Source organism: Oncorhynchus kisutch, linkage group LG15 (assembly GCF_002021735.2).
Source record: "Oncorhynchus kisutch isolate 150728-3 linkage group LG15, Okis_V2, whole genome shotgun sequence".
Classification (NCBI taxonomy): domain Eukaryota; kingdom Metazoa; phylum Chordata; class Actinopteri; order Salmoniformes; family Salmonidae; genus Oncorhynchus; species Oncorhynchus kisutch.
Genome location: NC_034188.2, coordinates 75,517,034 through 75,657,860, shown reverse-complemented (window position 1 = coordinate 75,657,860; position 140,827 = coordinate 75,517,034). Strand labels below are relative to the sequence as shown.

Below are 140,827 nucleotides of genomic sequence, written 5' to 3'. Positions count from 1 at the left end.
GATGTCAAAAACTGACTTGTTCAATGGGTGACCCGGCTGGGCTAAACATAACATGCACAATGCATTTATATAAAAACCTAACAGGCCTGAAAAGTAAGTTAACCCAATCCAAAATACTGGGTCAATACTGATGGCTATTATAGTGCACAGTGTGAGTTGGAAAGAAACCTGAATGCTATTTCTTTACTCTGTTTCCACCATTATACCAGCTGACATAAAGCATGCTGTGGTGTTCTTACCTCAACTTCCACAGCGGCGATTTCCTGCACTCTGTCCAGCATGGGTTCGATGCCCTCCTCCAGCTCTCTCCAGTAGTTTCTGAAAGAGCCCACGACTAACTCCTGCTGGAGCTTCCAAGCATCCAACATCATCTGGTCTTGCTTGATCTGCTTTCTGACCATGTGACACATGTCAATGTCTTGGACTTCTCAAAACCCTCAAACACATTATTGGACTTTTTCCAATGAACTCTGCAAAGGTTTTCCTTGTCAATTTTCACTGGCTTTGCACGTTGACCTCTTTTACTCTCTGCCTCATCAATCTCTCACCCTTCCCAAACCATCCTTTCAAAATCGATCCTCTCCTCCAGCTTAGCTTCCTCTTCGCTCTGGTTCAGCACCAGAGCTCTGTCCAGGGTCTGACCTAGGTTTTTGATGACCTTCTCATGGTAGTAAGCCAGATCATCCTTCAAGTATCTCATGGTCCTCTCGCTGTTCTTTAACCAACAGGGCCTTCTCTTTCTCATTCTCCTCCCACAGGGGGTCTGCATCATTCACACCTTCACACACACACACACACAAACACAACCTGTGTTTACCTTTGTCTCCTTCTACGACAGGGGTCAGCAACAGGTTGTTTAGTTTTTGGTTTAAAAAAAGACTAAAATCATCAGGAATTCAGCTAAAAATGAGTTTAATTCATGGAATTTGTTCTCAGGGAATTTGTTCCCAAGTATTCCCACTAATAAAATGAGAGACATATGTGATCGTGTCTCAATGTAATAAATGTATGAAATTACTGTTATTTTCAAATACAATCTCTTTTGGGGTTTAGTTGTAGTCAGCTGTCATCAATGCAAAGGGTTGCTACTTTGAAGAATCGCTTTTTGGTTACTACATGATTCCATATGTGTTATTTCATAGTTTTGATGTCTTCACTATTATTATACAATGTAGAAAATTGTCAAAATAAAGGAAAACTCTGGAATGAGTAGGTGTGTCCAAACTTTTGATTGGTACTGTATAAAAACAACAAAGTACATTTAGAATGTAAAATCCCAATATTGAGCTTGGTGCTAAATACATTTTAGAATGGGACTAGGACTAAATACTGTCTGTAGAAGTGAGTTTTGCAGTCAGTTTTAAAAGTTCCGAGTGATGGAGCGGCTCTCAGATGGTCAGGGAGAGCATTCCATAGGCGAGGGGCAAGGCAGCAAGCAGAAGGCTCGGTCCCGCATTGTTCGTAGACATGTCTTGCGGACTTGAAGCAGTAGGGAGTGCCTAGAGCAGAGAGTGTGAGGTGGCCCGCTGATTGAGATGAGGTCACTGATGTATGTGGGGTTTAATCCATCAAAGTCTTTAAATGCAAGCATGAGGATTCAATATAGGGATGACAGGGCCTGCAGTGCCCTTCCTCACTAGCCTCTGTCTGCGTCACTGGAAGGAGAAAGAAGGCCTATTAAATTCATTAGGCCCCAAATTACATTCACGACAGATAGAAGACATTTGGTAATGAAAAAAATAAACAGCCTACTATATTGTGAGATATTAAACTCGATATTTATTACTAAACTAGCCTACTATATTGTGAGATATTAAACTCGATATTTCTCTAAAAACCCTTTGTTCAAATGTGGCAACAAATAATGCATTCACGTGCATCGCTTTAAAATGTACCCTCTCTCCTGCCATCACAAATCAAGAAAGTAACCTAGAATTTAGTGTTCTGGAACTCTTGTAATGTTCTACTTGTTATTATGACACTCTTAAATATTTGTTATATTATGCACAGGTGCAGGGTCATCACATGGTTGAGTTTGGACCAATATACACCCCTCAACACAGAGTGAAAACATTGTAGCAACATGCAACAACGTATCACAGCTGACTCTGAATGTCACTCCCTGACCTTAAATATTTCTGTTTTTCTATATATTTTGGTTAGGTCAGGGTGTGACTAGGGTGGGTCCTCTAATTTTTGTATGTCTAGGGGTTTTGTATGTGTAGGCGTTTTTGTATGTCTATGTTGGCCTGATATGGTTCCCAATCAGAGACAGCTGTTTATCGTTGTCTCTGATTGGGGATCATATTTAGGTAGCCATTTTCCTCATTTGTGTTGTGGGATCTTGTCTATGTATTTGTGCACAGCAGTAGGGTCACAGTTCGTTTGGTTGTTGGTTTGCTCAGTGAGTTTCGATTTATTAAAATGATGTGGAACTCTACTCACGCTGAGCCTGGGTTCGATCCTTACGATGAACGTGACACTGATAGGCTAATGGACAAATGACGTAAGCCTAAATTCAAGTTTACTGGCTCTGCCCAAGATATTACAACATAAATTAATGTGTAGGCTATTTAGAAGTGTGTATTTATGGAATCAATAAAAAGGAATTAAATATTTTTGGGAGTTCAATGCAGAAAATAGCACAATGAATAACTGATGTTGTGCAGTCAGGGCGAGCCTTGGGTTGTGCGCTAAAGTGTCGAGATTTCAAGCACCGATTGAAAATGACCAGGCCCTTAAAATATATGGGACCAACAAGAACATGATTAGGCCCTTAAAATATATGGGACCAACAAGAACATGATTAGGCCCTTAAAACATATGGGACCAACAAGAACATGATTAGGCCTTTAAAACATATGGGACCAACAAGAATATGATTAGGCCCTTAAAACATATGGGACCAACAAGAACATGATTAGGCCCTTAAAACATATGGGACCAACAAGAACATGATTAGGCCCTTAAAACATATGGGACCAACAAGAACATGATTAGGCCTTTAAAACATATGGGACCAACAAGAACATGATTAGGCCCTTAAAACATATGGAACCAACAAGAACATGATTAGGCCTTTAAAACATATGGGACCAACAAGAACATGATTAGGCCCTTAAAACATATGGGACCAACAAGAACATGATTAGGCCTTTAAAACATATGGGACCAACAAGAACATGACTAGGCCCTTAAAACATATGGGACCAACAAGAACATGATTAGGCCCTTAAAACATATGGGACCAACAAGAACATGATTAGGCCCTTAAAACATATGGGACCAACAAGAACATGATTAGGCCCTTAAAACATATGGGATCAACAAGTACATGATTAGGCCCTTAAAGCATATGGGACCAACAAGAACATGACTAGGCCCTTAAAACATATGGGACCAACAAGAACATGATTAGGCCCTTAAAACATATGGGACCAACAAGAACATGATTAGGCCTTTAAAACATATGGGACCAACAAGAACATGATTAGGCCCTTAAAACATATGGGACCAACAAGAACATGATTAAGCCCTTAAAACATATGGGACCAACAAGAACATGACTAGGCCTTTAAAACATATGGGACCAACAAGAACATGATTAGGCCCTTAAAACATATGGGACCAACAAGAACATGATTAGGCCCTTAAAACATATGGGACCAACAAGAACATGACTAGGCCTTTAAAACATATGGGACCAACAAGAACATGATTAGGCCCTTAAAACATATGGGACCAACAAGAACATGACTAGGCCTTTAAAACATATGGGACCAACAAGAACATGATTAGGCCCCGTCTGTAAAGTAGCTAGCCTACATTTGTTACAACTTTAGGCATATATGCCAAGGTAAGGCTAGCCTATCAATTAAGACCAATTATTAGACTAAATTATAACTGGTTTAGCCCATTATTATTCCGTTAAAACAAGGGCTGTCTGTAAAACTAATATTTTGCAAAATAGTCTAAAGTTTCAACATAAAATTTAGGCTACTGAAGCAGGTTTAGGCCTACACACTGACTGCACCAAATATTCCCGATTGAGCTGGGAATATTGCAACAATTAGGCTAATTCACTTGAAGGTTTCAGTGCAAATGCGATACTGCCCACACAACATTATGTTCATTGTTAGGTCTATGGAAAACAAGTGTAATCGCCAATTGTTGCACATTGGTTAAATAAAATGTGCCTGGATCATGTTGGGGAAAACAACATCCCAAAACCTCTGCCATCATTCCATCACCCGTCTTAAAAAGTTGAAGAACTATAGGCAGCAACACTGTAAATGGGTCGCAGTGAATTTGACAGTAACTACAGGCAGCAACACTGTAAAGGGGTTGTGGTGAATTTGGCAGTAACTACAGGCAGCAACACTGTAAATGGGTTGCAGTGAATTTGGCAGTAACTACAGGCAGCAACACTGTAAAGGGGTCGCAGTGAATTTGACAGTAACTACAGGCAGCAACACTGTAAAGGGGTTGTGGTGAATTTGACAGTAACTACAGGCAGCAACACTGTAAAGGGGTTGTGGTGAATTTGGCAGTATCTACAGGCAGCAACACTGTAAAGGGGTTGTGGTGAATTTGGCAGTAACTACAGGCAGCAACACTGTAAAGGGGTTGTGGTGAATTTGGCAGTAACTACAGGCAGCAACACTGTAAAGGGGTTGTGGTGAATTTGACAGTAACTACAGGCAGCAACACTGTAAAGGGGTTGTGGTGAATTTGACAGTAACTACAGGCAGCAATACTGTAAAGGGGTTGTGGTGAATTTGGCAGTAACTACAGGCAGCAATACTGTAAAGGGGTTGTGGTGAATTTGGCAGTAACTACAGGCAGCAACACTGTAAAGGGGTTGTGGTGAATTTGGCAGTATCTACAGGCAGCAACACTGTAAAGGGGTTGTGGTGAATTTGGCAGTAACTACAGGCAGCAACACTGTAAAGGGGTTGTGGTGAATTTGGCAGTAACTACAGGCAGCAACACTGTAAAGGGGTTGTGGTGAATTTGGCAGTAACTACAGGCAGCAACACTGTAAAGGGGTTGTGGTGAATTTGGCAGTAACTACAGGCAGCAACACTGTAAAGGGGTTGTGGTGAAATTGGCAGTAACTACAGGCAGCAACACTGTAAAGGGGTTGTGGTGAATTTGGCAGTAACTACAGGCAGCAACACTGTAAAGGGGTTGTGGTGAATTTGGCAGTAACTACAGGCAGCAACACTGTAAAGGGGTTGTGGTGAATTTGGCAGTAACTACAGGCAGCAACACTGTAAAGGGGTTGTGGTGAATTTGGCAGTAACTACAGGCAGCAACACTGTAAAGGGGTTGTGGTGAATTTGGCAGTAACTACAGGCAGCAACACTGTAAAGGGGTTGTGGTGAATTTGGCAGTATCTACATGCAGGAACACTGTAAAGGGGTTGTGGTGAATTTGGCAGTAACTACAGGCAGCAATACTGTAAAGGGGTTGTGGTGAATTTGGCAGTATCTACATGCAGGAACGTGGCAAGTAGCTAAAGTTGCTGTATTTCATATTGCAGTACGTACACCTGCTGAAATCTAAATGCAGTATCAAAGCAAGTACTGTGTAATGACACACAGTACAATACCGTAGAATTGACTGTATTATACTTGTTTAAAAAAGTACATGCTACCGCTATCTTAATGAATGAATGGATGGCTGGCTGGATGGATGAATGAAATTCATGGAGGGGATTTGGGGTTTCTAAGTCACAGCATTTTACTGTAATTACATGGAATTGGTGCAAGCAGGTCATCTGCTAGATAATGTGTTTACACATTACAGCATATATATTAATATTTGGTGTTTTACTTCCAAGAGGCCTTATCAAAGGCTTCCAAACTGGCAGTGACTACGGGTCAAAGCAGACCAAAAAAACATGGAAAAATGCTCAATCATCAAAGGTTTAAGGCTTGCTGCTACTCAAATCTGTCCCCTATACATTTTTAAATGATGGGGCACTACTACCATATACTGGTGAAATTGGTAGGCCTAAAGCACTCTCACCAACAGGTGCAAAAAAATGATAGCTTTTTACAAGGCACCCTCATATGTTAATGAGCCAACCTACCATGCACCCCACTGGAGGGCCAAGGTTGTTGTGGGATGGAATTACAGTAGCCTTCGAAATACAGCAATTATTTCCCAGCCTACAATTTTTTCACATAATGCACCATCATTTACAGTACGATGCAGTAAAACGTTTCACATTATTCTACTGTTGATTATAACCAAAAGTACCTATAAATAAGTGTAATAACAGCATAATAATGCATCACTAAAGTAATTTAAAAAAAAATCTCACATCATGTATATTTACTTTTAGAAGGATATATTGTTTTTGTTTCAATTAATAGATATGCAGGTGTTCCAGAAAATAGATCATTTCATTGGAAGGATGGATGGAGGGATAGAGACCAATTTGGCCAGTATTAAAGGCTAATACAATACATAAAAAAATAGCAAAATGTCGCTGATGTAGCAGACAGTGTACCTCTACAGTATATGCATTCCCAATGCGCATTTCACTAAATCTGATGTAGCAGACAGTGTACCTCTACAGTATATGCATTCCCAATGCGCATTTCACTAAATCTGATGTAGCAGACAGTGTACCTCTACAGTATATGCATTCCCAATGCGCATTTCACTAAATCTGATGTAGCAGACAGTGTACCTCTACAGTATATGCATTCCCAATGCGCATTTCACTAAATCTGATGTAGCAGACAGTGTACCTCTACAGTATATGCATTCCCAATGCGCATTTCACTAAATCTGATGTAGCAGACAGTGTACCTCTACAGTATATGCATTCCCAATGCGCATTTCACTAAATCTGATGTAGCAGACAGTGTACCTCTACAGTATATGCATTCCCAATGCGCATTTCACTAAATCTGATGTAGCAGACAGTGTACCTCTACAGTATATGCATTCCCAATGCGCATTTCACTAAATCTGATGTAGCAGACAGTGTACCTCTACAGTATATGCATTCCCAATGCGCATTTCACTAAATCTGATGTAGCAGACAGTGTACCTCTACAGTATATGCATTCCCAATGCGCATTTCACTAAATCTGATGTAGCAGACAGTGTACCTCTACAGTATATGCATTCCCAATGCGCATTTCACTAAATCTGATGTAGCAGACAGTGTACCTCTACAGTATATGCATTCCCAATGCGCATTTCACTAAATCTGATGTTGCAAATGTGAAGCGCCTCAGATACAGTATATGCGTCTAGATCCGGAATAAGTCACCTAAAAAAAAGCGGATGTAGACCACGGGCACACTGGCCCAACAGGAATGATTGTGTTCCTCATAATTTAGCAGCCAAGACGAGTGGGCCACTGGGCCGCTTAGGGCGTCTGAGCCTGGGAGCTATTGTGGCATTGTCATCCCACGCTAATTCTGATCATGGGGACGCGTGGCCAGATGGTAAGGGAGAGAGGGCGTGAAAGGGCGCAAGCACCTCTTCACAAGTTGGCCTTTTAATTCGGTCTCTCTGATAGTTTCTCCCCCTTGCTGCCTCAACGATTTTGGCCGGATTCATTGATTATGGCCGTTCTGTGCCATAACCCATAACAAATGGAACTTTCTAGAAGTTCCTATTAATAGAGCCTCCACAAAAATGTCACAACTCGAAATTGACACTCCAATATTGAATAGACTAATGTAGGTTAGGATAGGCTATTGGATCAATTAGGTAAGTGTAACGGATGTGAAACAGCTAGCTTAGTTAGTGGTGGTGCGCGCTAAATAGCGTTTCAATCGGTGACGTCACTTGCTCTGAGACCTTGAAGTAGTAGTTCCCCTTGCTCTGCAAGGTCCGCGGCTTTTGTGGGTGACTGTTGTTGATGTGTGCAGAGGGTCCCTGGTTCGCGCCCGGGTATGGGCGAGGGACGGTCTAAATTTATACTGTTACATAGGCCTATATAAAAATGTGACACACTAAAATCTAATTGCCTTGTTAGGCTATATAGTCCTGCGCATGCAGCAAGTTTTTCTTTTGGTGAGACGTTGCTGCTCTCTGGAAGAGAATGCATGCTCTGCGACCGTGGGGTCTTTACGTGTGACCCTCTGAAGGACGTTTCCTAGTGATAAGCGACAGGCGGCTGACTGGGGGTCGCGTGGCTAGATGTGCCATTGCCCTTTGTATGGTTATAGGCCTCCCCAAAAGTCGCCCAAGTTTTCTGGAGTTTCAAAAGAAACCCCACCACTCACTGTATTCATCAGCCACAGGCCACCCATTGTGACTCTATAGGCCTATAGATTGGATTTGTGGTTTAGAAAATGGACTCAAATCGGTACACTTATTCAAAGTTTCGCTGATGCACACTTGTCCGCCTGTCGCCTGTCATTGCCAACTACCCACTGAAGGTTAGTTAATTATTAAGGCTCTGAGGAGCACACTCCTTTTAGCCTACAGTAATGTTTCCAATACAAAACAACAATATCATCCAATGCCGATGCAAAAAATAGTTAACCTGTTAACCTCTTGTATTGTTAATAGGCTACCATTCAGGGTTTGGGTCAATTCGAATTGATGACAGTCATTCAGGCAATTGGAAGTAAACTGAAATTTCAATTAAATTATTGAAAATGTCTTATTTATTTTCAATGGTTTCTCAATAAACTGAAAAGTAGAAGCTATTCATTTTCCAAAGATTTTAAATGTTTGCATTATAAATTCAAATTACTTATTGAATTGACTGCCTTCAATTCGAATTGACCACATTAGCCTACACGGTTTCATGTTGGCAAATTCAACAAGTGTTATACTAATACCTGTTGCATTCACAAATAGGCCCATATGTTAGTCTCATGCATAACAATGTGATATCACAATGTATTGTGTGGTCAAGGACCACACATAGGCTATTGCTCATACTGACGCTTCATTGTGATGATCACACACCTGCCCGAAAACCAGGGGTCAGGGAGCACCTGCCTTAACTTCCCATTAGTCACCTCCTGCTCCGGGGCTCACTGAGAGAGAGCCTTCTCCCGGGCTGGACCGTCCACTTCTTCCTCCACAGGGTTATTACTCTCTTCATGGTGATTAGGTTCGGCTGAATACCGCCTATTGTTCGGCGGAGTTTCCCACGTTCGAGCATTCGCCTGACAGTCGCGTGGCTCAAGTCAAACACAGAGCCCCCGCCATGAATCTCTTACGCCAAGGGCCAGCGCGCGGGTGTGACATCTGTCTGCGTGGTCACTCTGACATCTGCTCTCCCTGACTCAATGAGTTAGAAAAAGTTGACAATATATGTTTAGGGTACAGTTTTAAAACGCTTCCTGTATCTGGCTTAAGTTAACAAAAGTTGTACATTAAAAAATAAAAATAAGTCTATTGATTAATAATAAGCCATGATCAATATCCGAATGGATATTGAAGTAATTTGTCCTTGTCGATATTAGACAACCCAAAGAGCATCGGAATTCATGTGGAATTAGGCCCATTTACCCCCACCCATATCCCCCAAAACCATTAGGTGAAGGGATTTAATTTTATTTCAACGAAATTCAGAACATAAAACAACACCTGCAATCGATGTATTGAATTTTAATCAATTAATTCGAATGAAACCTGACCACCTGTTGATAATTCGTTGAGTAGCCTAGACCTACTGAATTGCTAAACCAGTGCAGAGTTGAAAATAGTTTGAAATAAGCTTCTTTAACTTTGAGTGTAATTGCCAAAAGGTTTTCCAGTCATGAACATACAGTATATATCCCTTGCCATTGCACGAACATAATTTAGGCTATATCTCAGGAGAAACATAGGCTACATTCAATTTAAAATATTAACACGTTTTGTTATACTGTTATACTGGCTATACTGGTTATACTGGCTTGTGGCTTAAATTCAAGGAGCAATTAGTTTAGTCATAGTCTTCACTCAGGATTTAATCACTAGTTTCTCAGCATCAACACTTCCCTGAGCACTTGTTAGTATCGACACCGATACAGACAGGGCCACTAGGCGTTGTGGGTATTTTTTCTGTGTGAAACTTCAGGGGATAGGTTTCGCCTTTTCTCGCGTAGGCCTAATGCTTTCCCAGCTCATTCGCATGAATGGCCAAGGGGGTCCCTGGTGTAACCACGGTAATTACACACTCTTGTTCGGCCCTGGGAATGACAATCCTGAGGGGACCCGTGCGCTTTGCTTCACTAGAGAGAGAGAGAGAGAGAGAGAGAGAGAGAGAGAGAGAGAGGAGGGAGCAGAGGGGGGCGCGGATGCATGGTTTCAGGCTGGACATCTGTCGCTTGTAATTTTTTTGCAGGGCTGGTACCTCGGCTATTGAAAAGAGGCAGTGACCTGTCATCCCTGACTGATGGGAGCGACACCGTGTGTGGGAAAATACCTCAGCCAAAGAGCTCGAGCATTCACATGCTAATTCTTCCCTATAAATAAGAGGGGTGCGCCGCGCGGAGGGCCTTACAGACAGATCCTAGACTCAGCCGGGAGAGGAGAGCTATACTCCATATACAACTATACCGAGCGTAAAGGAGAGATGGCAACCAGCGCCATGGCGCACAACGTGGGGAGACACTCGAGTGCCAAGGAGGAGAGAAAGGTATTGCCTTCGTCCCCGTCGATAGATAAACTTAAACATCAACATGTGTCTTTCTTCGGAGATGCTCACGCTTAGTGATCATCTGGTCCAGTTTGTGTCTGTATCTGGTCGCCATTAACCTATCGCTTTCCATCTCTAGTTGCGCAAGCCGCTCATTGAGAGGAAAAGACGGGAGAGGATTAATAACTGCTTGGATCAACTGAAAGAAACGGTCGTCGGGGCGTTCAGTCTTGACGTGAGTAGGCCTATATACACACTGTATTTTAATTGTTATAAATGCTCAATTATATGGAGTGTGAAAGACGCAATGTAAGTTATTTCTTGACACTAAGTTTCCATTTTCCCCAACAGCAATCGAAACTTGAAAAGGCGGACATTCTAGAGATGACAGTGAAACACCTGCAGAATGTTCAGACACATAAATTCAGTGGTAAGTGTCCAATGAAGTGACTTGACGGAAGAAACATACAAGTGAGTTTTCAAAGTTGTGCCTGCGTCCAATAATCTATGTAAGCAGTTGGGGGCCTAATCGGCACGTTAGAAAGTAGTTACGGAGACTGGTGGGAGTATTTTCATCAGTTATTGAATAACAGTCCTATGTTGCCTAATAAGAATACTTTTTGTGTATTAGTACTCATAGTTGTATGATTTAATTGTGGTTTTCTCCATATTTTCTCTTGGTTTCAACATAAAACAATTGACAAATCAAGTGTTTCTTAATCCTGGTCATGGGGACCCAAAGGGATTCCACTAATCAACTCATTTAAACATTTGATTAGTGGAATCAGGTGTGTTGAGGTGTTAAGGCAAAAACAAAAATGTGCTCCCCTTTCAGGATTAAGAAATGCATTATACACATTTATTTTGGTTAATAGGCCTGTCTGGGTGCAATACATCCTGCCACCAACAGATTGTGCTATGACCCATGTTTGACCCAGTGTCTCCTCCCCTCCACAGCAGACCCCACCTTAGGCCTGGAAGCACAGCAGAAGTACAGCACAGGCTACATCCAGTGCATGCACGAGGTCCACAACATGCTGCTCAGCTGCGAGTGGATGGACAAAACATTGGGCTCCCGCCTGCTCAACCACCTGCTCAAATCCCTGCCCCGCTCAAGCGAAGAGCACCCCTCTCAGGCCAACCCCAACCTCAGGCCCGACGCCCCCCCACCCAGCCAGGGGCCAGGAGACCCCACTACACCCATCAGAGGGGACCCCAGGTCCGGGAGGCAGGGCCAGATGGAGGGGCCACTGTGCCATGTGGTGGGGCCCCAGGACAAGCCCCTGCTCCTGCCTGGGAGCATGCTGGAGATGTGGAGGCCCTGGTAGACTAAACCGGCCCTTTTGGTGTGTGCTGGATCCCTATGTTAGACCCTCCTCTGTTATGTATCTTATAGATATGCTACTCAGAAGACATTGTTTTGGATTGTGGGGCGGTTGCGTTTCTGATCTAGGTGTGGTATATAAACAGACCTCTCAGTACTTCCTCTCCGAAGTCTACTTTCCGTAGCCTGCATTGTAGAAGGCTCTTATTCATCTTTTTCTTGGATTTATTGTATTAACATCTTTATTTATTGAATAATTAGATAAAACATTTAGCTTCTTAGCTCTAGTCACAAATAGCTTTTGTACTGCTCCCTTTGTTGTATATTACTAACCAATATTAATAAAAATGTGTATGGCATTTCTATAGATGTTATAAATTTTATTTGTACACACCTGTGCTCGTGCTCGTGCACACGCACACGCACAAAAACACATACACTTTCTCTCTTATATAGAAATATGTTTTGATCCTATCAACATGATGAGATAAACCCATGTTAAAAGATATGAATGATGCTGAGGCCTACAGCTGCTACAGTATTATTGTGCATTTATAAACAATTAAAAACTGTGTAATATTTCGTATTATACTCTTGCTTGCAATGTGAAGGAATATAAGCAAATGGTTTCAGTAATATTAAATAAATTACCTAGTCCAGTAGGACAGAACTTCCAAAATGAAGGAAAGCCTTGAGTAAAATGAGGGATACAAAGTATATTGAAAGCAGGTGCTTACACACAGGTGCTGAGTTAATTACGCAATTAACATCCCATCATGCTTAGGGTCATATATAAAAATGTCCAGTTCTCTATTGTTTTGGCTACCATGGCTAGAAGAGATCTCAGTGACTTTGAAGAAGGGGTCTCAAAGGAGCATAGCAGGTTTAACGTGTGTGTGATTCTGGAGCAGCACCCGAGACCACCACCATCAACAAAACACAAACTTACGGAATTTATCCTTGAATAATGGTGTTGCATGCCTCCAATAGAGTTCCAAACACTTGTATAATCTATGTCAAGGCACATTGAATCTGTTCTGGCCGCCCGTGTTGGCCCATCGCCCTAATAAGACACTATGTTGGTGTGGTGAGGAAATTAGGTCGGTGGTTTCTAGTGTTTACACCTGCAGCCCAATTTTGAAAATGTTTCCACTAATTGCTCTTCTGAACAATCACGTCAGATCTTTTTCAGAGGTGATCTGATTGGTCAGAAGACCAATTAGTGAAAAAGATCAGAATTGGGCTGTGGTTAGATGACAGGGGATATGACGTTGGTTGATCGCTGGCAATATTTGTGTACTGGACTTGAAGTAGAAGGAAACACGTTTATAATTATTTTCAAGTACAGTATAGGCAAACCATTATTTGTTTACAATTAAAAACATGTTTTTATAAATGTAACCTTTATTTAACTAGGCAAGTCAGTTAAGAACAAATTCTTATTTACAATGACGGAATACCCCGGCTAAACCCGGACGACGCTGTGCCAATTGTGCACCGCATTGTGCACCTATAGGATTCCCAATCACGGCCGGATGTGATGCAGCCTAGATTCGAACCAGGTACTGCAGTGACGCCTCTTGCACTGAGATACAGTGCCTTAGACCGCTGCACCACTCATTCAATTGTGAATTTTAGAAATCCTGACAAATGAACCTTATCCACAGGCATTTTTTTTATTATTATTGGATTCGAAAATTGAAAACGTTGCTGTAGTAAATGGCCTATCTCCTCCTGACTATAAACCCATCATAATTGGCCACAGAGCCAATGAAGCCGCCGGGTGGTGGCAGAGAAGGGAGAGAAGAGAGAAGATGGAGAGGGGCGCCCGGTCCCTCTGCGGGTTCTCGAACAAAAGCGGACCGAGACAGCTGCTCTCTCCCCAGTCCAGACCATTAAGAGGAGATCTGGAGCGGAGCGTGGGGTGGCGAGGTGCCAAACCCCTCCACTTCAAAGCCTCTGGACACGGCCTTCATTTAGGTTGTAGATATTTTACTGATGCCTAATTGCTGTAGCGAAAATATTGTGCATAAAAATCACTCGTAATGGTATCATGTTGTTTACCTGGAGAATTTAGTGACATGACACATTTTGGTGCTGGTTTAGATAGACACAAATGCGCTATTGTGTTTTGGTAATTTGCATGACAATGCGCTGTATACATACACAATACATGCAACGAGACCAGAAGGTTGAACACTTCTATCAGACGTAAACAAATAGACAATTGTGTATAAAAGAATAGTGCACACACCCACAACTAAATTAGGCTTTTCTAGACATAACATAGGCTGTTTTTTACATTGGCAGCCCAATTCTGATCTTTTTACACTCATACGTCTTTTGGCCAACCAGATCAGCTCTTTTGGCCAACCAGATCAGCTCTTTTGGCCAACCAGATCAGCTCTTTTGGCCAACCAGATCAGCTCTTTTGGCCAACCAGATCAGCTCTTTTGGCCAACCAGATCAGCTCTTTTGCCAATAATGGTGCAAAAGATCAGAATTGGGCTGCCTCTGTAAACTCAAACATAATAACCCAAATGTTCTTGAAAATAAGCTTGTTGTTATTTTGTTAACTGTAAGGTATGAGCAAATACAAACATGCATGAACTCTAAAGATGAACATTTAAAACTAGGGTCTATTTAGTTTTTTGGTACTTATTTTTTCTGTGCGTTTTAAGGGAATGGGGCATCTGAGAGTGCAGTTGCACCCAAACCAGAAGTCACCAAAGAAGTGAGAGAACAAATGAGGGGCAGGCTAACACCTGTCGCTTTCTTTGGGGAAGGGCCTTTAATTCCCAGTCTGATTCAGTTAAGGCCAAGGGGCCTCCGCCAGCAGCTGCCAACTGAAGGCATCGCGTTACATCGGAGAACCCGCACTGAGAAAATCTTCTGAGCCTTGCACAGGGACATACGAAAAATGGTACTGGGTAGGGTAATAAAATAAAGAGAGAAAAATGACCGAGTCTTGAGATAATCAGCAGATTGTCAGGATTTGTAATGAAAAATATATTACAAATACTCCACGGCACTAAAATGTAATTATTATACTTTTTTTTGACACATCTGCATAATATCTCTCTGTGTTATGCCATAAACAGTCCTATTGGCCTACCTAGTGAAATACATTGGAGACATTGGAGCTTTGATGACCCACTGAATGGGTATATAATTTGTGATAGCAGCCTGCACCCCATCCTATTTCCTTTCACATAATGTAGCCTATAATGTGCAGTTATGGAGGACACAAACAGATGACAAGATGGAAGATGCCAATAGCTGTCTAATAAACATGTTATAAGTTACATACGTTGTTATTACCATGCAATGCACTTGTAGGCAACTTTTTTTTCTCCAAAATTGTCATTATTTCTTAAACAGTAGCCTAAGTGAATAGCCTACGGTTGATCAACAACAAAAAACACTGTCGCCAGATACGCGAACCCAAAAGATTACTTGTGACCACTACTGATTCTCACCGCGCAGAAAGGGCTGGCGGAAGACAAAGGAGAGGGCTTTGATTGGCTCTCGCGGTGTGTGCTCTGTTGTCCCCTGGCTAGTGCAGACAAACCACACATTCATATGCAAATGAGTCCTTATAAATACCTACAACAGTTCTATAGTGCCAGCAGTACGTCTCGCGAAGATTGTACAATAATCATAGGGCGTCTCGCCTGTCGTGTATAAATTCTCTCTGACCGGTTCCGTTTGCCAGCTGCTCTCTTTCACGGATCGGGAAAATAGCAGTGGAATACAAACTGGGATCTCAGACTGACTGCACGGCTCGGGCTCAAAACCAACATGGCCCCTTCGGCTCTGCACATCAAGAACGGATTTGGCATGGATGAGGATGACTACTACGGGATTAATAAAGGGGATAGAAAGGTAAGGGGCATCTGTGGTTGTTGTGTCGCTGATCCCATTCTATAGAGTAGCCCACCCTAGTAATGCAGTTATTACATTGGTACAACGTACTAACTGGCCTATGTGTCATTGTTACAGGCTAGAAAACCTTTGGTGGAGAAGAAGAGGCGTGCTCGTATCAATGAGAGTTTGCAGGAGCTTCGGACCTTGCTCGCTGACACCGACGTGAGTTTGGCGCACCTACCCCGCTATAGACTCACCTGGCACCTGGCGCGGCTGCGCTTATTGGTTTGAGCGTAGCCTCTGCAATAATACCAGTCATACAATAGAAGCGAATTAAATCTAATATTTTTCACTTCGTCTCCCCTCGGCTTCAGTCAAAGGTGGAGAATGCAGAGGTTCTGGAGATGACGGTGAAAAAAGTGGAGCACATTCTCAAGGATCGTCCCCAAGGTAAGCAGTGAGCAATGGTACAGACCATTGACCCTTTCCTCTACTCATCAAAGTGCATTTAGGCCCATATCAGGTGTGGCTTAACATATAACGCCCACTGTGGGAGTGCAATTGAATTTCAGTAGGTCTAATTTAATTTCTTCCTCAGAGACTGACATCATGAACCGGGAGGCCAGCGAGAGGTTTGCAGCAGGCTACATCCAGTGCATGCATGAGGTCCATATGTTTGTGTCCAACTGTCCCGGGATAGACGCGACGGTGGCGGCCGAGCTACTGAACCACCTGCTGGAGTGTATGCCCTTGAACGAGGACCACTTCCAGGACATGGTTATGGATATAATATCGGACACTTCCAGCAACAACGGCAGCACTTGGCCAGCCGGCGAGGCAGTGAGCGTGGCCCTAGCCTCACCCGGATGCAGAAGTATAGCCAGCGGCTCTTCCTCGGCCCTCTCCCCCGCCGCCTCCAACACCTCCAGTGAGGACCTGTGCTCTGACCTGTACGAGACAGACAGCGAGCACAACCAGCGCGCTACCGACGCACTGGAGAACCAAGAAGCCCAGAACATGCCCACCATCACCTACTCCAAATCAATGTGGAGGCCCTGGTAGTGGCCCGTACTGGTCAACTGTCTGCCTTTGGGATTTAATAGAATAGTTTGGAGTCTGTGACATCGTCTGTTACCTGGAAAGCGCATATCGACGGAAATTCACTTCCTGCTATTACGCAATTGAGAACTGCTCATATTTGTTTTTGTAAATATCTCATTATGTATAGAGGATTTGCATAATAAAAAGCTCTTTTAGAGACCGAAATACTTCGGCAATGACTTAAATAGGCTATAAATCTTATTTTTCCAGTGAAGAAAAAAGGCCATTGGGCGTGTGTGTAGCCTATAGTTTTTTCGCCATTTAACCTTCAAGAGAAACGCTTATATTTCCCCCAACCACTTGACGCTGTAACAATGTGTAGAATGTTTTGTCCCAAAAAATGTCAATGTGATTAATAAAATAATTTAATGAAAATGACTATCTTCGTGTATAAATTGTGCTTGTTTTTGTTTACACCATCTTACAGAACGACTCAAAGTAAACCAGTTAAAAGGAATCTCAGGCTAGAATGACTTGACGTCTGTTTGCACAACATTTGAAACAATTGGTAGAGTACCTAATATCACATGGTAATTGAATCGCCCAATTGACAAACATTAAAGCAATTAAGAGGAACTGCAGCCTGAAACATAAACTAACAGCACTTACAGGCCTCTTGCTAGTCAGGTTATTATCCAATTGCTAAAAACGCAGTGAAACAAAATGATAAGCCTATGAAAAGAGGCCAGTGCGCCACACTCCCATAATCAAAATCCTGTGTTCGAGGCATTTTATTCATTCATTATTTTTTAAAGCGCATGGAAACAGTGCATAAATAATGCAGAAGTCAATATTGAAAGATACATTTGTGATAGGTCTGTCATATAGAACATGTGATAAAACATGAGCGGGCGATTCCATAATCATGTCATTTCAGTCGAATAAATTATAAGGTCTGTGTCGCGTCCAGTTCAGCCACGTTCAATTTCTAAATCTCTCCCCCCCAGGCGTCCTCTCCTAGAGTACAAAGGCGCGCTTCGCGTCCTGTGCGCACATGAAAGGTTCCGCTAGTGCAGTGGAAAGCAACGCCAATACCTGGTTAAAGTCGCACCTCTGATGTCCCTGCCACACCAAGTGTCACTGGTAACACGTCAGGTACAATGGTTGCCATATTCTACAGAGCAACGTTAGATCCTGTCCACGGTCGGTTGTATAAACCGGCACCACCACTACAGTTACTTGACATAATTTTAAAAGGCACATTGCTGTACGATTCTAATCACGATATACCCAAATCTTGACTTGAAATAACGTGTGCCCAAAGTAGCCTACAAAGTAGGCATTTCCAATGCCTCCTATTGAATATTAACGCTAAACCATAATAATTGCAAGCAGCTTTCCAAAGCCATTAGCCTACTTGGCCCGTTGACCATGAAACCGCAGTCGGGTTACCTGCGTATCAACTACGGATAGGAACATGACAGGCCTGCCTATGGGCTAGATAGACTCGGCTATCATGCATAGCTCACCGTGGAATATGAACACAAGTTCAACATCTTTTGCTCATCGATTTGCTTAGACAGACAAGTTTCAATCACAAGTACAATAAACCGACTGGGCACTAATGAGTGCCACCAATAAAGAAGATAACAGCACTGGAAAAACCATTGATGGGTGGCTGGGTGATTTTGCAACAACGGGCACTTTTGGCATTTCTTACATAAAAGAAAAACGTTTACTGAAAAATACATTCATTACGGATGTTAATTTCTTGTCAAATCCACATTAATAGATTTACAGACTGTTGTCAGCGTTTGATGAAGGAATGGCTGACAAGTCGGATTAGCGTTGAGCAGCCGCAGGGGGGCTTGAAGCTGTTCTCACACCTGTGCCACGAATTTGACGAGGTGTGAACAGCGGGCATGGAAGCAGAGGAGGATACACTGATCAAAGCTTTGGATCGGCAGGCTACCATTTGACAGAATGGCGACAAAGTCGGGGAGTTGAAAGATACTGACACAGACACAGTAGCCTATATCTTTGGTTCACCTTTGCACCTGTCAAATGACATTTTTAAATAAGTGTGGGCCGAAAGAATGACAAAACAAAGAACTTAGGCTATAACAAAACTATTATATAGATAGTTTATTATAAGACCAATTCATAGACATTTGTAATGTATCATGAGCCATTTTCCCCATTAGTTTCCCAAAGCCCGTTGTTGCTTGGTAAACCCATAGTCCCAAATGTGCATAAAGCATTCTGTTGCATCAAAACAGGGACCCCGGGCCTGTTTCCCATCATTATCCTAATGGCACACCATCACTAATTCTTCCAAAATGACATATGACATGTCGACGACATTACAAAATTCGTTTTAGCGATCTGTGAATGACAAGGGCAAAATAACAATTGCACAGCATCCAAACAGCATCCCTCCTGTCTCAGCCTCCAGTATTTATGCTGCAGTAGTTTATGTGTCGGGGGGCCGGGGTCAGTTTGTTATATCTGGAGTACTTCTCCTGTCCTATTCGGTGTCCTGTGTGAATCTAAGTGTGCGTTCTCTAATTCTCTCCTTCTCTCTTTCTTTCTCTCTCTCGGAGGACCTGAGCCCTAGGACCATGCCCCAGGACTACCTGACATGATGACTCCTTGCTGTCCCCAGTCCACCTGGCCATGCTGCTGTTCCAGTTTCAACTGACCTGAGCCCTAGGACCATGCCCCAGTACTACCTGACATGATGACTCCTTGCTGTCCCCAGTCCACCTGGCCATGCTGCTGCTCCAGTTTCAACTTCCACCTGACTGTGCTGCTGCTCCAGTTTCAACTGTTCTGCCTTATTATTATTCGACCATGCTGGTCATTTATGAACATTTGAACATCTTGGCCATGTTCTGTTATAATCTCCACCCGGCACAGCCTGAAGAGGACTGGCCACCCCACACAGCCTGGTTCCTCTCTAGGTTTCTTCCTAGGTTTTGGCCTTTCTAGGGAGTTTTTCCTAGCCACCGTGCTTCTACACCTGCATTGCTTGCTGTTTGGGGTTTTAGGCTGGGTTTCTGTACAGCACTTTGAGATATCAGCTGATGTACGAAGGGCTATATAAATACATTTGATTTGATTTGATTTGAAACGCATCAGCTGAGGGTTCGTGACGGTGAATTTGAATTCCGGGCTTAAAGGTTAGTGGCCGGTGTCAGTTGGCATGAGGATTTCAAACGTGAATGAGAGCATATGGCTTTGATACGGATCCCCTGGGACTCCCATTCCATCCTTGGATGCGTCTCTCCTATCAACTGTCTGACTCAGAAGAACAATCACTGATCTAACAACAGAACACCTCAGCCTAACCCTTCATCCACTTTGACAGTTTATTGTGCGCTTTCCCTGATCTGTTGGATGTTTTCACACGCACAACACTCATAAACAGATAATCCTCCCATTGACTACACTGATTTGAGTCAGAGGAGCCGATCTGTCGATATTCTAAATTGCCTGCTGCTTTTGAACAATAGTCACACAATCTTACCATCTGAGTTTTGGCCTTCTTCATCAGGTTCAGCCTTAAAATGTTATTATAGCCCACATTCAAGTAAAATATAGAGTGAAAACCCCATGGATCACCATCACAACAAAACAAACCCTTACCTGTCAAGATTAATTAACACTAGGGGGAAAGCACCTACAAAATAGCAATGAACTGTGCTAAAATATCAGCTTCTCAAAGTAACAGTGAGACAAATATACACTGAGTGTCCAAAACATTAAGAACACCTGCTCCTTCCATGACATAGACTGACCAGGTGAATCCAGGTGAACGCTATGATCCCTTATTGATGTCACCTGTTAAATCCACTTCAATCAGTGTAGATAAAGGGGAGGAGACTGGTTAAAGAATGATTTTTAAGCCTTGAGTGTGTGTGCCATTCAGAGGATGAATGGGAAAGACTAAATATTTATTTATTTATTTAACCACGCAAGTCAGTTAAGAACAAATTCTTATTTACAATGACGGCCTACCCTGGCCAAACCCTAACCAGGACAACGCTGGGCCAATTGTGCGCCGCCCTATGGGACTCCCGATCACGGCCGGTTGCCAGGCAGACTGATTTTGTCAGGCACAAAAAAAACTATTCAATCTATTTTAGAATAAGGCTATAACGTAACAAAATATGGAAAAAGTAAAGGGGTCTGAATACTTCCTGAATGCACTGTATGTGTCTGAATTTCCATGTTTTGTTCAAGTCTGACTGCCAGGGGCGGACTGGGATGACAAATCGGCCCTGGCCTTTTCTGACACGCAGACCATTTTTTTCCAGTGAGTCCCCCCCCCCTCTTCCTCCATATCAGGAAAGTCCTCCTCAATAGGGGCTGAGGCCAAGTCTTCACAGTACAAACATCCTGATAACATTCAAGGATGCGTGTAGGTTAGTACAGTATTGACCCACATGACGACATAGGCACATCTGTGTGTGTGTGTACGTGTGCATGTGTGTTTGAGTGGGAGGTACATTTGTTTGTGTGTGAGAGGTGTATGAAGCCAGATGTTTGACGTACCTTGACGTTGATGGCCTTGGGCAGAACCCCCATCCTCACCCCTTCACTGTTCCTCCCTCCGCTGGACAGAGGAGAAATGTGGCTGGCTCTTCTGCATCAGTCTCAGTCTCTGCTGGTCCTCCCTCAACACCTTCTGGATGTCCCTGTTCACACAGAGAGATAGCTCTGTTAGAAATGATTAACAACTGTGCTTCTCATCTACTTAGCTATTCTTCATAGTGTTACCAACATGGGTTTTTGAATTAGCTAATAGCCAATTACATCATTTTTTGTATTTAAAAAAATAATTTAGCAGACACTCTTATCCAGAGCGACCTACAGGAGCAATTAGGGTTAAGTGCCTTGCTCAAGGGCACATCGACAGAGTATTGTCGGCTCATGGATTTTCAGGAAACTCTAAAGATAACATGCACTAGTCTAGGTCAGTAGAAATAATTGTCTGTATAATTTGGAGTTATTCTGTTAGTATGGCTTGATAAGAACTGAGGTCTGATGACCAACATAGTGAAACATTGTTTTGTCACAAGCTACTGATAAAAAAGGAGGTAATTATAAGCAAAGAGCAAGTAAACATTAATTTAATTTCAGCCTTTGATAACATCTTCCAGCAAGATCAAATAAGAACAGTATTAAAATACCTATCAAAAACCATTTCATAAGAAAGACATCCTCACAATGACCCCCTTCTGCTATTGGTTGGTGGTCCTGTCAATGACTCACCGTGAGGGCATCTGATAGGTCATCATGATGATCTCATCAGGGTTGGCCATGAGCAGCCAGAGGGGTTCCCGGAGGACGTACTCAATGAATTGTTCTCCCTCCCCCTGTCCTTGACTCTGGACATGGCTCTGTCCAGCCTCGGACTCAGCCTCCACCCTCTGTATGGCCTTAGCCTTGACCTTCGGGTCATTCTCCAGACAGTCCACACTGCCAATGTACTTGCAAGTGTCACTGCGCCCTAAAGACAAGAGGAATATTTAAACGTGAGAGGTTGAGAGTTTGAGAGAGACACAGTGCTGCAGTTTGGTTGGGCAAGGTGAGGTATGGATGACTGCTGTGTTTTGTATTGACCGTTCATGCTGCCAGAGGCACTGCTGGACGTTCGTTCCCCTGCCGTTGAACCCGGAACCAGAGCTTGCAATATAAACGGCCAATATACCATGGCTATTGGCTGTTTCCAGGCACGCCGCATGGCTGCCCTTAGTCAGGACACTTCACACGGGGCTTCGTGGATTTCTTATTTCGACTGCCCATCTTGGCTGCAGCGGGGGAGGCCCCGGTGCCTGCCCGTGCTCTGTTTAGCAACGTCCCCACTACCTCTGGCTTCTGAGGAGAGAAGACACACAACACAGTCAGTCAAGAATATCTATGAGATGGATCTTATCGTCTAACACATCCTCTCCTCTTCTACAATAGGTGTCTCGCCTGCTGTAGGGTCCTCCTCAGGCTGAGCTGCCAGACTCTTCTCTGCTGCTATACTGCTCCCTGGAGCCCCACTATGGGGTGCCATGCTGTCCTCTAGCTGCAGCAGGTTGAGCTGCAGGGGAGAGCTGCAGCGACACTCAAACAGTGGGGGAGACGCAGCCGGCTCCCGGCCAGTGGAGGAAGGGATGGAGCAGCGGGACACTGCCCCCTCTCTGGTATCCATGGCCGGGGCTTTCGGTGGGGTAGAAATCCTGGGGGACAAACTGAGCCTGCAGTGGGAAGGAGGGCTGGCACGGGAAGGCCTGTTGGGTTGTGTAGGCCATCTGTCCTGGGAAAGGTGGATGGGTTGGGGCTTGCAGGCGGGCTGGTCAGGAAAGAAGGAAGGTGCTGCGGCTATTTGACCAATCTGTCCCATCTGTGGGAATAGGTAGTTGGGCACAAGGGGGGTGACGATAGGGGCAGGGTATTTATTTATTTATTTATTTATTTCACCTTTATTTAACCAGGTAGGCTAGTTGAGAACAAGTTCTCATTTGCAACTGCGACCTGGCCAAGATAAAGCATAGCAGTGTGAGCATACAACAAAGAGTTACACATGGAGTAAACAATTAACAAGTCAATAACACAGTAGAAAACAAAGGGGGGGTCTATATACAATGTGTGCAAAAGGCATGAGGAGGTAGGCAAATAATTACAATTTTGCAGATTAACACTGGAGTGATAAAAGATCAGATGGTCATGTACAGGTAGAGATATTGGTGTGCAGAAGAGCAGAAAAGTAAATAAATAAAAAACAGTATGGGGATGAGGTAGGTGAAAAGGGTGGGCTATTTACCAATAGACTATGTACAGCTGCAGCGATCGGTTAGCTGCTCAGATAGCTGATGTTTGAAGTTGGTGAGGGAGATAAAAGTCTCCAACTTCAGCGATTTTTGCAATTCGTTCCAGTCACAGGCAGCAGAGTACTGGAACGAAAGGCGGCCAAATGAGGTGTTGGCTTTAGGGATGATCAGTGAGATACACCTGCTGGAGCGCGTGCTACGGATGGGTGTTGCCATCGTGACCAGTGAGCTGAGATAAGGCGGAGCTTTACCTAGCATAGACTTGTAGATGACCTGGAGCCAGTGGGTCTGGCGACGAATATGTAGCGAGGGCCAGCCGACTAGAGCATACAAGTCGCAGTGGTGGGTGGTATAAGGTGCTTTAGTGACAAAACGGATGGCACTGTGATAGACTGCATCCAGTTTGCTGAGTAGAGTGTTGGAAGCCATTTTGTAGATGACATCGCCGAAGTCGAGGATCGGTAGGATAGTCAGTTTTACTAGGGTAAGCTTGGCGGCTTGAGTGAAGGAGGCTTTGTTGCGGAATAGAAAGCCGACTCTTGATTTGATTTTCGATTGGAGATGTTTGATATGAGTCTGGAAGGAGAGTTTGCAGTCTAGCCAGACACCTAGGTACTTATAGACGTCCACATATTCTAGGTCGGAACCATCCAGGGTGGTGATGCTAGTCGGGCATGCAGGTGCAGGCAGCGACCGGTTGAAAAGCATGCATTTGGTTTTACTAGCGTTTAAGAGCAGTTGGAGGCCACGGAAGGAGTGTTGTATGGCATTGAAGCTTGTTTGGAGGTTAGATAGCAGGTATGGTGTAGCAGTGGGTGGAGCCTGGCTGCTCTGGCCCTCCCCAAAGCCAATGGAGACAGTGGGGTCAGGGCGAGTGATCTGGGCACTGGTGGTAGGGGCAGCAGGGTAGCCTGACAGGGGTAGCCTGGCACCATGGCAGGGTAGGGCACAGAGAAGGCCTGGAACTGGGAGACTTCAAATGGGGACCAGGGCGTCGGTTTCAGGCCCTGCAGGGGATGGCGGGGTTTACAGTGGAGTCAGGACACTTCACACGGGGCTTCTTGGATTTCTTATTTCGACTGCCCATCTTGGCTGCAGCGGGGGAGGCCCCGGTGCCTACCCGTGCTCTGTTTAACAACGTTCCCACTACCTGTGGCTTCTGAGGAGAGAAGACACACAACACAGTCAGTCAAGAATATCTATGAGATGGATCTTATCGTCTATCTCAGATGTTCCCAAAGCCAAATTTCCACAATGCTGTGTGTTTGTAACTATGCATTTTGCTTACCCTGGGTGTTGGTCAGACCTCTCGGTCTGTGCAGGTACGTGGAGCAGTCTTTCTGGAAGTTTCTGGAGTTGCGGAGTTCCTTACAGCGGGTAAGAAAGGCTTCCTCCTCCTGGTGTGTGCACTGACAACACCTGCTTGGTCAGCCTCAGCCTTTTAAAGGCCTCCTTCTCTTGGGTGGGCGGGGATACCACACTGACTAGCAGCGGTGGAGGGGCAGGACTCTCAGCAATCTCTGGAGAGGTCAATCACAGGAAACAGCCAATTAGAATGAAACCTAACACAGTGTGTGTGTGTGTGTGTGTATGCTCACTAGATTCTGTCTGGCGTTTCTTGTCTCCTACATGGACGATGGTGCTGCTATAGCTACAATGGCTGGTGATTGACACCACGCTCTCAGCCTTGCTGGGCAGAGCCAGGGGCCCTCCCTCCCTCCCAACACTGGGGCGGCACCAGAGGAAAGCTTCTTAGGGGCCTTCATAGACAGGCCTGGATCTGAAGGACAAGAGGATGAAGAAGACACTGCTATTAGTTATGCTCACACATCAAGCTTTAGAGTGATTGTTTCTATGGGACGTTTAGCAGTGTGATGGAGATATTGTATATACCTTGTGAGACCTTCAGACACTGTCCAGACAGCTGATATGCTGGTAGGAGTAGACAGTCTGGTCACTATAGGTGACCTACTCCACACTGGCAGCAGCTGTAGCAGTAATGTCCTTGACCAGCAGAGGGGGCACTGCTGAGTCCTTCAGAAACATCACAGGACTCTTCAGCTGCTAAGCTCCAGCTGGAGACACACATCTGTTAGCAAAGACACACTCTCACACAGACATGTGCATATACACACGCACGCATTTACAAGTTCAAAACCGTCAATATTCTCCAACACACACACCACTTACTGTCTGTGGTTTTCCTGTATTCAGGTTTGGAGGGAGAGTAGACCTGCTGGTTCTGACTCTTCAACATGTGGACCCCTCACAGATCTCCTGGATGGTTTTCTGTAACACACACAGATATAGTGTGAGTGGGGAAGAGAAACAGAGCAAGCGATCAAGCAGAGAAAATTATGAGACATTGATTTAGAATACTGAAAACAACCAGGGAAGAAATGCAGAGTGTGGCATAAACTCACCAGCTTGGATTTGCCTGGTTCCTCAACCATAATCCTGTTCTCAAGGGCGTTCCCGTTGGTCTCGCTAGGCCACCCCATACTCAGCAGCTGCTCGTGGAAACCATTGCTGCCATGGCTACCGTAACCAATGGAGCCCATGTTGTGGATCGGTTGTAGGAGGAAAAGTGTTGTTATAGAAACACACAGAGGATAGTGCCATGTGAGAAATAATGCGAATTGTAAAGTGTGTGTGTGTGTGTGTGTGTCTGTGTGCTGACCTGCAGCAGCAGTCTGTGGATCCACTCAGTTATCTCCTGGATGTCAGAGTCCATTAACTTCCTCTCTGTGACGATAGGTACTGCAAACACGTCTTCATTTACCGGACCCCTGAAACATCATAGACACAATGTCAAATTACATTTCAAAACACTGGTGCATAACTGACACTCCAGTGATGTCTCACTGGCCTGATATAGTTTTCATGTGTCACTACCGATCATTTGTGTGTGTGTGAGACTCATTTGCAGACATTGTGCCTGCCGATGTCAAAGGCTCCAGGGGTTGACGAAGCTGGACCAGCTGGTATCTATGATGACATACTCGCTATTCCGTGCACAGAACTGGTTTGAGTGGTCAAAAAGCTGTTCCACGTACTGCAGAACTGTTAGAGAGACAGACAGGGTATAGGAGTGTGTAATTCGATGCTTTCTACCCCTGTATGTTTTTGGCTACATAAAAGGGTTGGGTCGATTTCTTTTCAACTCTTATTTAAATTGCAAGAGAACTGGCCTCCCGAGTGGCGCAGCAGTCTAAGGCACTGAGAGAAACTCCCCAAATACAGGTGTGCCAAGCTTGTATTGTTATACCTAAGAAGACTCAAGGCTGCTAAAGGTGTTCAACAAAGTATTGAGTAGGACTCCAGAGTGGCACAGCGGTCTAAAGCACTGCATCGCTAGAGGCGTCACTACAGATGTGGGTTGGATCCAGGGCTGTGTCGCAGCCGGACGCGACCGGGAGACACATGAGGCTGTACGCAATTGGCCCAGCGTTGTTCGGGTTAGGGGAGGGTTTGGCAGGCTGGGATGTCCTTGTCCCATCGCGCTCTAGCGACTTCTGTTGCAGGCTGGGCACATGCACGCTGACATGGTCGCCAGGTGTACTGAGTTTCCTCCAACACATTTGTGCCGCTGGCTTCCGGTGTTAAGCGAGTAGTGTGTCAAGAAGCAGTACAGCTTGGCACGGTCTTGTTTCAGAGGACGCATGGCTCTCAACCTCTGCCGAGTCTGCAAGGGAGTTGCAGCGATGGGACAAGACTGTAACTTCCAATTAGAGATCACAAAATTGGGGATAAAAAAGGGATAAAAAGTACCAACAAAAACACCCCCATTCACACATTGAGTCTAAATTTACTTTAGTTATATAGGGTCTGTTTTGAAAGTAATACTAAATCAACCAATCAGATCAGTCTGAATCAAAGAGAGTCTCACTCTTGCGGTGGATGGCCAGCATGATTGGCCGGTCACTGGGGTGCAGGTGCAGCAGAACATGGGTTCCAAACAGGTCCTGGGGGAGGTACCCCAATAATGGAACAGCCCCGAGGGACACACCAGAGGTTACGATTACACAAACAACATCCCTACACATTATTACAGACAGGGACAATAGAAGTTAAAAATGCACATCAGCCTTGCACTCAAACAGATGAGGGGTTGTGTATGATTGTTTATGACCTCACTTCTCGTCCATGTCCTGGAACACACAGCTGTGTGTGTGTGTTGTGGTGAAGATGCGCTTGTCAGAAGGGATCCTGGGGGCTGGGGAGGAAAACAGGAATGATGTGAAAATGAAAGGCTGTGTAGAGTGTGTGTCACAAGTGTCGTTGGAAGAAGTGGACCAAAGGGCAGCGTGGTGAGTGTACATTTCTCTTTTTATTTAAAATGTCGCCAACAAAACAAGAAATGAAAAACAACCGTGAAGCTTACAGGGCTAAGTGCCACTAACAAAGTTAACTACCCACAACGAAAGGAGGGAAAAAGGGCTACCTAAGTATGGTTCCCAATCAGAGACAACGATAGACAGCTCTCCATGATTGAGAACCATACCCAACCAAAACATAGAAACACAAAATCATAGAAAACAAAACATAGAATGCCCACCCCAAATCGCACCCTGACCAAACCAAATAGAGACATAAAAAGGCTCTAAGGTCAGGGCGTGACAGTACTCCCCCCCCACCAAAGCCCTGACCGTACCCCCCCCCCACCAAAGGTGCGGACTCCGGCCGCAAAACCTGAACCTTTAGGCGAGGGTTTGGATGGGCATATATCCGTGGTGGCGGCTCAGGTGCGGGACGTAGACCCCGCTCCACCACTGGCTCACCCCACTTTGGTGGCACCTCTGGTGCGGGGACCCTCCTCGCTGACCCCGGACTGGGGGCTGTCGTTGCGGGCCCCGGACTGGGGACCCTCCTAGCTGGCACCCTCGCTGAGGGCCCCGGACTGGACACCGTCGCTGCGGGCCCCTGACTGGGGACCGCCGCTGGGGGCTCCGGACTGGGGACCGCCGCTGGGGGCTCCGGACTGGGGACCGCCGCTGGGGGCTCCGGACTGGGGACCGCCGCTGGGGGCTCCGGACTGGGGACCGCCGCTGGGGGCTCCGGACTGGGGACCGCCGCTGGGGGCTCCGGACTGGGGACCGCCGCTGGGGGCTCCGGACTGGGGACCGTCGCTGGAGGCTCCGGACTGGGGACCGTCGCTGGAGGCTCCGGACTGGAGGCCGTCGTTGGAGGCTTCTTGCCATGACTCCTCACTGGAGGCTTCTTGCCATGGATCATCACTGGAGGCTTCCTGCAATGGATCATCACTGGAGGCCAGGTGCGTAGAGCTGGCACAGGACGCACCGAGCTGGAGAGACGCACTGGAGGCATGGTGTGTAGAGCTGGCACAGGGCTTACCGGGCTGGGCAGATGTACAGGAGACCGGGTGCGTGGAGCTGGCACAGGATATACTGGGCCGTGGAGACGCACCGGAGGTCTAGAGCGCAGAGCTGGCACAACCCATCCTGGCTGGATGCTCACCCTAGCCCAGCAACTGTGGGGCGCTGGCACAGGACGCACTGGGCTGTGGATGCGTACCGGTGACACAGTATGTGTAACCGCAAAGCATGGTGCCTGAAGGGTCACATGCTCCTCAAAGCGACTGTCTTGCTCCAGACTCCAACCCCTCCAAATGCTTTCATCCCTCTCCACTGCCAACCACTCCTCGCTCAAACTGTCCAAGAATTCCTCCTTGGTCTCGGACTCACCCCTCAGCACCGACGCCCACGTCATCTGCACCCCCCAAAAACATATTTTGGGGCTGCCTCTCAGGTTTTCGTCATGTCCTCTCCTCCTGACCACGCTGCTTGGTCCGTTTGTGGTGGGTAGTTCTGTCACAGGTGTCGTTGGAAGAAGTGGCCCAAAGGGCAGCGTGGTAAGCGTACATTTATCTTTTTATTTAAAATGTTGCAAACAAAACAAGAAATGAAAAACAACCGTGAAGCTTACAGGGCTAAGTGCCACTACCCACAAGGAGGGAAAAAGGGCTACCTAAGTATGGTTCCCAATCAGAGACAACGATAGACAGCTGTCCCTGATTGAGAACCATACCCGGCCAAAACATAGACACACAAAATCATAGAAAACAAAACATAGAATGCCCACCCCAAATCACACCCTGACCAAACCAAATAGAGACATAAAAAGGCTCTCTAAGGTCAGGGCGTGACAGTGTGTGTGTGTTAGGGTGTGAATGGGCATTAGGATGGAATGTATGTGTAAGGGAAAAATACGTTTTTAGAAATGTTTGCTAATTTATAAAAAATATCACATTTACACAAGTGTTCAGACCCTTTACGCAGTACTTTGTTGAAGCACCTTTGGCAGTGATTACAGCCTCCAGTCTTCTTGGGTATGACGCTACAAGCTTGGCACACCTGTATTTGTGGAGTTTCTCTTATTCTTCTCTGCAGATCCTCTCAAGCTCTGTCAGGATAGATGGGGAGCATTGCTGCACAGCTATTTTCAGGTCTCTCCAGAGATGTTCAATCGGGTTCAAGTCCGGGCTCTGGCTGGGCCACTCAAGGACAGTCAGAGACTTGTCCCAAAGCTACTGCTGCATTATCTTGGCTGTGTTCTTAGGGTCATTGTCCTGTTGGAAGGTGAACCATCGCCCCAGTCTGAGATCTTGAGCGCTCGAGGAGGAGGTTTTCATTAAGGACCTCTCTGTACTTTGCTCCGTTCATCTTTGCCTCGATCCTGACTAGTCTCCCAGTCCCTGCCGCTGAAAAACATCCCCACATCACCGCCATGCTTCACCGTAGGGATGGAGCCCGGTTTCCTCCAGACGTGACATTTGGCATTCAGGCTAAAGAGTTCTATCTTGGTTTCATCAGACCAGAGAATCTTGTTTCTCATGGTCTGAGAGTCTTTAGGTGCCTTTTGGCAAACTCCAAGCGGGCAGTCATGTGCCTTTTAGTGGCTTCCGTCTGGCCACTACCATAAAGACATGATTGGTGGAGTGCTGCAAAGATGGTTGTCCCTCTGGAAGGTTATCCCGTCTCCACAGAGGAACTCTAGAGCTCTGTCAGAGTGACCGTCGGGTTCTGGGTCACCTCCCTGACCAAGGCCCTTCTCCCCCGATTGCTCAGTTTGGCCAAGCGGCCAGCTCTAGGAAGAGTCTTGGTGGTTCCAAACTTCTTCCATTTAAGAATGATGAAGGCCACTGTGTTCTTCGGAACCTTCAATGCTTCAGAAATGTTTTGGTACCCTTCCCCAGATCTGTGCCTCAACACAATCCTGTCTTGGAGGTCTATGGACAATTCCTTACTCCTTGCTCTGACATGCACTGTCAACTGTTAGACCTTATATAGACAGGTGTGTGCCCTTCCAAGACATGTCCATTAAATTAAATTTACCACATTTGGACTCCAATCAAGTTGTAGAAACATCTCAAGGATGATCAATGAAAACAGGATGCACTGGAGCTCAATTTCCAGTCTCATAAGCAAAAGGGTCTGAATACTTATGTAAATAAGGTACTTCTGTTTTTTATTTCTATGAAAAGTGCAGAAACATGTTTTCTCTTGTCATTATGGGGTCTTGTGTGTATCCATTTAAGAAGGCTGTAACATAACAAAGTTTGGAAAAAGTCAAGGGGTCTGAATACTTTCCAAAGGCACTGTATATATAAACACACCAATGCTACCTCCCCCTGTACAAGACTAAATTGCTTCTTTACAGCATACAGATCGCTTCAGTCCCTGACCAGTAGGTGGGGATAAAATAACAAAACTGACTCCCTCATCCCCCTTCACATCCGTCAACTCTCCCTACCACTCGAATCCCCCCTTCTCACTCCTCTGAGTCAGACTGTTAGAACTATGATCGATAGTTTCCTGCTCTATCTCCCATCTCGACCTCGCAGCAGATGAAGGATTTCACCTGCATGCACTCTGTAGGAGACGATTCCGTGAGAGAGCGAGAGAGAGGATGAATATATATCCAAGCAGCCAGATGAATCCAGTTGAGTCTATTTCCAACAGCCTACCTGCTGCTCATCAAAATCCACAGGATATGAGTGTAGATGTGCTTCCTCATGCATATGCATGTGTCCATGCCTCAGGACTACCTGGCCTGATGACTCCTTGCTGTCCGCCTGACCTGTTCACCGGACGTGCTACCTGTCCCAGACCTGCTATTTTCAACTCTCTAGAGACAGCAGGAGCGGTAGAGATACTCTGAATCATCGGCTATGAAAAGCCAACTGACATTTACTCCTGAGGTGCTAACCTGTTGCACCCTCGGCAACCACTGTGATTATTATTATTTGACCTTGCTGGTCATCTATTTATTAAAATGGCCCTGATCAGGAAAACCAGAGCTGTCATCAGGAGAGAGTCAGTCAGAAATGTATTAAAATGGCCCTGATCAGGAAAACCAGAGCTGTCATCAGGAGAGAGTCAGTCAGAAATGTATTAAAATGGCCCTGATCAGGAAAACAATTTTTTATTTTTTTATTTTACCTTTATTTAACTATGCAAGTCAGTTAAGAACAAATTCTTATTTACAATGATGGCCTACCGGGGAACAGTGGGTTAACTGCCTTGTTCAGAGGCAGAATGACAGATTTGTATCTTGCCAGCTCGCGGATTCAAGCCAGCAACCTTTAAGTAACTGGCCCAACACTCTAACCACTAGGCTACCTGCCGCTTCAATACACACACAGTCAAAGCCTCAGTCTACCCTTGAGGGCCAGGCCATTGAAGTCTAAGTGCCCTGGTCTTTATAGTATAGGAACAGATGACGTAATGTATACTTATTCAATTATTATTATGTATTTTTACCATTCCCTGCCCTTTCCAACCAGACTAAGTCTCATACCAGTTCAATCCCATTCAACCATTTCTAAAGAGAGGTCCTAAAGGTGAGACGACAGCTATCCTGTTACATACATCTCTGTGTCACGTTCTGACCTTAGTTCCCTTTTATGTCTCTATTTTGGTTTGGTCAGGGTGTGAGTTGGGGTGGGCATTCTGTGTTTTTTCTATGTTTTTTCTATGTTTTCTATTTCTATGTGTTTGGTCTGGTATGGTTCCCAATCAGAGGCAGCTGTCAATCGTTGTCTCTGATTGAGAACCATACATCCCACCTGTGTTTTGTGGGTAATTATTGTTCTGTGTGTTTGTGTTCACCTCGGTTGCGTCACGGTCTTTGCTGTTTACCTGTTTGTGTTTTGGTTATTTCGGTTTCACTTTCATTAAAAGATGTGGAACTACATGCACTCTGCAACTTGGTTGATTTATGACAGGGAGTTTGAGGATAGCGAGAGTGACACTGTCTGCGAATTTTCGACACCGACAGAGATGGCTGCCTCGCTTCGCGTTCCTAGGAAACTATGCAGTATTTTATTTTTTTATGTGTTATTTCTTACATTGTTACTCCAGGTAATCTTAGGTTTTATTACATACAGTCGGGAGGAACTATTGGATATAAGAGCAACGTCAACTCACCAACATTCCAACCAGGAATATGACTTTCCCGAAGCGGATCCTCTGTTTTTCCCACCACCCAGGACAATGGACCGGATCCCAGCCTGCGAGGCTCTGTAGACAGGCACATCGCGCACCGCTCCCGAACATACTACTCACCAATGTCCAGTTTCTTGACAACAAGGTAGACGAAATCAGAGCAAGGGGAACATTCCAGCGAGACATCTGAGACTAACATTCTTTGTTTCACGGAAACATGGCTCACTCGAGACACGCTATCTGAGTCGGTACAGCCACCTGGTTTCTTCACACATCGCGCCGACTGAAACAAGCATCTCTCTGGTAAGAAGAAGGGCGGGGGTGTATGCCTTATGATTAACGAGACGTGGTGTGATCATAACAACAAACAGGAACTCAAGTCCTTCTGTTCACCTGACTTAGAATTCCTCACAATCAAATGCAGACCGCATTATCTACCTAGAGAATTCTCTTCGATCATAATCACAGTCGTGTATATTCCCCCCCAAGCAGACACATCGAAGGCCCTGAAAGAACTTCATTTTACTCTATGTAAACTGGAAACCACATATCCTGAGGCTGCATTTATTGTAGCTGGGTTTTTAACAAGGCTAATCTGAAAAAAAGGCTCCATAAATTCTATCAGAATATCGATTGCGCAACCAGGGCTGGAAAACCCTAGGTCATTGTTATTCTATCTTCCGCGACGCATATAAGGCCCTCCCCTGCCCTCCTTTCGGAAAAGCTGACCACGACTCCATTTTGTTGCTCCCTGCCTATAGACAGAAACTAAAACAGGAAACTCCCAAGCTCAGGTCTGCCCAACGCTAGTAGTAAGGATCAGAGGACCAATGCGCAGCGTGGTACGTGTTCATGCTCTTTATTAAAACAAAACAATAAACGACACATGAAATAACCAACCGAAACAGTTCCGTGTGGAACACACAGACACAGAAAATAAACACCCACGAAACAGAAGTGGGAAAAGGCTACCTAAGTATGATTCTCAAACAGAGACAACTAACGACACCTGCCTCTGATTGAGAACCATACCAGGCCAAACGCAAAACACAACATAGAAAACGGAACATAGACAACCCACCCAACTCACGCCCTGACCATACTAAAACAAAGACGACATAAAGGAACTAAGGTCAGAACGAGACAGCAAGGTGACCGGAAATATGACCGAATACAAACAGTGTAGCTATTCCCTCCGCAAGGCAATCAAACAAGCTAAGCGTCAGAATAGAGACAAAGTAGAGTCGCAATTCAACGGCTCAGACACGAGAGGTATGTGGCAGAGTCTACAGTCATTCACGGACAATAAAAGGAAAACCAGCCCCGTTGCGGATCAGGATGTCTTGCTCCCAGACAGACTAAACAACTTCTTCATCAAGTTTGCAGACGACACTACAGTGTTGATGAGACGGCCTACAGGGAAGAGGTGAGGGCCCTAGAAGTGTGGTGTCAGGAAAATAACCTCATACTCAACGTCAACAAAACTAAGGAGATGATCGTGGACTTCAGGAAACAGCAGATGGAGCAGCCCCCTATCCACATCGACGGGACAGTAGTGGAGACGGTAGAAATGTAAGTTCCTCGGCTTACACATCACGGATAAACTGAAATGGTCCACCCACACAGACAGTGTGGTGAAGAAGGCGCAGCAGTGCCTCTTCAACCTCAGGAGGTTGAAGAAATTCGGCTTGTCACCAAAAACCCTCAAACTTCTACAGATGCACAATCGAGAGCATCCTGTCGGGCTGTATCACCGGCCTGGTAAGGCAACTGCTCCACCCATAACCGTAAGGCTTTCCACAGGGTAGTGAGGTCTGCATACCGCATCACCGAGGGCAAACTACCTTCCCTCCAGGACACCAACACCACCTGATGTCACAGGAAGGCCAAAAAGATCAAGGACAACAACCACCCGAGCCACTGCCTGTTCACTCCACTATCATCCAGAAGGCGAGGTCAGTACAGGTGCAGAAGGGACCGTGAGACTGAAAAACAGCTTCTATCTCAAGGCCATCAGACTGATAAACAGCCATTACTAACATTGAGTGGCTGCTGCCAACATACTGACTCAACTCCAGCCACTTTAATAATGGGAAAATTGATGTAATAAATGTATCACTAGCCACTTTAAACAATGCCACTTCATATAATGTTTACATACATTACTCATCTCATATGTATATACTGTACTCTATACCATCTACTGACTCTTGCCTAGGCCATTCTATACCATCACTCATTCATATATTTTTTTATGTACATATTCTTATTCATTCCTTTACACTTGTGTGTATAAGGTAGTTGTTGTGAAATTGTTACTTTAGATTACTCGTTGGATATTACTGTCACGTTTCTTCAAAATCGAACCCAGAAGCAGACCAGGACAAGGAGAGTAGGAAGAAGGTGAGTATTTATTTACAAGTGAATGTGAATGGGTAGATATATCCAGGTGGCGTAGCGGGCAGCGGTGGTGAGTTGAGAGTAAATAGGTGGATCCAATGGGGAAGCGGAATCCTCCAACGACCAGGCGGGAATGGGGTAAATGATCCGGGTGAGTAATGTTCATGGCTAACGATCCGGCAGGGAATGGATGTCAGGTCCGGGCTTATGAAGAGGAGAGATGATGATCAGGACCAGGTGTGCAGATAGCTGATGGGATACAGGTGCGGGTAATCAGAACTCCCAACTGGCTACATTGCCCGGCAACCAGACAGGGTGCGTTCCAGGACGCCGGAAAAAACACTCCAGGACAGAACACAGGCAAAAAACAGACTCAGGAAACGGGATTCGTGACAATTACTGCATTATCGGAACTAGAAGCAAACATTTCGCTACACTCGCATTAACATCTGCTAACCTGTCACGTCCTGACCTTAGTTCCTTTTTTATGTCTCCGTTTTAGTTTGGTCAGGGCGTGAGTTGGGGTGGGCATTCTATGTTTTATATTTCTGTGTTTGGCCTGGTATAGTTCCCAATCAGAGGCAGCTGGCAATCGTTGTCTCTGATTGAGAACCATACTTAGGCAGCCTGTTTTCCCACTATGGGTGTAGGTAGTTGTTTTCTGTTTTGTGTCTGCACCAGACAGAACTGTTTCGGTTTCATTTTGTTCTCTTGTTGTTTTTGTCATTCAGTGTTCTGTTCTATTAAATAATCATGAACACATACCACGCTGCGCTTTGGTCCTCACCTTCCTCCACCCACGACAGCCGTTACATAACCATGTGTATGTGACAAATAAAATTGGATTTGATTTACACACACACTTTTCCGAGACTTCATTTGAATGTAAAATATGACATAGCTAGCTGCATGTCAGAATGGTCTGACATTCAGTTAATTTACCCCAACCTTACATTACATTAACCAGCTAGACATGAGCATACATGGATGCCGGTATAACAATAGACCTTTGAAACATTACAAAACAGAAAAACATAAAACACCTTCCAAAACACAATAAGACAATCTGCTGGCTTGTCCCACCACTACAGAAAACACTGAGCTGGGCTGAAACACCTGCATTTTGGAGCTGCCTTACTTAAGAAAGCAAAAAAGAGACTGTTTGTATGCGGCTTTATTAACTCAATGATTCATATATATTTTTTTACATTGTTTGCAAACTGATGTGACACGTATTAATGCCAAAATAACATGCAAAACAGGAAAGCCCCCCCCCCCCCCCCACCCCCCATAAAAATGTGTGGCTCAAAATGACGGGTCGCCACTGCCTGTAACGGCTAATGGAGCATCGAATTAGCCCGTTACAATCTACTAGCTATAAATGGAGATGGTCCAAAACAACAGTCAGTGGTGAAATTACTGTTATGTGAATTTTGTTATCAATGTTCATAAACTTCGATTCATCTACTAGTCTGCAACCCAGAGTTTGTAAGATGCTGGTTGAATGAAGCAGACAAGAGTCCCAGCCTACAAAAATCTAAGTGTTTATTCATGAGAACGTTCTAGTTCATTATACAAAAACATCCATTTTATACTGGCTCCTTACGCACATACCTTCACACAAACAGCAGATATACTACGCACATACATACAAGTTCAAATCTTAAGCTATGCCTTGCTTAGACAGTCTGTTTTTCCACTATACAGATACATTGTTTAATCTGCAACATGTTTCATAATGTTTCTGCCAGCCAAACAGTTTCTCCCCTCCACGGGTGGAGACAGAATGTCCTGTAAGGAACACAGTTGTCCAGCATGTCTGTCGATAGCTCCTCTTATCATTTGTTTCACACTTGCACTCTGCTTACATACTAAAAAGAAACAAAAGGTCCTTGTTCTAATTCTGACTAAGACTACACACATCAGATTATACATTTATGATTCTAATACATTTCATACAATTATATGGCTTCAGAGTGGAATTATTTGACCATAATCTTTAGACATACAAATTATTTTATAAATTACAAATTGAAAAAAAGTGTAAATTATCACTAAAGTATTGATCAAACTACAATAAGTGATATAACTCCGATTACATTGTGCTTTAGTGGTCTATTGTTAGTTACTTTTATTGAACAGAAGTGCTACAATCCACGGTAGCCTACAATCCATGGTAGCCTACCATCCATGGAAGCCTACAATCCACGGTAGCCTACAATCCACGGTAGCCTACAATCCACGGTAGCCTACAATCCACGGTAGCCTACAATCCACGGTAGCCTACAATCCACGGTAGCCTACAATCCACGGTAGCCTACAATCCACGGTAGCCTACAATCCACGGTAGCCTACAATCCACGGTAGCCTACAATCCACGGTAGCCTACAATCCATGGAAGCCTACAATCCATGGTAGCCTACAATGAAAACAATAGAGAGAAGGGCTTACTTTGAGGTTTCTAAATGAACCTTAATGAGCCTACATACAGGGCCGGCCCTAGCTTCTTGGTGGCCGAAGTGAGATTTGGTTTGGAGGCCCCCCACCTCGAGGGTAAAACATTTTATTAGTCCCCATCTTTACTGTGAAGAGAAAATGTTAGCTGACATGGGCTAATTGAGTGACTGTCAGTGACTGGATATAACAAGAGAAAAACTGCTGATGCACAACCAAATTGCACCTTGTGTTTTCTACTATTCTAACTGTCAACAGTAAGTTGAGACCCAGACTGAGTTCTTAATTTAAAAAGAAATCACTGTTTATGTCACACAATACACACTCACACTATGACACATCCTTTTCGAGTGTCCTGTACCCAGAGACCGAGTGGACCTAGAGCCCAGTGGGATAGGTGGGATTCCATAAGCAGGCTGAGAAGTGAGTCACTGCAGCAGAACAACTAGATGGTGGTTGTGTATCTCTTACCAGCAGTACTTAGTGACAGAACAGATTTATTTAACCAGAAATCCTCTCCATTTAAAGCACACCCCAATATTACTGTACAATGTATTCTATTTATCGTAGATCTGGGAGCATCTAACCATAGGAACATTTATGGAAACATATGATTAAGCAACGCAGTCCATGCAATATGTTATATAAAATCAGTGGTTAAATTACACAGTGGAAAGAAAAAGTATGTGAACCCTTTGGAATTACCTGGATTTCTGCATAAATTGGTCATCAAATTTGATCTGATCTTCATCTAAATTACAACAATAGACAAACATAGTGTGCTTGAACTAATAAGACACAAATGATTGTATTTTGGTTGTCTATATTGAATACACAATTTAAACATTCACAGTGTAGGTTGGAAAAAGTATGTGAACCCCTAGGCTAATGACTTCTCCAAAAACTAATTGGAGTCAGGAGTCAGCTAACCTGGAGTCCAATCAATGAGACAAAATTGGAGATGATGGTTAGAGCTGCCTTGATCTATAAAAAACTCACAAAATTTGAGTTTGTTATTCACAAGAAGCATTGCCTGATGTGAACCATGTCTCGAACAAAAGAGATCTCAGAAGACCTAAGATTAAGAATTGTTGACTTGCATAAAGCTGGAAAGGGTTACAAAAGTATCTCTAAAAGCCTTGATGTTCATCAGTCCACGGTAAGACAAATTGTCTATAAATGAAGAAAATTCAACACTGTTGCTACACTCCCTAGGAGTAGGCGTCCTGCAAAGATGACTAAGAGCACAGTGCAGAATGCTCATTGAAGGTTAAAAACCTCTCTGGAACGGTAGCATCCCACCTGGCCAAAAGCCAGGGAAAATGCAGAGCGCCAAATTCAAATAAATTACTATAAAAATCAAACGTTCATGAAATCACACATGTAAGATACCAAATTAAAGCTACATGTGTTGTGAATCCAGCCAACATGTCAGATTTCAAAAAGGCTTTTGGGCGAAAGCAAACAATGCTATTATCTGAGGATAACACCTCCGTAAACAAAGAGAGAGAATACATTTCAACCCTGCAGGCGCGACACAAAACGCAGAAATAAAAATATAAAACATGCCTTACCTTTGACGAGCTTCTTCTGTTTGCACTCCAATATGTCCCATAAACATCACAAATGGTCATTTTGTTTGATTAATTGCGTCCATATACAGTATATCCCTTATGTCCCATAAACATCACAAATGGTCCTTTTGTTTGATTAATTCCATCCATATACAGTATATCCAAAATGTCCATTTATTAGGACCGCTCTCCAATGGCTTTCTGAAGTTGCTGGATATTGACAGGAACTGAAACACGCTGTTGTACATGTCAATCCAGAGCCTTCCAAGCAGCTCATTGGGTAACATGTCTGGTGGTTATACAGGCCATGGAAGAACTGGGACATTTTCATCTCTCAGGAATGGTGTACAGATCCTTGCTTAAACATGAGGTGATGGCGGCGGATAAAAGGCATGGCAATGGGCCTCAGGATCTCGTCATGGTATCTCTGTGCATTCAAATTGCCATTGTGCAATTGTTTTCGTTGTCCGTAGTTTATGCCTGCCCATACCATAACCCCACCATGACGCACTGTTCACAATGTTGACATCAGCACCGCTTGCCAACGTGACCTACTTGTTGTACGTATCAAATCAAACTATTTGTCAGTGTAGACCTTACGGTGATATGCTTACTTACAATACCTTTACCAACAGTGCAGTTCAAGAAGAGTTAGGAAAATATTTACCAAATAAATTGAAATAAAAAAGAGGGGGGGGGGGGAAGAAAGGACTCCTGTATAGTTCGGGACGGTTGCAGAGGTATGAGTTCAGTTTTTGTGCCCGATATGATACAGCAAGACCTGGAGCCCAGAAGACGGTATCCTGGAGAGGGTCTCATGGGGATACCTATCCTTTCCTTTTTGATTTATTATTTAAATAAAACACCCTTGAAACTGAGCTAATAGCCAAATACATTTAAACTGTTTTTCACAATTCCTGACATTTAATCCTAGTAAATATAACCTGTTTTAGGTTAGTTAGGATCACCAATTTATTTTAAGAATGTGAAATGTCAGAATAGAGAATTATTTCTTTAAATCACATTCCCAGTGGGTCAGAAGTTTACATACACTCAATTAGTATTTGGTAGCATTGCCTTTAAAATTGTTTAACTTGGGTCAAACATTTCAGTAGCCTTCCACATGCTTCCCACAATAAGTTGGGTGAATTTTGGCCTATTCCTACTGACAGAGCTGGTGTAACGGAGTCAGCTTTGTAGGCCTCCTTGCTCGCACACGTTTTTCAGTTCTGCCCACTACTGTTCTATAGGATTGAGGTCAGGGCTTTGTGATGGCCACTTCAATACCTTGACTTTGTTGCCATTTTGCCACCATTTTGGAAGTATGCTTGGGGTCATTGTCCATTTGGAAGACCCATTTGTGACCAAGCTTTAACTTCCTCACTGATGTCATGATGTTGCTTCAATATATCCACATCATTTTCCTCCCTCCTGATGCCATCTCTTTTGTGAAGTTCACCAGTCCCTCCTGCAGCAAGGCACACGCACAACATGATGCTGCTACCCCCATTGGGATGGTGTTCTTCAGCTTGCAAGCCTCCCCCTTTTTCCTCCAAACATAACAATGGTCATTATGGCCAAACAGTCCTATTTTGTTTCATCAGACCAGAGGACATTTCTCCAAAAAGTATGATCTTTGTCAACATGTGAAGTTGCAAACCGTAGTCTGGCTTTTTTATGGCAGTTTTGGAGCAGTGGCTATATATAGGACTCGTTTTTACTGTGGATATATATACTTTGTACCTGTTTCAAGGTCCTGTGCTGTTGTTCTGGGATTGATTTGCACTTTTTGCACCAAAGTACGTTCATCTCTAGGAGACAGAATGTGTCTCCTTCCTGAGTGGTATGAAGGCTGCGTGGTCCCATGGCACACTCCCTGAAAACTTGAAACATCTGTGGCATTGTGTTGTGTGACAAAAAAAAGGCACAGTGGCCTTTTATTGCCCCCAGCACAAGTTGCACCTGTGTAATGATCGTGCTTTTTAATCAGCTTCTTGATATACCACACCTGTCAGGTGGATGGATTACCTTGGCAAAGGAGAAATGCTCATTAACAGGGACGTAAACAAATTTATGTACGTAACATTTCTGGTAACTTATTTCAGCTCATGAAACCATCCCTTTACATTTTGTGTTTATATTTTGTTCAGTGTGGTTGCACAATAGCTCCTATTCTGCATAACTGCAGGCTTCCGAGGTATCATTGATTAATGGACTTCTGATTGATTAGTCCATGACTGGAGCCGCAGGTATCAGCCATGCCCAGGTATAAAGGTCACAGTGAAGAGAGCATTAATCAGGTGAACATGTTGGCGTGTTTTTAACATGCGTATGGATGTGCAATGTATGATTTATGAACGTGCGTATAGGATTTGCCATGATGTGAATTGCTGTCTGAAAAATGAGCTAGTCTTGATCTATTCCGTTACTGGGAGAGGCCTAAATAAGTACCATGGCTCCCTCTGCTGGTCATTCCTGGAAGTCATAAATGTTATTTCACCTTTATTTAAGGCAAGTCAATTATTTACATTGACGGCATACCCCGGCCGAACCAATTGTGCTCCGCCCTATGGGACTCCCAATCACAACTGACTACTTTCAACCGAAATGTGTCTACTGCCTTTAGCAAACCTCCTCTGAATCAAGAAGGTGAGGGAGCTGCCTTAATTGACATCCACGTCATCCGTGCCTGGGGAGCAATTGTTGTTAGCGGTTAACTGCCTTGCGACAGATTTTGACCAGGGCGGCTCAGGGAATCATTTCAGCAACCTTCCGGTTACTGGCCCAAAGCTCCTACCCGCCAGGCTACCTGCCTCCCAATAAATTAGAGGGAGCATACTTGCATTCACACAGGACACCAGATATAACAGACTGACCCTAGCCCCCCCGGCACATAGACTATTGCAGCATAGAGACAGACAGGGGTGGGTCGGGGGATGCACTTCTATTCCTGTACCCTTCATTTTATAATACCTCAACTTGCACATGTATCAACAACAAATTAAATGTTGGGCTATTTTTCAACACTAGATCAAAGCTCTGAGAGATATTCCAAATGAATGCAAGTAACACCGGTCAAATCCTATTTGTCACATGCTTTATAAACAACCGTTATTTATTTATTTAACTAGACATGTCAGTTAAGAACAGATTCGTATTTACAATGATGGCCTACAGGGGAACAGTGGCTTATCTGCCTTATTCATGGGCAGAATGACAGGATTTGTATTTACAATGATGGCCTACAGGGAACCTTCCTCTTTCCTAGTCTAGAAATGTTGATTTTTTTTGTTTGACTGCTAATTCATTTGGAATGGGAGAATAATAGCTGGAACCTTTTAAGTTAGGGCTATTTTTGTAGTCTCGATGTTGGAGTTACGAATACAGACAAATGTAAAGTGGGTTTATTTTGCGGAGAGTCTTAGGTATCCATATTGCATTTGTGGTTCAGTGGTACAATTCTTGCCTGCAATGCGGGAGGCCCTGGTTCAGTTCCCGGTAAATTATTTGACTAAAATCAGAGTTTTTGATTGTAATTAAACTATTTGTATGTTTTGCCTAGAAAGTTATAGTCGCTAGTGTTTGTATAATAATTCAGAACAGGACTGGGACATGGATGTATAAATCCATAAAATAGGTAGAGGTAAAGTTACTAGGGAACAGGACAGAACGGGACTGGGACAGAACGGGACTGGGACATGGATGTATAAATCCATAAAATAGGTAGAGGTAAAGTTACTAGGGAACAGGACAGAACGGGACTGGGACATGGATGTATAAATCCATAAAATAGGTAGAGGTAAAGTTACTAGGGAACAGGACAGAACGGGACTGGGACAGAACGGGACTGGGATGTATAAATCCATAAAATAGGTAGAGGTAAAGTTACTAGGGAACAGGACAGAACGGGACTGGGACAGAACGGGACTGGGACATGGATGTATAAATCCATAAAATAGGTAGAGGTAAAGTTACTAGGGAACAGGACAGATAAGACAGTAGCAGTAGCTTATGGGGTGAGTGTGAAAGTGTGCGTGACATCAGAATGCATGTGCGCGAGTGTTGTGAGAGAGTGTGGGTGGGCGTATGTAGTGTGTCTGTGTTGGGGTGTCAGTGTAAGTATGCACATCCAGTGTATGTGCATAGTCAGTGCAAGAAAAGGGTCAATGCAGGTCGTCCGGGTAGCTATTTAGCGTGAAGCTGTTCAGGTCCTTGGTCTTCCTTTCTTTTTGATGTTCAGGGTCCTGTTGGTTCTAGACTTGGTGCACTGGCACCACATGCCGTGCGGTAGCAGAGAGAACAGTCTATTGCTTGGGCGGCTGGAGTCTTCGACAATTGTTTGGACCTTCCTCTGACTGCCTGGTATAGAGGTCTTGGATGGCAGGGAGCTCGGCCCCAGTGACATACTGGGCCATACTCACCACCCTCTGTAGTGTCTGGTGGTCAGATGCCTTGCAGTACCAAGCGGTGATGCAGCCTGTGAAGATGCTTTAAATGGTGCAGCTGTAGAACCTTTTGAGGATCTGAGAGCCCATGGCAATTCTTTGCAGCTACCTGAGGGGGAAGAGGCGCTGTCGTGTCCTCTTCACAACTGTGTGGGTGTGTGTGGACCATGTTAGTTCCTCAGTGATGTGGACACCAAGGAACTTTAAGCTCTCAAACCGCTCCACTAGAGCCCCATGTGGATGGGGGCGTGCTCGCCCCTTGGTTTCCTGTAGTCCACGATCAGCTCTTTCGTCTTGATGGCAATGAGTGAAGAGGTTGTTGTCCAGGCACCACACTGCCAGGTCTCTGACCTCCTCCCTATAGGTTATCATAGACCATAACAGACACATTGCACACAGATTTACAGAAGGCAGGAAACCCCTCAATATCACACAGGCCTCCTACGTACCCAGGAGACCAAGATCGAGGGCTCTAACCACATTACCATTCAATGGTGGTGGACATTGAAAAGGAAATTGGTGTCAAGTGTGAGTCACTGGCCAAACACCACAAATACACATCTCATGGCTTGTGATTATTAGACACCCAGGATCTGATACTCTGGCTTGTCACTAATGTTAGGGTTTAAGGCTGTCATTGACCTGGTTTGGTATTCACAGACATCACCACGGTCTGCTCGGACTAATGAATTCATTCACCTGATTGTCAACTTTGAACAAGGGAAGGATACATATGAGAAAGATAGACAGGCCCTCTGAAGACATCTGTGTGATGTGGAAAATGGTCTTATATAGGACTTAGGGCCGTCAACAACTTGTTTGGCCTTTACTGACGTCAAGAGTCAACAGCTGTGTTTTGACGGTGAATACAGTACTGAGGAAGATTCAAACAGAGCGGATGGGTTCAACTGGGGTCTTCGTCATCATTCCCACTGGAAACACAAAGAGCAAGAGAAAAGAAAAGAGAGAAAAGAAAAGAGAAAATAATATTTATTTCAACTGCAGACAGAGAATAGAGGACAAACACAAAATACTTGTTGGGAAGAAAATGGAATATGGGAGGAAGGGTCAATTCCCCGTTTAAATTCAGAGTTCTTGAAGTAAACAACTATTACACAAGCTAGATTGCTGGGGAAATGATACAATGGTAATCATTGCATAAATGCTCGCAGACAAACAACAACCTATCAATCATGATATTTGCAGGTATTAACAGCTATATAGCACCGTGACCTACCTGCCATCTCCAAATTGAATCCTGTTAGCCGTTTACCCACAACCAAGTTCTATTCAGGATTCATATTCTGGCAATAAGGGTCATTGGCTACTCCACCATGTACGGCATCACCACCACCACATGACATCAGCAAAGAGGCATGTTGGTCCCCTCCAGCAGAGCAGAGTGGGCCCCGCAGTGGGCCTCCCTCCCTCCCTCACACAACCACAGTTGAAAGAATGGAGGATATCTTGGCCTGGAATCAATCTGCATTCATCACAGTATCCCAGGCACAGGGACCAAATCTGTGCTTGTCATTGTGCCCTGCAAAGTTGTAGTATATTTCCTGAACATGCTATTCACAGACACACTGGCACTGCAGTGATTGAACGAACACACACAAACATGTATTACAAAAGGAACAGTTAGATGGAAAATAACTTTAATAAAACTCATATGAAAACAGTGAAAGCATAAAAGCCTTTGACCATATTCAGTGTCAGAGACTTAAGAAGGCTGGAGGTGAGAAATACAGCAGCAATACACATGAACCCACAGTGACAACCATTATAGCCTCAGGCATTAGGGCCCAAGGGTTCATTTACATCATATACATGTAGACTCCTATACGGATATTGCACAAAATCAAAACAGAGAGCACCTCATGACAAAACCAGGAAGTAGCTTTGAATCGCAGTGTTACGCCCTCTGCTGGCAAACCCCTTCTATAGGTCTTAAACTCCGCCCAATTTGGCTGATCTAAAAAACAAATACACTGAAAAAGAAAGCGACACATTTTGCACACAAACATTCCATTTCTGAACAGATTCTTTAAAACACAGTCAAAACAAACCTAAATCAACTGAAGGTTTTCTTTGTTTTGGTCCTAAAAGGCATTTTAGTAACATGCTTCGTTTATTCATTGTGGTTATTGTCATGTGAGCAGCTTGGTGCTTTGAAAGACTAGATCTGATATCCGTAGGCAAGTCTATGTCTAAGACCGAATCTCCATGGGGCCGTGATAATGCCTCCACGGGGCCGCGATAATGCCTCCACGGGGCCGCGATAATGCCTCCACGGGGCCGCGATAATGCCTCCATGGGGTAGTGTGGTGATGACTCACCCATTGTGCCTGTTCTGTTTGTCCAACAACAACCATAACTTGATTAAATGGAACATAGGAATGTTACATCCACATTCCAAAGCAGGAACACAAAATGAAGTTGTAGAAAAATGTTAAGCTCTCTCTTCCTTGTATTTCAAATGGTTCCAATTCACCCCATTTCTCAATGGCTGAAGTTGCGTAACCGAATTGAACTGCCCCCACTGGACACCTCTCCTCTAGAGCTAAACCACCTAATCAATGTTAACTCCAATGTTAACTAACTCAAATGTTTTCCTACAGTTTGTTTTGACTCCAAGTAGGACAACAGCCTTCATGAGAAATACTATAATATTGGTAACCATCTGGATATCACTGGGATAGTCTATTCAGTGTGGAGAGCATGCACGGCAAATCTTCCCAACACCGGGACACAGTGTCCTTTGCCCCAGCTTGCTGAGCACTGCTTTTCCAAAGTTGTGCTAACATTAGTGAGGGAAATAGCTAGCTACTAGGAGGGGAAAGTTGTTGTTTAGCTAGAGACATCCAGAAAAATTTGGCCATGCAGCGTGTCTCTCTCTGTGTACACACACACACACACACACACACACACACACACACACATAAATAAAAAGTAGTCTGGCACATATACATGTCCTATAGCATCTTAATAACATCTTAAAATGGAAATTTAAAAAAAACATTTAAAAAAACGAAACAAATACAATCTTCTCGCAGTTTTTAGGCACACTTTCGAGATGAACTGGAGGCCTTGCGAGGAAAAGTCCAATAAGATGCACTTCCTCTGGCTATGTGCACGTTTTGGCCTCGTTTTAAGACACGGGTGTGAGGCCTTGAGTGGGTCAACCCTGACCTCTCCCTTTAGTTCAACACAAGGCAGATCAGAAGTCTTGCTAATAGGTGGGTGAAACCCCTTCCTTCCTCATTGGTTCAGTCTAGTCCAGGCTCCAAGGGGGCAGTCCATTCACAACTCAGAGGGGGGGGGGGGGCTCTGACTCTCACTGAGCAGTGCAATACTCGCAACCACATTACCCACAAATATGTCACATGATCAGGGAGAGGCAATGGGACTGCTGGACTGGCTGGAGGCACACAGCAGCTTCAAAAGCCAGAGGAAATGCAAAGGGAGGGGGATTTAAGCCTGTAAGAGCATGTGTGTTTAAGATAGCCTTCTAGATTCCCTTCTTTGCAGCCCAGTCCTGTCTGGTCTTCACCCCTTAGCAACACCTACCCCCCCACTGTCACTGTTGTCCCAGCACTGGATAGACCTCAGACCCTCCTGACCTTTAACATTTCACCTTCCAGCTCCAGGATGTGCGACTGTCTGTTCTAGGAGCGGTTGTCTTTGACCACGTTGTGGGCCATCCAGTTGACTTTGGTGGTCCAGCTCTCTCTCAGCGCCTCGTCAAACTTTTGGCGGAACTGTTTCAGTGCCTCGTCGTCGGTCTTCCCCAGGGCCAGAGAGTCCTACAGGTGGAGAGGGGGGGGGGATTTTGGACAGTACATTTCTGTAGCACATGTAAACTGTAGCCCATGTGAAGCGGCCAACTATGTACTGCATGTGTGTGTGTGTGTGTACGTCTTACCTTTAGGTACTGTATATCCTTGACGGAGGTGAGCTCAGGCAGTCCAGCAGTCAGCATGAGGGCAAACAGGGTGATGAAGAGGTTCCCATTCCGCCTCAGAATCAGGTAGGCTTGTTCACAGTAATTACGGAAACTAGGCACAACACACACATTCTGTTCACTATACACTCACTCAACTAGCACATAGATAAATGATTAAAAAAACAAGGCAATAGATAGTATTCCCGGGCCTGGATCACCTGAGTAGTGAAAGGGGACAGAAGCTCACCTGCCAAACTTCTCAGTGTTGCCCGTCTTTCCCTGTTGGATGACGTGGATGAAGTCATGGGTCAGGATGAAGGGGACGCGTTCCCTCTTGATGCCAAACTTGGACTTGAAGTTCCCCAGGATATGCCCAAAGTCTATGTGGAAGAGCTGAGAGACACACAGGATTTAAGAACTTGATTCTGAGCTCCATTAAAAGACCATAAATGAACCTCTGTGATTTAGCCTGTCGTAGAGGGGAGCACCTCAACCCACCTGTCCAGTGCTACGGACCATGATGTTGTCACTGTGGCGGTCACCTATCCCCAGGACGTAGGTGGCCACGCAGTAGCCTGCACATGACAGGGTGAACTCCTCGATCACCTTCTCCAGAGCATCTCTGCATAGTACACAAACACAAAACAAAGTGTTGGCCAAGTGGGAGACTTCACTGGGTTTGCACTGCCAAAGCATAGCAGCTCACTAACATGTTGCCTGTTATATACATACAGGGCCTTCGGAAAGAATTCAGCCCCCTTGACTTATTCAACATTTTGTTAGGTTACAGCTTTATTCTAAAATGTAGATTTTTTTTTTTTACATCATCAATCTACATACAATGCCCCATAATGACAAAGCAAAAACAGGTTTTTCGAAAGATATGACGCTACAATCTTGGCACACATGTACAGTATTTGTGGAGTTTCTCCCATTCTTCTCTGCAGATCCTCTCAAGCTCTCAGGTTGGATGTGGAGCGTCGCTGCACAGCTATTTTCAGGTCTCTCCAGAGATGTTTGATCAGGTTTAAGTCCTGGCTTTGGCTGAGCCACTCAAGGACATTCAGAGACTTGTCCCGAAGCCACTCTTGTGTTGTCTTGGCTGTGTGCTTAGGGTTGTTGTCCTATTGGAAGGTGAAACATCGCCCCCAGTCTGACGTCCTGAGATCTCTGGAGCCTCAATCCTGACTAGTCTCCCAGTCCCTGCTGCTGAAAAACATCCCCACAGCATGATGCTGCCACCACCATGCTTCACCGTAGGGATGGTGCCAGGTTTCCTCCAGACGAGACGCTTGGCATTAAGGCCAAAGAGTTCAATCTTGGTTTCATCAGACCAGATAATCTCATTTCTCATGGTCGGAGAATCCTTTAGTTGCCTTTTGGCAAACTCCAAGAAGGCTGTCATGTGCTTTTTACTGAGGAGTGGCTTCCGTCTGGCCACTCTACCATATAGGCCTGATTGGTGGAGGACTGCAGAGATGGTTGTCCTTCTAGAAGGTTCTTCCATCTCCACAGATAAACTCTGGAGCTCTGACCAGAGTGACGATCGGGTTCTTACTCTGACAACTATGGCACCTTATATAGACAGATGTGTGCCTTTCCAAATCATGTCCAATCAACTGAATTTACCACTGGTGGAATCCAATCAAGTTGTAGAAACATCTCAAGGATGATCAATGGAAACAGGATGCACCTGAGCTCAATTTCAAGTCTCATAGCAAAGGGTCTGAATACTCATGTAAATAAGGTATTTCTGTTTTTAATACATTTGCTAAAATGTCTAAAACCCTGTTTTTGCTTTATCATTATGGGGTATTGTGTGTAGATTGATGAGAATATCTACATTTTAAAATCATTTTAGAATAAGGCTGTGACGTAACATGGAAAAAGGCACTGTATCTATGAAATATGTCAGTAATACACATTTTATATTAAAAAAGGGTCTTCTTACCCAGAGTTCTTCTCTTTGAGCCAGTTAAGTAGCGCATCCTTGTTGAAGGCTGCAGCGGCCGCCACGTTGCTGCTGGTCAGCTGGATGTTGGCGATGGTATCCGCCGACGACACCACCTCGATCAGCCCTGACCGGTCCCCAGTTGCTAGGCAACCGTAAGGTACAATTCTGCACAGACACGAGGAAACATTTTGTTCCAATTAATAATCATAAACACCATTGAGATGCATCCTATAATTTCCCCCCCGCTCTGTCTCGACACACGACCAGAATGTACGCATGATTACGCTCCAAACACCACATCACAGCAGTTTCATTATCCTCACCATTATCATCCTCTCTGCAGAGCTCCCTCCCTCTCCTCTCTGAACCCTTGTCCCTGTAACCTAAAGGCCTGCCCCCAAGCTCAACTGTCAAAACAATCCCACACACTGCTTGGCTCCAGATGTGTGTGTCTGTGTGTGTTAGAGTATGAGAGCGAGCGCTAGTGTGTGTGGATTTGATTAGGATGAGAAGCAGGGCAGTGTGTGTGTGATGCTGGGGGTATGGATGTGGGGGGTTAGAGGTCAGGCTAGCAGGGGGTGATTTAGGGTCCCCCCCCCAACACAGCTTCCTCTTCCCCACAGAGAGCAGGAACAAACAAGCCTGACTGACAGAGACCGCCTGAGGAAACACACACACACACACACACACACACACACACACACACACACACACACACACACACATCTCTTATCATATTAATATACACACCTGAGGTCCAGATTGGCCTCCTTCCATAGCAGGTCCATCAACCTCAAGATCTGCAGTGTCAACATGTCTTGTCTCAGGTCTGAAGCGAGGTAGAGAGAAACACAATTACAGTCTTTCATTCATCCTTCCATCTTCTTTCACCTTCCATAATACACATCCCTCCATTTTGACCTCACTATTCTTCCCTCTCACTCTCCTCCACTCCCTCTCTCCCCCTGAACTTTAGTGATCTGACATTTCCTCTGTTAGAGCCACCTCCCTCCCTCAGCCCTCGTACCGTCTCCATTCTTGAAGATGATTCCCAGGGTGTCTCCCCCCAGCAGCTTGTTGTTGTAGACGATCCACAGAGGCTTCATCTTCGAGTCCATGTATCGACACTTCTCCACACTGGCAGGGGGGAGGAGGGGAAAGAGCAGGGAGGGCCGAGACAAAGAAAAAGACAAGAACAAGAAAAAGAAAAAATGAGTCAAATCAAAGTCATCCAACCACATCCACTCCCAGATCACCCTCTCCACTCCCCTCTAACCTTTCCCCCCTGACCCTTACTTGATTCCAGAGAGCAGGACACTGGGGTTGAGAGGGGAGTGCAGGTCAGAGAGGGTCTCTGTGTAGCCACTCTGTCTCAGACAAGTCATCATGGCCTCTTTGGTGAGCATGGCCTCCTTGGTCTTACTGCGTGCGTTCTTGATGGTGCCCAGCTTGATCAGCTCGTTCACAGACTTCAGCTTGCTCAGAGCCTCCACCTAGATGGAGAGAGGGGGCGTAATGTTGTTACAACGTGATGTAATAATGAAATAATGATTCAATTATACCACGGATGTATGCGGTATTTATGCACTATAATGCAATTGCCTTCCAAATATGACGCATGACAGCATGGTCTTCCTGAAACATCCCACAGTGTGGTAGCTAACTCCAAAACAGGAAGGAGAGGGGGATGGACAGTGATGGACAGGAAGTGGGAGGAAGCTGCCAACAGTGCGGATGTCTGGGCTAATACAGTAGAGGTCAGAGGTCAGGCTGCTGTCATCTGACTTCTTTATAAATCACCTCATTCTGAACTGACAGAGGAAACTATAGAATTATAGGTGGTGACAGAAATAGATATACTGTAGTGATTAACTCATGACTAAAGGTTAGAGTCAGGATGTGTGTGTTGGGGTCCTACCTGTTTCTTCAGGACCTCAATGTGAGGGATGCTGCCGCGACAGTAGGCCTCGAGGATGAGAGAGAACTGGACAGAGACGGCTGGCATGTGCATCTCTGACCTGCAGGGGGCAGCACAGTCACCCTACAGTTACTCATACCTGGGGTTGGTTAACATACTTCACATCACTGAAATTATACCATGAAAGAAATACAGCCTATATCTCTGAAAATGCATTTTTGTTCTTTGCACACATGCTCTCTCTTGCTTTTTCATGTACACAAGTCTCTCTCGCTCACCTGAGATGCCAGAAGAGGAAGTGTCCTATGTTGCGGTTGCACTGAGCTCTGTTCAGCAGGAATCGAGTGAGCGCACAGTCATAGTAGGGTTCATAACGTAACACCTGGACCAGCTGGAGCAGGTACTGAGACAACTCCTCATCACTGGGGGGTGGGGGGGGGGGGGGGGGGGGTGGAGAGAGGAATATGAAGTAGGAAGAGGGGGAGAGGAGGGAGAGAGGCAGTGAGTAAGTCATTACAACAGTAAGTGAACTAGGAATAGGTATGTGCGAGTGTGTGTGGACTACCTCATATCCCTCAGGCAGCCCACAGCATACTCTCTGACATACTGGTCTGGATAGTTAAAGTCGAGCAGCTCCAGAGCGTCCCTGGGACTCAGCTTGGGCCAGATCTGCAGCAAGGCCTGGAGCTGAGAGAGAGAGATATAGAGATCCTTCACTATGCTTTATAACCAATAAAGGAGCACAGCAGATCTTTGAAGGGGACTGATGAGGGAAATAGTGGTATGGGCTAGGGGTCCATTTAGGATCAGACCATTGAGGCACACTCAGACAACATTTTCATCAGACTGGAATGAATAGAATAGTTATTGCAATTGAGAAGGAATTGATTGTGTTAAAAAACACTGTCAATACACAGGCTAGGTTCATCTGGCACAGTGTGAAAAGGTATGCACTCACTACTGTAAGTTGCTCTGGATAAGAGTGTCTGCTAAATGACTAAATGTAAATGTATGTACCTGGGCCATGTCCTCATGTTTGCTCCACTTGACGGAGAGCAGCAGTTTGGGCAGTGACTGGGGGAAGTTCTCCATGCAGTCGTAGCGTAGTGTCCAGATGAGGTCCTTCTCGTTCTCACACAGCTGGGACAGAGGGTCCCTCTCCATGATCTCCTTCAGCTCAATGAGGAACTTCTTACCGCCTCGGCCCTGTGGGGAAACAGCAGTGGTGGTCAGTCACCACTAGGTGGCAGCAAAGGGTAAGAAATCACACTATGTAAAGAGGAGTAGCAAGGGGTGTGTGCTAAAGGTAGAAGTTAAAATGTAATCAGAGAACACTGCAAGTAATCCTATCCCCCATTAGAGGGATAAAAATAGATCTGTACTTGCACACACGTTAGATTGCTTTATGGATCCACAAGAAACATTGTTAGCCAACACACAGAATAAGAGCTTGAAGCTTGAGACAGCAAGAAAACCTCCAACCCCCATCATACACCCCCCACCCCCTTGCAATGGGCATGTTTTGGCAAGCCCCCTGCTTCACATAGTGTTACATAACCATCTGTGTCCTGTCCCACAGGGTTTATGAGGGTTGATGTATGTGTGTGTGTGTATACACAGTACCAGTCAAAAGGTTGGACACACCTACTCATAGTTTTTTCTTTATTTAGACTATTTTCTACATTGTAGAATAATGATGAAGACATCAAAACTATGAAATAAAATTTGGAATCATTCAGTAACCAAAAAAGTTATCCAAATATATTTGAGATTCTTCAAAGTAGCCACCCTTTGACTTGATGACAGCTTTGCAAACTTTTGGCATTCTCTCAACCAGCTTCACCTGGAATACTTTTCCAACAGTCTTGAAGGAGTTCCCACATATGCTGAGCACTTGTTGGCTGCTTTTCCTTCACTCTGCCGTCCAACTCATCCCAAACCATCTCAATTGGGTTGAGGTCGGGTGATTGTGGAGGCCAGGTCATCTGATGCAGCACTCCATCACTCTCCTTGATCAAATAGCCCTTACACAGCCTGGAGGTGTGTTGGGTCATTGTTCTGTTGAAAAACAAATGATAGTCCCACTAAGCGCAAATCAGATGGGAAGGCGTATCACTGTAGAATGCTGTGGTAGCCATGCTGATTGAGTGTGCCTTGAATTCTAAATAAATCAGTGTCACCGGCAAAGCACCCTCACCTCCATGAGTCACGGTGGGAACCACACATGCAGAGATCATCCGTTTATCTACTCTGCCTCACAAAGACACGGCGGTTGGAACCAGAAATCTCACATTTCAAAAGAGAGATTTCCACCGGTCTAACGTCCATTGCTCGTGTTTCTTCGCCCAAGCAAGTCTCTTCTTCTTATTGGTGTTCTTTAGTAGTGATTTCTTTGCAGCAATGTGACCATGAAGGCCTGATTCACGCAGTCTCCTCTGAACAGTTGATGTTGAGATGTGTATGTTACTTGAACTCTGAAGCATTTATTTGGGGGTAACTCTGGGTCTTCCTTTCCTGTGGCGGTCCTCATGAGAGCTAGTTCCATCATAGCGCTTGATATTATTTGCGACTGCACTTGAAAAAACATTCAAAGTGCTTGACATTTTCCGTATTGACTGACCTTCATGTCTTAATGTAATGGTGGACTGTTGTTTCTCTTTGCTTATTTGAGCTGTTCTTGCCATAATATGGACATGGTGTTTTACCAAATATACCACCCATATCTTGTCACAACACAACTTATTGGCTGAAACGCATTAAGGAGAGACATTCCCCAAATTAACTTTTAACAAGGCACACTTGTTAATTAGAATGCATTCCATGTGACTACCTCATGATCTGGTTGAGAAAATGGCAAGAGTTTACAAAGCTGTCATCAAGGCCAAGGCTGGCTACTTTGAAGAATGTCAAATATAAATATGGTGTTTCACACTTTTTTGGTTACTACATGATTCCATATGTGTTATTTCATAGTTTATGTGTTCACTATGATTCTACATTGTAGAAAATAGTAAAATCAAAGAAAAAGTCTTGAATGAGTAGGTGTGTCCAAACTTCTGACTGGTTCTGTATGTATGTATGTATGTATGTATGTATGCATGTATGTATGTATGTATGTATGTATGTATGTATGTATGTATGTATGTATGTATGTATGTATGTATGTATGTATGTATGTATGTATGTATGTATGTATGTGTGTGTGTGTGTGTGTGTGTGTGTGTGTGTGTGTATGTATGTATGTATGTATGTATGTATGTATGTGTGTGTATGTGTGTATGTGTGTGTATGTGTGTATGTGTGTGTGTAACAGCAGGGCTGATCTTAGCCTCAGAGAGACACATTGTGGCAGTGCACCATCCTGCCAACATCATCCTGGATCAGAATCAGGACTGACTGGGTTGCCCTGGAAACCAGTCACAGCAATATCCTCCCTCCCCTCTGACACATTTGGTGTCTGTATTTCTGTCCTAGAAATGCCTGCTGCTCTGGAGTAGAAGGAGTGCTTGCGTGTGATGGAAGGAGTGTGTAGACGTTTCAGTGTGTGTGTTTGAGTGGTTGGAACTCACGACAGTACCATGGTCGAGCAATCGCTTGATCCAGCGATTTCTGCAGCTTTCTCCAGAATCTGCAGGAGTAGATAACACACATCCATATCAGGGGTAGAAATACTTCATAACTACAACCATGTTTGAACACGTCAATGTGTGTGTGTCCTCACCTTGTCGAAGGGGGGGAATAGGATGGGGTGAGGGTTGTAGTCAGGGAGGTGGATGTGGAGTGCTGTACAATTCTCAGTGTACGGGTTGGTCTGGATGGTTCCTATGGGGTTCAGCATCTCTTCAAGTTCATCTGGGGGACACAGACAAATTACTCATACGCTAACATTTTGTGTATAAGTATGTAGGTGAGTTTCAGAAGTGTGTGTGTAGGTGTGAGCGTGTATAGGTTAATTAAAGTGTTTGTAAAGTACATGAAGGTGTGTGTATAGGTTAATTCAAGTGTTTGTATAATGCATGAGGGTGTGTGTGTGTGTGTGTGTGTGTGTGTGTGTGTGTGTGTGTGTGTGTGTGTGTATAGGTTAAATAAAGTGTTTGTATAATGCATGAGGGTGTGTGTGTGTGTGTGTGTGTGTATAGGTTAAATAAAGTGTTTGTAAAGTACATGAGGGGGTGTGTGTGTGTGTGTATAGGTTAAATAAAGTGTTTGTAAAGTACATGAGGGGGTGTGTGTGTGTGTATAGGTTAAATAAAGTGTTTGTAAAGTACATGAGGGTGTGTGTGTGTGTGTATAGGTTAATTAAAGTGTTTGTAAAGTACATGAAGGTGTGTGTGTGTGTGTGTGTGTGTGTGTATAGGTTAATTAAAGTGTTTGTATAATGCATGAGGGTGTGTGTGTGTGTATAGATTAATTAAAGTGTTTGTATAATGCATGAGGGTGTGTGTGTGTGTGTATAGGTTAAATAAAGTGTTTGTAAAGTACATGAAGGTGTGTGTGTGTGTGTAGGTTAAATAAAGTGTTTGTAAAGTACATGAGGGTGTGTGTGTGTGTGTGTGTATAGGTTAATTCAAGTGTTTGTATAATGCATGAGGGTGTGTGTGTGTGTGTGTGTATAGGTTAATTAAAGTGTTTGTAAAGTACATGAAGGTGTGTGTGTGTGTGTGTGTATAGGTTAAATAAAGTTTGTATAATGCATGAAGGTGTGTGTGTGTGTGTATAGATTAATTAAAGTGTTTGTATAATGCATGAGGGTGTGTGTGTGTGTGTATAGGTTAAATAAAGTGTTTGTAAAGTACATGAGGGTGTGTGTGTGTGTATAGGTTAATTAAAGTGTTTGTATAATGCATGAGGGTGTGTGTGTGTGTATAGATTAATTAAAGTGTTTGTATAATGCATGAGGGTGTGTGTGTGTGTGTGTGTGTGTGTGTGTATAGGTTAAATAAAGTGTTTGTAAAGTACATGAGGGTGTGTGTGTGTGTGTATAGGTTAATTAAAGTGTTTGTATAATGCATGAGGGTGTGTGTATAGGTTAATTCAAGTGTTTGTATAATGCATGAGGGTGTGTGTATAGGTTAATTAAAGTGTTTGTATAATGCATGAGGGTGTGTGTATAGGTTAAATAAAGTGTTTGTAAAGTACATGAGGGTGTGTGTGTGTGTGTGTGTATAGGTTAATTAAAGTGTTTGTATAATGCATGAGGGTGTGTGTGTGTGTGTGTGTGTGTGTGTGTGTGTGTGTGTGTGTGTGTGTGTGTGTGTGTGTGTGTGTGTGTGTGCTCACCAGGAAAGGAAGACCAGCTGTGAAGGATGATATCTCCAGTCTTCAGCTGTCCTTTATAGTCAAACACCATGGTGTTCACCCAGGCTACAGGGTAGTGCTGCAGAGAGAGACAGAGAGACAGAGAGAGAGAGACAGCAAGCACGAGAGAGGGGACAGAGATGCATATTAAATGTCTCTGTGTGTGTGTGTGTGTGTGTGTTTGAGTGTGCCTGTGCTTTGTGTGTGACATACCACTTTGCCAGCTTTGCGGATGGTCTGGTACTTGTTTATGTGGGCGTTCTTGGTGGACTTCTGCTTCTTGACCTTGTCCATGACGGCGTAGACGGCGAAGCAGAGGCGGGCCATGCGCGGCAGGTCGCTCACAGTGATGTCGAACTCCAGCGTGAGGTTCCACACGTGTTCCGAGCGTCCACTGCTCTCGCTGCTCACCGCCGGCTTGCATAACAACTCTGTGCCGTGGAACAAGCCTGCACGCACCTGGACCTGGGGGGGCAACAAGGGGTTCACCATAATACGGTGATCGTGAGAGATAACAGTGTTCTACCGACTATGGGTTATAAATACATCCTAGTGAAAACACCAACGATGCAACAAAAATTCCAGGTTTGCAAGTTCACATCATCAGTGGGTACCTTGGCGGTCTCCTCAGCGTTCACCTTGCTGCCTTTGATTAGGACGATCTTAAACGGGGTGGACACCTCCCATACACACGTATTCACTTGCTACAAAGAGAGAACAGAAGAGGAACGAGGAAAGAAGGAGAGGAACAGAGAAAAGATAAGGAGAGGAACAGAGGACAGGGAAGGGGAGAGGAACAGAGGACAGGGAAGGAGAGGAACAGAGGACAGGGAAGGGGAGAGGAACAGAGGACAGGGAAGGGGAGAGGAACAGAGGACAGGGAAGGGGAGAGGAACAGAGGACAGGGAAGGGGAGAGGAACAGAGGACAGGGAAGGGGAGAGGTACAGAGGACAGGGAAGGGGAGAGGAACAGAGGACAGAGAAGGAGAGGAACAGAGGACAGGGGAGGAGAGGAACAGAGGGAAGAGAAGAGAAACAGAGGACAGGGAAGGGGAGAGGAACAGAGGACAGGGAAGGGGAGAGGAACAGAGGACAGGGAAGGGGAGAGGAACAGAGGACAGAGAAGGAGAGGAACAGAGGACAGAGAAGGAGAGGAACAGAGGACAGAGAAGGAGAGGAACAGAGGACAGAGAAGGAGAGGAACAGAGGACAGAGAAGGAGAGGAACAGAGGACAGGGAAGGGGAGGAACAGAGGACAGGGAAGGGGAGAGGAACAGAGGGAAGGGGAGAGGAACAGAGGATAGAGAAGGAGAGGAACAGAGGGAAGAGAAGAGGAACAGAGGACAGGGAAGGGGAGAGGAACAGAGGACAGGGAAGGGGAGAGGAACAGAGGATAGAGAAGAGGAACAGAGGGAAGAGAAGAGGAACAGAGGACAGGGAAGGGGAGAGGAACAGAGGACAGGGAAGGGGAGAGGGACAGAGGACAGAGAAGGGGAGAGGAGAGGAACAGAGGACAGAGAAGGAGAGGAACAGAGGACAGGGAAGGGGAGAGGAACAGAGGATAGAGAAGAGGAACAGAGGGAAGAGAAGAGGAACAGAGGACAGGGAAGGGGAGAGGAACAGAGGACAGGGAAGGGGAGAGGAACAGAGGACAGAGAAGGGGAGAGGAACAGAGGACAGAGAAGGAGAGGAACAGAGGACAGGGAAGGAGAGGAACAGAGGGAAGAGAAGGGGAGAGGAACAGAGGACAGAAGGAGAGGAACAGAGGACAGAGAAGGAGAGGAACAGAGGACAGAGAAGGAGAGGAACAGAGGGAAGAGAAGAGGAGGAACAGAGGACAGAGAAGGAGAGGAACAGAGGACAGAGAAGGAGAGGAACAGAGGACAGGGAAGGGGAGAGGAACAGAGGACAGGGAAGGGGAGAGGAACAGAGGACAGAGAAGGAGAGGAACAGAGGACAGGGAAGGAGAGGAACAGAGGACAGGGAAGGGGAGAGGAACAGAGGACAGAGAAGGAGAGGAACAGAGGACAGGGAAGGAGAGGAACAGAGGACAGGGAAGGAGAGGAACAGAGGACAGGGAAGGAGAGGAACAGAGGACAGGGAAGGAGAGGAACAGAGGACAGGGAAGGAGAGGAACAGAGGACAGGGAAGGGGAGAGGAACAGAGGACAGGGAAGGGGAGAGGAACAGAGGACAGGGAAGGGGAGAGGAACAGAGGACAGGGAAGGGGAGAGGAACAGAGGACAGAGAAGGGGAGAGGAACAGAGGACAGAGAAGGGGAGAGGAACAGAGGACAGAGAAGGGGAGAGGAACAGAGGACAGAGAAGGGGGGAGGAACAGAGGACAGAGAAGGGGAGAGGAACAGAGGACAGGGAAGGAGAGGAACAGAGGACAGGGAAGGAGAGGAACAGAGGACAGAGAAGGGGAGGAACAGAGGACAGGGAAGGAGAGGAACAGAGGACAGGGAAGGAGAGGAACAGAGGACAGGGAAGGAGAGGAACAGAGGACAGGGAAGGGGAGAGGAACAGAGGACAGGGAAGGGGAGAGGAACAGAGGACAGGGAAGGGGAGAGGAACAGAGGACAGAGAAGGGGAGAGGAACAGAGGACAGAGAAGGGGAGAGGAACAGAGGACAGAGAAGGGGGAGAGGAACAGAGGACAGAGAAGGGGAGAGGAACAGAGGACAGAGAAGGGGAGAGGAACAGAGGACAGAGAAGGGGAGAGGAACAGAGGACAGAGAAGGGGAGAGGAACAGAGGACAGAGAAGGGGGGAGGAACAGAGGACAGAGAAGGAGAGGAACAGAGGACAGGGAAGGAGAGGAACAGAGGACAGGGAAGGAGAGGAACAGAGGACAGGGAAGGGGAGAGGAACAGAGGACAGAGAAGGGGAGGAACAGAGGACAGAGAAGGGGAGGAACAGAGGACAGAGAAGGGGAGGAACAGAGGACAGAGAAGGAGAGGAACAGAGGACAGGGAAGGAGAGGAACAGAGGACAGGGAAGGGGAGAGGAACAGAGGACAGAGAAGGGGAGAGGAACAGAGGACAGGGAAGGAGAGGAACAGAGGACAGGGAAGGAGAGGAACAGAGGACAGAGAAGGGGAGGAACAGAGGACAGAGAAGGAGAGGAACAGAGGGAAGAGGAGAGGAACAGAGGGAAGAGAAGAGGAACAGAGGGAAGAGAAGAGGAACAGAGGACAGGGAAGGGGAGAGGAACAGAGGACAGAGAAGGGGAGAGGAGAGGAACAGAGGACAGAGAAGGGGAGAGGAGAGGAACAGAGGACAGAGAAGGGGAGAGGAACAGAGGACAGAGAAGGGGAGAGGAACAGAGGACAGAGAAGAGGAACAGAGGGAAGAGGAGAGGAACAGAGGGAAGAGAAGAGGAACAGAGGGAAGAGAAGAGGAACAGAGGGAAGAGGAACAGAGGGAAGAGGAACAGAGGGAAGAGGAACAGAGGGAAGAGGAGAGGAACAGAGGGAAGAGGAGAGGAACAGAGGGAAGAGGAGAGGAACAGAGGGAAGAGAAGAGGAACAGAGGGAAGAGAAGAGGAACAGAGGGAAGAGAAGAGGAACAGAGGGAAGAGAAGAGGAACAGAGGGAAGAGAAGAGGAACAGAGGGAAGAGGAGAGGAACAGAGGGAAGAGGAGTGGAACAGAGGGAAGAGGAGAGGAACAGAGGGAAGAGGAGAGGAACAGAGGGGGAGGAGGAAAGAGCAAGGATATAAATATTTTCATGAGTACGCAAGGAGAACATCATTTACTGTAGGAATAACACACACACTGAAGGTTGGGCGAGAGTAGATTTATGAGGGTCAGCACAGCAGGAAAAACACTCCACATGACTGGCCCTCAGCTACAGCCCACAAACATGAATAAGCAGCACACTTCCTGCTGTCCACTAGCTCTCTCTGTGTGTGTGTGTGTGTGTGTAAAGAACATTTTGTTTTTTTAAGTGTAAACGAGTGCGTTTTTGAATGCAAAAATGTGTACTGTATGTCAGTGTTTGTGCATTTAGGTCAGTGTCTATGTGACAGAGGAGTGCATGTATATTTTTGTAATGTCTGATTACAGTACACCACCACAAGAACAGCCTGTCCTTCTCTCAACCTCTCCTCACTACCTAGAACAAAGCTCTACTGGAGAGCTGCTGGGTAAACAGGCTTGTTGTGCTTGAAGCCCTACTCACTTCTCCTTCTGTCAAGCGACCAACTACCACAAGACATCACTGGTTGACCGCCATCTTTCTTCTTTTCAGATCAGTGCAGATGCAGTCTTGCTGATGTTGACATTTAGTTGTGATGATTGACATTTGAAGTGCTAATGATTGTCATGTGTGTCATTTACTGTTAGATGTCACCTGTCACCGTGGGACGTAGTCGTCATGGTACTGTGCAATTAAGCCCTAATGAGCAATTCAACTGCACCTGACGTTTAGGACCAGGCGAAACATCATAAAAGACTCACTAACACATACCTGCACCTATACGCACGCACACACACACACACACACGACACAGAGAAAGAGTGTAACTGACCGAGGGTCCCCTCCTCTTGGGGGGCAGGGGTAAGGGGGGGTTGGAGCTCTTTCGGTTGACTACAGCTCCGATGGCCGAGATCTCCTTCTCGAACATGGCCTGGACTGTGCTGACCTGGACCAGGGTCAGGTGGGGACACTCCTTAGCCTGGAGACAAGCTTTGATGTACTGGGACAGAGAAGAGAGGAGTTAATACAGAGTACCTTTCTTTATGCCGTCTGTATCCAAATGTACATTTTAGGGTTGAGTGCCTTGCTAGATTTTCACCTAGTCGGCTCGGGGAATTGGAACCAGAAACTTTTCGGTTACTGGCCCAACGCTCTTAGCCGCTAGGCTACCTGCCACCTCTTACAAATGTGAATGTCGCGCACACACAAACACCACACACCCACACAGAGAGACATCACACAAGTCCATATGTTCTGAGGAGAGGACAGAAGAGGGAGAGTACACACACTGAGGGATGAGAGGTCAAAGAGAGGAAATCAGACAGATGGAAGGTAACCCACATCTAATGTATAGACATGACCTATGTAGATCAGATGGTTCCTGGTTCTAATGGTCAGAGTCTGCTTCATCACACGCACACACACACAGAAACACACACACTCATACACATATGGATTCAGTCATACAAACCTACCAGGTTTGAGAGTAACAGTAATGTGTTGGAGGAAGACAGTGTTATTAATGAGGCGTTATTAGGACATCAGTCAAATGACTGTTTCTGGATCACTGAGTCTTGTTTATGGCTAAACACAAGGAGTTCTCTTTTAAGTTTTCGTTTCGGTATTCCACTTATGGAATACGTCCCCAGCGTATTCGTCCCCAGCGTATTCGTCCCCAGCGTATTCGTCAGAAGCCTTTATAACACTACCCCAGCCATGATTGAGCAGCGTCTGAGCCATTCAAACACCTCTTCTCGCTTTTCATCAGAAAGCTTACCTCGACACAACTGCATTTTCCAGAACTAGCTAAACTGTCTACCGATGTGAGCTTACAATTCGCTCGCCAGGCTCTATTCTCAGGACTGTGCAGTGGTGACAATTTTCCTTTTCCTTCACCATAGTTAGAGGAAAATGATTATTATATACAATTATTCACTAGCTAGTGTCTGTGGTTTTACTTCGACAACAAAAGTTTTTACTACCGAAACCAAGCTATCTTTTGTAACCTGTTGTTTCAGAAACAGTATCCGGACATCACGAGTGCCAGCGTCAGAGATAACCCACTAAATCACTAGCTATCGGACTAGCCTACCACGATAGTTTTTTTCTGACAGCTAAAAACATAGGATCTAAGCTATGGCGACAAAAACATCTCCCTCCCCAAACGAGGAGAAGCTCCCGGCATGAATCTGCTCCTGTGGAAACAAGATATCGGCCAAAGACACCCACTCTGTGTGCTCCGCTTACCTGTCTCCTGTCGACACTGTGCCCTCTTCACTGTGAAGAGCCTCCGTCACAGGCTAGCACGCCAAGCTAACCTGAGTAAACAGGACCCTAACATGGGAGCTGGCGACTCACCAGAGGCGATGGATATCCCCATGTGAAAACGTGGCAGCTAGTGCTAGCTGGGGCGACCAGCTCGACGCCATTGTCCCGCTGTTGGAGGACTCCAACAACCACCTTGACGCCTCCCTGCCGGGCTTTGTGATTAGAGGCGATAACTCCTTTCAGAATCGGATGGAAACAACTCCTTCATCCCCTCAGGCCAGGACACGAAGCCTCCTGCCGGGGAATCCGAAACAGGGCACGCAGGCAGGGAGCCATCAACACTGGAACTCGATGTGGACCTGCAGAACGTGTGCAAACACGCTGCTAATAAACTGGTGATTCCCTGTCTCAATGCAGTAGCAGAGACCACCACATCCAGCTACGAGGGTAAGAGGCTACCCAAACGGGCAGCCAGGCAATTACTACCAGTCTTCCCAGAATGCCTGGAGGAGGTTACCTGTACTTGAGTACACCAAGGTGGGTCGGTGTTGGACTGTGTTGACTTGGCAGGGATTGGGCTTGCCCACATGCCCATCATTGAACCCCTGGTGGCTTCCCATCTACACCCCAGCCAGAAGTCCTCCATGACCTCAACTGGCCCCACCTTTTATTTTTATTTGACCTTTATTTAACTAGGCAAGTCAGTTAAGAACAAATTCTTATTTTCAATGACGGCCTAGGTGGGTTAACTGCCTGTTCAGGGGCAGAATGACAGATTTGTACCTTGTCAGCTCGGGGATTTGAACTTGCAACCTTCCGGTTGCTAGTCCAACGCTCTAACCACTAGGCTACCAGTCCTCTGCAACAGAGAAGGTCTACAGGTTGGTCGCCACAGCGGTGAGGGCTCTCGGCATACCAAGCTGAGCTACAAGAGGCACTAATGGTCACACCGGAGCCGGGTCTGAGATCCGTGTTACCACAACGTCGAGATGATGCAGAAACGGTGAGTGGAGGAAAAGAGGGAGGGTGAAGCCCTTCAGCTGTCTGCCCAGGAAGACACAGCACAGTGCCTCGCCACACCTTCACCCAGGCTGAAGCAGGTCGACCCCCCTCAACCTTTAAAATCTCCAGACGTCCAGCCCCCCAGGCTGGGAGCTCAGGGCAGCAGAGAACCTTGGATCCCCTGGTCTAAGAAGCCTCCCTTCCCACCCATGGCACCAAGGACCCATACGCCCAATCCTAGATCTACGTGCTCCGAACAGGCACATGGGAAAGTATACGTTCTGTGCGCCCAGGCAATTGGTTTGTATCCATTGACCTGAAAGACACTTATTTTCACATCTCAATATACCCTCCTCACAGGAAATTTCTCAGATTCGCTTTTCAATGTGTAATCTATGAATTTCTGGTACTCCTTCGGCCTAACTGTCACCTTGTGTTTTTACAAAGTGTACCAAGGCAGCCATAGCCCCACTCAGAGAGGGGCATTCGGTTGATGATGTACATAGACGATTGGCTGCTGTGCACGCAATCGAGACAAGAGGTCTTAGAACACAGTCAGCTACTTTTGGAACACCTGACATTTCTAGGTTTCAGAATAAACACAGTAAAGGGCATTCTGATTCCCATGCAGACTCTTTCCTGTCTGGCAATACGGGAATCCGATTATCCCATAAGTGAAATACCGAAATGAATACTTGAAAGAGAACGTTAGGTTACGACTGTAACCCCAGTTCTCTGATAGTATGAGTGAGGTATTTCACCAGACCACCCTCCTTGCAGGAGCGAGGAAGAGGAGTTGCTTATTTTTGAAAGACTCTGCGTTGGACCTTTTATAGGGTAGGAGGGACACCCTTCCGGGACGCACACGTCTCAACATCCAGCCAATCATGGTTGGCTTAGTGTAATAAAGGCTTCTGACGGATACGCTGGGGGCGAATCCCATAAGTAAAATACCTCACTCTTACTATCAGAGAACCGGGGTTACGGTCGTAACCTAAATACATTCCTCAACCCTAACCTGACAGCTCACTACACACTCTCTGACGTTGGAACATTAACCGTTACGGTCGAAGAGAGTTTACTAATTATGATATTAATCATTAAGGAATGGTTGAGGTCAGCACAGCACAGAAACTTGAGATTAAGAGATTGAGAAAGGGAGCAATTTGATGGTAAGAAAGCACTCAACAGAGGGTTTAGGGGTTAAAGGTGAAGGGTTCATTGGGCAACATTAGGGTCCCTTTGCACTGTATGCACTGAAGTTTAGTCTATGAGTAAGGGGTCACCTTGTACTGTATGAGGGGGTGGTCTCCACAGAGGAACTCCAGCTTATCGCTGACCCTCAGAACATACTGCTCGGCCTGGCGTCCCTCCTCCTCGGGGCCGTGGGTCGTTAGCCATTTCCTCAACGCCTGTTCCATCAGCTCACTGGGACTGGTGCTGGGCCACACCTTCAGACTGGCTGTGTCCTGGAGGGAGAGAACATTATCATCAACACAACAAACACAAAGAGAGACAGAGAAGAGAAGAGAAAGAGTTGGCGTGGTGCACTTAATGTTCGAAACTCAGCAAGAAACGTCCTCTCACGGTCAACTGCATTTATTTTCAGCAAACTTAACATGTGTAAACATTTGTATGAACATAAGATTCAACAACAGATGTAAACTGAACAAGTTCCACAGACATGTGACTAACAAAAATGTAATAATGTGTCCCTGAAATAAAGGGGGGGGTCAAAATCAAAAGTAACAGTCAGTATCTGGTGTGGCCACCAGCTGCATTAAGTACTGCAGTACAACATCTCCTCACGGACTGCACCAGATTTTCCAGTTCTTGCTGTGAGCTGCGAGTTTCCCCACCCTTCCACCAAGGCACCTGCAAGTTCCCGGACATTTCTGGGGGGAACGGCACTAGCCCTCACCCTCTGATCCAACAGGTCCCAGACGTGCTCAATGAGATTGAGATCCGGGCTCTTGCCTGGCCATGGAACACTGATATTCCTGTCTTGCAGGAAATCACGCACAGAATGAGCAGTATGGCTGGTGGCATTGTTATGCTGGAGGGTCATGTCAGGATGAGCCTGCAGGAAGGGTACCACATGAGGGAGGAGGATCTCTTCCCTGTAACGTACATCATTGAGATTTCCTGCAATGACGACAAGCTCAGTATGACGGACCCTCCACCTCCAAGTCAATCCCGCTCCAGAGTACAGGCCTCGGTGTAATGCTCATTCCTTCTACGATAAACGCATATCTGACCATCACCCCTGGTGAGACATAACCGCGACTTGTCAGTGAAGAGCATTTTTTTCCAGTCCTGTCTGGTCCAGCGACGGTGGGTTTTTGCCCATAGTGATGTCTGGTGAGGACCTGCCTTACAACAGGCATACAAGCCCTCTCTCAGCCTATTGCGGACAGTCTGAGCACTGATGGAGGGATTGTGTGTTCCTGGAGTAACTCAGGCAGTTGTTGTTGCCATCCTGTACTTGTTACACGTGGTCTGCCACTGCGAGGACGATCAGCTGTCCGTCCGGTCTCCCTGTAGCGCTGTTTTAGGCTTCTCACAGTATGGACATTGCAATGTATTGCCCACATCCTCGTGCCTCCTTGCTGCATGCCTAAGGCATGTTCACACAGATGAACAGGGACCCTGGTCATCTTTCTTTTGCTGTTTTTCAGAGTCAGTAGAAAGGCCTCTTTAGTGTCCCAAGTTTTCCTAATTGTGACCTTAATTGCCTACCGTCTAAGCTGTTAGTGTCTTAACGACCGTTCCAAAGGTGCATGTTCATTAATTGTTTATGGTTCATTGAAGAAGCATGGGAAACAGTGTTAACACCCTTTACAATGAAGATCTGTGAAGTTATTTGGATTTTTATGAATTATCTTTGAAAGACAGGATCCCGAAAAAGGGAAGTTTCCTTTTTTGCTGAGTTTATATTACAAAGTGACATCTCAAAGTAAGCGAGGAGAGAGGACAAGGGGGGATATTAAAATAACAGAAAGACGATATACAAGGGATATACACTTCTCAAAAAAATTAAGGGAACACTAAAATAACACATCCTAGATCTGAATCAATGAAATATTCTTATTAAATACTTTTTTCTTTACATGAATGTTGAATGTGCTGACAACAAAATCACACAAAAATCAAATTTATCAATCCATGGAGGTCTGGATTTGGAGTCACACACTCAAAATTAAAGTGGAAAACCACACTACAGGCTGATCCAACTTTGATGTAATGTCCTTAAAACAAGTCAAAATTAGGCTCAGTAGTGTGTGTGGCCTCCACGTGCCTGTATGACCTCCCTACAACACCTGGGCAATATCCTGATGAGGTGGCGGATGGTCTCCTGAGGGATCTCCGCCCAGACCTGGACGAAAGCCTCCGCCAACTCCTGGACAGTCTGTGGTGCAACGTGGCGTTGGTGGATGGAGCGAGACATGATGTCCCAGATGTGCTCAATTGGATTCAGGTCTGGGGAATGGGCGGGCCAGTCCATAGCATCAATGCCTTCCTCTTGCAGGAACTGCTGACACACTCCAGCCACATGAGGTCTAGCATTATCTTGCATTAGGAGGAACCCAGGGCCAACGCACCAGCATTTGGTCTCACAAGGGGTCTGAGGATCTCATCTCCTGCTCCTCCTTGCACAAAGGTGGAGGTAGCGGTCCTGCTGCTGGGTTGTTGCCCTCCTACGGCCTCCTCCACGTCTCCTGATGTACTGGCCTGTCTCCTGGTAGCGCCTCCATGCTCTGGACACTACGCTGACACACAGCAAACCTTCTTGCCACAGCTTGCATTGATGTGCCATCCTGGATGAGCTGCACTACCTGAGCCACTTGTGTGGGTTGTAGACTCCGTCTCATGCTACCACTAGAGTGAAAGCACCGCCAGCATTCAAAAGTGACCAAAACATCAGCCAGGAAGCATAGGAACTGAGAAGTGGTCTGTGGTCACCACCTGCAGAACCACTCCTTTATTGGGGGTGTCTTGCTAATTGCCTATAATTTCCACCTGTTGTCTATTCCATTTGCACAACAGCATGTGAAATTTATTGTCAATCAGTGTTGCTTCCTAAGTGGACAGTTTGATTTCACAGAAGTGATTGACTTGGAGTTACATTGTGTTGTTTAAGTGTTCCCTTTATTTTTTGAGCAGTGTAGATTGTCCTGCAGTGTGTGTCTTCTGCCTTGCAGACAAGGCTTAACACACAATCCGAGCCAGACACCGAAGGCTTAAAGAGCATTCAGACAGAGAAACGCACACACCCCGCTACCCAACCTGCCTTGAAGCCTGGTGCCCAACCTGGCCGTGAGGGCATAGCCGCCACACACTCACAATGGCATGACAACCACCTGCTGCATATCACCATGGTGACACTGGCCAGAGTGGTCAAGTTCCAAATAGAGCAGTAAAAATTCTTCAAATGATTTCACATTTTCATTACAGCCAAGACTGTGTGTACTTTTGGGTAATTGCTTCAAATAAAATGTTAACTATAGCACCTTGTACCTTCTAGTGAAAGACTGCAGTTTTACAATGTAATGTCCAAGTAAATATCATGTAAACAGGTAGTAAAATAAGGCTTTGTTATATCAGAGCAACTGAAAACCAGGCCAACCAACCAATTGAGTTAACAAGACTCTAGACAATAAAGGTCCACTTCCTGTGCTTAATGTGGCTTACAGTGTCTGGACTCCTAAAAAACACACGGACTTCCTGCCACCATCCACCTGGACAGAAGAACACAGACAGTAAGGGTTTGGGCCATGTAGTGTACAGTGAGCTATTGACCCTAGCGCACGATGCATATCTTTTTTCAGATAGAACATACAGTAGTGTGTAGAGAGGTTGATAGTGAGGAGTGAGAGAGAGAGAAGGATAGAGAGAGAGGGATAGAGAGAGAGGGATAGAGAGCGAGCGCTAGAGCGAGTGAGAGAGGGGAAGAGAGGGAGAGTGCAAGAGAGCAAGCAAGAGATATGGTGTCAGCGTCCTCAGATGTCCTCTTTTTCCAAGTTTTTAATTAGTGGAGAGGCCCTTTGGGCAGGCGCGTGTGTGTGTGTGTGAATGTGTCACGTGCTTCGGTGTCTCAGTGAGGATGTGACTGTGACTGATGGTGGTGATGACCCATTTAGAGCCGTCACTCTGCCAGAGATTGGCTCATTCCCACGACCAGGCCCCACTAGGGGACCGTCCACTGTCCCACGACCAGGCCCCACTAGGGGACCGTCCACTGTCCCACGACCAGGCCCTATTAGGGGACCGTCCACTGTCCCACGACCAGGCACTATTAGGGGACCGTCCACTGTCCCACGACCAGGCCCTATTAGGGGACCGTCCACTGTCCCATAACCAGGCCCTACTAGGGGACCGTCCACTGTCCCATGACCAGGCCCTACTAGGGGGCCGCCCACTGTCCCATGACCAGGCCCTACTAGGGGACCGTCCACTGTCCCATGACCAGGCCCTACTAGGGGACCGTCCACTGTCCCATGACCAGGCCCTATTAGGGGACCGTCCACTGTCCCATGACCAGGCCCTATTAGGGGACCGTCCACTGTCACATGACCAGGTCCTATTAACAGACCATTAACTGTCACATGAACAGGTCCTATTAACATACCATTAACTGTCACATGACCAGGTACTATTAACTAGAGGTCGACCGATTAACCGGAATGGCCAATTAATTCGGTCCGATTTCAAGTTTTCATAACAATTGGAAATCTGTATTTTTTCCGAAATCTGTATTTTTTTATATATATTATTTTTTACACCTTTATTTAATCTTTATTTAACCAGGCAAGTCAGTTAAGAACACATTCTTATTTTCAATGACGGCCTAGGAACGGTGGGTTAACTGCCTTGTTCAGGGGCAGAACGACAGATTTTTACCTTGTCAGCTCGGGGATTCAATCTTGCAACCTTACAGTTACTAATCCAACGCTCTATAACCACCTGCCTCATGAGGAGCCTGCCTGTTACGCGAATGCAGTAAGCCAGGGTAAGTTGCTAGCTAGCATTACACATTACACAATCAATCAATCACTAGTTAACTACACATGGTTGATGATATTACTAGTTTATCTAGCGTGTTCTGCATTGCATATAATTGATGCGTATTCGCGAAAAAGGACTGTCCTTGCTCCAACGTGTACCTAACCATAAACATCAATGCCTTTCTTAAAATCAATACACAGAAGTATATATTTTTAAACCTGCATATTTAGCTAAAAGAAATCCAGGTTAACAGGCAATATTAACCAGGTGAAATTGTGTCACTTCTTTTGAGTTCATTGCACGCAGAGTCAGTGTATATGCAACAGTTTGGGCAGCCTAATCTGCCAGAATTTTACATTATTATGACATAACACTGAAGGTTGTGCAATGTAACAGGAATATTTAGACTGATGGATGACATCCCTTAGATAAAATATTTAAAAACGGTTCCGTATTTCACTGAAAAAATAAACGTCTTGTTTTCGAGATGATAGTTTCGGGATTCGACCATATTATAATGACCTAAGGCTCGTATTTCTGTGTGTTATTGTCACGCCTTGGTCATTGTATTTTGTGTTTTCGTTATATGTTTGGTCAGGCCAGGGTGTGACATGGGTTTATATGTTGTGGTTCGTATTGGGGTTTTTGTATTATTGGGATTACGGCTGAGTAGGGGTGTTGTATAGGTTTGGCTGCCTGAGGCGTTTCTCAATCAGAGTCAGGTGCTTCTCGTTGTCTCTGATTGGGAACCGTATTTAGGTAGCCTGGGTTTCGCTTTGTATTTCGTGGGTGATTGTTCCTGTCTCTGTGTAGTTTCACCAGATAGGCTGTAATTAGGTTTCACGTTCCGTTTGTTGTAACCACTACGCTGCATTTCGGTCCGACTCTCTTTCAACAAACGAAGAACGCCGTTACAGTTATTATATTATAATTAAGTCTATGATTTGATAGAGCAGTCTGACTGAGAGATGGTAGGCACCAGCAGGCTAGTAAGCATTCATTCAGCAGCTCTTTGCTGTGCTTCAAGCTTCAAGCTCTGTTTATGACTTCAAGCCCATCAACTCCCAAGATTAGGCTGGTGTAACCAATGTGAAATGGCTAGCTAGTTAGCGGGGTGCGCGCTAATAGCGTTTCAAGCGTCACTCGCTTTGAGACTTGGAGTAGTTATTCCCCTTGTTCTGCATGGGTAACGCTGCTTCGAGGGTGGCTGTTGTCATTGTGTTCCTGGTTCGAACACAGGTAGGGGCGAGGAGAGGGACGGACGCTATACTGTTACACTGGCAATACTAAAGTGCCTATAAGAACATCTAATAGTCAAAGGTATATGAAATACAAATGGTATAGAGAGAAATAGTCCTATAATTCCTATAACTACAACCTAAAACTTCTTACCTGGGAATATTGAAGACTCATGTTAAAAGGAACCACCAGCTTTCATATGTTCTCATGTTCTGAGCAAGGAACTGAAACGTTAGCTTTCTTACATGGCACATATTACACTTTTACTTTCTTCTCCAACACTTTGTTTTTGCATTATTTAAACCAAATTGAACATGTTTCATTATTTATTTGAGGCTAAATTGATTTTATTGATGTATTATATTAAGTTAAAATAAGTGTTCATTCAGTATTGTTGTAATTGTCATTATTACAAATACATTTTTTTATTATTTTAAATTGTCCGATCGTCCGACTCCTGCTTGATGACAGCTGAGGGTGTATAGTATTGTAGATGTGACTACTGCTTGATGACAGCTGAGGGTGTATAGTAATGTAGATGTGACTACTGCTTGATGACAGCTGAGGGTGTATAGTAATGTAGATGTGACTACTGCTTGATGACAGCTGAGGGTGTATAGTAATGTAGATGTGACTCCTGCTTGATGACAGCTGAGGGTGTATAGTATTGTAGATGTGACTCCTGCTTGATGACAGCTGAGGGTGTATAGTATTGTAGATGTGACTCCTGCTTGATGACAGCTGAGGGTGTATAGTAATGTAGATGTGACTCCTGCTTGATGACAGCTGAGGGTGTATAGTATTGTAGATGTGACTACTGCTTGATGACAGCTGAGGGTGTATAGTATTGTAGATGTGACTACTGCTTGATGACAGCTGAGGGTGTATAGTATTGTAGATGTGACTCCTGCTTGATGACAGCTGAGGGTGTATAGTAATGTAGATGTGACTCCTGCTTGATGACAGCTGAGGGTGTATAGTATTGTAGATGTGACTCCTGCTTGATGACAGCTGAGGGTGTATAGTAATGTAGATGTGACTCCTGCTTGATGACAGCTGAGGGTGTATAGTAATGTAGATGTGACTCCTGCTTGATGACAGCTGAGGGTGTATAGTATTGTAGATGTGACTACTGCTTGATGACAGCTGAGGGTGTATAGTAATGTAGATGTGACTCCTGCTTGATGACAGCTGAGGGTGTATAGTAATGTAGATGTGACTCCTGCTTGATGACAGCTGAGGGTGTATAGTATTGTAGATGTGACTACTGCTTGATGACAGCTGAGGGTGTATAGTAATGTAGATGTGACTCCTGCTTGATGACAGCTGAGGGTGTATAGTAATGTAGATGTGACAACTGCTTGATGACAGCTGAGGGTGTATAGTATTGTAGATGTGACTACTGCTTGATGACAGCTGAGGGTGTATAGTAATGTAGATGTGACTCCTGCTTGATGACAGCTGAGGGTGTATAGTAATGTAGATGTGACTACTGCTTGATGACAGCTGAGGGTGTATAGTATTGTAGATGTGACTCCTGCTTGATGACAGCTGAGGGTGTATAGTAATGTAGATGTGACTACTGCTTGATGACAGCTGAGGGTGTATAGTAATGTAGATGTGACTACTGCTTGATGACAGCTGAGGGTGTATAGTAATGTAGATGTGACTCCTGCTTGATGACAGCTGAGGGTGTATAGTAATGTAGATGTGACTCCTGCTTGATGACAGCTGAGGGTGTATAGTAATGTAGATGTGACTCCTGCTTGATGACAGCTGAGGGTGTATAGTATTGTAGATGTGACTCCTGCTTGATGACAGCTGAGGGTGTATAGTATTGTAGATGTGACTCCTGCTTGATGACAGCTGAGGGTGTATAGTAATGTAGATGTGACTCCTGCTTGATGACAGCTGAGGGTGTATAGTAATGTAGATGTGACTCCTGCTTGATGACAGCTGAGGGTGTATAGTAATGTAGATGTGACTACTGCTTGATGACAGCTGAGGGTGTATAGTATTGTAGATGTGACTACTGCTTGATGACAGCTGAGGGTGTATAGTAATGTAGATGTGACTACTGCTTGATGACAGCTGAGGGTGTATAGTAATGTAGATGTGACTCCTGCTTGATGACAGCTGAGGGTGTATAGTAATGTAGATGTGACTACTGCTTGATGACAGCTGAGGGTGTATAGTAATGTAGATGTGACTCCTGCTTGATGACAGCTGAGGGTGTATAGTAATGTAGATGTGACTCCTGCTTGATGACAGCTGAGGGTGTATAGTATTGTAGATGTGACTCCTGCTTGATGACAGCTGAGGGTGTATAGTAATGTAGATGTGACTACTGCTTGATGACAGCTGAGGGTGTATAGTAATGTAGATGTGACTACTGCTTGATGACAGCTGAGGGTGTATAGTAATGTAGATGTGACTCCTGCTTGATGACAGCTGAGGGTGTATAGTATTGTAGATGTGACTCCTGCTTGATGACAGCTGAGGGTGTATAGTATTGTAGATGTGACTACTGCTTGATGACAGCTGAGGGTGTATAGTATTGTAGATGTGACTCCTGCTTGATGACAGCTGAGGGTGTATAGTATTGTAGATGTGACTACTGCTTGATGACAGCTGAGGGTGTATAGTATTGTAGATGTGACTACTGCTTGATGACAGCTGAGGGTGTATAGTATTGTAGATGTGACTCCTGCTTGATGACAGCTGAGGGTGTATAGTAATGTAGATGTGACAACTGCTTGATGACAGCTGAGGGTGTATAGTATTGTAGATGTGACTCCTGCTTGATGACAGCTGAGGGTGTATAGTATTGTAGATGTGACTCCTGCTTGATGACAGCTGAGGGTGTATAGTAATGTAGATGTGACAACAGCTTGATGACAGCTGAGGGTGTATAGTATTGTAGATGTGACTCCTGCTTGATGACAGCTGAGGGTGTATAGTATTGTAGATGTGACTCCTGCTTGATGACAGCTGAGGGTGTATAGTAATGTAGATGTGACAACTGCTTGATGACAGCTGAGGGTGTATAGTATTGTAGATGTGACTCCTGCTTGATGACAGCTGAGGGTGTATAGTAATGTAGATGTGACAACTGCTTGATGACAGCTGAGGGTGTATAGTAATGTAGATGTGACAACTGCTTGGTGACAGCTGAGGGTGTATAGTATTGTAGATGTGACTCCTGCTTGATGACAGCTGAGGGTGTATAGTAATGTAGATGTGACTACTGCTTGATGACAGCTGAGGGTGTATAGTATTGTAGATGTGACTACTGCTTGATGACAGCTGAGGGTGTATAGTATTGTAGATGTGACTACTGCTTGATGACAGCTGAGGGTGTATAGTATTGTAAATACTACACACTACTCGAAGAGAGCGACAATGGCCTCGTTCACTCCATTGCTGGGCATATTTTTCTAATTATTTCTGGTAGGAAATATTGTGCTCACAGTGTGTACAGATACTGTAGTTACCTGGGACTGGTCGAAGTGCATGGTGACTTTGAGGCTGGCCTCGGCCTGTTTGTCGTTGACACCGTCTGTGACGGGTGTGGCTCCTCCCCCAGGCTCCAGCTGCGGAGAGAAGCAGGCCTGCAGCCACTCGCTCCAGGTCATCAGCTGTACCTGCTGCATCTTCTCCTCGCTGATACGGAACATCTTACTGCGGAAGTCCTTCACCTCCTGGTCCTGCAGAGCATCCAGCTCGTGGAGACCTGTGAATGGTTCATGAAGCTTCATAAGCTCTTCATAACCACTCCATGACCACTTTATAAACATTGCACAACGACTTCGCAGGTGATATAGATATCATGATAAGGCCACAAGAGGTTATACAACATTTTGCACTAAAGATGAATTTGCCGATCGTGTTCCGTTTGTGAACACCTGTAAGCAGTCATAAGAAGCCACACACTAAAGCACGTGAAAAACAAGAGTATAACCTCTGCATGAGTGGGTCTAACAGCACTGCATTAAAAGGCATTACCATTCATGTTTAATGCACTACACCTGTGACTGACATTTGATACCTGGCGTGGTAACAAGTAGCAATTCCTGTTTATGAGGGATTACAAATGACAATCCAATCTCAACAGTGTTGAACACTAACCTACTGTTTTCTTTGAAATACAACTGTCACTGGGTAGAAAATCTAGCTCCTAAATGCATTATACTATATCTATCAGTTGAACAGAGCTCAGTATTTTGGGCCAGTAGAACACTTTGGATGATGAAAACAACATGTTGACATTTAAAACCATTAAACATTCATATGACCCTCAGCTCTCAGATTGTGTGAGTGCGTGTGTCTGCTTCTTTGTGTGTGTGCCCGTGTATGCTTTTCAGTGTGTGTGTGGCTAGCCAGTGTGTGTGTGGCTAGCCAGTGTGTGTGTGGCTAGCCAGTGTGTGTGTGGCTAGCCAGTGTGTGTGTGGCTAGCCAGTGTGTGTGTGGCTAGCCAGTGTGTGTGTGGCTAGCCAGTGTGTGTGTGGCTAGCCAGTGCCTGAGGGATGTTTTGAGTACCGCTTACTGACAAAAGCCTTTTACAGATCACATCTGACAAAAGTAGAGGCAGGAGGGAGCATATCAATATGGGATGAGTCTCCTTCCATTAGACTGACTCCCTCTCTCTCTTAACAGGCCTGGTAGGCCTGCAAGCCTGGAGCACCTCCATAGAGCCCCACCATCTCTGTCCTCACACACCCTCAGACTAACAAGACCCTGTGTGTGTGTGTACACGTATAGCTATGTGTATATGTGGATGCGATAAAGAATGTAAGGGAGACTTAGTGTATGTAGGCATGTGCGCATATTTGGGTTTGTGTGTCAATAGACTGAACTTTCCACCCTACCATTACAGTGGTGGTCTGGCTTGCCTCCTCCACTCAGCACAGAGCCTTATCACCATCACAGATAATACTGAGTGACGGATGATAATAACAGACATCAGGAGCCTGTCCATTCTAAGCGGATTGTTTTCCATCCTACGGGCCTGACTTCAGCTGATACTGAGATGATGACATGAGACTTCTGAAGACAAGACTCAGATCTGACAGCCAAGGCAAAGAGGATATCAATATATTGGAGAAAGAGATTAAATGGTGCTGGTGTGTCTGAAGAGTATGTGTGTGTTTGAGTGATCACTGTCCAGGAGCATCTCTACTCTGTTCAAACCACAGGTCAAACATCAGTGTAAGGGTCTACTGTTACTGTGTGCGCGCACGTCACCTTTTCCGATGAGCACACCGATCTTGGAGTCGAGCAAGCGTTCCGCGCGGCCACAGTTGCGTGTGACCAGTTTGAGCATGGGACAGAAGGGCCTAACATCACAGAGGCGCCTGGTCTCATCCTCCAGCTCCTCGTGCACCGCTGCCTGGTTCACACACTCAAACATGTGGCCCTCCATCTCCCCCAGAGACGGAAACAGGGGGTATGACTGGGCCTGCTTCCATAGGAGCTATGAGGAGAAGAGGGGGACACCACAGTTATTACAGAAACTATGGCAAGTTAACACAATCTACCTGTATGATCAGAGGCTACACAGACAGGCTCAGCCTCTAAAATACATGATCTACAACAAGTGGAACCTAAACGATTAGCCATGACTCGCATCACAATAATCCAGATTCTAAAGCCAACAGTAGTTCTACGAATCATCGTGACTGAAATGTTAACAACCAATGGATGAACAACAACCATATGTCATATGATGACAGGGGAACAAACATGATGACACAGGTCCTGAATAGACCAATCAGGACATGAATCATGTCCCATGGCACAGTCACAGGGTGTGTGTGTGTGTTTGGGGCTGAAGGGCACGAAGTAGACAAGCAAGGGGACAAATTAGACAAGGAGTCATGTCACCTCTCTTCCCTTCAGACAAACAGTCTTGTGTCATAACCACCTTACTGACCATAACATCAGACCAAGTCCCCTCAAAGTATAGACCTTTAGAGGCGAAAACAAAATACTCCCGGAATTAAACCTTTACTGCATCAGATGCCGTCATTGTAAATAAGAATGTGCTCTTAACTGACTTGCCTAGTTAAATAAAGGTAAAAAAACCACTGATAGGATTACAGTTTACAACTTGTCTGTACCATATTCACATGACAAATAACTGCTTTTACTTAACAAATGTGTTGTTATTATCCGTTGTGTGACGTCTAATTATCTGTCACATTTCACCAGCATGCTATTTGTAGCCATCCAGAGACAATATTACTACTACTGTTATGATCTAAAATGAAAAGAAGCACCTTGAAGTAACTGGATAACAGCCTCACTTAAGAGACATTTTATTGAACTTTACCATTTCCTTCAAGAGTATCTCTTGAATATTTTCTCATACATTCAGTTAGTTGTTTCATTTCATGCATGTTGGATGGACTTGCAAGGTCACCATTTAAAAAAACATTCTACACCAACATTTATTGAGTACACGTCACTACAGTTCTGGTGCTGTTGGCTAGCCGAGGATGAATATCAGAACACATTTTAATAGAAGTGAAAGACGAGCTATTCTAATGGAGATGGAGGAGTGGTGTGTCATTGCACCCCTGATAAATGTCATGCCCACATTACATCTGAGCAGGGGAGACATCTTTATTCTCCATACTGCCTACAAATCAGTATCTGAGGTTTAACGTTGTTAGCTGGCTGGCAAGCCTTCCGTCTGGGGACTACTCTCCTCCGAAACATTTTTAGTTGGGGAAATAAATCAATCTGCTGCTGGTCTACCTGAGCCTTTCCTTCTTCCTCTCTCCCTCACATTCTCCCTCATTCTGCAGTCACACTAAGATACTTTTTAATTTCTCTGAGCTTTCCTCCATATCTCCTCTTTACTGGCTCCATGGACTAGATTTCCACTGAACAAGCCCTCACTAGCCCTCCCTGAACCTAATCCACCAACAGGTAGCCAGACTGTAGCTTACCAGCTAGCCTACCTACCAGGACACAACTGATAAGACTGCATAACTGTCTGCACAACTGCTTGCACAACTGTAAAGCAGATCACAAGTCATTGAGTCTGTTAGTTCTGTTTTGTAGACATATGAAAAGCAGACAGACAAACAAGCACTTCTGTGAATTGGAGTGTTAGGTCACTCCTCATTAGGAACACTGGAACCAGGGGTGATTCAGAGAAACAGACATTACACACTGTTGTTCAAGAACTATTCAACAAAGCCTGTCTGAGGAAAATATGCTGTCTCTCTATATATGTGTGTGTGTGTGTGTGTGTGTGTGTGTGTGTGTGTGTGTGTGTGTGTGTGTGTGTGTCAGAAATAGTGTCTCAGAATGGAGGAAAACATTACATGAGGAAAACACCAGCAGGGAGAGAGGGTCGCAGGGAGAGAGGGTCGCAGGGAGAGAGGGTCGCAGGGAGAGAGGGTCGCAGGGAGAGAGGGTCGCAGGGAGAGAGGGTCGCAGGGAGAGAGGGTCGCAGGGAGAGAGGGTCGCAGGGAGAGAGGGTCACAGGGAGAGAGGGTCACAGGGAGAGAGGGTCACAGGGAGAGAGGGTCACAGGGAGAGAGGGTCACAGGGAGAGGGATCTCACCACAGGGTCAAATACAAAAACGACCATCCTTCAAGTTATTTACACTTTAAAAGGTCAAAACTAAAAATCCTTAAAACATTCATAGTGACTGAAGTATGAAACGTTCCATGATGGTAAAGACTATAGTGTATTGTTACATTCCTGACCTTTGGCTTACATCTCACCCCACCTCTACCCACTAGCAGGGTCACGCATGATGTCATAGGATATTTGCATGCTGTTAGAGTGCAGCTCAGAGACAAACAAACAGCCACCAGCTGTGTCATAACACCCATTAGACAGTGTCTGTCTGGACTGGAGAGGAGGCGACAGTCTACAGCAGCCTACAGCTTGTTCTAGTTGTTATGATGGCCTTTTACAATGGCTCAGAACCAGAACTTCAGCCAGGCAGCACCCAGAGTCATTCATCAAAACAATCCTAACCAATCTCCGTAATGTTAAACTAATCAATTGTAAAGTAATGTGTTCCATGTGGGTTGATTCTAACTGAAGAGATAATAAAACAACCTGAAAGGCTGAAGGTGTTGTAGTGCTGGACAGACAATGTGGATAGAAATCCATATCATTATAATCCTACTGAATCCTCATGATAACAATAAGAACAATAAATAAAAACATTGAGATGCACAGTAGGCCTATTACAGGCCTCTAGGCTATACTTTCCAATGCTGTTCTAAGATTTCAACTGCACTGTTTCGAACTGCTGTCTGAAATGATTAACATTAGGCTATAGGCAAGCCTGTTAACTACAGAATATCCAGCAAAATATCATATAATTACATTTCAAACACACACACACACACAGTCCCCCTCTCTCGTACCAGTTTGATGTGTTGTATGGTGGCCTCTCTGGGGACGTCCATCTGGATGTAGATGCCGGTGGGTAACAGGAAGTCCACAGTGACCAGGTCCTCTCCACACAGCTGGGAGTGGGCCGCCCACAAGTCCAGGTCGTCTGTCATGGCGGGAGGCATCGCAGGGACCAACACCCAGCTCAACCATAAGGACCTGGGAGGAGGAAAGAGGAGCGTTAGGGAGAGTAACCATGAACTGCTGAAGAACCACAACCACATGCAGAGAGTATAGAACTGTAACCGTGAATGGCTGAACCACACCTCACAGAGTTCTTCCAATTCCTACTATCCTATTGAAATGCAGACATAGTTTGATAGTCTTTACTGATGACTGAAAGTTGGGTGGTGTCAGGCTGAGGAGACTGTTATACTCCCTCTTTGCCCCCAGGGGGAGCCCTGTATAACACCGACTGGCCATGGTTGGGTGAGCGCCAGCCCTCAGAGGAATGCCCACTAAGCAAACACAGGAACAAAAAGGTCACCAACCCTTCCCCTCACCCCTGACAACCTGCTCTGGTTCCCCCCCCTCACTTGGCCGTGAGGCTGTTGCCAAGGCAATTATCAAGTAAACGGAGTTGAGGTAAATTTTGCTGACATTTTTCAAATCATCCAGTGAGTGTGCAATGACCGTAGTTAGTGTGGGACTGGAGTTGACAGGTTTTCAAAATTCCCTTCAAAAAATGTGTTACGGGTTTAGGAGGTGGTTCAAGTACACACACACACACACACACACACACACACACACACACACACACAGAGTAAGTGCTTGAGCAGCTTTGTTAAAGAACCACATGCTGCCCAGTTTCACCACAATAGACCATCCACAATCACAGTTGCCTTTCTGTAATGACCTATCCTGAAGAGCATGTCTTTAAGTGCTCCAGCAGGCCACAGTTCAATCTCCATTTTGGCTCAATATCACCAGGCCATTAAATCCAGCAGCAGCCCCATTGTCTCTAATGGTGTTAAGTGCTTGGGTCCATTTTGGCTCTGCAGCAAGTACAGTATCGTGGCCCATTTGGAGCCACTATCTTGGCCACTTAACATGATCAGCTATGCAGATACAACTGCTCTGACTGCCATTCAACACTCTGAACTAGAACATTCTCTCTTAAAGGGACTGTACAATTTCTGAGCCACCATTGGTGAGTGGTGGAACTAAACACTAGTGCTGGGATGATAAAGATAAAATTATTGACAACGACCATATTGATCACTTATCATCTCCGGCATTTTGCGGATGTCGTTCATTACAATAAGTAGCCTATACTAGACAAATGTCAATGAAATAAGTTTGCTAATGCGACAATTGATGGCTACAACCATCAGACTAGTCGTAGTTTACAGTGCATCCGGAATGTATTCTGACAACTTGACTTTTTCCACATTTTGTTAGCCTTATGGATTAAATTGAAGAAAAAAACCTCTTCAATCGACACACAATAACAAAGCGAAAACAGGTTTTTAGATATTCTCGCAAAACCAAGCCATGAGGTTGAAGAAATTGTCCGTAGAGCGCTGAGACAGGATTGTGTCGAGGCACAGATCTGGGGAACGGTACAAAAACATTTGAAGCATTGAAGGTCCCCAAGAACCCAGTGGCCTCCATCATTCTTAAATGGAAGAAGCTCTTCCTAGAGGTCAGAGCTCCGTAGTTCCTCTGTTGAGATGGGAGAACCTTCCAGAAGGACAACCATCTCTGTAGCACTCCACCAATTAGGCCTTTATGGTAGAGTGGCCAGACAGAAGCCACTCTTCAGTAAAAGGCACATGACAGCCCGCTTGGGGTTTGCCAAAAGGCACCTAAAGACTCTCATACCATGAGAAACAAGATTCTCTGGTCTGATGAAACCAAGATTTAACTCTTTGGCCTGAATGCCAAGCGTCACATCTGGAGGAAACCTGGCACCATCCCTACGGTCAAGGAAGGTGGTGGCAGCATCATGCTTTGGGGATGCTTTTCAGCAACAGGTACTGGGAGACTAGTCAGGATCAAGGGAAAGATGAACAGAGCAAAGTACAGAGATCCTTGATTAAAAAAAACTGATCCAAAGCACTAAGGACATCAGATTGGGGCGAAGGTTCACCTTCCAACAGGACTATATATCAGTTTTAATTATTTATAAATGTGCATACATAAAATTTAAAAAACCTTTTTGCTTTGTCATTATAGGGTATTGTGTGTAGATTGATGAGGGGGAAAAAAATAATTAATCCATTTTAGAATAAGGCATAACTTAACATTTGGAAAAAGTCCAGGGGTCTGAATACTTCCGGAAAGCACTGTAAACTACTACCACTAGTTTGATGGTTGTAGCCATCAATTTTCCAATTAGCAAACGCATTTCATTGATATTTGTCTAGTATAGGCTACTTATCATAATGAACGACATCAGCAAAGTGCCTGAGATGATAACTGATCAATATGGTCGGTTATCATCCTTGATTCTACACCTGCATTGCTTGCTGTTTGGGGTTTTAGGCTGGGTTTCTGTACAGCACTTTGAGATATCAGCTGATGTACGAAGGGCTATATAAATAAATTTGATTTGATTTGATAAAAACCTGCTCCAGAGCGCTAAGGACCTCAGACTGGGGCAAAGGTTCACCTTCCAACAGTACAACGACCCTAAGCCCACAGCAAAGACACTGAGGAGTGGCTATGGGACAAGTCTCTGAATGTCCTTGAGTGGCCCAGCCAGAGCCCGGACTTGAACCCAATTGAACATCTCTGGAGAGACCTGAAAATAGCTGTGCAGTGACACTTCCCATCCAACCTGACAGAGCTTGAGAGGATCTGCAGAGAAGAATGGGAGAAGCTCCCCAAATAAAGGTGTGCCAAGCTTGAAGCGTCATACCAAAAGAAGATGAGGCCGTAATTGCTGCCAAAGATGCATCAACAAAGTACTGAGTAAAGGGTCTGAATACTTTTGTAAATGTCATATTTCAATCTTAATTATCTATAAATGTGCAAACATTTCTAAAAACCTGTTTTTGCTTTGTCATTATGGGGTATTGTGTATAGATTGATGAAGGGGAAAAACACTTTAAATCCTTTTTGAATAAGGCGTAACGTAACAAAATGTGGATAAAGTCCAGGGGTCTGAATACTTTCCGAATGCACTGTAAAGGATCATAAAAAAACTATAAAAAACTTGTGCACAATGTTAGAAATGTATCATTATATTTATTCCTCGTTATTGCATCAATTCAAGCAATTTATCACAAAATTGATTTTTGTCCATATCGCCCAGTTCTAAGCACCTTGTCAAATGTGCAGTTGAATGCCTGTCTCAGACAAACAATGCAGGGAACCAGAGGGTGATGTCACAGAGGAGCTCAGTTACACTCATGAAAGGAAAGGTGACACCACAACGTGTCTGTCTGACACAGTCACAACTAACATGAGGAGACACACTGAACATCCCCCCCAGAGTCGCAATGGGATTTGATAAACTATTAGCACCCGTTGCTATAGCAACGGTATGATGACCTAATGCGTTGCATTTTGGAGATTACAGCAAAAACAACATTATTTTCATCCCCGCTACGTAAACAAAGCGGATTTAGCTGTTTAAACAAGTTTTGTTTAGCTACTAAGATCACACTATTTGTCATGACAAGCCCACCCACCTCAAGGGCAAAACCTTTGTGGCCCCCCTCTTCACAGTGGAGAGAAGAAAAAATACATTTTAAAGTTAAACTTCGCCATAGGCCACAGAGGAAATAATGCAGTTTTAAAGCAATTTTTTTGCAATTCTAAACATTTTTGGAGATATTTATTGTTATTGTAAAGAAGAAATGTTGGAAGTTTACATACACCTTAGCCAAATACATGTACACTCAGTTTTTCACAATTCCTGACATTTAATCCTAGTAAAAATCATGTTTTAGGCCAGTTAGGATCACCACTTTATTTTAAGAATGTGAAATGTCAGAATAATAGAAGAGAGAATGATTTATTTAAGCTTTTATGTCTTTCATCACATTCCCAGTGGGTCAGAAGTTTACATACTCAATTAGTATTTGGTAGCATTGCCTTTAAATTGTTTAACTTGGGTCAAACATTTTGGGTAGCCTTCCACAAGCTTCCCACAATAAGTTGTGTGAATTGTGGCTCCTTCCTCCTGACAGAGCTGGTGTAACTGAGTCAGGTTTGTAGGCCTCCTTGCTCGCACACGCTTTTTCAGTTCTGCCCACAAATGTTCTACAGGATTGAGGTCAGGGCTTTGTGATGGCCATTCCAATACCTTGACTTTGTTGTCCTTAAGCCATTTTACCACAACTTTGGAAGTGTGCTTGGGGCATAGTCCATTTGGAAGACCCATTTGCGACCAAGCTTTAACTGATGTCTTGAGAAGTTGCTTCAATATACAGTGAATAAATGAAATAACCTGTTTGTAAACAATTGTTGGAAAAATGACTTGTGTCATGCAAAGTAGATGTCCTAACTGACTTGCCAAAACTATAGTTTGTTAACAAGAAATTTGTGGAGTGGTTGAAAAACTAGTTTTAATGACTCCAAACTTCGGACTTCAACCGTATATGCAAATTTCACATTGACATTCAACGTAGGATTTGCGCATAAGGTCGAGTTACCCGTATATAGCTGATGAGAAGATTTCCCCTGGGCTAGTGCGTTCATGTGTGTGTGTGTAAGTCATACAGGTGTGATTTCATCATGACAGTGTAAAGGGTATAGGAGAATGTATAGGGCGTCTGTGATAGCAGAGGAGTCACTTTAGAACTACGACAGCCTAGTCAATATTAATGACACACATATTCCACTGTCACACGTAATGAAATTATTCCACCATGTCAGTTTGGAAAGAAAGAACCGTTGTCACGGTAACAACCCATTGTTCTATTGAAAAAGGTCTCCCCTAAAGACGGACGAATACATTATGATTAGGATTATTAACAAGTATGTCCTTATGTTCTTTGCAAACTGTTGCAGTCCCTCTCTCGTACTCTAGTCTACAATGGGGCAGTGTGTGCGAGGAGGGGGGAGATATGAGGTCATGGTCAGTGATTAAGGACTCTGTGACACTTCTAAAAATACTACAATGAGTTCACAAAAGAGGAAGACCCCCACCCCCGCTCCACTATAAATACAGTATCGGTGTGAATGAGGTCATTCTCTCGCTCTCACACAATCTATACTAGGGCATCCCGAGTCAGCTTTTCCACCAGTTCTCTAGCTGAGGGGCTGTTGTTCAGGGGGGAATGGGGGCTTAGGGACTGTACTGACCACATCCAGTCACATTCATCCACATCAGCCCACATGGTGTCATGTCATACCCCTTCCCTCTCTGAACAGGTTAACTCCCCTTGGGAATGGGGGGAAATTGAGTGTGTGTGTGAGTGAGATTAGTCAGTAGGGCGTGAGTTGTGAAAGTGTTGTGGTACACAGTGGTAAAACTTCTAGGTGAACAGAACACATTTTGATGTAGAACTAGTGGTCCACAGTTACCCTGAGGTTCTGTCTCAGTGTGAGGACCAACATAACAGGTGAATTAGGAGTGTGTGTGAGGACCAACATAACAGGTGAATTAGGAGTGTGTGTGAGGACCAACATAACAGGTGAATTAGGAGTGTGTGTGAGGACCAACATAACAGGTGAATTAGGAGTGTGTGTGAGGACCAACATAACAGGTGAATTAGGAGTGTGTGTGAGGACCAACATAACAGGTGAATTAGGAGTGTGTGTGAGGTGTGTGTATGAGGCTTATGAAGGGTGTGTGTGTGAGAAACAGTCACCCTCACTGCTGCTCAAACATAACAGAAATCACTAGACACTCCTACTTGTGGATTTAGAGAGTGGCTGTGGGCTTGAGACAGGATGTGATAGAAAAAACTGAAGAGGATAAATAACCTTTACTGTAGTGAGGTCTACTGTAGCAACATCATAGTTGTGGTCTGTTCTGTACAGTCCAACAACAATCAACTGGACATGGTAGGCCTACCATAGAGGACAGGGTAATGAGGCTGTATACTCTAGATGGTGGAGATAACATCTTGGTTGTGAAAGGCTTTGATTGCATTTATTCAACACACAGACACTGTGGTTTTCCACATGTTACGGTCTGTGGTAAACATCAATGTCATATCTTGTAGTTGTCCATTTGGTGGGGAAAGTGGCCGAGGATATTGGATGAGCGCTCAAACTACAACCCCCCTCTACCTTCTCTCTCTCTGGTCTGTCCCTCTCCTCCCCACCCTGTATCAGTGGGTACTGACGTGGCTTCTCTCTCTCTGGTCTGTCCCTCTCCTCCCCACCCTGTATCAGTGGGTACTGACGTGGCTTCTCTCTCTCTGGTCTGTCCCTCTCCTCCCCACCCTGTATCAGTGGGTACTGACGTGGCTTCTCTCTCTCTGGTCTGTCCCTCTCCTCCCCACCCTGTATCAGTGGGTACTGACGTGGCTTCTCTCTCTCTGGTCTGTCCCTCTCCTCCCCACCCTGTATCAGTGGGTACTGACGTGGCTTCTCTCTCTCTGGTCTGTCCCTCTCCTCCCCACCCTGTATCAGTGGGTACTGACGTGGCCTCTCCTCCCCACCCTGTATCAGTGGGTACTGACGTGGCCGCTCCTCCCCACCCTGTATCAGTGGGTACTGACGTGGCCTCTCCTCCCCACCTTGTATCAGTGGGTACTGACGTGGCCTCTCCTCCCCACCCTGTATCAGTGGGTACTGACGTGGCCTCTCCTCCCCACCCTGTATCAGTGGGTACTGACGTGGCCTCTCCTACCCACCCTGTATCAGTGGGTACTGACGTGGCTTCTCTCTCTGGTCTGTCCCTCTCCTCCCCACCCTGTATCAGTGGGTACTGACGTGGCTTCTCTCTCTCTGGTCTGTCCCTCTCCTCCCCACCCTGTATCAGTGGGTACTGACGTGGCTTCTCTCTCTCTGGTCTGTCCCTCTCCTCCCCACCCTGTATCAGTGGGTACTGACGTGGCTTCTCTCTCTCTGGTCTGTCCCTCTCCTCCCCACCCTGTATCAGTGGGTACTGACGTGGCTTCTCTCTCTCTGGTCTGTCCCTCTCCTCCCCACCCTGTATCAGTGGGTTACTGACGTGGCTTCTCTCTCTCTGGTCTGTCCCTCTCCTCCCCACCCTGTATCAGTGGGTTACTGACGTGGCTTCTCTCTCTCTGGTCTGTCCCTCTCCTCCCCACCCTGTATCAGTGGGTTACTGACGTGGCTTCTCTCTCTCTGGTCTGTCCCTCTCCTCCCCACCCTGTATCAGTGGGTACTGACGTGGCCTCTCCTCCCCACCCTGTATCAGTGGGTTACTGACGTGGCCAAGAGATTTGATTTCTATTCTTTACTTTGAGCCCTTTGTCTCCCTAATTTCATGGTATCCAATTGGTAGCTACAATCTTGTCTCATCGCTGCAACTCGAACTCGGGAGAGGCGAAGGTTGAGAGCCGTGTGTCCCCCCCCAAAACGCAACCCAGCCAAGCCACACTGCCCGCTCAACCCGAAAGCCAGTCGCACCAATGTGTCGGAAGAAACACCGTAACACCTGGCGGCCGTGTCAGCGTGCATTGCGCCAGCCTGCCACAGGAGTCGCTAGTGCGCGATGGGACAAGGACATCCCTGCCGGACAGACCCTCTCCTAACCCGGACGATGCTGGGCCAATTGTGCACCACCCCATTGATCTCCCGGTAGCGGCAGAGGCTTATTGCGACATCACAGAGCATCCATGTGGCTCCATAATGCATCCATTATGATGTCATAAAAGCCTGTTCTCATCCCCCCTCCCTCCTCACTCATCGCCCTGTGGGTGGAGAGAGGGAGGGAGGAAATGTCAGATTTATTTCATGCTCAGCACAGCCCACTCGGAGTGCACCACTGCTTACTCCTCAAGACTAAATGCATGCTATTCAATCGATCGCTGCCCGCACCTGCTCGCCCGTCCAGCATCACTACTCTGGATGGCTCTGACGTGGACAACTACAAAATCCCTGGGTGTCTGGCTAGACTGTAAACTCTCCTTCCAGACTCACATTAAGCATCTCCAATCCAAAATTAAATCTAGAATCCGCTTCCTATATTGTAACAAAGCATCCTTCCCTCATACTGCCAAACATACCCTCGTAAAACTGACCATCCTACCGATCCTCGACTTCCGTGATGTCATCTATAAAATAGCCTCCAATACCCTACTCAACAAACTGTCTATGACAGTGCCATCCGTTTTGTCACCAAAGCCCCATACACTACCCACCATTGCGACCTGTACACTCTCGTTGGTTGGCCCTCGCTTCATACTCGTCGCCAAACCCACTGGCTACAGGTTATCTACAAGTCTCTGCTAGGTAAAGCCTCGCCTTATCTCAGCTCACTGGTCACCATAGCAGCACCCACTCGTAGCACGCGCTCCAGCAGGTATATCTCACTGGTCACCCCCAAAGCCAATACCTCATTTGGTCGTCTTTCCTTCCAGTTCTCTGGTGCCAATGACTGGAACGAACTGCAAAAATCTCTGAAACTGGAGACTCATATCTCCCTCACTAGCTTTAAGCACCAGCTGTCAGAGCAGCTCACAGATCACTGCACCTGTACATAGCCTGTCTGTAAACAGCCCATCTATCTATCTACCTACCTCATCCCCATACTGGTATTTATTTATTTATCTTGCTCCTTTGCACCCCAGTACCTCTACTTGCACATTCATCTTCTGCACATCTACCATTCCAGTGTTTAATTGCTATATTGTAATTACTTCGCCACCATGGCCTATTTATTTCCTTAACCCCCTTATTTGACCTCATTTGCACTCACTGTATATAGACTTTTTGTTTCCTTTTGTTCTACTGTATTATAGCCTACTTGGTGAAATAAAGGTGAAATAACAAATGAAAAAGAGAATATAATGGCAGTGATGGCTGCAGGGTGGCTGGGTGTGGATAAATAGCACTATTGAGATTGGGGATGGAGATGCAGGTTCTTATTGTATGCATGTACGTTTGGAAGGGGTAAGGGAGTAGAGGGAAGGGGTAAGAGAGTAGAGGGAAGGGGTAAGAGAGTAGAGGGAAGGGGTAAGGGAGTAGAGGGAAGGGGAAAGGATAAATGTTTGGAAGGGGAAAGGGAGTAGAGGGAAGGGGAAAGGATAAATGTTTGGAAGGGGTAACAGAGTAGAGGGAAGGGGTAAGGGAGTAGAGGGAAGGGGTAAGGGAGTAGAGGGAAGGGGTAAGGGAGTAGAGGTAAGGGGTAAGGGAGTAGAGGGAAGGGGTAAGGGAGTAGAGGGAAGGGGTAAGGGAGTAGAGGGAAGGGGAAAGGATAAATGTTTGGAAGGGGTAAGGGAGTAGAGGGAAGGGGAAAGGATAAATGTTTGGAAGGGGTAAGGGAGTAGAGGGAAGGGGAAAGGGAGTAGAGGGAAGGGGAAAGGATAAATGTTTGGAAGGGGTAAGGGAGTAGAGGGAAGGGGAAAGGGAGTAGAGGGAAGGGGAAAGGATAAATGTTTGGAAGGAGCAGCACAGCCCAAAGTCAGATGCCACATGCTCATACCACTGTGTTAATGAGGGTTAGGCTCAACACATTACTGTACACGCCTGGATACTGAGCATACCTCAACCACTCATCTGTTCTGACACTGACATTTGTGTGATGCAGCGTCACTAGGCAGGGAGTTTAGTGGTGGAGCGTTCCAGTGTGTCATATCCTCTCGGAGACTCAAGTCTGTTACATACCACCACCACCACCCCCCCCCCCCCTTCTGGGCATTTGAACACACACACAGATAGTAGTGCCACACTAAATTCAGATACCGTACACTATTTTCTCTCACACACACACACGTTTCTTAATCATGTTGTTTTCTTTGGAATCCACTCAGTGTACAGCGTGGCTGCACTTGACTTGAACGTGAGGCCCCTGGGAGAACATTTGGGTGGAGGCAGAGAACTCACTCCTGCCAAACATAATGGGGAGGGAGAGAGAGTGAGTAATGATAAAGAGATGGGGAAAGAAAGAGGGAGGGAGAGAATGAGGAGAGAGGAAACAGCGAGTAAGAAGATTGAGAGATGGCAAGACATGTATGATGTTAATATTTATCTCTGTGGCTGTAGTGCTAGATGGGTTCAACTGGATGTCCCACTTCTGTGCCTGTGCCATAATTCTGACCTTGTGAGCCCAATTCTAATCCCTTGTATTAAAATGGTCTGTTAACATGGCAAGCATAGTGTAGAGTAGAACACAGTGCATATTGAACCCTGGCAGGATGACACAGGGGCTGCTGGAAGTCACCTTGGATTAAAATGGTCTGTTAACATGGCAAGCATAGTGTAGAGTAGAACACAGTGCATATTGAACCCTGGCAGGATGACACAGGGGCTGCTGGAAGTCACCTTGGATTATCAACACATGCGTTACAAAAAGGCCATTGGTGTTAAAAACAAGCTAAACCTATTTTACAAATCATAGGAGCTATAATGAGAAAAGCGAATGTTATGCTAATTAACAAATTCTTACTCAAATGACACTATAAACAAATAATAATTCATACTGTTGTACATAAGTCTACCACCTTATAAAGAAAGTCCCTAATCGTCCTTTATTCCACTGCACTTTGTGTTTATGCATACATGTGTATCGATGATGTCATGCATTATAGATGATGCCTGTACCATGTTTGACTAAGATTTAGTTTGGTGTCTCAAAACCCAGTGGTCCACAATGTAGTTTAAAACAACAACAAATCTCACACTCTACACATGTTATGGGACTGAGAGAAGAAAATGTCCGTTTTAAATATAATTGAATGCATATCTACACATTTTAACATGGCTTCTGCCATGTTCTGATGCTGAGTGACTCAAACATGGCTAAAATGAAATGGGAGCCCCATGCCATGACATCCCGGGGATTTTACATTCCCCCCTAACTGTACATTTTTATTTTTGTGATTGTTATATTTCAATGATCTTATTTAAAAATATATAGCTCTATATTCTACATGCTTTATATCTGGTTTTATCCATTGAAGTTTACACTGAAAACATTTTACCATGGCTAAAGAGACACCCACCCCCCAAAATCTCAAATAAATCGATATACAGTACCAATTAAAGGTTTGGACACCTGCTCCTTTAAGGGTTTCTCTTTATTTCTACATTGTAGAATAATAGTGAAGACATCAAACCTATGAAATGACACATTGAATCATGACGTAACCAAAAAAGTGTTAAACAAATCTAAATATATTTTATATCTGAGAATCTTCAAAGTCGCCAGCCTTGCCTCCATGACAGCTTTGCACACACTTGGCATTCATGATGTAGTCACATGGAATGCATTTCAATTCACAGCTTGTGCCTTGTTAAAAGTACATTTGTGAAATGTCTTTTCTTCTTAATGCTTGAGCCAATCAGTTGTGTTGTGACAAGGCGAGGGGGGGGGGTATACAGAAGATGGCCCTATATGGTAAAAGACAGAGTCCATATTATGGCAAGAACAGCTCAAATAAGCAAAGAGAAACAAAAGTCCATCATTACTTTAAGAAATGATGGTCAGTCAACCCAGAAAACTTTGAAAGTTTCTTCAAGTGCAGTCACAAAAACCATCAAGCCCTATGATCAAACTGGCTCTCATGAGGACTGCCACAGGAAAGTAAGACCCAGAGTTACCTCTGCTGCAGAGGGTACATTCATCAGAGTTAACTGCACCTCAGAAATTGCAGCCCAAAGATAAAAAAAAATCAGGCCTTCATGGTCAAATTGCTGCAAAGAAACCATTAGTAAAGGACACCAATAACAAGAGACTTGCTTGGGCCAAGAAATATGAGCAATGGACATTAGACCAGTGGAAATATGTCCTTCGGTCTGATGAGTCCAAATTTGAGATTTTTGGTTCCAACCGCTGTGTCTTTGTGAAACACAGAGTAGGTTAACGGATGATCTCCGCATGTGGATCCCACTGTGAAACACAGAGTAGGTTAACGGATGATCTCCGCATGTGGATCCCACTGTGAAACACAGAGTAGGTTAACGGATGATCTCCGCATGTGGATCCCACTGTGAAACACAGAGTAGGTTAACGGATGATCTCCGCATGTGGATCCCACTGTGAAACACAGAGTAGGTTAACGGATGATCTCCGCATGTGGATCCCACTGTGAAACACAGAGTAGGTTAACGGATGATCTCCGCATGTGGATCCCACTGTGAAACAGAGTAGGTTAACGGATGATCTCCGCATGTGGATCCCACTGTGAAGCATGGAGAAGTTGCTTTGCTGGTGACACTGTGATTTATTTAGAATTCAAGGCACACAAACAGCATGGCTACCACCACATTCTGCAGCAAATCACCTTCCATTCTAGTTTGCTCTTAGTGGGACCATCATTTGTTTTTCAACAGGACAATGACCCAAAACACACCTCCAGGCTGTGTAAGGGCTATTTGACCAAGGAAAGTGATGGTGTGCTGCATCAGATGACCTGGCCTCCACAATCACCTGACCTTCACCCAATTGAGATGTTTTTTTTTTAGTTAACTAGGCAAGTCAGTTAAGAACAAATTCTTATTTTCAATGACGGCCTAGGAACAGTGGGTTAACTGCCTTGTTCAGGGGCAGAAAGACACATTTTTACCTTGTCGGCTTGGGGATTTGATCTGGCAACCTTTTGGTTACAAGTCCAATGCCTTAAGCACTATGCTACCTGCTGCCAGATAGCCTAGTGTATGGCTAAGGTGTATGTAAACTTCCGACTTCAACGGTATATTTATTTTTCAATCATATTTTTGGGAGTGGCGGCAATAATTGCTGCTGCTATGTAAATAGCAGCAGCTAAATGTATATAGGGGAAACACTGCACACACACTCACAGGAAAGCTCACAATAACAAGCAGCTGTTCTAACAAGGAGCTCTCCACTACAGAGTGTTTCAGACTCTTCACACCTCCCTCAGGGAATGAGAGAGAGGGAGGGAGGTAGACAGAGTTAGAAAGAAGGAAAGGGCAAAAGAGAACTGTAGGGTAATAGAAGATCATTTTATTAAGCAATATTATTTCAGGATTCAAGTTGCAACAGGAAATCAGAGATAGAGGGAAGAGGAGAGAGTTGTTTATGGATGGAGGGAGATAAGAGGGTTAAATGTGGATAAATGGTACATGCAATTGAGGGAGAGAGAAAGGAGAACGAGAGAAGAACGAGAGAGAGAGAGAAGAACGAGAGAGAGAGAAGAACGAGAGAGAGAGAAGAACGAGAGAGAGAGAAGAACGAGAGAGAGAGAAGAACGAGAGAGAGAGAACAGAGAGAGAGAGAAGAACGAGAGAGAGAGAACAGAGAGAGAACAGAGAGAGAACAGAGAGAGAACAGAGAGAGAACAGAGAGAGAACAGAGAGAGAACAGAGAGAGAACGAGAGAACAGAGAGAGGGGAAGAGAGAGATGGGAGGCTGAGTTACAATACTTGCCTGTGACGGGTGGGCTGGCCTGGGCCGGGTCTCTTCAATAGTCCTCTGTACCCGCTCATCTCAACCATCTGTGTGTGTGTGGTGTGTGTGTTTTTCAGAGTGTCAGTGAAGGCAGTCCCGTGCCCGACTCCACACAAACACTGGCCTTGTGTCAGCCTTGCCCCCCACCCCTCACCTCCGTCAACTCGTCAGACCCGTTGCATTCCCCATGCAGGAAAAACAGTCGGGCCACAAAAGCCCAACGGGCCATTACGACCCAGCAAAACACAAGGGCCACAGAGGTCACATGGAACTGGGGCCCACACTGGACTAGTGTAATGTGTATACAGTACGTGGTCTATTTTGGCATGGAGCGGTCAAACTCTTCTCCGGCTGCCACACAAACACTCACACCCAAGTACATGCATTTATATAGCAAACCCAGGATACCCATAATGCATGTAGTCCAGCCCACCAGACATAACCACAGGGGTCAAACTAAAGTCACACACCAACACACAAACAACCCCTGCTGTAGATAACCAATGAGTAGAATCATGGTATTCTAGTCTCTAGAAAGAATCTCACTGCTATCTGTTCTTCTAATTTAACACATATAGTTCTCCAACTGACACCGCCTACTACACTCACATGTCAAATGAGAGAGAACGAGGTCTACGTAAACTCTTCATTTTATCATAGTCAAAGATCATTATTCAAAGCATCCTCCCACACACACACACACTCCAGGGAAAAACCACATATGCAAAGTAGTCATGCCCCATCAGATTCTGTGAAACGGGGCTTGTAAACAAAGTGAGAGAAAATAAGATCTCAGCTCAGACACCACGTTCCCATCTCTTTTCTCCCCATCTCACTGACACCCTCTCTCTCTTCCTCAAACTGGAGCCACAACTCCTGAATATTAAGTGATTGTGATTATAGGACACGCCCCATTCCCTGACTGTCAAATGAGCGTCAAGCAGATGCGCACTGACAGGATGTGGCCGCTATGTCCCTTCCTGTTTTAACCCTCAACGCCGTGACGACGCAACCACAACGAAACCGGTTCAGCTCTGGCCTCTGACACAATCAGCTCATTTAACAAAAACAAACATTGAGGAAGTACCCCTCTATGAGCAAATGTGACAACCAAAGAGGACATCTGATAAGTGTGTGTGAGCTATGAGGAGGCAGGGTGAGAGTTCAAAGTTCCTCAATAGTCTAAAGGCATCCTCTCCTCCTCTTAATAATATTCACTCATCTGACAAACAGGGTAGTTGAGAGAAATATTACCGATGCCTTAAGGTGATTAAGCCCCTACGTACAAACGTTAGCCTATATGTGCGTGCCATTTTACTAGGAGAAACAGACAAACAGCCTGATACCTATTTCTATATGAGAATAGTAGGCTGTGGCAGAAACAGGGAAGTTGAGCTATCCTCTTTCAAAGCAACACTGATTGATGAAGAGGTATTGTAACGTTGCTGTCGAAGCACAATGCTAGGAGTGTCTTCAAACCAGTCGCTGGCTCCAGACTAGCTATAAAGAAATCCCAAACTGTCTCTGCTCCCGATAATGATCAGACAGACTGAACTAGCAGACCGAGAACATCAGGAACAAACATATAAAGATAACACCAAACTGTCTTGAATGTAACACAATCTACACACACACACACACACACACACACACACACAAAGTCTTCCTGTGTGTCGCTCTCTCAGAAAAAGGCACGCAAGCACACACCGACTCCAACACTCTATTGAGCTGACTGTTGCTAGGGACACTGCTCTAGTAAGTGATACAGTGTCCTTCGTCCGTCCGTTCAGGTTGTAACTCCAGCTCTCATTCACCCGGAGTTATTTTACATTTGCATTCAAACCAATTGCTGCTATCTGCACTGTTGCTGTATATGCATTGAATTGAGTACCACAACATGCATCGGCAATAGGTTCCTATATTATCACTATACTGTATGTATAGTAATAGATCTACCATGGTCCTTTATACGGTCTAGTCACACATGCAGTACAATAACCTTATAAAATGGGTAGTGGCACACTGTAGAGGACTGTTAATAATATCACCAGAACGCTGCATTAAGAATAGGCACCGTAGAAGGGTTTCCTAGGATTGTATGTGGAAGGGTTCACATATCAACCAAAGTCATAGCAGTGAAAATAATCCAACTATATATCAAAACACACAACAAAAAAAGTTTGAGCTCCCTTTCCATGAATGGAGAGTGCCGTGCCAGTCCACTTTAGAGCTTAGACAGTCAAACTTGGTATTGGAGAATCATAATTAATTACTGTGACTACAGGTCACGTGGAATTTGACTGCCTTCCTGACTCGTGACCGCCGGTGTGGCAGTAATACGGTCACCGCAACAGCCCTAGTCACGTCTGGAGGAAACCTGATACCATCCCTACGATGAAGCATGGTGGTGGCGGCATCATACTGTGGGGATGTTTTTCAGCAGCGGGGACTGGGAGACTAGTCAGGATCGAGGGAAAGATGAACGAAGCAAAGTACAGAGATATCCTTGATGAAAACCTACTCCCGAGCGGACCTCCGACTGGGGCAAATACTTATGTCATATTTCAAAGAAATAACTAAAAACTTGATTTTGCTTTGTCATTATGGGTTATTGTGTGGAGATTGATTCAATTGTCCCCCCCCCCCTCCTCATCAATTGTAGAATAAGGCTACAACGTAACAAAATGTGGAACAAGTCAAGGGGTCTGAATACTTTCCGAATGCACTGTAAATGTGTCCAACAGGACTTTAATGCCCACATTTGGCTTCACATTACATATTTCTCTGTCACACGCAAAGCTCTCAGAGACGGAACATTGCTTATCGAGTTCATTGGATGCAATAGATCTGGCTAGGAGCCAGAAGCAATGACCCTTTACCACAGAACACTTCTTTGGTATGTATACACACATCTCTATGTACACTGTTCACACATAAGCACGACACCTGCACACACCATGATGAGTGAGCCATAGCGCCATAGTCAGAGACTCAGTCACAGCCCCATGTTACTACAGAAGGTCATATTTGTAGATCATAGAAGTCTGGAGGAGAGCCACTACAGTTTTCCTCCTGGGGATTTACAAAACAGACATTTGAACACAGGCCAGAACTAAGGATGGAGAACAGCTGAGCAGTGACTTACTTACTAAAGCAGTGAACTAGGACACAAATCCAGGTTTTGTGATTAGACAGAAAAGTGAAACCCCATGGTGGCTAGGCTACGTAGTGTTCACCCAGCAGCTTTTCCCAAACTGTTCTGGCAGATTTCCAACATTCTCCGCCTGTCAGGACACTACCCTCCCAGTTTCCAGCGCACTCAGCGCAATGCATTCCAGCACGCACGTGTCCTTTACAATGACCTTTTACCATACAGTGCATTCAATACTCCTCTGTAAACTGGTCATCTCTGTATACCCATTAGTTGATGCTTATTTATAAAACCCTCTCAGGCCTCACTCCCTCTGAGAAACCTCCACATAAAACCCCCGTTCTGACAGTCACATTCTGTTAAAGGTCCCCAAAGAACACACATCCCGGGTCGCTCCTTTTTTCAGTTCGCTACAGCTAGTGACTGGAACAAGTTGCAAAAACTGTTTTATCTCAATCTCTTCATTCAAAGACTCAATTGTTTTATTTATTTTATTTTAATTTAACCAGGTAGGCTAGTTGAGAACACCTTTATTTAACCAGGTAGGCCAGTTGAGAACACCTTTATTTAACCAGGTAGGCCAGTTGAGAACACCTTTATTTAACCAGGTAGGCCAGTTGAGAACACCTTTATTTAACCAGGTAGGCCAGTTGAGAACACCTTTATTTAACCAGGTAGGCCAGTTGAGAACAAGTTCTCATTTACAACTGCAACCTGGCCAAGATAAAGCAAAGCAGTGCGACAAAAACAGAGTTACACATGGGATAAACAAACATACAGTCAATAACACAATAGAAAATCTGTATACAGTGGATGCAAATGAGGTAAGACAATAAATAGGCCATAGTGGCGTAGTATTTTAATATTTACAGATGGGCTGTGTACAGATGCAGCGATCGGTAAGCTGCTCTGACAGCTGATGCTTGAAGTTAGCGAGGGAGATATAGGTCTCCAACTTCAGTGATTTCTGCAATTCGTTCCAGTCACTGGCAGCAGAGAACTGGAAGGAAAAGGCAGTCAAAGGAGGAATTGGCTTTGGGGGTGACCAGTGAAATATACCTGCTGGAGCGCGGGCTACGGGTGGGTGTTGCTATGGTGACCAGTGAGCTGAGATAAGGCGAAGCTTTACCTAGCAAAGACTTATTGATGACCTGCAGCCAGGGAGTTTGGCGACGAATATGTAGCGAGGGCCAGCCAATGAGAGCAAACAGGGCGCAATCGTGGGTAGTATATGGGGCTTTGGTGACATAACAGATGGCACTGTGATAGACTACATCTAATTTGCTGAGTAGAGTTTGGGAGGCTATTTTGTAAATGACATCGCATCGCCGAAGTCAAGGATCGGCAGTTTTACTAGGGTATGTTTGGCAGCATAAGTGAAGGAGGCTTTGTTGCGAAATAGGAAGCCGATTCCAGATTTAATATGAGTCTGGAAGGAGAGTTTACAGTCTAGATAGACACCTAGGTATTTATAGTTGTCCACGTATTCTAAGTCAGAACCGTCCAGAGTAGTGATGCAAGGCGGGCACGAGCAGGGATCGGTTGGAGAGCATGCATTTAGTTTAACTAGCGTTTAAGAGCAGTTGTAGGCCACGTAAGCAGTGTTGTATGGCAATGAAGCTCAGTTAACAGTGTCCAAAGAAGGGCCAGATGTGTACAGAATGGTGTGGTCTGCGTAGAGGTGGATCAAAGAATCACCCGCAGCAAGTTACACATCATTGATGTGTAAGAGAAAAGAGTCGGCCCGAGAATTGAACCCCCAGAGGTCCGGAAAACAGGCCCTCCGATTTTACACACTGAACTCTATCGGAGAAGTAGTTAGTGAACCAGGCGAGGCAGTCATTAGAGAAACCAAGGCTGTTGAGTCTACCGATAAGAATAGGGTGATTGACAGAGTCAAAAGCCTTGGCCAGGTCGATGAAGACGGCTGCACAGTACTGTTTTTTTTATCGATAGTGGTTATGATATTGTTTAGGACCTTGTGGCTGAGGTGCACCCGTGACCTGCTCAGAAACCGGATTGCATAGTGGATTGCATAGTGGAGAGGGTACGGTGGGATTCGAGATGGCCGGTGATCTGTTTTTTCACTTGGCTTTCGAAGACTTTAGAAAGGCAGGATGGATATAGGTCTATAACAGTTTGGGTCTAGAATGTCTCCCCCTTTGAAGAGGGGTAGACCGCGGCCGATTTCCAATCTTTAGGATTCTCAGACGATATGAGAGAGGTTGAACAGACTGATAATAGGGGTTGCAACAATGGCGGCAGATAATTTTAGGAAGATGGGGTCCAGATTGTCTAGCCCAGCTGATTTGTAGGGGTCCAGATTCTGTAGCTCTTTCAGGACATCAGCTGTCTGGATTTGGGTGAAGGAGAAGCGGGGGTGGTGGGTGTTTGGGCCAGTTGCTGCGGGGGGTGCAGAGCTGTTGGCCGCGGTAGCCAGGTGGAAAGCGTGGCCAGCCGTAGAGAAATGCTTATTGAAATTCTTGATTATCGTGGATTTATCAGTAGTGACAGTGTTTCCTACCCTCAGTGCAGTGGGCAGCTGAGAGGAAGTGGTCTTATTCTCCATAGACTTTAGTGTACCAAACTTTTTGGAAGTAGTGCTGCTGGATGCAAATTTCTGTTTGAAAAGCTAGCATTTGCTTTCCTAACTGACTGTGTATACTGGTTCCTGGCTTCCCTGTAAAGTTGCATATTGCGGGGACTATTCGAAGCTAGTGCAGAGCGCCACAGGATGTTTTTGTGCTGGTCAAGGGCAGTCAAGTCTGGAGTGAACCAAGGGCTATATCTGTTTTTAGTTCTACATTTTCTGAAAGGGGCATGCTTATTTAAGATTGTGAGGTAGGCACATTTGAAGAACAACCAGGCATACTCTACTGATGGGATGAGGTCAACATCCTTCCAGGGCAATTAGAAAGGTCTGCTCACAGAAGTGTTTTAGGGAGCATTTGACAGTGTTGAGGGGTGGTCGTTTGACCGCAGACCCATAACGGATGCAGGGAATGAGGCAGTGATCGCTGAGATCCTGGTTGAAAACAGCAGAGGTGTATTTGGAGGGCAAGTTGGTCAGGATGATATCTATTAGGGTGCCCATGTTTACGGATTTGGGGTTGTACCTGGTAGGTTCCTTGATAATTGGTGTGAGATTGAGGGCATCTAGCTTAGATTGTAGGACGGCCGGGGTGTTAAGCATATCCCAGTTTAGGTCACCTAACAGTACTAACTCTGACGATAGATGGGGGGGCCATCAATTCACATATGGTGTCCAGGGAACCGCTGGGAGCTGAGGGGGGTCTATAACAAGCAGCAACAGTGAGACTTATTTCTGGAGAGATGGATTTTTAAAAGTAGTAGCTCGAACTGTTTGGGCATAGACCTGGATAGTATGACAGAACTCTGCAGACTCTCTACAGTAGATTGCAACTCTGCACCCTTTAGCAGTTCCATCTTGACGGAAAATGTAATTTTTGTCATTTTTGGTGGCCTTCCTAAGCCAGGATTCAGACACGGCTAGGACATCAGGGTTGGCGGAGTGTGCTGGAGCAGTGAAGAAAGCAAACTTAGGGAGGAGGCTTCTGATGTTAACATACATTAACCCATGGCTTTTCCGGTTACAGAAGTCAACAAATGAGAGCGCCTGGGGACACACAGGGCCTGGGTTAACCTCTACATCACCAGAGGAACAGAGGAGAAGTAAGATAAGGGTACGGCTAAAGGCTATAAGAACTGGTCGTCTAGCGCGTTCGGAACAGAGAGTAAAAGGAGCAGAATTCTGGGCGTGGTAGGATAGATTCATGGCATAATGCACAGACAAGGGCATGGTAGGGTGTGAGTACAGTGGAGGTAAACCTAGGCATTGAGTGACGATGAGAGGCTGCATCTCTGGAAGCACCAGTGGGTACGGTCTCCACGTGTGGGGGGGGTGGGGCATGTAGAGCGGGACTAGGGGCTCCGCAGTAAAACAAAAAAACAAATGAGAGCTACCCTAAACAACAGTATACAAGGCATAGTGGCATTTGAGGGATGCATAAAGCAATCACGGGTGTTGATTGGGAGGTCTAAGACAACAATGGGTAAACAACTAGGACAACAACCACGGGTAAATGGTGATGAATGGGCAGAGAGTGTCAGTTCAAATCAAATTTATTTGTCACATACACATGGTTAGCAGATGTTAATGCGAGTGTAGCGAAATGCTTGTGCTTCTAGTTCCGACAATGCAGTAATAACCAATGAGTAATCTAACCTAACAATTCCAAAACTACTACCTTATACACACACAAGTGTAAAGGGATAAAGAATATGTACATAAAGATATATGAGTGATGGTACAGAACGGCATAGGCAAGTTAGCTACACACTGAGTTCGAGGCTGGGGCGACAGATAACAAAATGAAGTTCCGTGTTCATAAACAGTCCAACAGGCATCAGCTGTGTGGCTGAGTGATCATAGGGTCCAATAAGCAGCAATGGACGAAACAGGGAGCCGCTCGGCAGTCGTCACCAAGCTAGGCGAGCGGGAGACACGGCGCTCAGATTTAGCGGCCCGGGGCTAGTAGCTGGGTCCTCACCGACATCAACGACGCAGAGGTTGGTTGAGGGCACATCGGCCGAAATACGTCAGCAGACCAGTCGTGATGGATCGGCAGGACTCCGTGTCGACAAAGGGTCCAGGCAAATTGGCAAGAGAGGTATTGTTGTTGGTGCACTTCATTTGCTAGCCGGAGGATAGGGCCTAGCTCAAGGCTAACTTGTGCTTGCTTCTGGACAAGGGCGTTAGCCACAATAGCCAATCATGGACACTCTTACTGACAGTTGTGGCTGCTTTGCGTGATGTATTGATGTCTCTACCTCCTTGCCCTTTGTGCTGTTGTCTGTAACCAATGTTTGTACCATGTTATGTGCTGCTGCCATGCTATGTTGTCGTCATAGGTCTCTTTTCATGTAGTGTTGTCTCTCGTCATGTGTGTTTTGTCATATATTTTAATTACATTTTTTATTTTTAATCCCAGCCTGTCCCCGCAGGAGGCCTTTTGGTAGACCGTCATTGTAAATACGATTTTTTTCTTAACCGACTTGCCCAGTTAAATAAAGGTTAACTAAAATAAAATTCTGAAAGTATTCAGACCTTGGACTTTACCCACATTTTATTACAGCATTATTCTAAAATGGATTAGACTTGTTTCCCCCGTCAGTCTACACACAATACCCCATAAATGTTCACACACCTACTCATTCCCAGATTTTTCTTCGTTTTTAAACATTTCTACATTGTAGAATAATAGGGAAGTCATCAAAACTATGAAGAAAAAAAACACATATGGAATCATGTAAGTAATCAAAAATTGTTCAACAAATAAAAAATATATATGTTTTATTTTTGAGATTCTTCAAAGTAGCCACCCTTTGGCTCGACAGCGTTGAACACTCTTGGAATTATCTCAACCAGCTTCATGAGGCAGTTACCTGGAACGCATTGTTGATTTGTTCATTTTTTTTCCTTCTTAATGCGTTTGAGCAGAAGATAGCCCTATTTGGTAAAAGATCAAGTCCAAATGATGGCAAGAACAGCTCAAATAAGCAAAGAGAAATGACAGTCAATCAATACGTTAAGACATGAAGATCAGTCAATCCAAAATATTTAAAAGAACTTTGAAAGTTTCTACAAGTGCAGTCGCAAAAACCATCAAGCGATATGATGAAACTGGTTCTCATGAGGACCGCCACAGGAAAGACCCAGAGTTACCTCTGCTGTAGAGGACAAGTTCATTAACTGAACCTCAAATTGCAGCCCAAATAAATGCTTCACAGATGCTGCATGTGTGGTTCCCACCGTGAAGCATGGAGGTGGTGTGATGGTGCATTGCTGGTGACACTGTCAAAGATTTATTTTGAATTCAAGGCACACTTAACCAGCATGGTTACCACAGCATTCTACAGCGATACGCCATCCCATCTGGATTTACGCAAAGTGGGACTATCATTTGTTTTCAACAGAACAATGACCCAACACACATCCAGGCTCTGTAAGGGCTACTTGACCAAGGAGATTGATGGAGTGCTGCATCAGATGACCTGGCCTCCACAATCACCCGACCTCAACCCAATTGAGATGGCTTGGGATGAGTCGGACCGCAGAATGAAGGAAAAGCAGCCAACAAGTGCTCAGCATATGTGGGAACTCCTTCAAGATTGTTGGAAAAGCACTCCAGGTAAAGCTGGTTGAAAGAATACCAAGAGTGTGCACAGCTGTCATCAAGGCAAAGGGTGGCTACTTTGAAGAATCTCAAATATATTTTGATTTGTTTAACACTTTTTTGGTTACTAAATAATTCCATGTGTTATTTCATAGTTTTGATGTCTTCACTATTATTCTACAATGTAGAAATGAGTAAAGATATACAGTACCTTCAGAAAGTATTCACACCCATTGACTTTTTACACATGTTTTTGGTTTTACAGCCTGAATTTAAAATTGATTAAATTGAGATTGTTTTGTCACTTGCTTAAATACACTACCCCATAATGCCAAGGTGGAATTATGCCTTTTGAATTTCCATAGTTTTTTCAAATTAAAACTGAAAAGCTGAAATGTCTTGAGTCAATAAGTATTCAACCCCTTTGTTATGGTAAGCCTAAAGTTTAGAAGTAAACATTTGCTTAACAAGTCACATAAGTTGCATGAACTCACTACGTGCAATAATAATGTTTTACATGATTTCTGAATGACTCTCTTATCTCTGTACCCCACACATATAATTATCTGTAAGGTCCTTCAGTCGAGATTTAACCACAAAGACCAGGGAGGTTTTCCAATGGCTGCAAAGAAGCGCACCTACTGGCAGATGGCTAAAAACAAAGCTGAATATCCCTTTAAGCATGGAGAAGTTATTAATTACACTTTGGATGGTGTATCAATACATCCAGTCACTACACAAATACAGGCTTCCTTCCTATCTCAGTTGCCGGAGAGGAATAAACCACTCAGCGATTTCACCATGAGCCAATGGTGACTTTAAAACAGTTAGAGTTTAATGGCAGTGACAGGAGAAAACTGAGGGTGGATCAACAACATTGTAGTTACTCCACAATACGTGAAAAGAAGCCTGTATAGAATACAAATATTTAAAATATATATAAATAAATAACATGCATCCTGTTTACAACAAAGCCCTAAAGTAATACTGCAAAAAAATATGGCAAAGCAATTCGCTTTTTGTCCTGAATACAAAGTGTTAGTCGTATTGGATTTGCCCAAAACATATGAGTACCACTCTCCATATTTTCAAGCATAGTGGTGGCTGAATCATGTTAGAGGTATTCTTGTAATCGTTAAGAACTGGGGAGTTTTACAGAATAAAAATATTTATGGAATGGCGCTAAGCACAGACAAAATCCTAGAGGAAACCTGGTTCAGAATTTTGAAAATAATAAAAATGGGAAGATGTTGCACAACTCCGGTGTAAAGCTCTTGGAGATTTACCCAAAGATTCAGCTGTAATCACTGGCAAAGTGCTTCTACAAAGTATTTACTCAGGAGTGTGAACACCTGTGTAAATTAGATATTTCTGTATTTCATTTTCAATAAGTTTACAAAAAATTTTAAAAACATGTTTTCACTTTCATTGTGGGGTATTTTGTATAGATTGGTGAGAAAAAATCTATTTAATCCATTTTGAATTCAGGCTGTAACAGCAAAAATTGTGGAATAAGTCAAGGGGTATGAATACTTTCTGAAGGCACTGTATTTGCCTGGTGCTTTTCCTAAAGACAAATACATGCAGGTCTTACCTGCGGTCTCCTGGAGGCTCTTATTCCCTGTGGCTCTCCTCCATGCTAGTGGCGTCTGGGGAGGTGGAGGGACACTGCATCTGGGGGGAGAAGGAACAACATCAGTATGTGTGTGTGTGTGTGTGTGTGTGTGTGTGTGTGTGTGTGTGTGTGTGTGTAGGAGATCAGTTACAGAGAATCAACAGGAGGTACCAAATAACATTGTTGCCACATGCTTCATAAATATCAGCTGTAGACTAACAGTGAAATGTTTACTTATGGATCCCTTTCCCAACACTGCAAAGTGACAGAGTAATAAATACAGTGAATAACAACAATAGCATGGCTATATACAGGGAGTACAAGTACCGAGTCGATGTGCAGGGGAACAAGGTAATTGAGGTAGCTATATACATATAGGTACAGTTGAAGTCGAAAGTTTACGAATCATTAAAACTCATTTTTTTCAACCACTCCACAAATTTCTTGCTAACAAACTATAGTTTTGGCAAGTCGGTTAGGACATCTACTTTGTGCATAACACAAGTCATTTTTCCAATAATTGTTTACAGATTATTTCACTTAATCGCAATTCCAGTGGGTCAGAAGTTACATACACTGAGTTGACTGTGCCTATAAACAGCTTGGAAAATTCCAGAAAATAATGTCATGGCTTTAGAAGCTTCGGATAGGCTAATTGACATCATTTCAGTCAATTGGAGGTCTACCTGTGGATGCATTTCAAGGCCTTACCTTCAAACTCAGTGCCTCTTTGCTTGATATCATGGGAAAATCAAAAGAAATCAGCCACGACCTCAAAAAAAAAAATGGGAGACCTCCACAAGTCTTTATTTTTTTATTGTACCTTTATTTAACTAGGCAAGTCAGTTAAGAACACATTCTTATTTTCAATGACGGCCTAGGAACAGTGGGTTAACTGCTTGTTCAGGGGCAGAACGACAGATTTGTACCTTGTCAGCTTGTGGGGGTTTGAACTTGCAACCCTCTGGTTACTAGTCCAATGCTCTAACCACTAGGCTACCATAGTCTGGTTCATCCTTGGGAGCAATTTCCAAATGCCTAAAGGTACCATCTGTACAAACAATAGTACTCAAGTATAAACACCATGGGACCACACAGCCGTCATAACGCTCAGGAAGAGGTACAAAAGTATCTATATCCACAGTAAAACAAGTCCAATATTGACATAACCTGAAGCTCAGTAAGGAAGAAGCCACTGCTCCAAAACCACCATAAAAAAGCCAGACTACGGTTTGCAACTGGAGATGGGGACAAAGATCAAACTTTTTGGAGAAAAGTGCTCTGGTCTGATGAAACTGTTTGGCCATAATGACCATCATTATGTTTGGAGGAAAAAGGGGAGGCTTGCAAGCCAAAGAACACCATCCCAACCATGAAGCACGAGGGTGGGAGCATCATGTTGTGGGGGTGCTTTGCTGCAGGAGGGACTGGGACTTAAAGCTTGGTCGCAAATGGGTCTTCCAAATGGACAATGACCCCATGCACACTTCCAAAGTTGTGGCAAAATGGTTTAAGGACAACAAAGTCAAGGTATTGGAGTGGCCATCACAAAGCCCTGACATCAATCCTATAGAAAATGTGTGGGCAGAACTGAAAAAGCGTGTGCGAGCAAGGAGGCCTACAAACCTGACTCAGTTACACTAGTTCTGTCAGGAGGAAGGGGCCAAAATTCACCATTCCCCATTTATTGTGGGAAGCTTGTGGAAGGCTACCCGAAACGTTTGACCCAAGTTCGACACAATTTAAAAGCAACACTACCAAATACTAATTGAGTGTATGTAAACTTCTGAACCACTGGGAATGTGATGAAAGAAATAAAAGCTGAAATAAATCAATCATTCTCGTTACGATTACTCTGACATTTCACATTATTAAAATAAAGTGGTGATCCTAACTGACCTACGACAGGGAACTTTTACTCTGATTAAATGTCAGGAATTGTGAAAACGGAGTTTAAATGTATTTGGCTAAGGTGCATGCAAACTTCCGACTTCAACTGTAGGGGTAAAGTGACTAGGCAACAGAATAGATAATAGACAGCAGCAGCAGTGTATGTGGGGTGTGTGTGCAAGTATGTGTGAGCATAGAGTCCATTCAAGTAGTCCGGGTACCCATTTGATTAGCTATTTATCAGTCTTGTTTAGCAGTCTTATGGCTCCGGGTAGAAGCTGTTCAGGGTCCTGTTGGTTCTAGGCTTCAAGCACTGGTACCGCTTGCCATGCGGTAGCAGAGAGAACAGTCTATGGATTTGGTGGCTGGGGTCTGACAATTGTTTTGGGCCTTCCTCTGATACACCCTGGTATTAAGGTCCGGGGTGGCAGGGAGCCCGGCCCAAGTGATGCATTGGGCTGTACTCCCCACCCTCTGTAGCGCCTTGCGGTCGGGTGCCTTGCACATGCCTGAATGCCTGCAGGCTACCTGCCCTTCGTCTCTCAAGCATAGGTTACTATAGCCTACTGAAGACATAAGAGTGGTTCAGAAATTAGGGAGAGGTGTTCACTTATTTTAATGCAAGGTAAGGATACTATAGTTATCACGTTTCACAGTGGATTTATTAACTACAATAAAGGTAAAACCTTTTTTAAATTCTGGTGCTGCTCTGCACACACAAGCTTGTTAGCTGGGTAGCTAATGTTTGCTCTGGTTCAACGTTAAAGTCATTCAAGGTCAAACACATTCGAAGTTCCTCCATAATTCAGGACCTAATCCACATAATGCATGTCATAACAAGACGCCCAGTGCTTCAAAGCAAGCTTCCTCCATCCTCTCTCACGCCTCACCCGCAAAATGTCTATTACACCTCCCGCCCAGCACCGATTGGCAGCACAGTGTGTGTGTGCTCGTCTTTCATTATGATTAAACTATGCTATTACGGCAAAATTCAAATTTCCGATACAAAATATATCTTACCCGCACCATCGATTTCAAATGTTAAAAAATTACTGAAATAAAGCGTTACTTTTTTGTTCTTCATTAGAACCAGTTCAGAATTTTAATTTGCTGGTCAGAACAGTACAGGGAAAAAATGGTTATGTTCAAACCAAAATGAATCATTTTTGGTTCCAACCCCTGGTGTGGACCATGTTAATTCCTTAGTAATGTGTACACAGACCCCCTGCACTACAGCCCTATCGATCAGTTTGATGTAGTCCACGATCAGCTCCTTTGTCTTGCTGATGTTGAGGGAGAGGTTGTTGTCCTGGCACCACACTGCCAGGTCTCTGATCTCCTCCCTATAGACTGCTTCATTGTTGTTGATCAGGCCCATCACCTTCGTATTGTCGGCAAACTTAATGGTGTTGGAGTCGTGCGTGGCAATAGTCATGGGTGACCAGCGAGTACAGGAGTGGACTAAGCACACACACCCCTGAGGGGCCCCTGTGTTGAGGGTTAGCGTGGTGAATGTGTTGTTGCCTACACTCACCACCTGGGGGCAGCCCACCTGCAAGTCCAGGATCCAGTTGCTGAGGAAGGAGTTCAGTCCCAGGGTGCTGAACTTGGTGATGAGCTTGGAGGGGACTATGGTGTTAAATGCTGAGCTGTAGTCAATGAACAGCATTCTTACATAGATAGGTATTCCTTTTGACCAGGTGGGTGAGGGCAGTGTGGAGTACAATAGAGATCGTGTCATCTGTGAATCTGTTGGGGCTGTATGCATATTTGAGTGGGTCCAGGGTGTCTGTGATGATGGAGCTGATGTGAGCCAGTCTTTTAAAGCATTTCATGGCTATAGATGTGAGTGTTACGGGATGATAGCCATTTAGGCAGGTTGCCTTGGCGTTCTTGGCCACAGTACTGTGGTGGTCTGCTTGAAACACATTGGTATTACAGACTGGGTTAGGGACAGGTTGAAAATGTCAGTGAAGACACTTGCCAGTTGGTCAGCGCATGCTCCGAGTACGCATCCTGGTATTCTGTCTGGCCCCGCGGCCTTGCGAATGTTGACCTGTTTAAAGGTCTTACTCACATCAGCTACGGAGAACGAGATCACACAGTCAGTGAGTGTTTGAGCGAGAAGACATGATGGGGTCCTTCTCAGAGAGTGAGACCATATATGTATGGCCCTTCAACCCAAGTGGCATTTCACTCCCTCAAAGGGGCTCCTCTTTTCTCTCCATTTAAGACAAAGGATATTGCAAGCGTTACAACTCAGATGTTTCTGTGGCTCACCCTCCCGCTCTCCATTCCCCTCCTAGCTCTCGCCCCTCTCCAGGGAAGGTCCACGTGAATATCATATATTTCAAACATAGCTGAGGCATCAAATTTCTCATAAGAGGGTACTTAGAGCTATGGTACACAGAATACAGTGGTAGAGGCCTACTGACATAATGTACCACAATATTATCCTGCTGTTTACATATGGCCCTGTATCACACCAGCTCCCGCGCTTCAAAGGGCTATATCCTCTCAATGACGGCAGAGGAAACGTAAACTCTGTGGTCTCGTAGATAAACATACTGCACACACACAGTCCGACTTCAAATATACAAACACTGAAGACAGACACGTAATACACACACGAGGAGGAAGGCTGCTGACTTCCTGTTTTTTCCCAATGGCAGATGGCTCATCTTGTTTTGGAGGGTGTGACCCTATGCAGCCCAGGAAAACAACAGAGTTTGTGTGTCTGTCTGTGTTCACTATGACAGTGTCACTCAGAATGGAGCATATCACCCACCTGTAAGGGACTGGATCAATTCAGAAAGACAGCGATGAACTGGGCGTAATGTAATATATTACAGACAGTCAAGCACACAGTCCATTCTGAGTTTCTCCAGAATAGGCTACAGAAATGGACAGCTAAAGATAGGTCACAAAAACAAGCAGACACGCACACACACACACCGCAAAAACCCCTATGAGAGGCAGACTCATGCTCATTCCAAGAACTGTGTGGCTGTAGCTGTACTGATAAGATGTTGTAGTCTGGAGAGTCAATGTTTAACTGACTGGATGGATTCATAGGGAGCTGGGCTTATCAAAGCTCTCAAATGATCACAAAACCCAATACATCCAACAGTTGTGTATTTCCCTGTCCGAATGTGCTTTTGTGTGCATGTGTCTAAGCATGCGGTTTACACCTGTCTGTCTGTGCGTCTGTCAGTCTCGGCCTGTCTGGCTGTACCAGGAAACTCAGATGCTAAACGTTAACCAACACACCAAACCTCTAGCAACAAATTTTGTCTGCTTCAACAGGGGTAGACTAACAGTGAAATGCTTACTTAAGGTATCTGTGACCAACAGATGCATATCTGTATTCCCAGTCATGTGAAATCCACAAATTAGGGCCTAAAAAAATGTATTTCAATTGACTGATATCTTTGAAATTGTTGCATGTTCCGTTTATATTTGTGTTCAGTGTATTTAGCAGTATTATGGCAGGGACAGTTATTGATTCATCCCTGTCTGGATGCACACGCCTCTACAAGCGATGAGACGAGAGAGATCCATCTCAGTAGAACGTCACTGGCGTCCGTCTAAGCTGCCTGGAACCACAGTAAAAAGGGGCCTTGTTCAAGCATGCTTTGCAGTCTAAGATAACACTGGGCTCTTCACTGAATCAATGGCTAACTAGCAGACAGGCTCATGGCGCTAGCCAAAAAATGCTAACGGTACGTAGCACAATGCACAAAGCAATGGTGGATGGCGCAGGTCTGGGTGCTGCATCTGTGCCGAGCGTGGATGCTTACGCAGACAAAGCCTTCACACGCATGCATACACTTCCTCAAAAAAGTCAATTAATTTAAGATAGATTTGAGTTGTCATTCATTTTGATGTTTTTGCAGAGGAGGTCTTCATTGCATCTGACGCGGATGTTTGGTGCAGTATTTCTCAAGTGAATTTTTTTGCATGAAGACAAGACATCTCTCGTTGAATGACAACCGGCACTGCATTGAATAATCCCTACTGTTGACCAAATCGCTGATGAGGGGGTTACCGACTTCGGCTTGCCTCGAGAAAAAAAATATTGTGCACCCGAACTGCCGAGAGAGAAAATGCAAAATGTCGTCATAATATATGCACGAATTGCTTCGGCTGGGAAGCATGTGGATGCCTTTATCCAATTATGATATTTGAGTTTTTCTTAATTAGGAAATGTATAACTTTTTCACTTTGAAAATGTAAAGTAGGTTGTGTAGATCTGGAGGGAAAAAAACTAATTGAATCCCTATTTAGATGAACCTTTTTCCCATTTTGCTACATTAAAATTCTAAGGGGAGTAGACTTTCTATAGGCCCTGTACGTAACAGCCCTCTTCACCTAGTCTAAAGAACACTGACTACATGACATGAAGACAGACACGCATCTCTCTCAACTAGATCTGAAGACCCACCAGCTAGGGACCCCTCTCAGTAGGTGTACCCTTCACATCCTCTCATCAACGACTCAGAGGCTCCTTTAGTTACACTAATCAAGAGCGCACACACACACACACACACACACACACACACACACACACTCTCACCAAACACACACACACACACACAGGTCCTCAAGAAGTCTTTACAGAAGACCCTGCGTCATCACTGCCTGGAAGTAAACAAAATACCTTGGTCTGCCAATCACAAACACAATACACAGCCATACTAGGACACCTATGAACCCTGCCCCTCGTGTATTACAGATGTACTCAGAATAACACACAGTACACAATCACCCACTTAAAGTCCATACATTTTAATTATCTAAGAAAACTGTGACGATGATGTTGTGTGAGAGGAGTGTCAGTGTGTGTGTGTGTCCTGGACTGTGTGAGACAGCTTGTGAACTTTCTCCGTCCTTCTCTCCGTCTAATTTTAGGGACCAATGTGAGACTGCCCCAAGATGGGAGGGGCTGTGTGTGTGTGTGTGAGAGAGTCTGATATAGTTGCCATAGCTCCCCTGGATGCTGTAAATCAGTTACCTTCTGCCTGAACAAAGGTCTGCCCCAGCCAAGGGTATGGTACACACACACACACACACACACACACACACACACACACACACGAGGATGAGATGGAGGAGTAGCAGACAAATAGTAAGAAAACATTTCCATGATGTCTGCTCACCAGGCGCAAATACTCCCACAATATACTCTACATGTCTACATTACAATCCACACCTGCACATTTTTGGTGTAGGTGTCACACACACACACCCCTAACCTGTAGGAGTGATATACAGTATTTGGCTAAGAGCAGCCAGAGGTCAGATGATAAACAACAGGCAGAACACCGGTATGTAGGCTGCAGGTAGCCGAGCGGTTAGAGCGTTGGGCCAGTAACCGCAAGGTCGCTGGTTTGAATACTAGAGCCGACAACGTGAAAAATCTGTCTATGTGCCCTTGAGCAAGGTACTTAAACCTAATTTTCTCCAGGGGTGCCATTTTACTACAGCTGACCCTGTAAAACAACACATTTCACTTAGGGATGCAGGATATAGTTGGTGAACATATCGGAATCGGCTAATATTATCTAAAAACGGCAACATCGGTATGGGCCCGATGTCTAGTTTAACGCTGATGTTAAAAACCGATGTCAAAGCTACCGTGCATACCTACCGTGCATACCTATTTAACGTAGGTACAGGACATAATGATGCCACGTAAAATTTAGCGCTACATGCGCAACACAGCATTCCTAACCTAGCCCACAATATCTGTGCTGTGTGGATCGAGCAGTCAAACAAGTCGAGCAGTCATTTGAAAGAGTAAGAACTTCAGCGAGACAAGTAATAGGTGAAATCCATTAAAGCCAAGATAATGGAATTCATTGCCCTTGACAATCAACCGTTCTCTATCGTGGGTGATGATGGTAGACACCACCAAGTGTGCTATTTTTCGATGTTGCCCACCCAGAGTTACACAGTTACACACTGCTATTAGCTTCACAACATACATACTATGGAACGCCATTTGGGTCTTTGCGTGTCAAAAATATATACAGTATGACTGTCAAAGATGTACAAAAAAGTACAAAAAAAGTCTGCAAACAAGCATACACCAGCCACAAACAATGTATTTACAATACCGCGTTGGATATAAAGCATCATTTGTTCAACTGCAACTTCTAGGGTAGCTAGCTTTAGCACCAATACAACCAGCCTGAAAACAATGACCAGTAGAAACTAGAGTAATTTTCATTATTCTTAGCAATGATTTAGGAAATCTTGTGAGCAAGTATTAGCTAGGTTGCCACTTGATGTTCGCCTATTGAAATTGAACTAGCCAGCTACTTAACCTTGTTGCCCACAGCTAACGTTATAAGCAGCCAGCTAGCTGGCTAGTGAGGCCCAACCGGACTGTGTTGTGAAGCTAGACACAATAATGATTAGGCCCAATAGTGGAATTTGCGGTTTGCCTTCAAAATAAAAGTATATAATTGACAGCGATGCAAATTAATACAAATAGTAGAATTATTCCATACTTTTATTTTGAAGGCTAACAGCCCACTATTGTGGCTAATCCTTATCGTGGCTCGCTTCACATAGATGGGTCCGACCACCATTAATTAAATAAGAACTGTCTTATAAATTAGGGTTATTTTAGATGACACCAAGCGATAGTCAGCTAGCTAACTATAGCTACTGAAACAGATATTTTGCTATGTTTTTGGGGAAGAACTACATTGTTTGCATCCATCAGCTAGCTAGCTTTTTTTATGACCAGCACTGTAGGTGCGCGAGACAACTTTACCAGCATCATAGCATACGTATTGATGAAATCATTGTGACATATGAAATACGAGTGATAGTTACTACACATCGATTACACTACATTACAAAAAATTTATTAACGTGCAGTCATATTCAGGTCCTGATGGGCCAACAAGCTTATTTGACACATCAAATAGTGTTACAGTGCCTTGCGAAAGTATTCGGCCCCCTTGAACTTTGCGACCTTTTGCCACATTTCAGGCTTCAAACATAAAGATATAAAACTGTTTTTTTTTTGTGAAGAATCAACAACAAGTGGGACACAATCATGAAGTGGAACGACATTTATTGGATATTTCAAACTTTTTTAACAAATCAAAAACTGAAAAATTGGGCGTGCAAAATTATTCAGCCCCCTTAAGTTAATACTTTGTAGCGCCACCTTTTGCTGCGACTACAGCTGTAAGTCGCTTGGGGTATGTCTATCAGTTTTGCACATCGAGAGACTGAAAGTTTTTCCTATTCCTCCTTGCAAAACAGCTCGAGCTCAGTGAGGTTGGATGGAGAGCATTTGTGAACAGCAGTTTTCAGTTCTTTCCACAGATTCTCGATTGGATTCAGGTCTGGACTTTGACTTGGCCATTCTAACACCTGGATATGTTTATTTTTGAACCATTCCATTGTAGATTTAGCTTTATGTTTTGGATCATTGTCTTGTTGGAAGACAAATCTCCATCCCAGTCTCAGGTCTTTTGCAGACTCCATCAGGTTTTCTTCCAGAATGGTCCTGTATTTGGCTCCATCCATCTTCCCATCAATTTTAACCATCTTCCCTGTCCCTGCTGAAGAAAAGCAGGCCCAAACCATGATGCTGCCACCACCGTGTTTGACAGTGGGGATGGTGTGTTCAGGGTGATGAGCTGTGTTGCTTTTACGCCAAACATAACATTTTGCATTGTTGCCAAAAAGTTCAATTTTGGTTTCATCTGACCAGAGCACCTTCTTCCACATGTTTGGTGTGTCTCCCAGGTGGCTTGTGGCAAACCTTAAACAACACTTTTTTTATGGATATCTTTAAGAAATGGCTTTCTTCTTGCCACTCTTCCATAAAGGCCAGATTTGTGCAATATACGACTGATTGTTGTCCTATGGACAGAGTCTCCCACCTCAGCTGTAGATCTCTGCAGTTCATCCAGAGTGATCATGGGCCTCTTGGCTGCATCTCTGATCAGTCTTCTCCTTGTATGAGCTGAAAGTTTAGAGGGACGGCCAGGACTTGGAAGAAGAGTAGCTGCTGCTTTAAAAGGCAATGCGACCAAATACTAATTGAGTGTGTGTAAACTTCTGAGCCAATGGGAATGTGATGTAAGAAATAAAAGCTGAAATAAATCACTCTACTATTATTCTGACCTTTCACATTCTTAAAATAAAGTAGTGATCCTAACTGACCTAAGACAGAGAATTTTTACTATAATTAAATGTCAGGAAATGTGAAACTGAGTTTAAATGCATTTGGCTAAGGTGTATGTAAACTTCAACTGTATCTACTGTAAATCACATCCAGATAGGATACCATACGATATATGCATGCAGCACCACAGATAGAACTCTTGTTAACGGGTATGCACAACAACACAAGAAAGCGGGAGAGCTCAACATTACATTTAAACTACTCAATCAGTGTGAGGATTGAAGTCTCTGATGGGCTTTGACTAGAGCAGTGAAGTCAGGTATAGTTTCTGACGTTGCTATGAGCAGGATTTGCTGAGAGGTGAGAGATGTAAGAGATGATCTGTGTCTTGACGTGTTATATTTCATCACTGAAAATGTCTGTTCACATACATTGGGTCAAACTAACAGTACAAATATCTTCTGAGCATGACTCCTGATCTTTGGAAAGTTTTGCTCATTGAGAGATGCATAGAACCTCGTCAGTGACATTGGAGAACGATTCAAAAACAATCACTGCGTCAAACTGAAGATCAATAAGCTCAAGTTGCAGGCCAGTGGGAGCGTTATCCACATTGAAAGTGAAAGAAGAGGAAACCAACAGCATGTCATTTTCCAACACTTTGAAATAGTCAAAACGACGAGAAAACTCACCGTTCGAAGCACACAGGAGCGATGTATACTTCTCCTGCTGGTCATCTGATAGGGAACACACTAGTAGTGTCGGAAGGTGGGTGAGATTGTTGGCTTCTACTTAGTGGGTCAGGAGGAGTAATTTCCCTTGAAGGTTATGACAAGGCTGTACATCTGATGTGCAAAAAGGCCCTTGTAGTTTGGAATTCAGTTAATTTATGAGGGCCATGATGTGAAGGCAAAAATCAGCTAACCATTCTTTATCTTGTAGTTGAGGGAAATCCACATATTTTACATTCATTTGCAAAAACTCAGCAATCTCCGACTTCAGGTCCCACACCCTTTTAAGCACCTTCCCCAAACTCAGCCATCTCACATTTATGAGGTAGGGGAGATCTGCATGACCCGACTGTCTCTTCCAACAGTGATTTTGCTCTTATGAAGTTTATCACTTTAGTGACTGTATTCACAACATGACTCATTTTCAGAACACATTTACAGAGCACCTCCTGATGAATAATGCAATGCAGGAGAAAAGAAAATCTGGGTTCAGCTCAGCTACTTGATCTTGTATCATTTTCAAAAGGCCAATGTTTTTTCCTGTCAAGTTTGGGCACCCATCAGTGGTCACATTGGCTAACTTTTCAAACTCAGTCCCAGCTTTGCCACACTTATTAACCTCCAATAAATATTTCCCTGTGGTTGTGCTCTTCATTGACTGCACTGAAGCTTCTCTGTTATTTCAAAGTCTGGGGTTATACCTCGTAAGAATATCAACAACTGTGCTGTATCACATGCATCACTGCTCTCATCCAGGGCCAAGGAGAAATAGGTTCAATCTTTTACCTCGTCTTCCCACTGTTGTTCCATATTCTCTGCGATGTCCTCAACACGCCGTGTTACTGATCGCCTTGACAGGGAAACATTTTCAAACAGCTCTTTCTTGTCAGGGCAAAGTATTGCTGCAGAGTCAATTAAACATTCTTTAATGAATCCGCCCTCAGCGAATGGCTTGCTATGTTTAGCAATTTTGTGGACATGTACATAGCTAGCTCTCGCAATTCCGTTGTTTGCTGAATGCCGTTTTGTAAAAAGTCCTTGCTGCCTTTGCAACTGAGACAGCAACTCTTTCGATGAACTTGCCCTCTGCTCAGAAGACATATTCCTATCTTTCTCTGCATGCTTCGTCTGGAAGTGTCAGAACAAGTTGTAGTCTTTCAAGACAGCGATGCTCTCTTTGCACACTAAGCACATAGCCTTCCCTGATACCTCAATAAAGAAATATTTCGATGTCCACTCTTGCTGGAACACCCTACATTGTCTACTTTCCTTTTCTTTGAAAAACTAATTTTGCACATTTTCTAGCTAGCTACAATTTGTAACGGTGACGTGGGTGTCAGACTGTCAGAGTATGATTCCGCGGGCCGTATTGAATCAGGTCGTGGGTCGCATACTGCCCCCGTGCCGACCTTTGACCAAGCAAACCTCCATTCAAAACTAGATCTATTCTTTCTGTACCTTTCTGCATCTACTTTGTCTTTCTTTCATTTCATTCCATCGATCGCTCAACCTTTTCAACTCTTATTTCCTCTCTCCTTCACAGCAAACTAATACTGTAAAACCATCTTCCTTTCTTTTTGTTTCAATATATCCCCTTCTGTACTCCTTTATTATTGCCTACATGCTGTAGCTGAACTGCTCAGCCCCTTTCTTTCACCTGATGTTCCTCACTCCTCCTCCCATCTTCCTCTCTGAATTCCTTTGCAGGTCTTGGCTTGTGAAGCAAGAAAGTGGAGAATTCCATTAGGCTGCTGTTCTCTCTGGTTCAGTCACTGGTCATGTCACACTTCCTATGTGTCTGCATGTCCTGTATATGCTCAATATTATATGAAGTCTATCTAGTGTAAATCGATTTACTGTATACCTACTATAAATCTGTATATCTACCTAGTGCATCTCTCGGTATGCATGTGACCTCATCTGAGGGCATGCTAGAGCTTTCTGCCTATTAAGCCACAGAAGGTATTTGGCTCAGGGGATACAACTGTTTGATGGGGCATGACACACACACACCCACCCCCCCAAACACACACACACACACACACACACACACGAGCACAGCTGCTCCACACAACACACACTCCTGGCTTCCCTTCCGATTTCAGAGAGGATGTTACACAAGCCATCAACGGCTGTGAGGGGTGATTACATTTGACTGTGACAGCAGGAAGTGTGTGTTTGCGTGTGTGTCAGAGAACCAGTTAAAATTAAGGAGCAAGAGGACAGTTGAGGATGGTGGGTGGCAGCAATATTAGAAGATGTGTCTCATTCATTCAACAAGAACACTGACTACTGTACAAACACATATGACCTCAATGGTATTGTATAAACAGGCAGGTGGGGAGTACATGTCCCTGAAGGAGGGTGTTTCAGTACAGTAAATCTGTTGTAATGAATAGAGAGGAGGAAGAAGAGAGGGGAGAAGGATGAGAGGGGATAGATTGCAGCACACCAGTAGGTGTCATTGAGATGGAGGACAAGATGTCAATCACACCCCCACTGGATTGGAGGATTGAGTCCAGATGAGAGAGACACACCCAGTAAGGCTGGCTAATTTTAAAGGGGTAGGAACAGTAGGAACCAGTCCTTTTAGCTATCCCTTTTCACCAAGAGACCAGGTCATTTTATAATAACTTTTAGGAGAGGCCTGGTTGTGGAATAAATAGCAGGTTGTCTAAAAGGCTGCATTGTTAAGTTGACTGAAGACTGACGTCAGCAGTGTTATCAGCCCCCCCCCCCACTACCTCAGAGGGGGCTTGAGAACAGCCCCACCCAACACTGGGCAGCCTGGCCCACTGCCTGATTAAAAATATCTCCTCTGTTTCCCACAGGGCTATCACACCAACTCAAAATAACATTATCCTTCAAGAGAGAACTAAATACAAGTTAATTTGATCAGTACCCGTTCATTTCAATGAGCAGCTACAGTAAATGGCGAATACTTATAATTATCTGTATAATCAGAGATCCAAATGTCAATTTAATCATGACACGTTTGCTAATGATCCTCACTTTCTGCACTATTGAATACAGTGCAATCATGAGGCTGCACACAAAAACACATTTACAATAGTCTACTACCATCAGTCAGACAGACAGTTCTGACCTTTCTTTGCAGGAAGTGCATTAATGCTCTGAACGATAATTAGTTCCGCAGTCATGGCCACCGTCTGGGCACACTCTTAATATAGTGTGTGTGTTCGCGCACACGCCAAATGGCTCCTATAGCTGTCTGTGTGAGAGGGCAATAGATAAACCATGCATGATTGCCATTTAGGAATTCATGTGGTGGAAGTGTGCTGAGGTTAATGAGTGTGTGCGCGTGTGTTTGCGTACTGTATCGTAAATAAGTCAAATATGTGTATTAAGTGTTTATGCAAACAAATTGTCCCCTCGGAAGCACAGAGCCCTCTCTCACATGATTGAGAGAATTGCTCCATTCATGGCTCCAGTCCCCACCACCTCTCCCCCAGACCCGTGTGTTAGTGCTCCGGGGGGGGGGGGGGCTGTGTGTGGAATTGGCTCTCATAGCCACAGATACTGTATTAGACGCACACTCCTGTTTGTGTCTCTGACGGACCCCTGACATCATGCCTCCCTCGTCTCGTCCCGCTGGGAAGCTTACTGACTTGGTGTCGCCAGGCTGCTGTAAACACACACGTCTGAATCAAATGAGAATTTAGACAATAATAGAGGAATGGGGATTGTGTGTGTTGGAGTGAGATGGTCAAGAGAGAGAAACATGTCTGAGTTCTAACAGGTGGAATTTCCATTGTCTTATCTTAGAGAATCATTGTACCATCTAAACCTCTGAAATATATTTTCCATAACCAAAAATAATGTATTTTCAGCTGTACAAAACCGAAAGAAAGAAAGTGCAGAAATGACCGTTAAGACCGGGAAGCAGAGCGCACATAACAAAGTTACCACTTCTTAGACTTACTTTCAATGAGAATAACAGATCTAGAACTTACAATTCTGGGAGTTTGGTCTTTGCCCCAAAAGTTATATTGCAGCTTTGAGAGAATCTGAGAGATACATGCTCAAACTTGCATTAGAAATGATCAAATATAATTTAAAGTACATCTAAAATTGTGTCACTTAATTCACTAATATATCTAAGGACAGGTAAGGTGTGCCATCACATTGGCTTGGCAATAACTATATCAAAGTCTCAAAGACATAGCCCCTTTGGAATCATTGTCCTAGGCATATGTTGTTTGTCACCAAGTGTGCTCGGAGTTAGCCTATCCAAGTGTAGGCAGGCCTACAAGCAGACAAAGTGGAGCAAAAAGCATAGGCCTGGCGAAAATGACAAACAGTGTGCTATTCATTAATTTTCCTGAAACGAGTTAACCGCTCAATTCTACCCCGTCCTCTCCAAAAACTTCCCGGTTCTACACATAACGTCACGTTTGAGTTTAAATATAAACTACAGTGGGGCAAACGTCGATGTGACGTGCCCTATTTTACCACTCTGTCAATGTTCCTGCAACATCCCCTTCAGTTTGGCATAGAGAATATACCAAATAAATCCTGACATAACCAACAGCAAAGAATAACAATGGTACCAAGTGTAGCCTAAACATGTCCCCATCGTGTCATCCGTAGCCGAGAGTTTTGTATAGCCTGAGATAATATGAGGGGAACTGCAGCATCGGAATACACCAGGAGTAAGCTACACCCGGTGCAGAGGGGTAAACGAGTGCGTCAAGCCCGAGTTTTTATTAATGGCAAGTCACCAAATAAAATTCTAAAAACGACACCCAACCGCATCTTAAATACATTGTATCATAGTTGTGAGACCAAAATATATCGCTGCTTTCAAAGGCCCATATTTAAAAACGACTACAATCTGAGGATATTTGGCATAGTCTACATAACTCGGAGGGTTTGTAGTTCACATGGTCCTAGGTGTGGACGATACATACGGATGATAACCCTAGGGATAAGGCAGAATGGATCCTTGGGTGCTCTGAGAGCAAACCAATCATGAAACTCGTTTCGAAACATTGCCTATTGTTTGACAAAATTAAGAAACTAATATTTTCAAAACACGACCAAAGTGGAAATGTAGCCGATAAATTCAAACAACCATCTGGGTGAGGTGTAGATACAACGTAGCAGTTCAAGTCCACCTCGGTCGACGTACTCACTGACTCCATGTAGGTTAGCCTACTAATTCGAGATAGCGACGGAAGTGTGCCAGGGACTTACCTTGAGTTACACTCCTGTTGGGAATAGGAGAATATCGACCGTCCTAGTGAGGAAATAGGTATAGTTAAAAGTATTTTTTTCTCTCGATTGAATCCACAATAACGATATTTAGGCTTTAAAATATGCGTGACAAGATGAGCCGTGAGAAACCTCTGTCTTCTCCTCGCAGGACAATGCGGCCAGGTGGGCTGATCGGCGTTGGCTTCCTGTTTTTCAGAAGGTGAACCACGCACAGTTCGGGTGCTGTTCGCTTTTTTCTTCTATCCCTCCCGTTCGGTCTCTACCCCTCCCTGCGTAGCCTACACTGTTCTTGCAGTCGCCTAGTACTCAGCCGGCTTTGCTTCCCCTATCTTCGGCATGAAACTTCGGGGCCGAGATTTCACCCGGAAACACACAGTTCTGAAACCTCTCCAACTAATTGAGATGAAAGAAAAGAAACGCGAGTTGAATTTGCCAGTTGAAACATTCATTCCAACGTTGCCAAAGGCCCGTCGATTATCCCCGATGCATTATTTTGGTGAGGGGGTCGCGTGTTGACTTGAGGCGGTCATTATACTGGGTTTTCTCTGACAGTCAGTGCCTGCCTGGTTGTGAGGCGGTGTTAAAAACAAATAGGTACACTATGCCTTATTTTGTATGTCAATAACAGTAAAGGCAGTGCATTCATCTATAGCTAAGCCTACTGTGAATGCATAACCAACATGTAGCCCCCTAGGCTAATGGTTCACATTAAACTATCATTGTTTTGATCTAAACCGTCTCATAGAGTAAGGATAAACCAGAGGTATTTTAGTTATTAATAATTGTATAATGCCTGCACCATGTAACACAAGTCAGTTGCCTCATCAATTGAAAGGGCAGCAAGTTGACCCGTTGTCAAGTGGTGGTGTTGTCCCTGATTTATCATTTTGAAAAGCACAGTGACAAAATGCAGAAAAAAGTATGTATTTGGTCTGATACAGCAGTCCACTGTTGCTGCAGGGAGAAATGTAACCATTAATGAAAGAGCTGTGTCGCCTCCTGGTGACCTGTTTATATAAATGAGGACATGTTACATCATTGACAGAGAACAGTTGTGAGTTCAGTTTGAATTAACGTTTGCTACGTTATGTGACAGTTTGTACTGAATGACACGTTTCCCATAAAGTATGCACCGTTCTTCAACAGCCTTTGAGGTACGTTTGCTTCGAGGTATCGCCTCATTTAATATTGGTGTGACCATCTTAAATAGCAAAACTCACCAAACACCAGACAGTAATCGCCCGCTGGGCCACAAACCTCACAACGATTTTCAACTGGTCGTTCAGTATCCTTTTCGTTGATTTCAATGTTGCACACAGTCAAACTGAACACACCCCATGAGTGAGTTTAGGGAACTTCTGGTTAACCAGGGAGGAGGTGATGGACTGGCTGTCTCAGAACTGACCAATAGTGTGCCAGAGACGACCAAAACCAGTGCACTGTATGGGGTATAGGGTGAAATGTGTGGGTGATGACAACATTACTAACCACATCTGACCTATGGCACTGATTGACTATAACATTACTAACCACATCTGACCAAAACACTGATTGACTTTAACATTACTAAACTGATCTGACCTATAACACTGATTGACTATAACATTACCAACCACATCAGACCTATAGCATTACTAAACTGATCTGACCTATAACACTGTGACTATAACATTACTAAACTGATCTGACCTATAACACTGATTGTGACTATGACATTACTATAACACTGATTGACTATAACATTACTAAACTCATCTGACCTATAACACTGATTGACTATAACATTACTAAACTGATCTGACCTATAACACTGATTTTGACAATAACATTACTAACACTGATAACACTGATTGACTATAACATTACTAACCACACCTGACCTATAACACTGATTGGCCATAACATTACTAACCACACACAACCTATAACACTGATTGACCATAACATTACTAAACTGATCTGACCTATAGCACTGATTGAGTATAACATTACTAAACTGATCTGACCTATAACACTGATTGACTATAACATTACTAAACTGATCTGACCTATAACACTAATTGACTATAACATTACTAAACTGATCTGACCTATAACACTGAATGTGACTATAACATTACTAACCACATCTGACCTATAACACTGATTGACTATAACATTACTAAACTGATCTGACCTATAACATTACTAAACTGATCTGACCTATAGCACTGATTGACTATAACATTACTAACCACATCTGACCTATAAAACTGATTGTAACTATGACATTACTAAACTGATCTGAGCTGAAACACTGATTGTGACTATGACATTACTAAACTTATCTCACCTTTATCACTGATTGACTATAACATTACTAAACTGATCTGACCTATAACACTGATTGACCATAACATTACTAACCATATCTGACCTATAACATGACTAAATGTATCTGACCTATAACACTGATTGACTATAACATTACGAAACTGATCTGATCTATAACACTGATTGTGATTATAACATTACTAAACTGATCTGACCTATAACACTGCTTGTGACTATGACATTACTAAACTGATCTGACCTATAACATTACTAAACGTATCTGAGCTATAACACTGATTGTGACTATGACATTACTAAACTGATCTGACCTATAACACTGATTGTGACTATGACATTATGAAACTGATCTGATCTACAACACTGATTGACTATAACTTTACTAAACTGATCTGACCTATAACATTACTAAACGTATCTGAGCTATAACACTGATTGTGACTATGACATTACGAAACTGATCTGATCTATAACACTGATTGTGACTATGACATTACGAAACTGATCTGATCTATAACACTGATTGTGATTATAACATTACTAAACTGATCTGACCTATAACACTGATTGTGACTATGACATTACTAAACTGATCTGACCTATAACACTGATTTTGACTATAACATTACCAACACTGATAACACTGATTGACTATAACATTACTAAACTGATCTGACCTATAACACTGATTGACTATAACATTACCAACCACATCAGACCTATAACATTACTAAACTGATCTGACCTATAACACTGTGACTATAACATTACTAAACTGATCTGACCTATAACACTGATTGTGACTATGACATTACTATAACACTGATTGACTATAACATTACTAAACTCATCTGACCTATAACACTGATTGACTATAACATTACTAAACTGATCTGACCTATAACACTGATTTTGACAATAACATTACTAACACTGATAACACTGATTGACTATAACATTACTAACCACACCTGACCTATAACACTGATTGGCCATAACATTACTAACCACACACAACCTATAACACTGATTGACCATAACATTACTAAACTGATCTGACCTATAGCACTGATTGAGTATAACATTACTAAACTGATCTGACCTATAACACTGATTGTGACTATGACATTACTAAACTGATCTGACCTATAACACTGATTTTGACTATAACATTACCAACACTGATAACACTGATTGACTATAACATTACTAAACTCATATGAACTATAACACTGATTGACTATAACATTACTAACCACATCTGACCTATAACACTGATTGACTATAACATTACTAAAATGATCTGACATATAACACTGATTGACTATTACATTACTAACCTGATCTGACCAATGACATTACTAAACGTTTCTGACCTTTAACACTGATTGACTATAACATTACTAAACTGATCTGACCTATAACACTGATTGACTATAACATTACCAAACTGATCTGACCTATAACACTGATTGACTATTACATTACTAACCACATCTGACCTATAACACTGATTGACTATAACATTACTAAACTGATCTGACCTATAACACTGATTGACTATAACATTACTAAACTCATCTGACCTCTAACACTGATTGACTATAACATTACTAAACTCATCTGACCTATAACACTGATTGACTATAATATTACTAAACTGATCTGACCTATAACACTGATTGACTATAACATTACTAAACTGATCTGACCTATAACATTGATTGACTATAACATCACTAAACTGATCTGACCTATAATACTGATTGTGACTATAACATTACTAAACTCATCTGACCTATAACACTGATTGACTATAATATTACTAAACTGATCTGACCTATAACACTGATTGAATATAATATTACTAAACTGATCTGACCTATAACACTGATTGTGATTATAACATTACTAAACTGATCTGACCTAAAACACTGATTGACTATAACATTACTAAACGTATCTGACCTATAACACTGATTGACTATAACATTACTAAACTGATCTGACCTATAACACTGATTGACTATAATATTACTAAACTGATCTGACTTATAACACTGATTGTGACTATGACATTACGAAACTGATCTGATCTACAACATTGATTGACTATAACTTTACTAAACTGATCTGACCTATAACATGACTAAACGTATCTGACCTATAACACTGATTGACTATAACATTACTCAACTGATCTGACCTATAACACTGATTGACCATAACATTACTAACCATATCTGACCTATAACATGACTAAATGTATCTGACCTATAACACTGATTGACTATAACATTATGAAACTGATCTGATCTATAACACTGATTGTGATTATAACATTACTAAACTGATCTGACCTATAACACTGCTTGTGACTATGACATTACTAAACTGATCTGACCTATAACACTGATTGTGACTATGACATTACGAAACTGATCTGATCTACAACACTGATTGACTATAACTTTACTAAACTGATCTGACCTATAACATTACTAAACGTATCTGAGCTATAACACTGATTGTGACTATGACATTACGAAACTGATCTGATCTATAACACTGATTGTGACTATGACATTACTAAACTGATCTGATCTACAACATTGATTGACTATAACTTTACTAAACTGATCTGACCTATAACATGACTAAACGTATCTGACCTATAACACTGATTGACTATAACATTACTAAACTGATCTGACCTATAACACTGATTGACCATAACATTACTAACCATATCTGACCTATAACATTACTAAACGTATCTGAGCTATAACACTGATTGTGACTATGACATTACGAAACTGATCTGATCTATAACACTGATTGTGATTATAACATTACTAAACTGATCTGACCTATAACACTGATTGTGACTATGACATTACTAAACTGATCTGACCTATAACACTGATTGTGACTATGACATTATGAAACTTATCTGATCTACAACACTGATTGACTATAACTTTACTAAACTGATCTGACCTATAACATTACTAAACGTTTCTGACCTATAACACTGATTGACTATAACATTACTAAACTGATCTGACCTATAACACTGATTGACTATAACATTACTAAACTCATCTGACCTCTAACACTGATTGACTATAACATTACTAAACTCATCTGACCTATAACACTGATTGACTATAACATTACTAAACTCATCTGACCTCTAACACTGATTGACTATAACATTACTAACCACATCTGACCTATAACACTGATTGACTATAACATTACTAAACTGATCTGACCTATAACACTGATTGACTATAACATTACTAAACTGATCTGACCTATAACACTGATTGTGACAATAACATTACTAAACTGATCTGACCTATAACATTGATTGACTATAACATCACTAAACTGATCTGACCTATAACACTGATTGACGATAACATTACTAAACTGATCTGACCTATAACACTGATTGTGACAATAACATTACTAAACTGATCTGACCTATAACATTGATTGACTATAACATCACTAAACTGATCTGACCTATAACACTGATTGTGACTATAATATTACTAAACTGATCTGACCTATAACACTGATTGACTATAACATTACTAAACTGATCTGACCTATAACATTGATTGACTATAACATCACTAAACTGATCTGACCTATAACACTGATTGTGACTATAACATTACTAAACTCATCTGACCTATAACACTGATTGACTATAATATTACTAAACTGATCTGACCTATAACACTGATTGTGATTATAACATTACTAAACTGATCTGACCTAAAACACTGATTGACTATAACATTACTAAACGTATCTGACCTATAACACTGATTGACTATAACATTACTAAACTGATCTGACCTATAACACTGATTGACTATAACATTACTAAACTGATCTGACCTATAACACTGATTGTGACTATGACATTACGAAACTGATCTGATCTACAACATTGATTGACTATAACATTACTAAACTGATCTGACCTATAACATTGATTGACTATAACATCACTAAACTGATCTGACCTATAACACTGATTGTGACTATAATATTACTAAACTGATCTGACCTATAACACTGATTGACTATAACATTACTAAACTGATCTGACCTATAACATTGATTGACTATAACATCACTAAACTGATCTGACCTATAACACTGATTGTGACTATAACATTACTAAACTCATCTGACCTATAACACTGATTGACTATAATATTACTAAACTGATCTGACCTATAACACTGATTGTGATTATAACATTACTAAACTGATCTGACCTAAAACACTGATTGACTATAACATTACTAAACGTATCTGACCTATAACACTGATTGACTGTAACATTACTAAACTGATCTGACCTATAACACTGATTGACTATAACATTACTAAACTGATCTGACCTATAACACTGATTGTGACTATGACATTACGAAACTGATCTGATCTACAACATTGATTGACTATAACTTTACTAAACTGATCTGACCTATAACACTGATTGACTATAACATTACTAAACTGATCTGACCTATAACACTGATTGACCATAACATTACTAACCATATCTGACCTATAACATGACTAAATGTATCTGACCTATAACACTGATTGACTATAACATTACGAAACTGATCTGATCTATAACACTGATTGTGACTATGACATTACTAAACTGATCTGATCTACAACATTGATTGACTATAACTTTACTAAACTGATCTGACCTATAACATGACTAAACGTATCTGACCTATAACACTGATTGACTATAACATTACTAAACTGATCTGACCTATAACACTGATTGACCATAACATTACTAACCATATCTGAGCTATAACACTGATTGTGACTATGACATTACGAAACTGATCTGATCTATAACACTGATTGTGATTATAACATTACTAAACTGATCTGACCTATAACACTGATTGTGACTATGACATTATGAAACTGATCTGATCTACAACACTGATTGACTATAACTTTACTAAACTGATCTGACCTATAACATTACTAAACGTTTCTGACCTATAACACTGATTGACTATAACATTACTAAACTGATCTGACCTATAACACTTATTGACTATAACATTACTAAACTCATCTGACCTCTAACACTAATTGTGACTATAACATTACTAAACTGATCTGACCTATAACACTGATTGACTATAATATTACTAAACTGATCTGACCTATAACACTGATTGACTATAACATTACTAAACTGATCTGACCTATAACACTGATTGACTATAATATTACTAAACTGATCTGACCTATAACACTGATTGTGATTATAACATTACTAAACTGATCTGACCTAAAACACTGATTGACTATAACATTACTAAACGTATCTGACCTATAACACTGATTGTGACTATAATATTACTAAACTGATCTGATCTACAACACTGATTGACTATAACTTTACTAAACTGATCTGACCTATAACATGACTAAACGTATCTGACCTATAACACTGATTGACTATAACATTACGAAAATGATCTGACCTGTAACACTGATTGACTATAACATTACTAAACTGATCTGACCTATAACACTGATTGACTATAACATTACTAAACTGATCTGACCTATAACACTGATTGACTATAACATTACTAACCACATCTGACCTATAACACGGATTATGACTATGACATTACTAAACTGATCTGACCTATAACACTGATTGACTATAACATTACTAAACTGATCTGACCTATAACACTGTTTGTGACTATGACATTACTAAACTGATCTGACCTATAACACTGATTGTGATTATAACATTACTAAACTGATCTAACCTAACACTGATTGACTATAACATTACTAACCACACCTGACCTATAACACTGATTGACTGTAACATTACTAAACTGATCTGACCTAAAACATTACTAAACTGATCTGACCTATAACATTACTAAACTGATCTGACCTATAACACTGATTGTGATTATAACATTCCTAAACTGATCTGACCTATAACACTGATTGACTATACTATTACTAAACTGATCTGACCTATAACACTGATTGACTATAACATTACTAAACTGATCTGACCTATAACACTGATTGTGATTATAACATTACTAAACTGATCTGACCTATAACATTACTAAACTGATCTGACCTATAACACTGATTGACTATACTATTACTAAACTGATCTGACCTATAACACTGATTGACTATACTATTACTAAACTGATCTGACCCCAGATTTGATAAACATGTGGAATATGTGAGACATTTCTACTAGAGCTTTTATCTGATGGATGGAAATGTTTCCATGGAAACCATGTGTTTGTTGTATTTGATACCATTCCACTTATTCTGCTCCAGCCATTACCACAAGCCAGTCCTCCCCAATTAAGGTGCCACCAACCTCTTGTGGTTTACCATTTCCAATGCCACTCCACTCTCTATTGCTCTCTCTCTCTCTCTCTCTCTCGCTCTCTATCACTCCCTCTCTCACACACGCACATGTACACTCACACATGTACACTCACACATGTACACTCACACATGCACACTCACACATGCACACTCACACATGTACACTCACACATGTACACTCACACATGCACACTCACACATGCACACTCACACATGCACACTCACACATGTACACTCACACATGTACACTCACACATGTACACTCACACATGTACACTCACACATGTACACTCAAACATGCACACTCACACATGCACACTCACACATCCACACCCACACATGTACACTCACACATGTACACTCACACATGTACACTCACACATGTACACTCACACATGCACACTCACACATGTACACTCACACATGTACACTCACACATGTACACTCACACATGCACACTCACACATGCACACTCACACATGCACACTCACACATGCACACTCACACATGCACACTCACACATCACTGAACTTCAAGAAGCACTCTCATTTTTAGCTGTAATACAATATTTCATTCCACAAGAGGGCGGTACATAGCAGCCTAGCATGTGCATCAACCTTTATCCCAAAGATCACCAGATATTTTTATTTTATTTATTTATTTATTTAACCTTTATTTAACCAGGTAGGCAAGTTGAGAACAAGTTCTCATTTACAATTGCGACCTGGCCAAGATAAAGCAAAGCAGTTCGACAGATAAAACGACACAGAGTTACACATGGAGTAAAAACAAACATACAGTCAATAATGCAGTATAAACAAGTCTATATACAATGTGAGCAAATGAGGTGAGAAGGGAGGTAAAGGCAAAAAAGGCCATGATGGCAAAGTAAATACAATATAGCAAGTAAAATACTGGAATGGTAGTTTTGCAATGGAAGAATGTGCAAAGTAGAAATAAAAATAATGGGGTGCAAAGGAGCAAAATAAATTAATTAATTAAAATTAAATACAGTTGGGAAAGAGGTAGTTGTTTGGGCTAAATGATAGGTGGGCTATGTACAGGTGCAGTAATCTGTGAGCTGCTCTGACAGTTGGTGCTTAAAGCTAGTGAGGGAGATAAGTGTTTCCAGTTTCAGAGATTTTTGTAGTTCGTTCCAGTCATTGGCAGCAGAGAACTGGAAGGAGAGGCGGCCAAAGAAAGAATTGGTTTTGGGGGTGACTAGAGAGATATACCTGCTGGAGCGTGTGCTACAGGTGGGAGATGCTATGGTGACCAGCGAGCTGAGATAAGGGGGGACTTTACCTAGCAGGGTCTTGTAGATGACATGGAGCCAGTGGGTTTGGCGACGAGTATGAAGCGAGGGCCAGCCAACGAGAGCGTACAGGTCACAATGGTGGGTAGTATATGGGGCTTTGGTGATAAAACGGATTGCACTGTGATAGACTGCATCCAATTTGTTGAGTAGGGTATTGGAGGCTATTTTGTAAATGACATCGCCAAAGTCGAGGATTGGTAGGATGGTCAGTTTTACAAGGGTATGTTTGGCAGCATGAGTGAAGGATGCTTTGTTGCGAAATAGGAAGCCAATTCTAGATTTAACTTTGGATTGGAGATGTTTGATATGGGTCTGGAAGGAGAGTTTACAGTCTAACCAGACACCTAAGTATTTGTAGTTGTCCACGTATTCTAAGTCAGAGCCGTCCAGAGTAGTGATGTTGGACAGGCGGGTAGGTGCAGGTAGCGATCGGTTGAAGAGCATGCATTTAGTTTTACATGTATTTAAGAGCAATTGGAGGCCACGGAAGGAGAGTTGTATGGCATTGAAGCTTGTCTGGAGGGTTGTTAACACAGTGTCCAAAGAAGGGCCGGAAGTATACAGAATGGTGTCGTCTGCGTAGAGGTGGATCAGGGACTCACCAGCAGCAAGAGCGACCTCATTGATGTATACAGAGAAGAGAGTCGGTCCAAGAATTGAACCCTGTGGCACCCCCATAGAGACTGCCAGAGGTCCGGACAGCAGACCCTCCGATTTGACACACTGAACTCTATCAGAGAAGTAGTTGGTGAACCAGGCGATGCAATCATTTGAGAAACCAAGGCTATCGAGTCTGCCGATGAGGATATGGTGATTGACAGAGTCGAAAGCCTTGGCCAGATCAATGAATACGGCTGCACAGTAATGTTTCTTATCGATGGCGGTTAAGGTATCGTTTAGGGCTAGGTTCATGGCCAGGAGTCATGAATTGAATGTAAGCTTCACTCATTGGCTGAGACCTAAATGGAATTTACCCCTTCCCCTCATTATTACATTTGTAAAAGAGTAAGTAATAATATAAATATGTATACATTCATGAATAAAATAAGTATTACCAAGTCACTTGGCGACTTTGGTTCCACCACTTCAGCATGGGAGACAGCAGCCTACAGTGGGAATGTAATACATGCCTCTAAAACACTATAATAAAAAGGACCCACTTAATACAATACCCCAATCGAACCCCTGTTGGTTGATTAAGTGGTGGTTATATACAAACAAATCACACAAGGCTATCCAAACCATGCCGAGGCTCTGAGCCAAGCTGGGAATATGACTAATGAAATAAATCGCCTTTCAAAGGAAACCCTCTGCGAAGCAGGCCAAAGCCAGGGACAGGCTGTGCCATATGTCATGTGTCATATGGCCTACATAGGCAGGCAGGGGTGTGGGGCGCTCCCTCCTAGCCCCCTCATAACATTCTCATTGTCTTAAATTTGGTAAACATAAGGCGGCTCAAAGGGAAGGGCCAGGGTGCTGTATGGCTGACTCCAGCATGCTTCTATTACAGAGTTATTCTCCTCTTATTCAATTAAATGTACCCTAACTCAATCCAACCCTGCTCGCTGCATAATCTCATAACGCGAGATAAGCATGTAATAAAAAGCACATTGGACTTGAAAGGAGACCTCATGCGAATGCGTATAATTACGGGTATCAAAATATAATCATTTGTTTAATTGTGAGCCCTTGCCAAATAGGTATGCAATTGCTTGAAAGGAATATATTGTTTCTGGGGCTGAAATTGGATTGTACTGTGATGTGATCTGGGATGTGACGAGGCTATGCTTGATTGGAGAGGCGGAGACCCAGGGTCAGGCCCAAGGCAAACTTCCTGTTTTGTGCCCATACACAGCCAATGGAGAGAGACTCACTGGAGAGACATTCCTGTCCTTTCTCAGGGTACAGCACATAAATAAATGACCTAACCAATAACAACTGATTATAACATGAAAATCATGTTGTAATCAACATGCAATAATAACCATTATTGTATTTTTACTCTGCTAATTAAGTCACCTGTATAGTGTCATGTCACTACATCCTGGTCCTATACCTCTAGCCTGGATATGTTGGTCATTTTTCAAAATAGTTCCTGTATCAATGAGGTTTAATGAAGCATTCAATGAACACAGAATGGAACCATGCAACGTGTAATGGTTTACAGGGGTGTGCCCCTAGAGAATGGATGTGGCCATAAACTGGCATGTGGAAACAGACTCTTTCAGGGGTACTGAGGGAGTGAATTGGAAACATTGACCAGCTCCCCAGCTCGAGGACAATAGTATTTAAAGTCAAGATATTATAATTGTTGTGGTAATGGCAAAGAGGCATCTAAGGATATGCTTGTTTTAGTCAGTTTTGTCCTTATTCAAAACCCCAAGTGAGCCAATGTAGCCTATTATTTGCCTGGCAACCCATCCGCATTGCTCCAACAAACTGACATTTCTTCTCAATGATGAGTCTCCCCAACATTTCTAGAATGCGTACACAGTCTGTCCTTTCTGATTGGTCCCAGAAACAAATGGGTCGGGCCAGAGCGGGCCTACATGATCACATTATTAACGTTCATACTCTGATTGGTTAGATTTGTTTGAGATGATCCAATCAATGATTAATTTGTTTTGCACAACGCCCCTCATTTGGAATCACACAAGCAACTTCTAGAATGGCAGTTTCAGACAGCATGTACAGTGTATAGGCTAGGATTGGAATTAAATTCAGGGTGAGTCGTCAGGCAAGCCTAAAATGTCATAATAATCTAAATGGATATAGACAAATTGTTTTTTAATATTTTGTTATTTAACTAGTCAGTTAAGAACAAATTAGCATTTTCCAATGACAGTCTACCCCAGCTAAACCCTCCCCTAACTCATATGATGCTGGGCCAACTGTGTGCCGCCCTATGGGACGTCTGATCACAGCCGGTTGGGATTATTATTATTATACATTTATTTCAACAAGGAACAGAGACTGAGACCAATGTCTCTTTTACAGCTGGGGCCTGTGTATACATGTTTACATGTGATACATGTGATACAGCCCAGGGTTGAACCAGGGTCTGTAGTGACACCTTGAGCACTGAGATGCAGTGCCTTAGACCACTCCACCACTTGGGAGCCCTGATACCAGAAACTAAACAACAAAAATATGTAATTAAATTATTTTTAGCTAGTGTTGAGCCTTAATGGGCCCCAAGGTTTCCAGGTTAATCATTGGAAATGTGAAAATGAGAAATGGCCCCGGAGAGCTGGTTAGCCTACCCTGGCCAACTCACCGGAAGTTTTCTCGAAGCACAAGAAGCGGAAGAGGTTAAAAATAGCCTCCATCAACGGGCACTATGGAAAAATGATTCCCATTTAAAACCGACAAAGCAATTTAGAACTCATAATCAAGAGAAGAGAAAGTGCTGTTGTAAAGAGTATCGCATTTCCCTTTGCAGAAACTGCCAACCAGTTCCACCATTCAGAGGTAAACCACTGGTAATTCAGCAGGCAGTTTGAACATGATGATACATGGATTTATCCTAAACTAACCTATATTCCATTGAATTTCAGATGGTCATTTAGCCTAGGCCTAGGTATGCAACTATTTGAAGCACTACAATTTCAACCCATATGCCACTTATTTATATAAGTGACATAGAGGAAACATTAATGAAGTGCACATATATTAATCACCTATAAGTATTCCGTTACATTGTTACCCCACTTTTCTGGAGCGCCAGACATATTTTGAGACGCGCACAGCGTGCCAGAGGCTATAAACGATCCCTTGTCCCTTGGCAGTTGTGCAAGGTGCCATTTTGGTGGCCCCATTGTGGCGGGGGCAGAGAGAGGTCGGTGCGTGATGTTACCCTGGGCACACGGTCAACCATTCTCCCTGAGTGGATGACAACTCATCCTGCGTATTTATTATCACGTGTTTATATACGTTTTATGAACTTCTGTGTTCTTTTGGCCAGGGGTCCTGTCAACAAACCCGTGTGTGTATTTCCTATTTATAAACTATCGTGGTGTATCAAAACACATTGTCATTATTATGTTGGTTGATTAGGGAATTATTTCATGTAATCTATTGTTTCTCGGGGTTTTCATTAAGATAAAAATCCACTGTAACTGAAAACATCACGTAGATCAGTGTGACAAGTAGATTACATTCGAGATCCACCAAGGGATGCACAGAAAAAAACAATGCAATGTCTTACAAATAGGACAAAGCTTTTGGACCGAATTAACTTTTAGTATTTTTGGTGCAAGGGAGGGAAAAACCTCACGCAGATCCTAACAATTGCCGGATTTTCTGCGAATCAAATCTTTGCATATTTTCCTGTTTCGAGCTAGTGTATACCAAACAATGGTGACCCCACTCTCCTTTTCAATGGGTTTGGGGTGATGTGCGCTGCGTCCAAATGGAAACGGTTGCGCTTAAATCTCAAACATTCCCAAGAATGCCTTGAATTCAATTGTGTGAGAGCATTGGGAAACCGGCAACCTGTGTGTGACTTGGGCGTCCGGGTTGCCCTAGCGTGCGCAGCTGCCGCACTCGCCTGTCACCTCACGCGCCAGGGATCGACGCACGCACACAAGAGTTCAGGTACGCCTGGAACTTGAGGGTCAAATGTGTTCTGTGAGAATGATTTGACCTCATTCGTCTTGTTGATTATAATCTGTCATCTCTGCGAGCACAACAAAGGATACAATCACGGTTATTCACTGCGCGCTCAATGGAAAGACACGCAAAAACAAAACCTCACAGTGTGCGAAACCTTTTCACCTCATCATGTAATAATAATCCCCCCCCCCCCGCCCCCCCACTGACATACACCTAGAACTTTGGATGCAAGGCATGCGTGTGGCTCCATTTCTCTCACCCCGACACACACCAGTGGTGTAAAGTACTTCAAACTGGCCTACTACTTATTAAGTATTATGGGGGGTATCTGTACTTTACCATACTATTTATATTTTTGACAACTTAAATTCACTACATTCCTAAAGAAAATAATGTACTTTTTACTCCATTCATTTTCCCTGACACCCAAAAGTACCCGTTACATTTTGAATGCTTAGCAGGACATGCAGGAAAATTGTCCAATTCGCCACTTATCAAAAGAGCATCCCTGGCGAACTCACGAAACACAAACACGTTGATGTAAATTATGTATGGCCTGGCTATCCGTAAATAAAATTAAAACAAGAAAATTGTGCCTTATGGTTTGCTTGATATAAGGAATTTTAAATTATTTATATGTTTACTTTCACTTAAGTATATTTGAGCAATTGCATGTTGATACGTAAGTATATTTAAAATTAAATACTTTTAGACTTTTACTAAAGTAGTATTTTACTGGGTGACTTTTACTTGGGTCATTTTCTATTAAGGTATCTTTACTTTTACTCAAGTATGACAAACACACATATACACGCATGCGCATATACCTCAGTAATACACCACATATTATACAAATATTTCATCTGTAAAGATATATATTGTAGTGAATGTGTGCATTTGAAGAAGAAGAAACAAGTATAATTCTGTTACTGTTATTGAAAAGGATTCACAAAGGTAGATTGTTGGGACCAATCTCCGATTTGGCTACAACCCAAACTGAACACGCAATATACAGATGCTACATTTATAAATGTGCAGCAAAACTTGTAAAAAAAAAAGGATGGGATTAAACGACTGATCACGATTTATTATTATGAGGGATTGTAAGGAGTGCAGATGTTATGCAATGATTGATAAATACTTTTTAAAACCCATTTGTTATGGCAAGCCTAAATAAGTTCAGGAGTAAAAATTTGATTAACAAATCGCGTAATAAGTGGACTCATTCCATGTTCAATATTAGTGGTAAACATTAGTGGTAAACATCATGCCCCATCTCTGTACCCCACACATACAATTATCTGTAAGGTCACTCAATCGAGTCAAGCACACATTCACACATTCAACCACAAAGACCATAGAGATTTTCCAAAGCCTAGAAAAGGGCACCAATTGGTAGATGTGTAAAAATACACAAAAAAAGCAGACGCTGAATATCCCTTTGAGCATAGTGAAGTTAATAATTTGGCATTGGATGGTGTATCGATACATCCAGTCACTACAAAGATACAGGTGTCCTTCCTAACTCAGTTGCCTGAGAGGAAGGAAACTGCTCAGGGATTTCACAATGAGGCCAATGGTGATTTTAAGAGTTACAGATTCTAATGTTTGCTATATGAGAACTGAGAATGGATAAACGACATTGTAGTTACTCCACAATACAAACCTAAATTACATAGTAAAAAAAGGGAACCTTTACAGAACATGCATTTGTTGTAAATACGAATTTGTTTGGTTTTAACCTTTATTTAACTAGGCAAGTCAGTTAAGAACATATTCTTATTTTCAAAGACGGCCTAGGAACAGTGGGTTAACTGCCTTCTTCAGAAGGACAGATGTTTACCTTGTCAGCTCAGGGATTCGATCTAGCAACCTTTCGGATACAAGTCCAACGCTCTATCCACTAGGCTACCCACCCCCCCAAAAAACAAGGCACTTAAGACATACTGCAAAAATAAAAAATAAGCACAGGCAAAATCCTAGAGGAAAACCTTGTTCAGTCTGCTTTCCAACAGACACTGGGAGACAAGTTCACCTTTCAGCAGGACAATAACCTAGAACACACGGCCAAATCTACACTTGAGTTGCTTACCAAGACGACATTGAATGTTCCTGAGTGGCCTAGTTACAGTTTTGACTTAAATCGGCTTGAAAAGCTATGGCAAGACTTGAAAATGTCTGTCTACCAATTATCAACAATCAACTTGACAGAGCTTGAAGAATATTTAAAATAATAATGCGCAAATATTGTACAATCCACGTGTGCAAAGCTCTTAGAGACTTAACCAAAAATAAGTATATACCCACAGCTGTAATTTCCCCCAGAGGTGCTTCTACAAAGTTTTGACTCGAGGGTGTGAATAGTTATGTAATGAGATATTTCTGTATTTCATTTTCAATAAATGTGCAAACACTTCTAAAAACATGTTTTCACATTGTCATTTTGGGGTTTTGTGTGTAGATGGATGAGAGAAAAAATAATTATTTAATCCATTTTAAATTCAGGCTGTAACACAACAAAATGTGGAATAAGTCAAGTGGTCTGAATTTTTAGAATGCACTGTTTCAAGCTAAAGTTGGGAAAATCAGATTTGACGTAACGGGCTTGAGAATGAGGCTCTTCATAAAAAAATAAAAAATAAAGTTTAACTTCATGATAAAGGCTTTAAGGGTTGTGATTTAACTAGATTCCATACTGAAATGTAGACCACTTCGGGGTCTACTCAGAAGAGCACACTCAATATCCTTGTTTTGCAGAAAGTTTAAGATTAGGCTAATTTACCATTTGGACCAATATGATTATTTATTTTTGTTGTGTAATAGTTTTCATCTCTTGTTATTATCATATCATAATTAGCGTAATAGCGTGCGAAAAACCGTAGCCTAATACGTTTACACATTTTTTGGACGTACGCTAATTCTATTAGATGCAACGCTCCATAATGAAGGGAAAGACTCTCCCGGTAAGATACAGTGAACTCCTGTTTTAAGCTGTTTTGAATGAATGTATATGAGAAACTGACATGAATAATATATACTGCATCGCAATTAAACGTATCGTAGGACATGTCATGTGGACATCATTTGGACTATGTTAAGGCCTATTAAAAACAATCCTCTTAACTGAAGTGATGCGAGCATTATTGTGATAGTTTTACATGTGCCACATAATTGTTTGTGTACTTGGCAAATGTTTTATTGGTAATATGGATCAAATGTTTATAAATAATAATTATTGAAACGACAGGCTACTATGGTGCCTAATGTAGATTTGCTTACTCCGTGACCCCATGTTTCAGGTATGACATTTTCAGGACATATTGTAGGCCTAAATATCTCTACTAAATGATTAAATCAATGCGCTTCCAAGACAGATTGAATGGGGGATGTTAGAACGCACAGGGTTTTGAATAGGGCTGCTAATTGCATTCAAGGAGTGCAGTCAGATAGCCAACTGTATATTCCAGTCATAGCAATGACCATTAAGATCCTATTAAATTACTATATATTAGTATTATAATTCCACATTCTATGGCAATGACCGACTCTGCATCTTTCATATGGTGTGTGAGACTCTCTCTCTCTCTCTCTCTCTCTCTCTATATATATATATATATATATATTTTTTTTTTTTAAACTATTTTCGCGGAAGGAGCGAGGAATTCCTGATTCGAGCTTGTCTTATCTCCCGCAGCCCTGGGGACATCCTGCATGCAGGACCATTGTTCCCGCGCGCCCCGCTTAACTCAGCTCAGTTTAGCTGAACTGGCAACCTTTCTGCTAAAATGCACACCTGCCGCACCTACACTGAACAAACACATGCATCATTCCATTTCTGGTTAAGTTAAATCTTAAGGTTTGGTATAGGGTTAATAAAAATATAAAAAAATTAAGTGAGTGTCTACCACTGGGATAGAACACATGACCTTTCGGATCTGGAGGGTTAAAACATTACGTTTAGACATTCATTTCAAATTGTTAAATTAAGGATTAAAATTTGGGATTGGGTTAAAAAATAAATACAAAATGAATGACTGTTTACCAATGGGATTAAACACATAACTTTCAGATCCGGAGTCATGGGACAGTTGTTGACACCCTGGGCTGACTCCTCATTCTCAGCATCATTAATACCGCTGGGATTGAACAGCAACCTTTGGATCCGGAGCGTCAAAACATTAAGTTTAGGCATCCATTCCCAATAGTTAAATTACGAGTTAAGGTTTGTCAACAACTCTCTAGCGAAACGCAAGCCTACTTGATGATAATAGCGCTCACTAATGCCCCTTGTGGACGGTTTTGAAGGCATTTCCCGACGACTTCAGGACACGGACAGTTGTCCAATTTTGAAATCAATCTTGAGCGATCTGCTTGGTGTGTCATATCTGTGCAGACAATTCTATTCGGTCTGGCTTTATGCACAGGCATACAGTACCTTCAGAAAGTATTCACACCCCTTGACTTTTTCCAAATGTTGTTGTGCTACAAAGTTGGTTACAAATGGATTTAATATTTTTTTAAATGGTCAAAGACTACTCTGTAGTCACAAAGAGGAACAAAAATTCAAACATTTGTAAAATATTAATATATCATGATTTAGATAAGTATTCAACTCCCTGAGTTAATACATTTTAGAATCACCTTTGGCAGCAATCACAGTTGTGAGTCTTTCCGGATAAGCCACTAAGAGCTTTCCACACTTGGATTGCCCATTATTATTTTCACATTTCTTCAAGCTCTATCAAATTGGTTGTTGATTATTACTAGATAACCATTTTCAGGTCTTGCCATGTATTGTCAAGCAGATATAAGTCAAAACTGTAACTGTGCCACTGTCTTCTTGATACGAAACTCCAGTGTAGATTTGGCCTTGTGTTTTAGGTTATTGTCCTACTTAAAGGTGAATTCATCTCCATAGTATCTGGTGGAAAGCAGACTGAACCAGGTTTTCCAATAGGATTTAGATTTGGAAAAAATTACCAATTACAAGCATACCCATAACATGATGCAGCCACCACTATGCTTGAAAATATGATTGGTACTGAGTGGTACTGAGTGGTACTCGGTAATGTGTTGTATTGAATTTTCCCCAAACCCTTTTTATTCAGGACAGAAAGTAAATTGGTTTGCCACATTCTTTTGCAGTATTAATTTAGTGTCTTGTTGCAAACGTTTAGGAATATTTCTATTCTGTACAGGCTTTCTTATTTTCACTCTGTCAATTAGGTTAGTATTGTGGAGTAACTACAATGTTGTTGATCCATCCTCAGTTTTCTCCTGTCACTGCCATTAAACTCTATAACTGTTTTAAAGTCACCATTGGCCTCATAGTGAAATCCCTGAGTGGTTTATTCCTCTCTGGCAACTGAGATAGGAAGGAAGCCTGTATCTTTGTAGTGACTGGGTGCATTGATACATCATCCAAAGTGTAATTAATTACTTCACCATGCTCAAAGGGATATTCAGCTTAATTTTTAGCCATCTGCCAATAAGTGCCCTTCTTTGCAGGCATTGGAAAACCTCCATGATCTTTGTGGTTGAATCGGTGTTTGAAATTCACTGCTGGACTGAGGGACCTTAAAGATAATTGTATATGTGGGGTACAGAGATGAGGTAGTCATTCCAAAATCATGTTAAAAACTATTATTGCACACAGAGTGAGTCCATGCAACTTATTATGTGACTTCTTAAGCACATTGTTACTCGTGAATAGGTTTAGGCTTGCCATAACAAAGGGGTTGAATACTTATTGACAAAAGACATTTCAGCTTTTCACGTTTAATTCATTTGTCAAATGTTCTATAAATACAATTCCAATTGACATTATGGGGTATTGTGCTAGGCCAGTGACAAAAAACATCTAAATTGAATCTATTTTAGATTCAGGCTGTAACACAACAAAATGTGGAAAAAGTCAAGGGGTG

The 140,827-nt window shown here is 43.7% G+C and overlaps 3 protein-coding genes and 1 pseudogene across 3 annotated transcripts; 2 read left to right on the top strand and 2 right to left on the bottom strand.

Moving 5' to 3' along the window:
- The first annotated feature begins 10,285 nt into the window (after positions 1-10,285).
- LOC109904885 (transcription factor HES-1-like) lies at positions 10,286-12,521 on the top strand. The gene is made up of 4 exons (XM_020501999.2): positions 10,286-10,615; positions 10,755-10,850; positions 10,967-11,045; positions 11,573-12,521. Exons 1-4 carry the CDS (start codon positions 10,553-10,555, stop codon positions 11,941-11,943), a joined length of 609 nt encoding a protein of 202 aa, XP_020357588.1. The 5' UTR covers positions 10,286-10,552; the 3' UTR covers positions 11,944-12,521.
- Positions 12,522-15,476: 2,955 nt separating this feature from the next.
- Positions 15,477-17,286, top strand: LOC109906114 (transcription cofactor HES-6-like). Its single transcript, XM_020503773.2, has 4 exons — positions 15,477-15,824; positions 15,942-16,028; positions 16,181-16,256; positions 16,405-17,286. The coding sequence occupies exons 1-4, from the start codon at positions 15,741-15,743 to the stop codon at positions 16,866-16,868; spliced, it is 711 nt and encodes a 236-aa protein (XP_020359362.1). The 5' UTR covers positions 15,477-15,740; the 3' UTR covers positions 16,869-17,286.
- A 2,932-nt stretch (positions 17,287-20,218) lies between these two features.
- Positions 20,219-29,401, bottom strand: LOC109904886 (period circadian protein homolog 2-like; annotated as a pseudogene).
- A 16,246-nt stretch (positions 29,402-45,647) lies between these two features.
- Positions 45,648-120,603, bottom strand: LOC109904887 (phosphatidylinositol 4,5-bisphosphate 3-kinase catalytic subunit beta isoform-like). The gene is made up of 25 exons (XM_031791105.1): positions 120,314-120,603; positions 120,164-120,206; positions 104,150-104,229; positions 79,736-79,922; positions 76,583-76,811; positions 74,833-75,071; positions 65,380-65,562; positions 61,656-61,823; positions 57,742-57,831; positions 57,341-57,592; positions 57,110-57,206; positions 55,551-55,681; positions 55,407-55,457; positions 52,847-53,035; positions 52,395-52,516; positions 52,108-52,251; positions 51,830-51,929; positions 51,208-51,404; positions 50,939-51,048; positions 50,662-50,740; positions 49,909-50,076; positions 48,456-48,579; positions 48,205-48,350; positions 47,937-48,069; positions 45,648-47,817 (listed from the first exon to the last, which is right to left on the bottom strand). The coding sequence occupies exons 4-25, from the start codon at positions 79,886-79,888 to the stop codon at positions 47,680-47,682; spliced, it is 3,243 nt and encodes a 1,080-aa protein (XP_031646965.1). The 5' UTR covers positions 79,889-79,922; positions 104,150-104,229; positions 120,164-120,206; positions 120,314-120,603; the 3' UTR covers positions 45,648-47,679.
- Positions 120,604-140,827: the final 20,224 nt, after the last annotated feature.

What these genes read in the sequence shown, in the direction of transcription:
- LOC109904885 (XM_020501999.2), top strand. Translation starts at nt 10,553, where the DNA reads ATGGCAACCAGCGCCATGGCGCACAACGTGGGGAGACACTCGAGTGCC. An exon ending in GTGCCAAGGAGGAGAGAAAG is followed by an intron (nt 10,616 to 10,754) that starts GTATTGCCTTCG and finishes TTCCATCTCTAG; the next exon opens with TTGCGCAAGCCGCTCATTGA. An exon ending in TCAGACACATAAATTCAGTG is followed by an intron (nt 11,046 to 11,572) that starts GTAAGTGTCCAA and finishes TCCCCTCCACAG; the next exon opens with CAGACCCCACCTTAGGCCTG.
- LOC109906114 (XM_020503773.2), top strand. Translation starts at nt 15,741, where the DNA reads ATGGCCCCTTCGGCTCTGCACATCAAGAACGGATTTGGCATGGATGAG. An exon ending in TTAATAAAGGGGATAGAAAG is followed by an intron (nt 15,825 to 15,941) that starts GTAAGGGGCATC and finishes TCATTGTTACAG; the next exon opens with GCTAGAAAACCTTTGGTGGA. An exon ending in CCTTGCTCGCTGACACCGAC is followed by an intron (nt 16,029 to 16,180) that starts GTGAGTTTGGCG and finishes CCTCGGCTTCAG; the next exon opens with TCAAAGGTGGAGAATGCAGA.
- LOC109904887 (XM_031791105.1), bottom strand. Translation starts at nt 79,888, where the DNA reads ATGCCTCCCGCCATGACAGACGACCTGGACTTGTGGGCGGCCCACTCC. An exon ending in ACGCTGAGGAGACCGCCAAG is followed by an intron (nt 57,593 to 57,741) that starts GTACCCACTGAT and finishes TTGCCCCCCCAG; the next exon opens with GTCCAGGTGCGTGCAGGCTT. An exon ending in GAGGCCAATCTGGACCTCAG is followed by an intron (nt 50,077 to 50,661) that starts GTGTGTATATTA and finishes GTGTCTGTGCAG; the next exon opens with AATTGTACCTTACGGTTGCC.